Genomic DNA, 127,490 nt, shown 5'->3' with positions numbered 1-127,490 from the left:
TTATAATTTAACAAAACCAAGTGGAAAAGTATATGATGTTTGTTTTATTATTTCCTACATATTTTATGTGTTTGAAGCATTTTCTAATAATAGTAATGATAATATGTAAATAAAAGAGAAAGAGAAAATGAGTTAGAGTCAGGATTAAAGAATTACATATATCAAGAGGTTAATCAAAAGGTGATAGTTTATTCTTCTTTGAATAAAGGAGATTACAGTTTTTTGAGATCATAAGAAATAATTTGATGGTAGAAATAGAAATAAGTAACTTTATGTATGTGAAATTGAAGGGAGGGTATGGTGTGAAATACAAGTGATTTAAAAAGAGTCATCAATGTCCGTCAATGTTCAAAATGTTACAGCTGTTTATTACTGATAGAGCCAACATGTATTATAGCAGTATGTTGCTAGCACTAAGAAACTACATGAGTTAGCAATCATTAATTTATAGTCATTCCAGTATGGAAATTCTAGTGTTATTCTTAATTAGGACACAAAAATACAAGAATAGAAAATATAAAGATATTTAAATTGATACCAAAGTTAAGATTAGACTTTAAAGGTATAAAATTAGGAGGCATGAATATTGAGTTTTTTTTCATGGAGTATGTGTGGTCCAAAGCAAATATGAGAGATAATTAAATAATGATGATTATCATAGATTTATAGAAGGTGAGGGGTGGAAGGACTGCAACTATTAATAGAGGGTTCAAGGCCAAAGGCAAAGAGCTGTGAAGTTGAAGAGTAAGCACGTTTGAAAGACAGAACCTTATGCTACACATTGACACACTGAATTTGAAGATTATACCTTGTATAAATGATGACTTTCAGATTCTGGCTACTAATAGGGATGTTTTTGTTTTGTTTTGTTTTTTTGTTTCTTACTTCTTTTTTTTTTTTCGGCATATTATGGGGGTACAGATTTTAAGGTTTCAATAAATGCCCATTTCCCCCCTCCCCCCAAAAGTCTGAGTCTCCATCATGACCATCCCCTAGATGGTGCACATCTCTCTCATTATGTATGTATATACCCGCCCCCCGCCCCCTCCCAGCTGCCCAATACCCTATTACTGTAGTACCTATGTGTCCACTTAGATGCTACTCAGTTAATACCAGTTTGCTGGAGAATATATCTGGTGCTTGTTTTTCCATTCTTGGGATACTTCACTTAGTAGTATAGGATCCAGCTCTAACCAGGAAAATATAAGATGTGCTATATCACCATTGTTTCTTAGAGCTGAATAGTACTCCATGGTATACATATACCACATTTTATTAATCCATTCTTGGATTGATGGGCACTTGGGCTGTTTCCACAGCCTTGCAATTATGAATTGTGCTGCTATAAACATTCGAGTGCAGGTGTCTTTTTTATAGAGTGTCATTGGATCATTTGGATCATTGCTAGATGCCTAGCAATGGGATTGCTGGATCAAATGGTAGATTCACTTGTATTGCTTTAAGGTATCTCCATATTGCTTTCCACAGAGGTTGAACTAGTTTGCAGTCCCACCAGCAGTGTAGGAGTGTTCCTCTCTCTCCGCAACCACGCCAGCATTTATTGTTTGGAGATTTTTTGATAAAGGCCATTCTCACTGGGGTTAAGTGATATCTCATTGTGATTTTGATTTGCATTTCCCTGATGATTAGAGATGTTGAGCATTTTTTCATATGTTTGTTGGCCATTCTTCTGTCTTCTTTAGAAAAGTTTATGTTCAAGTCCTTTGCCCACATTTTAATGGGGTTATTTGATTTTTTCTTCCTGATTTTCGTAAGTTCTAAGTATATTCTAGTTATCAGTCCCTTATCGGATGCATAGGATGCAAAAATTTTCTCCCATTCTGTAGGTTGTCTGTTTATTTTCATGACTATTTCTTTGGCTGTGCAGAAGCTTTGTAGTTTCATCATGTCCCATTTATTTATTTTTGTTGCTGCTGTGATTGCCTTTGGGGACTTCTTCATAAACTCTTTGCCCAGGCCGATGTCTAGGAGAGTGTTTCCAACTTTTCCCTCTAGAGTTCTAATAGTTTCATACCTTAGGTTTAAGTCTGTTATCCAGCGTGAGTTGGTTTTTGTGAGAGGTGAAAGGTGTGGGTCCTGTTTTAGCCTTCTACAGGTGGCTATCCAGTTTTCCCAGCACCATTTATTGAAAAGGGATTCTTTTCCCCAGCGTATGTTTTTGTCTACTTTGTCAAAGATTAGATGGCTATATGAGGATGGTTTTATATCAGGATTCTCACATCTGTTCCACTGGTCAATATTCCTATTTTTGTGCCAATACCATATTGATTTATTTACTACAGCTTTGTGGTATAGTTTGATATCTGGCATATTAATGCCTCCCATTTTGTTTTTGTTGCCTAGAATTGCTCTTGATATTTGGGGTCTTCTTTGGTTCCATAAGCTTTTGACAAAATTCAACACCTTTTCATGATATGAACATTTAAGAAAATAGGCATAGAAGAGACATACCTAAAAATGATACAAGCCATATATGACAGACCCATAGCCAACATCATACTGAATGGGGAAAAATTGAAATCATTCCCACTTAGAACTGGAACCAGACAAGGCTGCCCACTATCTCCACTTCTGTTCAACATAGTGCTGGAAGTCTTGGCTACAGCAATCAGACAGGAAAATGGAATCAAAGGTATCCAAATAGGGGCAGAAGAGATCAAACTTTCACTGTTTGCTGATGATATGATATTGTATCTAGAAAACCCCAAAGATAAAACCAAGAAACTCCTGGAACTGATCAATGAATTTAGTAAAGTCTCAGGATACAAAATCAATACACTGAAATCAGAGGCATTTATATACGCCAACAACAATCTAATTGAGAACCAAATCAAAGACTCAATTCCCTTCACAATAGCAACAAAGAAATTAAAGTACCTAGGAATATACTTAACCAAGGACGTAAAAGACCTCTACAGGGAGAACTATGAAACACTGAGGAAGGAAATAGCAGAGGATGTAAACAGATGGAAATCCATACCATGCTCATGGATCGGCAGACTCAATATCATCAAAATGTCTATACTACCCAAACTGATCTACAGATTCAATGCAATACCTATTAAAATCCCATCAGCATTCTTCACAGATATAGAAAAAATCATTTTATGCTTCGTATGGAACCAAAGGAGACCCCGAATATCAAGAGTAATAGGGATGTTGATACAGTGACTTTAGGTAGTGATTGTTGACATTTTAAAATCATCGTTTTATAGTTTTTTTCAATACCAGATATTAGCTATTCATGTGTTTATCTGTTTCATTCTTATGACCCCCTTCTTACATCATGAAGAAAGCAAACAACATCAAGAAAGCAAACTACATTTGAGAGAAAGAATTTTGATGAATTCACAGTACATTTATGACTCTTCAAAAGGTTAAGGATAAAGTAGATAATTACTAAATAACCATCATCCTATCAAACATATATAAGTAATATAAAAATTATGCTTTTCATTCTTTACAAGATGAACTTTTAGAATCTAAATTTTTTTTTTTTTTTTTTTTGAGACAGAGTCTCACTTTGTTGTCCAGGCTAGAGTGAGTGCCGTGGCGTCAGCCTAGCTCACAGCAACCTCAAACTCCTGGGCTCGAGCGATCCTTCTGCCTCAGCCTCCCGAGTAGCTGGGACTACAGGCATGCGCCACCATGCCCGGCTAATTTTTTATATATATATATCAGTTGGCCAATTAATTTCTTTCTATTTATAGTAGAAACGGGGTCTCACTCTTGCTCAGGCTGGTTTTGAACTCCTGACCTTGAGCAATCTGCCCGCCTCGGCCTCCCAGAGAGCTAGGATTACAGGCGTGAGCCACCGCGCCCGGCCAAGAATCTAAATTTTTCTCACCAAAATGTATGAACCTTTGGACTGAAAAGTAATGAAAATACTTTAATATTTCAAAATTTTAATTCACTAAAGAATTTTTTTTCAATATATATTTATTCAAGGCATAGAATAAAGTTTTGAAGTTTATTCAGCCTAATATCCCATGTAATTCAAAAGAGTCAGTGGTCAAGCAGAGCCTTTTGGGGCAAGCTCTTGGCTTCATGAAGCAGTCTCTGTTTGGATAGCACTTACTCTGCAACTAATCTCTTGCATAATATTCTCAAACATCAAAAATATTTGGTGACATGATTATTTATCATAGTTTTGGAGCTGTTTCACACATTTTGTATGTGGCACTTTGAAAATAAACCATTTAGGCAAGGTGCTATTGGGGATAAATTAGCAACTGTGAGAATAAAATGACAATAATGATTATAATCATAAAGATTGTAAAGTTGATAATAAATAAATGGGAAAATGAAAAGTGTGCCAAGAGTTTCACCAGGCACTTCCTTTGGTCTGTGATCTATATTTCAATGTAAGCCAGAAATCTTTTTTATTTTCATTACAGTAAAAATACATTGACTGTTTACTCTCAAGTATGTATATATAGTAGGTGGCAACATATGGTGTCAATGCAAGGTAGGGGAGGAGTTTTATCAATAAGAATGTCTCAAAGAAAAATCTGGCTGATAGATAACTTGCAGAGGGGTCCACTGATAAATAGAAACAGAATGCTTATAAAAATACAAGTAACATTAAAATGAGGACAATGATATTAACTGTGACACATAAAAAATCATAACATGGAAAGATACAGGTGTACATATTTTAAAATGATATATAAATATAGACATATTTAAAGTTGAAATGTGTTAACAACTTTATGATTAATAGAGACATTTTAAATACAGCAGCATATCATTGTACTTAAGTTAGCCTAATATACCTGTCCTTATACAGTGTCATCTGAGTCATCTAATTTAGGAGAGGATATAAATTACCCTCAACACGATGTTTGTTGTACACATAAGAGAGATAAGTTTTGGGATAAATAATTCAACAAACTTCATTAGTTATAAGGATGCCAAGTAGTTTTATGTCCATAATTGCAAAATTATGGCTCTCTCTAAGATCAGGTCAAGGATGCCACTATTACTTCTATCCATGGATAAGAGAAGACTAAGATATGAAAACAATTATTTTGCTTTGTTAGCAGCTTAGAAAAGAATTTCTTATCCTCACACTCCAACAACTTCACCATTTTTTACAACTTGCTTTATATAAGCAATCTCACAAGAATTAATGAACCCAACTTTATCTAACTGAGCTAGGAAAACCCTTATGTCCTACTCTCCATAACTATCCCAATCTATGTTTGCTCTATAAGAAGTCACAACTTATTTGGTATGAAGAACTATGAAAAGACAATGAAGAGATTTTCTTATATATGTACAATTTATTTAAATAATAATGTAATGAATGGGCAGTTATTGAATTTAAATGATGCATAAACATGACATAAAGTCTAATTAAGTATTTGTCCTTTAGAAAGCAGAAGAGTAAACCACAGCCCATGTTTTGTAAAATAAACTCTGACATAAAACTATCATTTGATCTGAAAGGCAATTGTAAAAGGAAAATTTACCTGATAAATTTAAATAACACCTACAGTTGAAAGAGAAAACGATAGGCTGTGCAATTTGCAAAACTAAAAATTACTGGAACCTATTTCTTTGTCACTAGATTTGCATAGAAATAGACATGAAACACTATTTTAGATAGAAGAGTTGGATTAATGGCCTCTTAGTGTAATATTATTTTCCAATATTTATGTTATAAATGTTATTTGGGATTCTTCTGGTCTTTTTTTGATGAAGAGCTTCAGAATTTTGTCTTGGATCTGCTTGGTTTTCACCACATACACAATGGGGTTCATCACAGGTGGAATAAGGAAGTGCATGTTGGCCAAGGTCACATAGACATGTGAAGGAAGTCTTCGGCCAAAGCGGTGCAGCATGGACAGGCAGATCATGGGTGTGAAGAAGATGACCACAGCAGAGATGTGGGAGATGCAAGTGTTGAGGGCCTTGAGCCGGCCACCATGGGAAGCAATGCTTAATACAGTTTTCAAAATCAACACATAAGAAACAATTATGAGGAGAAAATCAAGTCCCATAGTGGATAGCACCACAAATAGTCCAAAGATACTATTGATCCTAGTGTTGGAGCAGGAGAGCCTTAAAATATCAGGATGTAGGCAGTAGGAGTGAGAAAGTACATTGGAGTGACAGAAGCACAGCCTCCTCAAGAGGATGGGGAGGGGCACCTGTACAGTGAAGGTTCGTGAAACAATGGCTAAACCTATCCTGGTGATCACACTATTGGTGAGTATGGACGAATAGTGCAGTGGACGAGAAATGGCCACATAGCGGTCAAAGGCCATTGCCAAAATAACAGCAGACTCAAAGTCCTGGAAGGTGTGTATAAAGAACATTTGGGTGAAGCAAGCAGAAACAGTCAGCTCTCGAGCATCCAGCCAGAAGATCCTCAGCATCGTGGGGAAGGTGAAGAGGGACAGGCCCAGATCAGAGGCAGCTAGCATGGCCAGGAAGAGGTACATAGGCACATGGAGGGTCTGCTCCCTCCAGATAACTGTCATGATGGTCATGTTACCCACCAAGGTAATGAGGAACATGGCACAGAAGGGAATGGAGATCCAGAAGTGCACAGCCTCCAGCCCAGGAATGCCTGTCACCAGGAAGGTGGTGAAGAAGGAGGTGGTGCTATTGAGAGGAAGCATAATGCCAGGGCTGCATACGTTTCCTAGAATGAAATGCATTTACTCAGACAAGATGATAAAATTTGACTTGAGCATTTATTTGACTACGCATCATACCTCGTCTTTTAAGTTGCTCACAATAATGTATCTAATATGAAATTGAATGTTCTTACTCAACATATAACACCTGAGCCTTTAGACTAGAAAGCAAGACCTTTTTTCTTGATCAGATTCCCTAGATAGTGTAGCTTATTGAAGGAAAACTAAGAAAAAAACAAAGTCTTGATATTTAATTTAGTTAAGTCACTTAATTGAGATAAAGATATTTTAGAATAAAAAACTCTAGAGTAATAATGTGCTTTAAATAAAATTCTTTTAGAAATTCATCCAAAGCATATTTGTTATTGTAATTACAATATTAGATCATCACCAGGGTATTTCTTACTGCCTTGGTCAATATTAGTCCTACTCAAAATGTCATTCACGGGCACATTTTAATATGCTATATTTCCTGGTTGAGATGTGTACAGAAATTGAAAATAAGCATATAGAAACTTTACATTATCGAAGAAACAGATGTTAAAATTTGGCATAGTTTTCAGAGTGTGAGTGTATATATGCTGGGATAAATCATTATTAACCTCATTAGAAACATTTCTTTTAAACTGATCCTGAGTCTTGGTATAAGATTAAATGCTGATTCCTAATATACATCTGATGCCAAACTAGAAAATAATACTTTTTTTATTGAACAAATTCTCCAAATGTGTTAGCTAATTGAAAGTAAAAAAAAAAAAAATCCTGATTTTTTTTAAAACCTGATTTTTAATTTATCTAAGTCACAAAATTGATATAATATTTAAAATGAAAAATTCAAAGTAAATCATTTTAATTGAAATCTTCAATAAAATAATGTAGATTAGCAACATATACTGAAGTAGTACTACTATATTATTCTATAGAATAATACAGAATTTCTTTCTACCTTGGTCAAAAATGATGTTAGACCAGTTAGACCAAGTTATACCAGTTGTTCATAGCATGTTTTGATTTGTTTTTATTCTATAAAGGGATGAAAGCAGAAATTGAAAATAATCATTTAGAACATTTTATATGAGTTCTATATAATAATTCTGTTTCTTTGCTTTAATAATAAAATTTCTGGCCCTAGTTTTTGGATGCAATTTTATAATCTTATAACAATTCATATTTACTTATAATTTATACAACATTTACAAAATGTACAAAATGGTTTATGATGGATTCAGGTTCCTTTTCAATTGGAACTTTACCATCACATAACTTACGAAGCACTTTGTTGCATGACAACTCATAGTTGAACCTACATAATTTTTCATCAATTACACATGTAGAAAAATAAAAATAATATTTCTATATAATTCAGACTATAAAAGTCATCATTATAAATTGTTTAATGCTCATTTAAATAGTGTGTAGGCTCTATCTAATTTTATGGGGACAATTTTTAAATTTTTAACCAATAATATATAAAGATATGTTTACTGCAACTATATATTTGTGATAGTAACTGCTTATTTCTAATGGCACTATAGCAAAAGCATGATACTATGACTACTTTATGGAATTGATTCAGTATTGGTCATTTGCTTTTCTATTATTCAATGGAATATTTGATAAATTCTTTTGTCCATTTGCTTTATTCTTAAATAGATTTTAAGGTTACAGCAAAGATCAAAGTTGGTGCAATAACTACTATAATTATAAGTGACAGACATCTGGCAAATACCATTATAGTACAAATTTTGAACTATAATGTTCAAAATATCAGAGACGAAGTAACCTTTATGATTGTTTTTGCCTTAACTTATGTATGCTGTCGACACATGTGCATCTCTTTCCCACACATTTCAAAACACACATACTAAGTTCACCCTTCACTACTTTCTGTGTTTATGAACCTAAACACACTTTATATATATACTCTTCACATCATTTGCAATCATGCCCACAGATAATAAACTTTAAAATATTTGCATATAATAATCATCCCAACTTCTCACCTATCTTCATTCATGAATGTCATTGCTGCTATTTTTTGTAGACCTTTGTGAAGATATACACTTTAAAATCCTGCATGGAAGCATAGAGACTCTAGCTGTGGGAACCCATGTATTTTCTAGGTGATTCGATTAGGAGGCCCCTGAGTCCAGTTTTTGATGAAGGAAAAGTCCTAGAGAAAACAACTAAAATAAAAGACTCTTCCTCAAAGTCTCACTCTCCTTGATCTGGTGTCAAGTATAAGCGGCATAAGGACACTGCTCATTTCTTTCAGCTCCCTTTTGGAATACAATTTAAGTTATCAAAATCTCTTTCTGGGTCAATTTAGATGAGACTTACAGAATGACCAAAGTGATTAACTTGTATCCTACATATTACATTAAAAAAAAAAAAAAAAAGAATGAGAGACAGAAAAATAAAATCAGCCCCAGAAGCTTTATGGCCATTTTTCCCCTGTAGTTTAGACATTTTCTGGGTCAGGGGAAGTGTTAAGAAGTCTAAAGAACTCACTTTCGATTTGAGGAGAGCACATTCTGTGTAGTCTAATCTTTGTGCCACCTGGTATACAGTGTTTGCAGCTGAGTATCTTCTCAATGCCTTTTCCCATCCATGAGTTCTTTGTCATTTTCAGAGTCTATACTTTGTTCTCAAGGGATGTTCATGTTCAGTGATGAGGTTTAACCTCAAAGTCAGTGTTACCATAGGCATGGATAGCACTCCACTTTTCCAGTTTAGGAATACTCTTCTATGTGGTTCAGTACCATTGCCCCCAAATCTCATGTTTTTGAGAAAAACAAATCAGAAATGGTTACACAGAAAGGAATGTTCTCCAGATGCCTGAGATCCTAGTACTACAGGCTGGCGTTTCTCCACTCACTAATATATACAAAGTTTCTTTGTTCTTTATACTTTCAAACTCAATTCAGGTAAACCTTGTCTTGTTCTCTCACCTGGCATCTCAAGGTAGCTCAGTTGCTAAAGCCTTGCAAGGAAAGTTTTATTTTCCATGTTTAAGACCAAATGTGCCTGTGACCAGATTTAAGTTACTGTATTATTTGTACAGACCTCCCTTAAGGACAGAAATCTCCTGGGATCTCCTTTCTTCTTGATCTGAGACCTAACATTAACCATTTATACTTCTAAGAATGCAACAAAAATGGTCTAAGCTCTGTGTACTTTTTTTTTTCTATTAGATGAGTTGAAAATCAAACCACCCACCATAGAATTTCACATGGTACATATCAATTCAATGTTGGTATGAATTTAATTCTATCCCAAGTCAATTTAAAAATGAATTAAATGCATTTTAGGATCATTCTTATTTTCTGTAATATATTTGGGGAAGTCTGAAAAGTTTATTTTTTCAAAAGCTCCTCATTGAACTCTAATATGACATCAATTCAAATGAAATGTTTCAGACATGGAACAATGTTCAGTGTATGTAGAAATTACCTTAGTGTTCAGAAATGATCAACTGTATCTGCTTTCTTGCCATTACTCTTCAACCATTCTGATACACTTACACAACATGTAAATGTATGTGAGTTGATTTTATTTTGACATGGAATTTTAAGTGGCAATGACAATATGATATTTTAGGAAATCATAATCCTAAAATCCAGGACATTTATAGTATTGGTTAAAATCGAATGAAAGAAAAATTCATATAGAATTAAATATAGGCACACAAAAAGTACAAGTAGAACTGGCAAAACATGAATAAGTATATGCATCTATTACAATAATGTGGCTGTGATATTGAACTATAGTTTTGCAAAATGTTACCATTTGGAAAATTGGATAAATGGTGTATGACATCTTGCTGTGTTACTTCTTACAGGTACATGTGAATTTAAAGTGATCACAATAATTTCAATAAAAATTTAAAACAATGTTACTGTGTCAGTAGAATCTCTTTAAATAAATAGAGTTGAGCAAGGTAATCTTAAAAAGTATTATTTCTATTTACATTTTTTATCAAATATATCACAACATAAAGGAAACTAGTTTCTTTTTTGTTTAACAAATAAAAATTGAATATATTTGTGATATACAATATGATATCTTAATATATGCATACATTCTGGATTGGATAAATCAAGGTCATTAACACATATACATTACTTTACATTTTGTATGTGTGTGGTGAGAACACATAAAACTATCCTTAACAATTTTCACATGTGGAATATATTGTTATTAACTGTAGTTACCATGACATACAATAGATCTCTTGAACTTATTCCTCTTGTCTGATCAAAATTTCATATAATTTGGCCAACATCTCCCCAATCCCCCCACTCTCCTCCACCTTTGGTAATCCCTATTTTACCTTCTGTTCCTATTAATTTAACTTTTTTAGATTTTTCATATATGTAAAATTTGTTTTTTGCATGTTTGGCTTATTTCATTTAACATAATGTCCTCCAGATACATCCATGTCATCACAAATTACAAGGTTTCCTTTTTCTAAGGCATAATAGTATTCTGTTTTGTATATATACCACATTTCTTTACTCCTTAATACGTTGATGATAGACAATGGAGTTGATTCGATATCCTAGATATTGTGGATAATACTGCAACGAATGTGGAAGTGCAGACATCTCTTTTATAAACTAATTTCAATTCTGTTGGATGTATAGCCAGAAATGGAATTTCTGGATCACATGGTAGTTCAATTTTTAATTTTTTGATGAACATGTACAATGTTTCCATAATAGCCATATTAATTTATGTTTTCACCAATGGGGTACATGTGTTCCCTTTTCTCCACATCCCATCTAGTACTTGTTATCTTTTGTATTTTTGACAGTAGCCCTTATAGCAGGTGTGATGTGATATCTCCCTGTGATTTTAACTTGCATTTCCCTGATGATAAGTGAGATGGAACAATTTTTCATATACCTGCTGGCAATCTGTATGTCTTGTTTGATAGAATGTCTATCCAGAGTTGTCGTCCATCTTTTAATAGAGTTATTTATTTTTATTATTGAGTTATTTGAGTTTCTTATATATTTTGGTTATTTTTAATAGCTTGTTAATCAGAATGTGTGGTTTTCAAATAATTTTACATAGGTTGTCTCTTCACTCTGTTGATTTTTTCTTTTTCTGTGCAGAAGATTTTTGGTTGATATAATCTCATTTGTTCATTTTTACTTTTGTTGCCTGTGTTTTTTAGGTCATCTCCAAAAAAAACATGTAATATTTGACATATAAAATAAATTATTCTGATTAGTGGTGATGATACTGAACAAAATAACAGTGATGATGATAATAATAAGTATTATAAGATTGATGATAATTAAATGAGAAAATAAAAATCCTGCCCAGATTTTTACCCAAAGTTTTGATTTTATTGTGACCTATATCACACTATAAGCCATAAAGTGCTTTTATATTTTGTTTATTTTCCATTTTAGCTAAAGAGTTTTGACTTTCTACCCAGAAGTATATAGAGTAGATGGATAATATATAGTGCCAATGAATAGTGAAGACAGATTTTTTAAGGAAAAGATGTTCAAATTTGCTTAAAAAGGGAATTATTAAGTAAAAACAGAATGATTATGATAAATACAAGTAAATGGTAATGAAGACAGTGGTTTGTTTGTGGCACATAGGGAAATCTAATCATGGGAAAGTGAAGAGTGTTTATAATCTATTATGATACAAGAATATGGATAAAATGTGGAGATCACTATTTGAATAATACAAGTATTTAAAACACAACAATATATCATTATATTAAATATAGTCAAATACATCTTTGCCATTACAGTGTCACATAAGCCATCTAGTATAGAAAAGGATAATTTCTGTCTTGAAGTAAAAGAAGTCAGTTTGGGCATAAAAAATTGAACAGGTCTTGACATGGGCTCCCTTAAATGCCTGCAGGTCAAAGATGCTACTCTTACTGTCATCGTGCAATAAGAGATGACTCAGACTACAAAAACGTTATTTGGGTTTACTAGCACTTTAGAAAAGACTTTTCTATTCTCTAAGTTCTATGTTAGTTTTAACTTATCTTTTTTTAAAAAGTGTTCCCATCAGAATTAACCACCCCAACTCCATTACACCTAACTGGACTAGGAATGTCCTAACCTCCTGCTAACCTGATGTAATTAATCAAAGTAACTTCATTACAAAATCTCTCACACTTATTAATATTCAAAATAATGAAACTTCAAGGAAGAGAGAACCTTGCACGTGCAGACAATCTCAACCAAAATACTGATATATTTGATGGAATTGTTAATAATTTATTGTGATGAATAAACGCAGGACAAAGTCTAATGGAAATAAAAGTATGTCTTAGACAACTGAAGAATAACACAACCAACTACCAACAACCTTGAAAATTTGAGGTAAAAAGTAATTGTCAATCTAAAAAGTAATTATATGAAGAAAATTAGCCTAATAAATTAAGCAAAGGCTATAAATGAAACAAAAAATCATGGTCAGTGCAAGTCGAGAAAACAAATACATTAGGGAATTTTACTTCTTTGTCTTTGACAAAGAAAAGTCATTTCAGTAATTGTGAGAGTTGGAACAGTAACCATTCACTGTACATTAGTTTTTCAAGGTTTATGTTATCATTGCCACTCAGGACTCTTCAGCTCCTTTTCTGATGAAGAGTTTTAGGATTTTGTCTCTTATTTGCTTGGTTTTAACTACATACACAATGGGATTCATCACAGGAGGAATGAGAAAATGCATGTTAGCCAGAAGTACATAGATAATTGGGGGAAACTTTCAGCGAAAGCGATATAGTATAGAAAGACAGATCATGGGTGTAAAGAAGAGGACCACAGCACAGAGGTGGGAAATACAGGTGTTAAGAGCCTTCAGGCGGCCACCATGGGAAGCAATGCTCAGTACAGTTTTCAGAATCAACACGTAAGAAAGGAGAATAAGGAGAAAATCAAGTCCCATGTTGGAAAGCACCATAAAGAGTCCAAAGATGCTATTGATTCTAGTGTTGGAGCAAGAGAGCTTTAAGATGTCGGGGTGCAGGCAGTAGGAGTGAGAAAGTATGTTGGAGCGACAGAAGCACAGCCTCCTCAAGAGGATGGGGAGGGGCACCTGTGCAATCATGGCTCGCATTACAATGGCCAAAGCTATTCTAGCAATCACATTATTGGTGAGTATGGACGAATAGTGCAGTGGACGAGAAATGGCCACATAGCGGTCAAAGGCCATTGCCAGTATGATGGCTGACTCAAAGTCCTGGAAGGTGTGAATAAAGAACATTTGGGTGAAGCAAGCAGAAACAGTCAGCTCTCGAGCATCCAGCCAGAAGATCCTCAGCATCGTGGGGAAGGTGAAGAGGGACAGGCCCAGATCAGAGGCAGCTAGCATGGCCAGGAAGAGGTACATAGGCACATGGAGGGTCTGCTCCCTCCAGATAACTGTCATGATGGTCATGTTACCCACCAAGGTAATGAGGAACATGGCACAGAAGGGAATGGAGATCCAGATGTGCATAGCCTCCAGCCCAGGAATGCCTGTCACCAGGAAGGTGGAGAAGAGGGTGGTGGTGCTATTGAGAGGAAGCATGATGCCAGGGCTGCATACGTTTCCTAGAATGAAATGCATTTACTCAGACAAGATGATAAAATTTGACTTGAGCATTTAATTGGCTACTCATCATACCTCTTCTTTTAAGTTGCTCATGATAATGTGTCTAATATGATATTGAATGTTCTTACCCAACATATAACACTTGAGCCATTATACTGGAAAAGAAGACCTTCTTTCTAGGTCAGATTCCCTAGATATGATAGCTTATTGAATGAAAAATAAGAAAAAAACAAAGTCTTGATATTTAATATACCTAAGTCATTTAATTGATATAAAATATTTTAAAATAAAAAATCTATAGTGCTTTAAATGAAGTTCTTTTAGAATACATATAAATTCATACTTATGGTAATTACAATAGTAGATCATGACCAGTGTATTTCTAACTGCAGTGGTCAATAAAAATATCGATTAGATAATCCTATTCAAAATGTTTTTCATGGCCAAATTTTAATATGCTTTATTTTCTTCATGAAATGAATACGGAAATGGAAAATAAGCATATAGAGACTTTCATACAAATTTGATATACTACTCCTCTGCTTCTTTAATGTAATAATAATAATTTCTCTTAATGTAGAATATACAATTATTATTGTATTTGGATGTACGTTTCATTTTTGTAGAAAAATATTTTTGTTTTATTTGAAAAACATATTTCATGATAAATTGAAAAATTTTAATGACCCTTTACCACATAGTTTATGAAGCACTGTTTGATAATAATTCATTGTTGAATGCAAACATATTTTTCTGAAAATATACATAAAAAGAAGATTGTTCTTCATAATTAAAAATATTAAAATATTGAATAGATTTTTTTTATCTTTTTGAAAAAATATGTTCATTAGCTCTCTTTTAGTTATAGGGCTAAATATTTTTAATTTGAATATGATCTATGGATCTTTTACTAAGTTACATTCTATATGTATATATTTGTATTAACAAGTTAATTTCTAATAAGCATATGATGTCAATTTGATTGATTTAATTCAATATATGAGTATTGCCATTTATTCATTAAATATTAATTATATTTCTCTGTGTGTCTGGCTCTCAACTCTATTTCTCATTATAGCAAACATTTAAGCTAGCACAGTTAGCTGGTTTAATTGAAGAGGTAAGAAGACTGTAAAATAATCAATTATAATGTACTATAAGTGAGAGGTAAAACAATTTTTATACTGTATGTTTCCAAAGCTTATTTATCCAGATAAAATCAGCTGTGGATGCAGAGTCTCCTTCCCATAAATAGTAAAAAACATAATTTTTTCTGAGTCTACCCATCAACTGCATTCTGTGTTTATGAAACTAAATAGTGTATTTATATACACTCTTCATATCTGCATGCAATCATCTTCACAAACAATAAGCCATACAAATGTCTGCATATGTTAAGCATTCCAATTCCTCATCTGTCCTTGCTCGCCAAGGTCAGTCCAAGTATTATTAGCAGGCCTTGGTGAAGATATGCACCTGAAAACTTGTATTTCCTGCACGTGGCATACAGACTCTAGTTGTGGTGGCCTGAGTCCCAGCTAGTCCTATTTGAATTCTACCTTAGTCTAAGTTTTGTTTAGGGGAAGATTCTTAGAGAAAGGCAATAATAATAACAATAAAAACAATAACAACAACAACGAAAGACTTTCCTTTAAAGGCTTTCTGCCTTGGCCTGGTAATCTTAACAAGAATAATTAAGGATCCTGTCTACTTGTTTCTTCTTTCATTTGGTATGTTTTTAAATTTTTCAAAATCTCAATAAGAATCAAATTGAATGAAACTTTCAGAAGAATAAAAAGAGATTAAATAAAATTCTATACATTATTTTAGAAAAAAAGGAAATTGACATTAGCTTCAGAAGATCTATAGGTATTTTTAATCTTGAATTTTGTTTTAAGGTCTGAGAAGGTGGGAGGGGGTCTAGGAGACTCACTCTTTGATAACACTCCTCTGCTTAGTCCAAATCATTTTGTCTTCCAGCATTAAGGGTTTGGTTCCAGGTTTCTTCTTGATGTGTTTTCTCATTTGTGGGCTTTTAAGCATTTTCAGAATCTATACTCTTTGGTCTCAAAGGTTATTCATGCTTAAGAATGAGGGTAAACTTCATGGTCAGTGTTTCCAAAGGCAAAGAGAGTTCTGTCTTTTTCTAGATCAGGAGTACATTAAGCTCCCTTCCTTTTATTCGGCTCAATACGCTGTCTACATACCTCAGGTTCTTCAAGAAGATAAGTTGGGGAGAGTTTCACAGAAAGCAACATCTCCTAGACTCCTGTGATTCTTTGTATTACAGGCTAGAGTTTCTCTACCCACTAACATATCCAAAGTCTCCTCGATCTCAGTTCTTTTCCAAAAGCAGGTAAGTAGTGTTTTCTCTCTCACCTGTCATTTCAAGGCAGAGTGTTTGCTAAAGTACTACAGGAAACGTTTTGTCTTCCATGCTCAAAATCAAGGATGCCTGTGATCTGGTTTGTGCTTCCTTGTTATTCATGCAGCTCTCTCTTGAGGATTGTAGTCTCCTGGAAACCACCTTCTTTTCTTAATTTGAAGTCTACCTTTCCTTGCTTTCTAGGAATGCTCCACAAATGGCCTAAGTACTAGATACTTAGTACCAGTCACCTGCCTCAGGTGACTTGAAAATCACTCACTTAGTATTGGTGTCATCACAATTCACTCTAAAGTCAATTTTCAAAACAAAATTTTTGACATTTTGGGATTATACCTATTTTATATAATGTATCTCAGGAATTCTCAAAAGTTTATTGCTTCACAGGCAATCCTTTGAACTCTGTTATTGTTAAATTCATATGATATGTTTCAGATATGAAACACTGTTGCATGTATATAGAAATTGCTTTAGCACTCAAAATGATAAACTATATCTGCTTTCCTTTTATCATTCCCCACTCTATTCACACACACAAACACATATGCACAATACTCACTTTACACAAAAACACACACATACTTGTATGTCAAGGGATCTTTCTTGTTATTTAGTTTCAAATAAAAAAAAAATGAACATGGTCTTTTAGGTTAGACAAATCCACATACTCCTTGACATTCCCAGGAGTGGTCAAAATTCAACAAATTTGGCCAGGGATATTGTTATTGTAGCAGTAGATACTCCTAATCGTGATTCATGCATGCTTGGGGATAAAAAAGCACTTTTATGTATCTGTCATTATTTACTTTTTTACACATAAAATGATATTTTTCTCTTCATATCAACCCAGAAAATTATTGTTTTCATTGAACAAACTGAAATTTCATTAACATCTCCATGTAAGATAATTAATATGTAAGCAATCTAGGATTCAAAGATTATTCATAATCCAGAGCATAAATAAGTTTCCTCATTATATATATATGTATATATACGTATATATACATATATATATGTGTGTATATATATACACACACACACAGAAAAGAAGGAAAACATGTTCCCATATATGTGATTTTGAAAATGTTAAAGCAGATGAGGCGTTCTAATTAATAGTTTGATCACCTCCAGAAAAGAGTATTTGTTATCATTTTTTATTCTTCTGTTAGAATATAAAACATATCAAGATCTAATGCATAGAGGACATTAAGTAAATGTTGTATCAATGTTTACAAATCCAAAAATATATCATTTATTCAAAATAGGTACTGAACAAATCTGTGTATTAATAATTTTATCTGTACTTGAGATACAAAAGTGAACAATGACCATATAAAATAGTACTTCAGAATTCATCAATAAATTTAACCTTTCAGGACCTTTGGGAATAACTAAAAATTATATAGAATTTCAGATTTGGACCAGACAACTCACACCATCCAAATTTGCCTTTACTAAATGCAAAAATTCTAACACTTAAAAAAAAAATACCAAACTTTTCTTAGCATTGTCTCTTTTTCCCATAAGAGTCTGGTTGTGGAAGAGAGTTCTTTCTCCAAAATGTTCCATCTGCCAAGAATTTCATATTTGTTGAACCTGTGATTTAGATAACCACTAATTCACTGAGGACCCAAGACACTAGCTTCACAGCAATTTAATTTCCCAAGTCTTATCAGATATTCATTGGTTTTTCTTAAGTCAAGTATGTGGCCCCTCCATGAGAGATTTATATATCTTACTAGTAGGTGTACTATAACTCTAATCTATGAGATTATCTTTCTAAATCACATAATTATATCAAACATAATTTATAATTATATTGGCATCTTTGAGAGACTCTCAATATAAGTTACCTATTTGAGAAGTATCTTAAATAAAAGGAAGAAAAGTGTGGCTTTTTAACCCTTTGCACTCGGATGTCGAGTGTGGATAATGTCGAGTGGATAATGAGAAAAAAGCAAGTGAGTGCAAAGGGTTAAATTGAATGAGTAAACTTCATTAAAAAATTCATATTCCATTATTAGACTAGATTATTAGACTGCCTATATTCATAGTCAAATCTTTACAGAGAAGTTTAGAACAGCTCATGAAAATATTATCTGGTACTTCCACATATAGATGGGAACAAAAGCCACTCTGGAATAGCACACAGCCCTAACTGGATTATTCCTTCCTGTGTCCCCTAAGAAACAAAGCTTAAGGTGCTGGGAAAATGAAAAGAACCACTGTTGTCTTTAGTATGTAAGGAAAGAAATATTGAAAATTGGGAAATAAAATAACATTTTTAAAAAATATCCTAACCTTTGGAAAGGGACATAAAAATATCCCAAGGCACTTAAGATCTCATAGAAGTGGGGTGGGGGAGCCAAGATCACTGAGAGGGTCCAATTCCCAAAACCTAGTGACTTAGTGACTACCTGACATTGAAGATAAATTAGAAGAACAGAGATGTTCCAACTCCCTACTCTGCTTCCTACCACTAGGGTGTCAAGTTTCAATTAATAAGTAAATGCAGTCTATTATTAAGGATAGGAGTCAAGAGTTCATTCTCTGAGGCCCGGGCATTAAAGGAAGATTTACGTTGAAAATTGAGCAAACATTAAGGAAAACTGTCTGGTGAACCAACACAGACTCTAAACATAAGGTAGCCCTACCGGAACTTAAAGCCTGTGGAGCACTGAAGGCAAACATAGCAGCACCATAATCTAAATCCAGCTCATCTTTTAACAAGATTGACTAAACCCCCATACTAAAAACAAAGTAAAAGAAGAGTCATAAACATCTTATAGTATAAATACTGTTTAACTAAGTCTCTGTTATCCAGTATAAGTTTATGACATTCAACAAATAATTATGAGATGTACAAAGAAGAAATAAATAAACAGTACCCTGTATGTGACACATCCATCAAAAAAACCAAATGCAGTTATGAGACAGTGCTGGAATTACCATTCAGGGAATTTTTAAATAACTATGATTAACAGGGTAGAGACTCTAGCCAAAAAGGTGTAAAACAAGTGTAAGCAAATGGATAATTTCAGCAGAAAGAAGTAAATAAAAAGAAAAAAAGAAAAAAATATTAATACAATAAGTATAAATGTGTTATCTGAGATGAATAATGATTTCAATGAGCTAACCTACAGAATCGCCAAAGCAAAAGAAAGAATAATTGAACATGAAAAATAGATGAATCAAAATTACTCAAACTAAAGAAGAAAGAGTGAAGAGAGGAGATACAATAAAAATAATATACAACATTCAAGATTTGTGAGATGTGGCACACAATCAAATAGCCTAACACACAGGTAACTGGAATTGCAAAAGTAAAAGAGAGAATGGGTATAAACACACACACACACACACACACACACACACACACACACACACACACACACACATGCATTGAGAGAGAGGCAGAGAGAGAGAGAATGGTTAAGAATTTTCTATTGTTAATGAGATACACCAAGTGCCAGATCCAAAAGTTTGGAAAATACCCAACTGACTAACTATAACACATACATATGAGCATACTCACATACATACCTCATATATAATGCTCAAATTTCTAAAAACGAAAAGGAAAGAGAGAATGCTGACAGCAGCCACAGGGTAGAAAATGGCACATTTCATATAGAAAAACATAAAATAAAAGCTACAACAGTGTTTCACAAATAGTATGCAAGCTAAAGAACAATGGAATGATAAATTTAAATTGTTGCTTTTTGGCAGACTGTCAACCCAGATTTCTGTGCCCATTATTGCTTTTAGAATGGTGCAATTTAGAAAATAAACTGACAATTCAGTTTGGGACAAAATATTTGTACAAGTATCCCCAAACTGGAAAGACAAATACCACATGTACTCACCATTAAATTGGCACTAATTGATCAAAACTTATGTGCACATATGGAAGCAACATTCATCAAGTGTTGGATAGGTGGGAGTTAGGGGGTGGGATAGGTAAACTCACTTAATGGGTGAGGTGCATGCTTTCTGGGGGATGGGCACACTTGTAGCTTTCACCTGGGTGGTGCAAGAGCAATTTATGTAACCAAAGCATTGTATTCTCTTAATACTCTGAAATAAAAAAAGTAAAATAATAACCTCCCCTCTCCCAAAAATGAAGTCTCACAAGAACCTATAACAACTCTCACACTGATATGACATAGCAGTTCTACTCATAGGTATTCAACCAACCAAAATAAAAACATATCCACATATATATATATATCTGTTAACTCAATGTTTGACTTGGATTCATAATTCCAAAAATTCAAAGCAACCCACATATGTGTCACTTAGTTCATGGATAAACAAATCATGGGGTAGCCAAAGATCTTTTTGCAACTTGGTCGTAAAAATCAATGAATTTATTATATATGCGACAACATGGATGACTCTCAAGAGGATAATGCTAAGTGAATGAATCAAAACACAAACAGATATATACTATATAATTACATGGTTATGACTTTCTTTAAAAGCTAAATCTGTAGGTTCAGAAATCAGAAAAGTGGTTCCCAGAGCCTAGAGAAATTGGGAGGAAAGAGTTTTCTTCAGAGCAGCCCATGGGACATTTTGGGAGTGATTAAAATATCTACATTCTTATTTTAGTGGTGTTTATGTAAAGATATATATACCTATTTGTTAGAACTAATAAAATTGTGCACCTAAAAATGGTGAGATTAATAATATTTCAGTTAAACCTTAAAACTGATCCCTGAAAAAAGATAAATAACTTTGAGTTTTACCATCTAGGATTCTCCATATTATCTTTAGATACAAAACATTTCATCACAATGGAGGCTGAAACAGTACAAAGATATAAAGAAAAGAAATGGGGGCGGGTATATACATACATAATGAGTGAGATGTGCACCATCTGTGGGATGGTCATGCTGGAGACTCAGACTTGTGGGGGGAGGGGGAGAAAGAGAATTTATTGAAACCTTAAAATCTGTACCCCCACAATAAGCCAAAATAAAAAAAAAATTAAGAAAAAAAAAGAAAAGAAAAGAAATGGTTTTGAGGGCTATTGTGAATGGTGGCTCTGTTTTAGAAGTTTAGATTTAATAATGTTCCTCTACCAAGTCTGTTCATGGACTATATTTTTGAAAAATAATCAGCTTCTTTCTATTTTACAATATGAAGGTAGACCTGAGTTAGGATTGACTCTAAAACTATCTGTTAGAATGCTTTGAAATGCTCAGTTAGCCAATTTACAAATAAAATGCACAAATGTCCACCAATTAATAAAAAAAATTCTCATCCTCATTAATAATCAATATAACAATGTGGATTAAAAAAATGCATACTTTTTGTTTGAATTTTGTTAGAAAATTTAAGATTGGCAAGTGTGAAAGAAAAACAGACGAATCTTTATCTCTTTGTGGATATAAACCTATTTAACATTTTTGAAAGGAAGTTTGGCAGCAATTAATTATATAAAATGAATATACTTTGGTCAGCAATTTGAGCTTTCTCTCTGATAGAAGCACACTCACATGAGCACAAATGGAAATATTAAAAAAATCAAAAAACTCATTAGAAGGACAATGAATACATTATATTACATTCCCATTATACAGCATAAAGTAGCTTTTGAAAATTGAGAGGATCAATTTTTGTATTGCCACGAAAAAACTCCTTTGATAAATTCTTCAGAGAAAAACACAGAGTAGAGAATGATAGTCTGATGTAATATACTAAATTATCTTAATATTTTTCATTTTCTATTCAGAAAGATAAATTAAGGCACAATTTCATTATGTTACCTATGGGGAAAAGAACTGGTATCTTTGTCCCCCAAATGACATGAAACAGTTCTGTATATTTTACATTTTGACAACATGTTTGCACGTATTTGTGTTAAATACTTTTAAAGTTATTTTATTTGTTAAGTAGCTTAATACTTTCTAAAAAGTTTATCTTATCTAAGCATAGTTCCTATTTATGTTTTCATTCCAGCTTGCTTTTCATACAATAAAGGAAGAAATCCTTCCGACCCACTATGTTCTGATGAAAGGATAGTCATTTGTCTCTACTGTATAAAAGGACACTCTAAGATGTATAATGACTAAGATATGCTTGCTCCTTTCTCAGATTCCTTGGGACAAAAGTGTATTTAAGCTTCTTGGCTATGATAGTTGAGAATTCCCAAGGCTGTTTTAATCTCAGTGGAACTTTCCAGGCACCTGGGAGATCCTCTTTTGTTGGTCTGTGAAGCATCTTAAACCAAGTCCTAGAACACTGAGCTGAGGAGTTTGTCTTACAAGGAAACAAGGGTCCTGCCAACAAGGTACATTTGAAAGTGAAAAAGCCATTCCTTTTGCAGTGAGTGAAGTATTTTGGAGATAAATAATAGCAACCATTGTAACCCTGAGAAAGTCCATTCAAGGAAATTGGTGTAATAATAACCAGTTTCCCAGGCTAAAAGGACTAACACAGATGTTCAGTGTTGTTGAGTTAGGATGTGTGAGATTTGGAGATTAAATTATTTGAAGAGTAATAATATTTTAAAGCTAAATGGTCAATTTTATACGTATTCTCTTCTAAGTAGTAATTATTATATTAATCAACAATTTAAAGACTGTTAATACTATAGGTGCATATTGTGCTTACATAGCTAAATTTCAGATTGCCAAATTTAATGGATTGTGTTTTTTGTTTCAATAGCTTTTCCTTGAGTCCTGAAACCAGCATATCATAAATATACTTTGCAAACATGCATTAGATTTGAGTAAATTAGCATATTCTGTTATTAGGTGAAGAACTATGAAGAATATCATATGCTTTTGCAAAGTTGGAGAGGTTTTCTTAATCTTTTCCCATTAAACAAAAGAATTTTACACAATATAAACCTTGAGCTTATGCCTACTAGTACTGTTTGTCATCTCATTTACAAATTTCAAGATATTCAATGGGAGTTTGTGTTTTGGAACTATGACCATTCAAAACCAAATGTAAATTGTCAGATTAAAAAAATATAGAATTGACCTGGGTGAGGAACTTTTCAGCTAGTATTCTAAGACTACTTCAACCTTGAATTAGTAATACTAGATGGCTATATTTTTAATGCACATTCTCATTAAGGTCGCTACAATTTTACATATATTACTTTATATACGAAATATATTTGCCTTTCTCCACCTGATGCTTCTCAGAATTCTTCTTAAATTCCAACTTATCAATGAAGCTTTCCCTTATATTCTGAAGTTAAAATATGTAGAGTGGTCAAAATACAGATATAAATTTGGTCTGTACCTCTGATCAGATATTAATACAGTAACTTTTGTAAGTGGTAAAGCCAATTTTCAAGCCATAACAATTAGATGTTCTTTCATAGTGCTGTTTTATTTCCCACTCATGTTTGAGTCTCCAGTGCTTAGAATGGTGCCTGACACAAACAAGGTTCTCATTAAAAACTGCAAAATTGACAGAAGCTGGCATAATATAACATAAACTAAAAGGAGAAGCAGGAGAAATAGTGGAAATAGTACTTTCCTTCCAGCCAGCAGATAACACAAAAATGAGTGTAAAGCTAGGTCTTTGCCTTTACCAAAAAAAAAAAAAAAAGCAATGCTAATAAGGCTAGAATCAAAGCCATTATATTCAATTTGATGCTTGAAACTAATGACTAAAGTTATGGTTAAAGCAAGAAACTTCATGCTGTTAACTAAGAGGGAAGCATAACTGATATATGTATATATGAATGAATGTGAGTTTATATGTGTGTGCATATGTATATATATTCTTACATGTAAGTGCAGGGCATTTTTATATCAAGATTTGTTATGTGGTTTTAACCTACCTCTGCTGGGGTACTGTCACTTGAAGTATAGCGGAGAACCTTTAGTAAATCAAAATGAGTGACACCTTTTTAAAAATTTGTGTAAGAACTTGTCTTCTGGTTGGACTTTGAGGGAGAAAAATGCACATACATACAGGCCTATATAAATATGCACACAATTGTTAATATAATACACTCAATATCCATATGTTATTTAGCTGTATATTATTTTATATTTAATATTTTTATATATTACTTAATCTGTTCACTCTTAGAAATTCAAGTACTAGGATCCAGTAAATAAGTACTGACTTCACCACTAATATATGAAAATGGGCCAGGCACCAAAGTGCTCTTTAAATAATTTCTCCTAAAACTTTTCTTCCTTCCTTCCTTCTACTTCCATCTTCCTCCCTGCTTCCATTCCTTTCTTCCCTTCTTCTTTACCCTAATATTGCCATTTGTTTCTGACTTTCTTGATATGTTGGTTTATTTATGCTGTCCCATTCCATTTTCTAACGAATATTTAAGCTACTATTTTTCACCAGAGACATTGACTTCATAAAATGTGATCTTACGTTTTTATAATGCTGTCAAAATATAAATAATGCACAAAATAGCTAAGATAAATAGATAAGGAGATATTTATACACTTTATAAAAATTGTATGTATATAATTTTGCATATATTTATATAATTTATATAATATGAAAAAATAATCTATTGTTTTTATACTATGATTTTAGTAAAATCATACACATGGTTTTAATATGAAATCTTGGACTATACAATATGAGATTTTACTATTTTACAAAAATATTTTCTATTTTCTTAATGATTAGTGTGTTTTCTAGTGAAGATAATATGAGATTTCATTTTATTTTATTTTATTATTTTTTTATTTTTATTATTTTATTTTATTTTATCAAATTATGGGGGTGCAAATATTGTTAGGGTTACATATATTGCCCTTGCCATTCCTCCCCCTCCTCCCCCCCCCCCCCCGCCGCCTTACCAAAACATCGTGTGTCCTACCCCCAGGTGGTGCGCATCACACCTATTTTGTAAGTATAAATTCTTCCCCTCTGCCCCACTCCTGTCTGCCCACCACCCAATAAAAGTTGTGGTTTTTTTTCTTTTTTTGACCTTTGGGTTACATTGTATATCTTTGCCTTTCCCTAGGAAGGGTTAGAGGTATTCCCTCCACCCCCCCCCATGCTCACCACAACCCTAAGATGTGTATCTCCCCCTCCCCCAAACCCTGGTGAGCACTATCACCATTTGAGCACCATAGTTTTAATCAGTCAGTACCAATTTGATGGAGAGTAGATATGGAGCCCGTTTTCTTGATCTTGTGTCACCTCACTTTGGATAATGGGCTTAAACTTGATGCAGGATAGCATAAACGGTGCTAGCTCACTGTCGTTTCTTAGAATTGAGTAGTATTCCATTGTGAGCATTTACCAAATTTTAATTATCCACTCATGAATTGACAGACACCTGGGTTGTTTCCATGATCTTGCAATAGTGAATTCTACTGCCATAAACATTCGGGTGCAGATGTCTTTGTAGTAGAATGTCTTATGTTCTTTTGGGTAGATGCCCAACAATGCTATAGCTGGGTCTAATGTTATTTCTGTATCTAGCTGTTTGAGGTATCTCCAAATTCTTTTCCACAGAGGTTGCACTAATTTGCAGTCCTACCAACAGAGATTTCATTTTATTATTCCTACAATTCACTTAAGGACATATTTGTATTGAAATGAATACTATGAAAGCTCAGAAACAAATGCTAATTTATTAACTTTTAGGCAGTGTGCTATGTGCTTTTGTTCTCTTATCTGATGAATTAATCTTCACAGCAATATTTAAATGTAGTACTATATTAAATGTAGTGGTATTACAAACTTATTTAAAAGAAAATGGGATTTTGTGCAATCAGGTAACTTATTTCAATCATTCTTAACTAAGTCAATCATTCACCTGTACAAAAATCATTTGTTGCTGGGTAATGATAACAGCGTGATAAGTTCATATTTAACTTTAAAACAAACTGTCAAATCTGTTTTCAAATCAGGCAGTATAATTTTGTATTTCATCCTCAATGAACAGGTATATCTTATTTTACTGTGCTTTGCTTCATTGTGGTTAAGAGATATTGCATTTTTTTTATAAATGGAAGGTTTGTGGTAACTCTGTTTCAAGCAAATCTAGGGGCACCATTTTTCAAACAGCATGACCTGACTTCATGTCTCTGTGTTACGTTTTGGTAATTCTCGCAATGTTTCAACTTTTTCATTGTTATTATGTCTGTTGTGGTGATTTGTGATCAGTATCTTTGATGTTGCTATTGTAATTGCTTTGGGTCACCACAAACCACAATCATATAAGGTGGCAAACTTATTAGATAAAGTCATGTATGTTCTGCTCCACCAACCAGCCATTCCCCCATCTCTCTCTCTCTCCATGGGCTTCCCTGTTCCCTGAAATACAACAATATTGAAATTATTGTTAGAAATTAATAACCCTACAATGTCTTTAAGTGTTCATGGAAAAGGATGAGTTACATATCTCTCACCTTAATCAAAGTATAAAATGATTCAGTTTGTTGAAGATTGGTGTCAAAAGTCAAAATAGCCAAGCCGGTCATTTGCACCAGACAGTTAGCCAAGTTGTGAAGGCAAAACAAATGTTCTTGAAGAAAATTTAAAAGTGCTACTCTAGTGAACAGTGAATGATAAGAAAGCAAAACAGTCTTATTGCTGACACGGAAAGTTTTAGTGGTCTGGTTAGGTTAAACCAGCCACAACATTCCCTTAAGCCAAAGCTTCATTCACAGCAAGGCCCTAACTCTCTTCAATTCTATGAAGACTGAGAGAAATAAAGAAAAGTATGAAGTTAGCAGAGGGGTTCAAGGCTGCCATGTAGGATATAACTAAAGATGTGGTAGAAATGGCAAGAGAACTAGAATTAGAAGTAGAACGTTAATATGTGTCTGAATTTGCCGCAGTCTTATGATAAAACTTGAATGGATGAAGAGTTGCTTCTTATGGATCAGCAAACAAAGTACTTTCTTGAGGAGGAAACTACTCAATGGTGTGAACTTTGCTGAAATGTAAACAAAAGATTTGGAATATTACACGAACTTAGTTAATAAAGCAGAAGCAGGATTTTAGAAGATTGACTCCAATTTTGAAAGAAGTTTTACAGTGGGTAAAATCCTACCAAGCAACATTGTATGGTACAGAGAAATTTGTCATGAAAGGAAAATTCAACTGATATGGTGAACTTCATTGTTGTATTATTTGAAGAAATTGCTACAGCCATCCTAACCTTTAGCAATCACTACCCCAATCAGCCATTAGCAAAACCCTTTACCAGCAGAAATGCATAACTTACTGAAGGCTTAAATGATCATTAGCAGTTTTTAGCAGTAGAGTATTTTAAATTAATGTATGTGCCTTATCTTTTAGACACAATGCTAGTGCACACTTAATAGATTAAAATATAATGTAAATGTAACTTTTATATGCCCTATGAAACCAAAAAATCTGTGTTACTCATTTTATTGTGACATACAGTTAATTGCAGTGGTCTAGATTCAGACCTGCACTATCTCTGAGTTATGTCTGTGTGAGATTTCCAGTTGTCCCACATCCTCACCAAAACCTGATATGTTCAGTCTTTTTAAATTCTAGCCATTCTAATGGCATCTTATTGTAGTTCCCAGTTATATTTTTCTACTGAATAATGATGTTGAACCTCTTGTCATGTACTTAGTTGCTGTTCATATGTCAACAGAAACTATTATAAAATTAAAAGTATAAACTCAATTTTGAGTTCTCCACACCCTAATTGTAAAACTCTAAGTATGAACAAAATTTTTACTTCTAATTTTGTTTACAACTTCTCTGACATTCAACTTTTCTTTTATAGGTTTGCAAGCATCCTGGACTAAAGCCCCACCTACATCTCACCATGTTGGCATTTAATGACACCTTTTCTAATTGGCCCACTTTTTCCTTCATTGGTATTCCTGGTCTGGAGATTGCACATATATGGATCTCTATCCCCTTCTGTCTCCTGTACCTGGTGGCTATTGTGGGGAATGCTCTTCTCCTCATCCTAGTTAGAGCAGAACAGAATCTGCATGAGCCCCAGTTCTATTTTTTGGCCGTGCTAGCCCTTACTGACCTAGGCCTTTCATTGTCCACAATGCCCAGTGTCTTGGCCATCTTCTGGTTCGATATCCACCACATCGGCCTGGATGCCTGCCTGACCCAAATGTTCTTCATCCATACTCTCTCCTCAGTAGAGTCAGGTGTCCTGGTAGTCATGGCTTTTGACCGCTTGGTTGCCATCTGTGCTCCACTAGACTACCCCAGGATCCTAACTCGCCATACTGTAGTCTGCCTTAGTGGAGCTGCCTTCCTACGGGGTGTGACTCTCCTGGCCCCTCTGCCTTTTTTCCTCAGGACCTTTCCTTTCTGTGGGGCCAACATCCTCTCACACTCTTATTGTTACTACCCAGATATGCTGAACCTGGCCTGTGGGGATGTCACTTTCAGCAGCGTCTATGGATTGGTCTGTGTGCTGTGCACATTTGCAGTGGATGTTGTCTTCATCCTAGCTTCATACATAAAGATTCTGAGTGCTATTATGAAATTGGGGATCCACAACAGAAACTGGAGATCACTGCACACCTGTATCTGTCACCTGTGCATCGTGCTTGTGTTTTACCTGCCCCTCATCAGCCTTGCAGTACTACATCGTTACACTCAGGAAACGTCCCCAATTTTATACACCACAATGAGCAATGCCTACCTCCTCATGACACCACTGCTAAACCCTGTTGTCTACAGTCTCAAATCCCGGCAAATCCAGGCTGCCTTGCGTAAACGATTTTGGGTACAACGTGTGGTTGCTGGAGAATGAGATTTTCTATATATTAAAAGGTGGAATCAATTGTAAAAGTGCTATTCAGGATCTACTATGTGTCGAGTAGTATGGTAGGCACTATGAATGTTAAAATGAAAAAAATGCTCAGGTCCTTTCCTCAAGAAGCACATGATCTAAGGAAGAAAAGAGAATTAAGCTGAATGCTTAAGTATGTGATCATGAAAGATGGTTGCTTGGTAGCAATAAGGAGAAATGGCAACAGGAGACCAAACTCAGTACTGCTGGTGTCCAAGTTGGATGAAAATCACATTACCCCAGCTTCTAAGTTGAGAGGTCTGATTCTAAACTGTAAAGGATCAACGAAGTACTGATTTTATAAAGAAACTAAGACTTGACCTCACCTGATTCTTGATTTCCAATATTGCTTAGGTTGGGGCATTAACAATTCAAGATTGATAATAAATTTATAACTATATGTTTGATATTTCTGTTTCTTATACTTGGATATTGGGTGATATACTGAGCATTCTTAATATTAACAAAATATAAAGGAGTTGTCTGAAAAGAAATAATATATAAGGATCCAAGAAATAGTTATTCTTACCCAACTTGTTTTTTCATTCAGAATTCATATTTCATTCAGATTTTGTTTTGTTTTCAATTTTATATTGGGAATAGATATGGTTATATGCTTACTTCTGAAACAAGAATACATCTCCTTTCTTTAACTTTGCAAAAAGAAAAAAATAGATTAGTTTGCTTTCTTTGGGGGCCAAGTCTTTAAAATTTAGAGTCATTAGCAAATGAAGAATTGTCCTGCTGAGATCAAGTTTGGAGACAAATGAAAGACAAAGACTTAACTGCTCATGTTAATAAATAAATATGTGATAGCATTAGCAAGAATTTGAAGCTGTTTTAAGAAAGTTCTGAAGGAATTCCTAAATTCCTTCCTCAAGTAATCAATCAGAAAAATATCATTAAAATCTTTCTGACACATTTAGTAAGCATCAGAGTAATACAGAAGACATAATTATAATATTCACAAAGCTTACATTTTACTATTGGAAATCATAGAACAGCATCAAACTGTAATGGAATTTAGTCAGTGGGATTGAGGCTTGGTTTGAATTGCATATGAATGTAAAGGCAAGTAAGACAGAGAGGGCTGGAACCATTAAGTATTTCCTGGAAGACTGAAATGTCCATGAACAAAAATTGTGAAAGCTTGAAATCTGTCTCAATTTCAAAAGCAAGCGCTTAGCTATAATCTATTGCCTATTAACAGGATGGAGGGAATTATTTTTTTTAAAGTATGTTTTTTGCTCTCAGTGATATATCATTTCAGAAGTATAGTGAACACTCTCAAAAAATAAAATAAAATTCTGGCTCTTAAACAGTTTCCATCTTTTAAGGACCAATTTAATTATTATTTTTTAGGTTGAGTCTTTCTGATCAGTGGCCCCTTGATGATTTCTCCAAGGATCACTATAAAGAACTGGGGAGCACTACTAGGGAATTGTTCTGTTTTTTGAAGACAGCAGACAATTTTCCTTTGAGGAACTCCTCACTTCTCTAGTATAGTTTGGGAGAGACCAATAGTAATATTCTAATAAATCTCTCCCAGATTTTTCAGCTACAGGGATTAAAAACTGAATAAACTATTTCTCCCTTATGTTTTACAGTAGAACTATTTTTTTATGCTAGAACTCAAAAGATTTCCCTTTCTATTTGTATTATACCACTAGGAAGATACCAAACCACTTACAACCATCATCTTTTCTAGTTGCATGGAAGCTAATACCTATTTAAATTATGAGACAAAAGAGAAGCAAATAGGAGAAACTACTTCAGAAAAGAAAAAGAGACAAAATAGTATTGAATTCTTAATACTATATTTGGGTCCCTGAAATAATTCTTTTCATTCTGAGACCAAGTTTGGTATTTTAATTTGCATTTCTTTACTTATAAATGAAATAAGGAAGCAGCTTAGGAGATCTGTTTAGGAGAATTGTATCATTTATTTAATTTCACCTCAAATAAAATAAACACATTTTTTATCTCACTCAGTAGGCAATAATTCCCTAATTGGTAGCATTTTTGTCTGACTCAATGTCTACAAAAAAGGGCATGTCGTTAATGCTCAGAATAGTTGCATAAAGATATAAAAGAAGGGGGAATGAAAAAATGTGAGAAACAAAGACCAAAGGTGAATAATACCTAAACTTAATACCTATATAGCTTGATTAAAATGTATAGAATAATAGTGTTTGGCTCTGCCTTGTAACAGTTAATTTGGGGGCATCATCAGTGTTTATGAAGAATGTGATGTGTGTCCCTGATCTTCAGTGACAATGTTGAACAGATATATAAGATACACAGTTACAAAATGGGTAAACCAAGTCTGAACCTTTTTACATATTTTGAAATACACACATTTTAGGAAAAAAATTTCACAAGGACACTCTAAATATATTTTTGAATTGCAGAAAAATCATTATTATCTGCTAACCTTATATCTGAGTGACTAGAGACATTGTTTTGTACTTATGCTGACTTGGCCCTTGTTCTTTACCATATTTTTGGCTTATGATAAAAAGTTTAATATTTATTGAGCCTTTACTGTATGCCGGACATTGTTATAAACACGTCACATAAATTATCACAGTTCTTATTACAAAATGCTTAGAAAACAGATATCATTATAAACTCCTTTTCACTGATGGCTACACTGAGGCACACAGATTCTGGATCACTATTTTTTCCCAGACAACATAGAAGAGAAGTATCAGAGTCTTGTTTTTAGTTTAATCAGTGCATGCTTATCTTCAAATTAAAACCCAGTTTAATACAATGAGAAAATCAAATATTTATTACTTATATGGTAAATTTTAGATGCACTGCTTATATTTCTGCCTTAATCTCTCACTTAATTTTTATGTTAGATGGGGCTTAGACTGTGATTATTTTATAGTAAGAACTGTAAAATGTAAACAGATTTAAATAAAAATTATGAAAAAGCTCCCTTTTTTCTTTCTTTTGAAATATCTTCCCCTACAATATTTCAACTTCCCAATAGTAATGTCTATATAACAATATAAATATGTTATCTTAAATCAGATTTTATTCATATAGCTATAAATGAAGGGTTATCATGTAGGAAATTTTTGTAGGACTATTTGGATTGAAATGGGGACCTATAGGTATGTGGTATGAAATCTAGAAATAAGAAACATAAAGGCCTATAAATATTTTTCCTGATCTAATGCTGGAAGAGAATCTCCTATTTTCAAAAGGTAGTAGTAAAACTATGTGGAGATGTACCAAAGGAACTACTTCAGCACATAGGAAAATAATGTCTGTTCCTCCTTTTTTTTCCTTGAAATTTCCAGTACCTTTGAATCAGTTCCTCCAAGAGATCCACGCTTTCTTTCATGCTACCTTAAGTGCAAACAATCTACACAGCACACTCCTGATTTGTTTTGTTTTCACACTGTAAACCAATGGGTTGAGGACAGGTGTGAGGAAGAGGAAAATATTGGACATGGTGACATGTGGCAGAGGGGAGTGGTACTTGCCTATCCTGTGGATTAGAGCTAAGGCAATAAGTGGAACATAGAAAATGAGGACAGTGAGAATATGGGAGACGCAAGTGTTGAGTGCCTTTAGACGTCCCTCCCTGGAAGCAATGCCCAGGACCGTCCTCAGGATCAGAGCATAAGACAGAACAATAAAGACAGAGTCAACACCAAAGGAACAGAGGACCAAAGCCAGCCCATAGATGATATTGACGCGAATAGACCCACAAGCTAGCTTCATCACATCAGGATGGAAGCAGAAAGAGTGAGACAAGATGATGTTTTTACAGAAAGGAAGCCGTTTGAGCAGGATGGGTAAGGGGGCCATCAATGCCACACCCCGAGCCATAGCAGCTAGCCCCATCTGAGCAATGCAGGAGTGGGTCAGGATCGCAGTATAGCGCAGTGGGTTGCAAATTGCCATGAAGCGGTCAAAGGCCATGATCAGCAGGATGGCTGACTCCATGGACGAGAAGGTGTGGATAAAGAACATCTGTACCAAGCAGCCATGGAACGCAATCTCTCGGTGGTTGAGAAGAAAGACATTAAGTACAGTGGGCAGTGTAGAGGCTGACATGCCTGTGTCCGTCGCTGCCAACATGGACAAGAATATATATTGAGGCTCGTGAAGGCTGGGATTCTTGTATATTATGTGAATGATGATGCTGTTCCCCAAGATGGCAATCACATACATGATGCTCAATGGGATGGAGATCCAGACATGAGCATCCTCCAGCCCTGGAATTCCTGAAAGAAGGAAGAAGGGTGGCTGGTAGTGGCTGCCATTGAGCACAGGCATGGTGATTAAGCCTAAATAAAAAGACACGGGTGGGAACATCAAGCAGTAAAGTTAATTCAAGTTCATGCAACAGTTAAATAAAGTCAAGAGGTGTGGAGACAAACTAAAATATCTGTTGTATGCAGAGAAAATTGAATAGAATTAAAATCAATTTAATTAAAAAGCCCATATAGATAAATTTTAGGTGATTTATAACCACTATCTTGTATGTAATTTTGAAGATGTAATGGTAACCACCAAATACATTAGTGGATAAACTATGCCAAAGGATTTTGAACAGATGGCTCAAAGAACAAATTAACATTCACAAATCACATAGTTAATTTATTCAATTTAAAACACTCAGTGAGAACCAGAGCAAAAGAGAGTATATTAGTTAAAACGCTTAGAATAATGTGCAAGTGGATAGGATGACCCACAGTATCTAAATCCTGGATTGTGCAAAATCCATAGGTTCTGTCTTTGTCCTGATGGTGTGGTTAGAAGCACTAGAGTTGAGGTTAGAACAAGAGAATCACAGCAAGGAACCTGGAGCCAACATTCACACTTGCGCTATCAGGCACAGAGCATTATGTATGGATGGCCACAGCTCTAATTCATCAATAAGATTGCTGAACACCTATGAGTTTTACCTGTATTTCTTGTGCTAAAAACATGTGGAGTCAGAATAAAACCACAATGGGTGTCATTAACAGGCAACTTATGTAGTATACCATAGCTGTCATCTTAGATGTGGTATTATCATACTTCAGGACTTTTTTTCCAACTCTTTATATATTTATACATAAAACCACATGAATTTTCTAGAAATAGAAGTAGAATACCTAAATGAAAGAAACAATAAGATTGATACAAACAACATTGATAAAGGAGAAATAAAGAGTAGAAATTACTTGTGACCCAGAACTCTTTTATGTAAGTACAATGAGAGACAGAATGGAAAGTTAAGAAACATAGAGTTACCAGATATTTATTGAACACTAAATATGTACTGAGAATTATAATAGGATTTGTGGGGTGATATGGATGACATGCAACTTATTATCCCTGCTCTAAAGTTCCAAGTAGTGTATGCTTTTTGGGTAGAAGAAGCATCAGTTAAAACGTAAGAACAAGGAAAGACATTATATAATGGCCTCTGACAAATTACAGAACTTTACTAATTATTTTTCCCTCAAACATTTCATTTGATGATGAGTTCAACCATCAAGAAGAAAACAAGATTTACTATACCAAAGCCAAAAAAAAATAAAAATAAAAACAAAACAAACCTAGCAAACACCAAAATGAATGAACATTTAGAAATGTTAAACAAATTCCCAAGCTCAGAAGTATTTAAATTAGCCAGTATTAAAACTTAATTTTTATGTTTCTGTTTTTATTTTTTTATTTCTGTTCTATGTATTTTATTTCAAAGATATTCATTTGTTAATTAATATAAAATAAATATATAAATAGTAGGCATACAGTGAAAGGACAGGAAATAAAAACTTGAACAGTCAAAAAAGAATTCAATAAGATGGAACATGCTCTAGAAATTGGATGATAAAATAACTTTACTTTGAAGAGCAAAGATTAGGGATAATTCTATCATAAAAGCAAAAGTATGGAGATCAGGATAAGACTCATTAGGGAAGGGTGCTAAGGATATTCTCCTGATGGAATGAAGAGTTATAAAAGGGTGGAATGGTAGCATAAGGTGGAATAAGTACTATGATCTTGTTGGAGACCAAAATGTCATGGGTAATGAGGAGGCAGTTCAATGAAGTTTCTACCAAGTATCACAATGCAGATTCACTAACATGAAAGGGAGTTTGTATTTAGCACAAACTCTTTGGTAACTCTTATAGTAACTAAGATATTCAATGGTAAGAATCTAAACAAGAATGTTTTGTCCACTAGGGAGAGACATAGATAAGATCATTTTAAAGAAAAAAACAAAAACAAAAACAAATAACCACACAGGATTTAACTAGATAAAGAGGATGAAGTTTCCCTTCCTCTCATTTTACACCAAGATTCTGAGCCTGGTTTCTTATTTATGGAAAGACATGGAAGGGTATTTTAGACAATTTAAAACAGGAGCTATGTTTTTCAAAAAAAAGGTTAGGAGAAAAAATACATTTTGAAAACATTTTAATCTATTTGCTAGTATTATCTCTAATGGCTTACTGAAAGTTGGAAGCACTGGATTGGAAATAGAGGTAGAAGTTAGTTATGGTGAAGAGGACATAACTCACATGGTGGTATTAACTATAATTCAGAATAGGTGATGTGAAAAGGATAGTCAATAGGGTTATGGCTAATGGTGCTCAGTAGAGGCCCACTTTCAGGTATTTGGAGTAGGGAAAAGAGTGATGAAGCAGAGGATACACAATAGGAAACTGAGAAGAAAGATAACCAAATAGTGGAATGTCCTAAAGATTAAAAATAAAAGAAAAAGAAGAGGATTTCGATATAGAGATAGTCAATGGAAGTAAATGTTCTATAACTAAAGCTGGAGAACTAACACACCCCATGCTGTACTTGGTGTTTAGAAAGGTTTTGATAAAAGTGATTTTGGGAGAAGATTGCACCAGAGAGCAAGAGTGAAATGGGTAGTGAGGAACTAGTAGGAGAAAAATCTAAACTCTAAAATATAAGTTACAGAAACCATAGCTGTGGGTTTTTTATAAGATAACAGAGATAAGAAAGACAATTTGTGTTTAAGAGCTTAAGCTCTGAAGTCAGAGATACACAAATCAGTGCTCTCCTTCTCTGTCCCTTCCAATATTCCAGATGGTGATCTCGGACTAGCTGCTTAACCCATTGCTTCTCAGTATCCTCTACTGTAAATAGATCAACTGGGTTCTAGTTCACTGTCCCTAGAGGAAGACTTTGAACTAAAAAGGAAAGCAGAGTTTGCACTACTGGGAGTAGGGAGTGTAAGGAAAGAGTAAAGTGGGTATAATTAAGGGGAAAAGAGGGGAATTTGAAGAGAGCAAGTGTCTCCCTTCCAACTCCTAATTCTGGAAAGCCCTTCTATTGAAGATAATAAGAGAATAATCACATTGCTAACTTTTTTTGGCCACTATGCACACAAAGGAAATGTTTTCTAAAGTACAACTGTATGTTCAAAAAATATTTGATGTGGCAGAGCCTGACTAAAAAGAGTATACTAATCTATGGAATCATATTTTTTTATAAATCGGTTTAGGAACTTAGATGTGTAGAGTAATGGTTCCTCTGAATTATTCTTGGGTGTGTGTGGAGAGGGAGGTCTTTCCTAGTTGTTGCTAACAACTACTAATAGGGGGAAAATATGCCATTGATCTGGCATGAGAGGCAATAAAACTAAATTATCTAGTAACTCTCAGCTCTTATATTTTCCTTAAGAATTCCTACAAAATAAAATAAGTGAGAGTCTGCTATGCTTTCATTGATGAGTATTAGTAGAACTTTCTGTAAACAATCTGTGTTACATTTAATGCTTAAATAATTCAGAAAAAAATTAGCTCAGTTTCTGCCATGATAAGGAATTTACTATAGGAAAGACAAAAATGTTTGAAAAAAATAAAATTGTTGATGAGGACCCTGTGGAAATGGAAGCATTAATAAAAAAAAGAAACAACAAGGAAGTACATCAGCTCCAGAGTAGTACTTCAGGATATGGAAAGAAATAAAAGTAAAGGTTACAACTGATAAACAAAAGAAAGAGCAATGTGAGGGCGCAATCCGTCTTAATGATTTTTTTTTCCTGAAATTTGGCCACTATGACAGTGTTTTTACTGCCAGCTTTAACCAGTCTATGCCCATCTCCCATGAACTTCCCCTGAGCTATGATAACTTACAGCTTTCAGGCCTTCATATGTAAAGTCAAGTTAGAAAAGTCCTAGGTTATGTTGGTGCCCAAGGCACTTAGGAGAGCTAGTAGCATCAGATAGTACCACAGATAGTGCTTGGAACATTTATTCCTCTTCAAGGCAGAAAAGTTACAAAGGCTGTTAAAAGTTAAAGAGGCTGTTAGTCTCTTCCATATCCCTTGAGGAGTGGCCAGGGTTTGTGATGTCTTGGGATATTATAGAATCCCTGAGAGAATAAGATTGGGAAACTAAAAGTGACAAAAACAACTGAACAAAATGTCCCTTCTTTCTTCCTGCACAGAATCATTTTTAGCAAAAAAAAGTCCTCTATTCAATGGAAATAGCTAGATGCATAGTGAGATTTAGTGTGGTGTCTGAGTTAGGTTATGTTTGCGTGCATGAATGATGGGAAGGGTGTGAGAATAGGGATAAGAATTTATTTTGAGTTAAAAATTTGTATTTCAAGCATCTTCTTTAAAAAGGGCAATGTCATCACACTCCTAATATGAAAAACTATTTTTAAAGAAAATATAAGAATATAGACTTTAGTCCAGCCAGATCAATTTTAATATAAGTTAAAGCATTCTAGTTAGTTTTGTTTTGAATGAATAAAAAGACTACAATACTGTCGAATGAACACTCTTCCAAGCAAACAAATAAACAAAACTATATCAACTCTGTTATCTAGGAACCGTATACATAAGATGTTAAAATAAAAATGATTGTAGAAACCATCATGTAGATCTGTTATTAATAGCTATGAGAGTTTGAGCAGGAACATACATTGTGCAGTTCATACATGTTTGTAGTGAAATCAAGAATATAAATCCAAGTTTCTTGACCAAATTTACCTTTGAGAGCCAATGGCTGCATTTATTATAAAGCTTAGATTTTGCAGCTAGACACCTGGGGTCAAAATTCAATGGGACTCTACCACTTACCTTTACTGTAGTTTAATTGATTACTTAAAATTGCTATGCTTTGTTTGCTTATCTATAAAATAGATATTTGTGAGTAATATGTTGTTTGTGAGTAATAGGTTGTGAGTAATAATGTGTAACATGTAAAGAATATAGTACATTTGACAATGTTGAACTTTACCTACAGCCTGTGATCCTGGAAAACAGCAACCTCCCTTTGTGTTCAGGGAAATTGTTTATTGCAAGGAACTACTCTTCCCCATATGAATTAAGTAAGATTAGGGATGCCTCATTTTTTTTTTACATGTAATGAGGCCAGACACATACTATCCAAAATCTCATACTGTGCCTCATGACTGGTTAGCTGAACTGTTTTATCCTCACTGACAAATCACAAATCAGAACATATTGAGCATACAGACCAAATTTTGGTAAACTTGTTCTCCTCCCCCTGGCCCCTTTACTTTGGCCCACCCTCAGCCTGAGCCACTCTCAGTTCCTCTAGAGAATAGGCAGGCCTCAAGGTAAAACATTCTCAGATCTGCTACCCAACCACACCACCGTTTCATCCCACCTCTTCATACCTGGATCTTTCTATAATTCTTCACTCCTCTCTGTCGAAGAAAAATTCATTTTGACTAATACTTAAGACATTTGCAAATCTTATTGTCACAGGTCTCCCATTCCTTGTCATAATCCTTTTCCTCCCTTTGCAATAATCCCTTAAAATAAGTATAGAGTTTCCCCACTAATTCTGGATTTGTTTTGTACCTGTAAATTTCCTGGTACATAATAAACACTATAAATGTGTTGCTTATTATTTTAGTGTTCTAACCACAAATACTTGAAAACTAAGTGAGGTAAAGCATATGTTAATTAGTTTGATTTAGCCATTTCACAATGTATACATATTTCAAAACATCATGTTGTACACCATAAACATACAAATTTTACTTGTCAAATTAAAAAAAAAGGGCACAGCTTTTGAATCAGTACACATGGGGGTGTTAACCATAGTCTCTTTACTAGGCACGTTCTAGAGCACTGTATGCTTCATGCATGCATAGAGTGACAGTCAAAACATTATATCTTTGAACAAGACAAATATTTATTTGCTGAAATCAAGGGATTCATGGTGTTTTTAAGTGAACATGAAGGAAAACAAAATTAGCTTAAAATGATAATAAATGACATCCAATGATATCAATGTGTTTGTCTCTTCTTAAATGTTATATGTCTTCTTAAATGTTATATGGGGCAAAAAAAGAGCCTAAGATTAATATATTCTTATTTATATTGATAATATATGTGGTAGTTTTTAATCCCAAGATCAAAAGTTTTGGACTGGGGAGATCTAAACAAATTATTTAGCATCCTTTAACTTTTTCTCCTTACTTTTAAAATGGAACTAATAAAACTCACCTCATTTACTTTAAGAGATAATAATGTTGGCAATGCAATTAAAGTTTAAAGCTAAGATAGACATTTAATAGCTCAATTTTTTTTTCTATTTTTTTATTTCAGCTAATTACAAGGGTTCAAATGTTTAGGTTACATATATTACCTTTATCCTACCCGAGTCAGAGCTTCAAGCGTTTCCATCCCCCAGACAGTACAAACCATGCCCATTAGGTGTATATATACCCAGCCCCACCATCTGCCCAACACCCAATGAATGTTACTATTATATGTGCACTTAAATGTTGATCAGTTAATACCAATTTGATGGTGAGTACATGTAGTGTTTTGTTTTTCCATTCTTCTGTTACTTCACTTAGTAGAATGGGCTCCAGCTCTATCCAGGATAATACAAAAGGTGCTAGATAACCATTGTTTTTTGTGGCTGAGTAGCACTCCATGGTATACATATATCACATTTGATTAATCCACTCATGCATAGATGGACACTTGGGTTGTTTCCGCACCTTTGCAATTGTGAATTGTGCTGCTATGAACATCTAAGTGCAGATGTCTTTTTTTATAGAATGTTTTTTATTCCTTTGGATAAATACCCAGTAGTGGAATTGCTGGATCAAATGGTAGTTCTATGTTAAGTTCTTTGAGGTATCTCCATATTAATTTCCAGAGCTTGGTGTTGAAATTTGAAGCCTAGCAATTGTTAGAAGCTTTGAGTCATGTGATGGCAGGTATATAAGTGTAAAAATATATTGAATAATATGGTCTGAGAAGAAGTGTAATTGTGTAGCTGAAGTTGGAGCTGGAGAGAAGGGAAAGGATGAGGAAACAGAAAGCTTTCTAAAATATCTAAACTTGGCCATTATTCCAAAGCTACTTGTAAACCACTTACTTATTTAAAATTATCTATATGAACAGAGACATAAGAAAATATTTCAGAAAGATCCATCATGTAGCATGTAGATAATGAATTGCATCAAGATAATAACCAAAAATACTAAGAGCTTATCAGCAGGCAAAAATAAAATATCTCAATTCTCACAAAACCATACCTTGACATGATGACATATTCCCCAGAGAGAAGCAGACACATGAAAGGAGAAGAGTGATGGTATCATGTTCACTAAGGCCATACTTGACTAGTTGAACAAGTGTCGCCTGCCCTTCATTGCTTTATGCACTGCTGCCCTTATCTGTTTGGTTTTGAGGCTATAAACTAAGGGGTTAAGAACAGGAGTCAAGAAAAGGAAGAGATTGGCCATGGTGACATGGAGAAGAGGCGATGTGAATTTACCAAACCTATGAATTAGGGTCAGTATAATGAGAGGCACGTAGAAGATGAAGACAGTGAAGATGTGGGAAACACAAGTATTAAGTGCCTTCACTGACCACCTTTAGAGGCAATACCCAGCACTGTTTTCAGTATCAATATATATGAAATGACAATGACCATAAAGTCATTGACCATAAAGTCATTGACCATAAAGTCAATCCAAAGGAGCAGATGACAAGGGACAACCCATAGATGATGTTGATTCTGACAGGGCCACAGGCCAGCTTCATCACATCAGGGTGGTAGCAGTAGCAGTGGGATAGGATGACACCTTTGCAGAAGGGCAGTCACTTGAGCAGGATTGGCAAGGGGACCATCAACACCACTCCCCTACCTGCAGCTGCAAGCCCCATGCGAACAATCCGAGGGGAAGTTAAGACAACAGTGTAGTGCAGCGGGTTGTGAATGGCTACAAACCGGTCAAAGGCCATGGCCAGCAGGATGGCTGACTCCATGGATGAGAAGGTGTGGATGAAGAACATCTGTGTCAGGCAACAGTGGAACTTGATCTTTCTGAGATTCAAGAGGAAGACATTGAGTACTGTGGGCAGAGTTGATAAAGACAGACCCAGATCTGTAGCCGCCAGCATAGACAGAAAGATGTACTGAGGCTCATGAAGGCTGGGGGTGGTTTTGATAACAAAGAGGATGATGCAGTTCCCCAGGAGGGCAACAAGGTAGATGGTGCACAGCGGGGCAGAGATCCAGACTTGTGTGGCCTCCATGCCAGGGATGCCTGTTAGAAGGAGAATGGGAGGCTGAGACCAGCTACAGTTCATAAGCTCCATCAGGATATTTCTTGATATCTAGCCCAGATCAGCTTTCAAATGGTCATATAGGGAGAAGAAAATCAGCAATTTTTTTTATTTTAGCATATTATGGGAGTACAAATGTTAAGGTTGCCTCTATTGCCCATGCCCTGCCTCCTCCTTGGAGTAATTGGTTCAAGCGTGACTGTCCCCCAAACGTTGCACATCTCACTCATTGAAAAATCACCAACTTTAAATGAAAAGAGATAATGCATCTTATTCCTCTGGGGCAGCAATTTCTTAGGCAATTTACATGAAGAACTTGATACTTAAAAGATTTCCAAAGTTATCTGAATAGCTATCTGGAATTAAGGAAATGAATAACTGCTCTTAATAGGTAAGAGTTAGTATAATAACTTTGGCCTCAAATGCTTAGTTATTTATCAAGTAAAAATACAAATTAAAGACATTTTTAAAAAATGTTTTGTTTATTTCAGGGTATTATGAGGGTACAAACATTTTGGTTACATTTTATGTCTTTGCCTCACTCAAGCGAGGGTTAGAGGCATGCCCTTCCCCTCTATAATGCTCACCGTGTCCTTTAGTTGTGAATTTACTCCCCCAACCCCCTAATACCTGGAGAATATTATTACCGTGTGAGCACCATAGTGTTAATCAGTTAGTGCCAATTTGATGGCCAGTACAAGTGGAACCTATTATTCCGATCTTGTAATACCTCACTTCAGATAATGGGCTCAAACTCAATCCAGGAAAATATAAGAGGTGCTAGATCATTGTTGTTTCTTATAATTGAGTAATATTCCATTGTTTACATATACCAAATTTTAATAATCCACTCATGAATTGACAGGCATTTGAGTTGTTTCCATATCCTTGCAATAGTAAATTGTGCTGCCATAAACATTCAGGTGCAGATGTCTTTATTATAGAATATATTTTTTAAAAAAAATTATACCAATGCTTAGAAAATTTCATGTCCAGAAGCTTTTTTCTTATTTGTTTGTTTTTATGATACAGGGTCTCGTTCTGTTGCCCAGGCTGGAATGCAGTGGCCCAATCATAGTTGACTGCAGTCTTCAACTCCTGGGCTAAAGCAATACTACTGTGTCAGCCTCCATGCTAGTTGGGACTACAGTGTGCACAACCACACCCACCTAGTTATTTATTTATTTATTTTTTATAGAAATGACGTCTCACTATTTTGCCCAGCATGATCTCAAGCTCCGGGGCTCAAAAGATCCTCCTGCCTCACCCTCCCAAAATGCTAGAATTGTAGGTGTGAGCCACTGCACCCGACCAAGAGGTCTTTCTTTTTCATGATGATTTTATTTAATTATATTCTAATCTACTTTTATTTTCAATTATTTGGCAAAACTCTGAAAAGTTTCCTGCACTTTCTCCCACATCAATATCACAATTATATGTGTTCAGAAATCTGGAAATGTGGGCATTTTTTCTGGCATTTCTCCCTGCAGAAATAAAGCACAGAATATTTCAATGTCCCACATAAATCCCAAGTCATTTTTCCTACTTCATCAGATACCATTTATTCTTATAATGAATTTACAGATTGTATAAGGTTTTCTTTTTAAATAATATGCTGATTTTTTCAAAGGAAGTTACTCATCAAAATATAAGACAGTGATAAAACATTAAAGGTGACTATTGCTATTACTTTTTCTAGAATAGCATCAAATATCAACAAATAATTTCTTGAAGAAATCTGAAATATCTCTATCTAAATATATATATAAATATATATATCATCTTAGGAAATAATAAATACCTTAATAGATGTCTTAAATATAGGATGATTGGAAGAATTGGTGTTAGCACACATTTTTATGCTGCAAAGAAGATCAAAAGGAATATTATCAATGATTGGTTGAATACATTTACATTTAGTGTTTTGTTTAAAATTGCAATTTGCCATGTAGGAAGAGAAATACTGATTCAGCTACATTTATATATGGGGAACAGGGTAGAAAAAAAGGTAATATAACTGAGCTAAACTCTTATTTAGAAGAGCATGAAATTCAAACAAAATGTTTTACATAGAATCATATTATTTAAAGCTATGGCCAAAAGTAAAAAACAGAAGAGGAAAATTTTAACAAAAAATTAATGAAGGATTTTTTCTCAGAAAAAGGGCTATAGGCAGGGAGGGTTAAGACAAAGAATTATTTAATATTTTTTCTTTTATACTTAGCCAAAAATTAGAACAACTGTACTGTTTTGAAACCATAAAAATATAAAACAAAATACAAAATAATATTTATAGAGATATTAATATATTTTTATGAGGAAATTCCAGAGGAATCACAATTTGTGTGTGTGTATATATATATATATATATATATATATGTATATATATATGTCCATCCATTGATATATAGATCTATTTTTTCAGTCTTTCATTCACACATTCTCAGTCAGCACTGAATGTCTGCTGTATCTTATACATTATTTCATGGTGTGACTAGTAAAGAGATTTTTACAAAGCATATCCTTTTAGAGGAGGGAGAGTAACAAATAACATAGATAGCCCTTAACACAAGGGCTGATTTCTTACAGACCTAGAAGGGCAATAGTAGACTTATACAATTTTATCACCTGCACATGTGAAGTATCACAGTTACTCACATTGAAAAAGAAGATTGAAAGGGGCTACCTTTCTTGAAATAATGGTGAATGGATGGTGAGATAGTTCTTTAATGAATGGTTATTTTAAAAGCTCTAGCACCCACTTCTTGGAAATATCCATTTAGCTGGTCCTCAACATAGATTGGTCTGCCAGAATCATCTTTGGCCCTAGCTCATGAAACAAACGTTCTAAAATTGCTGGTAAAAGTGCCACAGTCCTTTAAAGATGGTGAAATAAGTCTTAAAACAATGATTATTTCAAGACATCTGCTACATACTCCTCAAAAAACCCAGGTGGTTGGGCCTGAGCATAGATTTGTCTGCCAGAACCGTTTTCCATTCTGAGTTGAGTCATCAAATAAGTCTGAAGACTAGGGTGAAAAGTGCGGATCCTGTTTAGACTGAAACACAATCCACACTTTTCACCAGTCTCCCACATTCACACCTCTCAACTCTGAGGACAATCAGCCAGAAGTAAGAACTGACAAAGAACCCGCACATAACACCGCTGACAAGGACCTGCTCCAACAAAGGATTCTTGAAACAAGGATGAAAAAAAAATACCCTTCTTAAAATAATGGTGAATGGATGGTGAGATAATTCTTTAATGAATCATTATTTTAGAGGCTCTAAGACTGACTTCTTGGAAATATCCACTTAGCTGGGCCACAACATACATTAGTCTGCCACAGTCATCTTTGGCTCTGAGTTTATGAAAGCAATGCATTGAAAATGTTGATAAAAGTGCAGTCTTTTAAAGATGGTGAATTAATGGTAAAATAAGTCTTAAAATAATGATTATTTCAAGACATCTGCTACATACTCCACGAAAAACCCAGGTGCCTGGGCCTGAGCATAGATTAGTCTGCTAGAACCATTTTCCATTAAGAGCTGACTCATCAAATAAGTCTGAAAAGAAGGGTGAATAGTTCGGATACTGTTGCAGCCTTTTGTCTAGAGTGAAACAGGATCCACACTTTTCACCTATCTTGCACACGCGCACTAAATATTTCTGAGGATAATCAGCTGAAAGGAAGAACTTACACCTGACCTGCACAAAACAACTCTCACAAGGGCCTGCTCCAACAAAGAATTCCTGAAAGAAGGGTGAAAAGGGCTATCTTTCTTGAAATAATGGTGAATGGATGGTGGGATAATTCTTTAATGAATGATTATTTTAAAGACTCTATGATTGAATTGTTGAAAATATCCACTTAGCTGAGTTTCAACATAGATTAGTCTAGATCAGCCTGAGGTCGAGGGTGAAAAGTTCGAATTCTGTTTCAGTCTATAGACTAAAACAGTATCTGCACTTTTCATTTGTCTGGCGCATGCACACTCTAATCTCTGAAGATAATCAGCTAGAAGGAAGGACTGACCCAGGACCCGCACTCACCACCTCTCACGAAGACTAGCTCCAAAAAATTATTCATGAAAGGATGGTGAAAGGGGCTACCATTCTTGATGTAATGGTGATCAATGAGGAGGTAATTCTTTAAAGAATGGTAATTTTCAAGGTTCTATGACCAACTTCTCCAAAACATCCCCTTAGCTAGGCATAGATATAGAACTCTCTGTGAGGATCATCCAAGGCCATGAGCTCATGAAACCACTCCTCTAAAAATGCTGGTGAAATGCCTGATGTCTCTGGAGATGGTGAAATTATGGTGAAATGATACTTAAAATAGTGATTTTCTCAACCCTGTTACTACCTACTCCTTAAAAAACCCAGGTGACCATGCCTAGGCACAGATTTGCTGCCAGAACACTTTCCCCTTCCGAGGTGAGTCATCAAACCACTCTGAAGAGGAGGGTGAAAAGTGCGGGTCTTGTTTCAGTCCTTAGACTGAAACAGGATCCGCACTTTTGACCCGTCTTGAGCGTGTGCACTTCTCATATCTCGGGATACCCAGCTAGAGCGAAGGACTGACCCAGGACCTGCACGCACCACCTCTCGCAATGGCCAGCTCCAAAAAATTGTCCATGAAAGGATGGTAAAAGAGGATAGTTTCTTGAAGTAATGGTGGTCAAAGGGAAGGTAATTCTTTAAAGAATGGTTATTTTCAAGGGTCTAGGACAGACTTCAATGAAATATCTCCTTAGCTAGGCATTGACATGGAAATCTCTGCTAGGACCATCCCAGGCCATGAGTTCATGAAACCACTACTCTAGAAATACTGGTGAAATTTCTGCTGTCTCTGAAGATCATGAAATAATGGTAAAATGACACTTAAAATAGTGATTTTCTTAACACTGGTGGTAAGCTACTCCTCGTAAAACCCAGTTGACCTTGCCTAAGCACAGATTTGTCTGCCAGTCTTTAGACTGAAACAGGATCTGCACTGTTCACCCCTCTCGTGCATGAGCACTTCTCATCTCTCTGGGTATCCAGCTAGAGGGAAGAACTGACCCAGGACCTGCACACTCCACCTCTCACAAAGGCCACCTTCCAAAAATTTTTTGTGAAAGTATGGTGAAAGGGGCTACTGTTCTTGAAGTAATGGTGATCGATGGGGAGGTAATTCTTTAAAGAATGGTTATTTTCAAGGCTCTAGGACAGATTTCTCTGAAACATCCCCTTAGCTAGACATCGACATAGAACTCTCTGTGAGGATCATCCCAGGCCGTGAGCTCATGAAACCACTCCTCTAAAAATACTGGTGAAATGCCTGCTGTCTCTGAAGATGGTGAAATTATGGTGAAATGACACTTAAAATGGTGATTTTTCTCAACACCGGTGCTAGCTACTGCTCAAATAACCCAGGTGACCTTGCCTAAGCACAGATTTGTCTGCCAGAACCGTTTCTCCTTCAGAGCTGTGTCATCAAACCAGTCTGAAGAGGAAGGCGAAAAGTGTGGATCCTGGTTCAGTCTTAAGACTAAACCCAGATCTGTACATTTCACCCATCTCGCACATGCACACTTCTCCTATCTGAGGATAACCAGCTAGAGGGAAGGACTGACCCGGGACCTGCACTCCCCACCTCTTGCAGAAAATAGAGAATCATAGATGGAAAGTGCAACAGAGGGAGATTTCTAAAATATTCTCATGAGATAATTATTTCTGTTTCACATGAGATTACATGGAATCTCAAAATAATTACTTGGAACCAAAGCTTGGAACTTGCATTTTTCAATATCCTGGAGTCTTTACAGTCAATCACTTTCAAGCATGAAAGCATTTATCTGTACTATCCATAGCAAACATGTGATGGGCTCTTCTTTGGAAGTAATCACTCCTGATACTTGGTTTGGATTATTTTTGAGTGAATACTTTTGAACTATGACTCTATTTGTTTTCTGAGAAGCTGAATGTGGGAAACTATCTGTTTCATTACCATTATTTTAATGCTTATTGTTATATTATTTCACAAGACTTCAATATTGTAGAGTTTTTGAGAAATATAGTATCATATGTACTAGTCTGAGTTAGTGTAGCCTCATTGAAAGTTTTCATTTTCTTTTCTTTTCTTCCGGGAAAGCTGTTGGTAATACATACATACCTTTTTTTATCAATTATATCTCTTCCATATCTTTCTCCCTCCCACTCCCAACCTCTCTCTCTTTCTCTCATGAGCTTTGGCACTAACTGTAAGCATTGCCTTTCATTTTATTATAAAGATCTGGGTCAAATGTGAATGTCTCAAAAATCCCCTATATAAACTTCAGTATTTTTTGAACTCCATTTTGCTTCAAGGGAAGAAGCCAAACACCCACATAATAACCTCACTGAATTGTCTTTTGTTACAATGGGAACTTAATTCCAAAAAATTTGACTGTTCACTTTTTTGCTTCAATTTCTTCTACATATCAAACATTTCTGACCTAAACCATCTTAGTCATTTCTTTTGCCTTCAAAAGAAAACTTCCCGGCCGGGCGTGGTGGCTCACGCCTGTAATCCTAGCACTTTGGGAGGCCGAGGCGGGCGGATTGCTCAAGGTCAGGAGTTCGAAACCAGCCTGAGCGAGACCCTGTCTCTACCAAAAATAGAAATAAATTAATTGACCAACTAAAAATATATATACAAAAAATTAGCCGGGCATGGTGGCGCATACCTGTAGTCCCAGCTACTCGGGAGGCTGAGGCAGTAGGATCGCTGAGCCCCGGAGATTGAGGTTGCTGTGAGCCAGGCTGACGCCACGGCACTCACTCTAGCCTGGGCAACAAAGTGAGACTCTGTCTCAAAAAAAAAAAAAAAAAAAGAAAAAAAAAAGAAAACTTCCCAATACTTTTTGATCCTTCCAGGTACTGTTTTCCTTCACTTCATCACCAATCTTCTCAAAAGTTGTCTGCTATTGCTGTTTTCAGCCATTACACATCCAACACCTAGCAGTCTGTAATCAGAGTACACCCTCTCTAATTCTCTGAAGTTTTACTAAACACTCGTTAAGAGATTATTTTCATTTCACAGCCTATTCTCAACACAACAATTGGGAAATTACACTGAATAACAATAATATATGAGCAATAATAATAACAAGAACAATAACACTAAAAAAAGACTCAGAACTGTAAAAAATGCAGTAGGAAGACAATAGAACGAGATCAAGGAAGCCAAAGTAGAAGAGCATTTGAAGAAGAGATACTCACGATTGGCCAATGAAGCAGTACATTAGAACAAGATAACTAGACTTTGATTCTCTGCTTGGTTAAATATCTATGTGACCTTGGACAAATTATATAACACACTCATACCATAGTTGTATAATGTGTGATCTAGCCACTGAGAATTTGGGCTCTGAGCTCAAGTTTTGAATTTCAGATGTTTGGCCTTGTTCAAGAGTATTTACTTTTTCTGATATTCTGTATATTTATCTTTATAAGAGCATAAAATATTATGTTTGCAAGGTAATTGAAAGGATTAAATGAGATGATCTATATCAAGCTTCTAAAGCAGTGCCTAGAGTAAAATGTAAATGAAAAGAAGGTGCTATCATTGTTATTTTGACAGTTTTACAATCAGCCTACATCCCCTAAACACAGCACCTGCAGGAAAGAGAACAAAGGCTTCTTTATTTCTTTCTTCCTACACATAATGTCAGACATGGAATATAATGATTTTGGTAATCTTGGGGTATGAAATAACCTTAATTTTTCAGCATGAAGATAGGAGAAAGATTTCACCAGAGATAGATTTCAAAATTATTAGTGTACATTTTAATTAAAGCCATTTAAATGGACCAAAATCTATACCAGCCCCCCTAAATATATGTAAAAGTAGCAATTATCCTCTTGGTCATTGTATGATGTCACTATGAATGACATTTTATCAAAATGGGGCAATAATTATTAGTGTTACTGGCAATAGTAAAGGTATTCAGTGGGATATAAAAAAAAGAATTTGATGTCAGAGAATATAACAAATTATTATTAATAATAATTAAATAATAAAGGTACTTCATGTTTACTAGTATAAACAAGCATGTAAAGTCACAAATGTGTATATATGTTCACAGCATTGTTGACAGTGAAAAACTAAAATAGAAAAATGCCCAGGATGAAAATATTATATATATATATATATACTAAAAATATAATATAGATAAATATTATATAACAAGTTATAACTAAATAACTAAATATTTATATGGAAATAAACTAAAATATTTTGAAGAGAAATTATAGGTTGCATAATTATACACATAATATGATATGATTTATATGGATAGGTACACATTTATACATGGAATCATACATATATTTGCATAGAAATTAAGAAAGAATATTTAGAATTCTAAATTAAGAAAGAATATTTAGAATTCTAAATTCTGATCATGTATAAATTTTTAAACACAAAATTAATTATAAATTCTCATTTATTAATTTATTACCTGAAAAATATTCAGGGTTTACATTTGATTGCTTTCATTGATTCCTGAAACAATTTTTTAACTCTATTTTGATTTTTCTGAATATGCAGATGGAGGACATTTTAGGACATTTTTTTGTAGGATAGTTGCCAGAAAATGGTATTCCTGATTGAGAATATTTACTATCAGTTTGCTGTCAAGTAATGAAAATGTGTATATGTTTACAGAATTCTTAGTTCAAAATATGTTTTTTTCAAAATTCTAGGTATGAATTCTTCAAAAAACTTCACACAAGTATCCAAATTGTAGAATTGGTTAAAGTGTACCACTTATAGTCCATAACAAAGCCCAGATCAGCCTGACAATCACTTGGAATTTATAATTTTTGAAAGACAAAACTTCTCTGACCCCCACTGTGTGTATGTCTTACTCCATCTTAATGCATCATTTGTTTCCTTCATAGATTTGTTCAAAATGTGTAGTTATTATATGCATTTTATTGCTTATTGTCTTCCTTCGCCATTCCCATCACACTCAAGATGTAAACTCTATATATTGTCCCTCAATATCTGCAGGGGATTGGTTCCAGAATCTCACCCAGATATCAAAATCTGATGATGCTAATGTCTTTGATGTAAGATATTGTGGTATTTGCATCAATTTTTTAAAAATTGTACATGTTCAGTACAAACACTATTTTCCAAATAATTTTTATTTGAGTTTGTTTCAATCCACAGATGCAGAACCCGAAGATATGGAGAGCTAATAGTACATACAAACAGTGTTTAATTTGTTCCACATGACATCCTACTATCTATGATGATACACTCCTCACAGAATTATTCACTCTGTTCAATAAATAGATTCATTGTTGTTTCATATTTGACCTCAATGAAGAGAAATTGTATATGACTAAGTTGTTTCAATACCACAATATTTGTATTACCAATAAATTGAATTCTTACACAATATGTTCCAAAACTATCAAGTGGAATGGACAAACCAAGCAAGGATGCCATTTTTAGCATGAGACTTTTGTGAATCTGAAAATTATTGGTGGTGATGTAAAGTTTTAATATATACTCCATCACATCAAGACCTATGTTCTCCAACCTAACTAATTTAGTTTGTGTATTTGCAGGATCACACTGAGGTTGGCAGTTTAAATGTGGTACAGTGGTAAAAGTTTAACTCATGTAAGACATGATTTAGCATTATTTTATAACTAGAAGTTGCCAAAATTGAGATATATTACCATAAGAATAGAGATAGCAGAGAACAGAGTATTTATATATATAAATACAATACCTAGTAGAATATATATATTACCTAGTGGAATATATGTAATTTTGTGAAATGCAAAGATATTTTGCCTTTTGGTTACTTTTCACTTTACTTTTCTTTCTCTAGAGCCTTACTGTAATTAATTGCTTCTGACAGAGGGTATCAACTAGAATAGGGTTTGGGAGGAAGGGAGTTTGGATGTAGAGGAAATTTCTTGTAGACAAAAAAGAGGAACAAGTAACCGCTTCAGCATGGGTAAGAGAGATACAGGTGGGAAAGGAAAATGGGGAGGATATAATCTTCAAGATCGTAATTTCAGCTCATATTTTTATGGCCCTCATTCAAAGTGCTAGGATGTGAAATGACAGAAATCCAATGTGTTTTGAGAGAGAAGCTAAAAACAAGGAGACATTAAGTACTTGTACCCTATTTCCTATTTGAACATATGAGGAAGATTTCCTTGCAAGATTTTTAATGGCAACATGGGAGAACAGTATTAGAGTAAAAGTGACCCTGTGGCATGCTTAGACAGAAAAGAACTGGAATGAGTGCTTTCTTGTTTCCTTCTCTTCCACAAGGCACAAAGGGATTTAGGAGCTCTTTAGAGATAGGAGGAAACACACAAAGCATGGGAAATGCTCACTAGTGAAGTTGTTAAGGGAGTTACCTTAACTAAGGGCAAATGATTTTAGAGCCAAAGGCCATAAGAGCCAAGGTTATGGGCAGGTCACTCAGTGGATGCAAGAGAAAATAATAGTCAAAATTCAGCAGGAAGGATAGAGTTCCACACAGACTGGGGAGGCAAGATGAGATCTTTCAACACGGAGTAAGCCAAGTAATAAAACAGTTAGAGGCTCACCCAGTTCACTCATCCAATCCTTAGAGGGACTTTTCCGCTTCCCTTTAATGCAAGCTAGAAGTGATGGAGTAAGAATAAATGGGAAGGGACCTATGGAAGAAAAATTAGTCAAGCAGAGATTTTAAACTTCCAATTGACAAAAAAGCTATTCAAATTAAGTTGCAACATGCAACAATATATATATTTTTAAATACCAAAGCATTATCTGACCTTTAAGTGGAAGATTGGTTGAGACAACCATTCATATAAATAGGAACTCTTGGAGAAAAAAAAACAAAAACAACAACACTACAAAAACAAACAAGCAAACAAAAAACTCATCACACCTGACTTCAGTGTTCACAGTAGAAAACCTATTATATAGGAATTTGGTATATCATAATATTACTGAGAAAAGGAAAGTCTATTAAATATTTTTTTCAGTTGGTAGCTCACTTGAAAATATATATTTACGTCAATATAGAACCTAAAATTCTATTTTTTTTTTTTTTACACAGAGTCTCACTCTGTTGTCCCGGCTAGAGAGCTATGGCATCAGCCTAGCTCACAGCAACCTCAAACTCCTGGGCTCAAGCAATCCTCCTGCCTCAGCTTCCTGAGTAGCTGGGACTACAGGTGCCACCATGCCCGATGGCTGATTTTTTCTATTTTTAGTTGTTTGGCTAATTTCTTTCTATTCATAGTAGAGATACGATCTCTTCTTGCTCAGGCTGGTCTCAAACTCCTGCCTGAACTTGAGCGATCCTTCCACCATGGCCTCCCAGAGTGCTAGGATTACAGGTTTGAGCTAGCACACCTGGCCTAGAACTTAAAATTCTTAACTGAAATCATTAACATCACAAACAACAAACAAAAGAAGAGAGAAATAGCAGTGACATAAAATGAAACAGTAAGTTTTTACAGTTTTGGTAAAAGTGCTAACGTGAAATTAAATTGTACCATCATTACTTTCTAGTTATTTAAAATCCCTTTATCCCAATTTTCCCCTTTACAAAATTGAATGATTATGATTTAGCCCATAGATTTGCTCTGAAGATTAGCAGTGAGAATCACTACCTTGTGCTTCCAAAGTGCCTCACATATAGTATAGGCATCCGATAAATATAAACTAAGTATTATTCTCATGACTGTTATTATTACCATGGTGATGGTTACATTATTCATGGTAAATATATAAACATTAAAAATAAACTCTATCAATTTTGAATAAATGCTCTTTAATAGTGTGCATGTTTATAACAGCTTTATTCAAAATTAAAACCACAAAATAGTAAAATGTCAATCACTGATGAATAGTTTAGTGTCTATAATACAATAAAATATTATTCAACAATAAATTTAATTTATGAATATAGGCAACAATAGGAATTAATCTCAAAAGCATTGTTAATAGAATCCAGAGAGAAAAGATGACAATAGTTACAATTTAATTTACATGACCTTCTCTTAAAGGCAAACTATTTGATGGAAATCAGATTAGTGTTTGCCAGGAACTTAGGGTCCTATCTAAACACATCATTCAAATTAAGTCTTGGAGTAGGCAGAGAGAGTGAGAAACAACATGAGCATGGCAATAATTTAAGAACTTCAGATGGATGATGATGGGAAGTATGAGTAAACAGCATATAGGTTGTTGAAAAATTCTATATCTTGATTGTGATGGTGGTTACGTGACTGTAAATATTTTCAAAAAGCTCATCAAAACTATGAGTATATATACTAAAAGGGTAAATTAATATTTATAATTATGCATCAGTAAACCTCCCTTAAAATATTAAGTAAATTTTATATATACATATAAAATTGTAGAAATAATATTTTAAGAAAATTTACACATATCAAGAAGAGTTCAAATATGTACAGTTTATTATTATTCAGTATTTACTTTTGTGATTATTTTCTACTAATATTTATCATATAAATGTGTTATGATGGTTGCATAATCACTTAAGAACTTCATATTGAAAAGAACTACAGAAGGATGGTAGGAAAGGAGAAGCTGTCATGTGATTTGAAACTAACTAAAACAGAGGATCTTTTCAAATCCTATCATTCACTACCTCCTAAAAACTTGACGTATTATTTAGCCTTTGTGTGCTTAAAAAAATCAATTTATATAATAAAAATACCTCCCTCAGAGTCTTGATGGGGAGATTAAATTAAAAACATATTTAGATTACTTGGTTATAGTAACAATCTTAACTTTTCTTTTTTTTTTTTAACTGAAGCAATGGTTACTTAAATGAGATAAGACAAAACTATAAACTCAAAGTAAATATTTTTAAATGATTCAAATGGTTTTCAAATGGTAACTACTATTGGTATTAGTATTTGGATAAATGAACTAATCACAAAACTCTCTTACTACTATGGCAATTAATGAATATCTATATCTTTATTTCAATTACTGTTTTTAGGATAAAGATTGATGGTTGGGTGGACAACCTAGCATCAAGATTACCTTTTTGTCATTTCTTTCACTATGTTTTAAATGATTCAAATAGTCCAGTCTCCCTGTGATATTGGCTCTACTGTATGGTCATGTGGCTAAGTCCATAGCAGGGTCCATAGATAAACAAAAAACAAATATTATCTAGAATGAAAAAAATGAACTGAGATAATGGTTGATTATTTGTATTAATAATTACTTGAGGGACTAAGGTCAGCAAAATTTATTTTTTCCATAATAAGAAGATTCAAAAATATTCTCAATCACCTGGCCATAATAAGATATGGATTGTAGTTGATAATCTACTTTATGCATGAAGATGGTGCTCAGCTTACTTTATATGCATTTTCTGATTTATAAAATTGATCACAATATTACACATGTCAATTTCACTGACTTATGATGTTATGGAAAAATAAAGAGGAAGGTATTTGTAATGTGCAAAACATTATTAAAATTAAAGTTATTAAACCTACTTTAAATACTTACTGACTTCCACTGTTTTTAACACTGCTTGTTGAATTTTAAATGCATTGACATTTGATCTTAATTTAGGCTCTTTTCAGGCAGAACAATCTCTGGACTCTCCTTCTTATCTGTTGAGTCTTTATACTATAAATAATGGGGTTCATCAAGGGTGGGAACAGGATATAGATGTTGCCCATGAGGACATGAACCAGTGGTGAGAGGTGTTTTCCAAAACGGTGCACCATGGTTAGACCAATGATTGGGATGTAGAAAACCAAAACAGCACAGATGTGAGATACACAGGTCTGCAAGGACTTGAGTCTCTCTTCCCGAGATGCAATGGCTAACACAGTATGCAGGATCATGATATAGGAGATAAGTATGAGCACTGCATCCAACAACAGGTTGCTGATTACCAGGAACAGACCATAGATACTATTGAAGCGGATGTCTGAGCAGGCCATTCGAATTAAGTCTTGATGCAGGCAGAAAGAGTGAGAAAGGACGTGGGGACGACAATAATTTAAGAACTTCAAACGGATGATGACTGGAGGTATGAGTAAAGAACTTCTGCATAGGATCGCCACCCCAATTTTCATGATTTTGTCATTCGTCAGGATGGAGGAGTAGCGTAGAGGGTTGCAAATGGCTATGTAGCGGTCAAAAGACATAGCAAGGAGGACGGAGGACTCCATGAAGGACAGACCATGGATGAAATAGGACTGAGCAATGCAGGAATCCAGGCTGATCTCACGAAAGAAACCCCACAAGATCCCCAACACCGTGTGCACAGTGGACATCCCCACACATAGATCTGTAAGGGCCAACATGGCCAGGAAATAGAACATGGGCTGGTGCAGGCTCGACTCAGTCCGGATCACATGGAGCACCATGCAGTTTCCCAGGAAAACCATAGCATAGATGGAGGAGAAAGGGATGGAGAGCCAGAGATAGTTAGCTTCTAGGCCAGGAAAGCCAGTGAGAACAAATCTGGAACTATTGAAGTTTGAGATAGCGATAGCAGACATTAAATAGAGGATCAAAAATATTTCTAGAAAGATGTAAATTACATAGATATGTGATCGCCTAATTTCTGATAATTTTAAACTTATTTTGGGAAAAAAATAAAATATAATAAAATTTCCATAAATGTCACAAACGTTGCAAAATAGAAACCGAGTTCTTTATCTTTTAGGGCAAAAAACCTGTTGTCTGGATATAGAAATTCCAGTGCTAATAACTACAGATGACAGAAGACTATGGAGTTTTATGCAGAAACAGTAATATTAATCAACACATGGGATTTAGATTTCAAGTTGGACTTCTGGGAGTCTCTGTTCATTCCTAAAGGAAGAAAATGCATGACCACAGATGTGTATACTGCAATCATTGCTGGCATCACCCTCAAGAGAATATGAAATTATATTATTTTTCTCTTAGGTACTGCAGTTGTTCCTTTCAAATCCCTCAAAGGGTTATAAGATCCTCCCCAAAATGGACTGTTTAAAGTAATCTAACTTTCCAGAACATAAAAATTAGCAAAGAGAAACTACACAAAGTAAGTGGAATCATAACTTATCTGCACATTCCACATAGTTGAGCCCTTGTCTAAATTATTTACCTATTTATATTGGACTTTATTTTTCTTGTCCATTTTTATTTACCTCTTTATCCTATACTAGATTTTGACCTTTTACAAATCTCACAATATTGTCATCTCTTATGTCTTTCATATATAAGAAATTGACATGCATTTTAAACTGAGAAATACTAAACAATTTGTAATATTTATTTTGTATCTGACTATGTCAGTTCTTTACAGGTAGAATAAGTTATTTAAGCATACCACATTTTCATGTTAATCAAATAGTCATAAAGATAGGCTATCTGGAACTAGCCTCTTACTTATCTTATGTCCACTCCCCAATATTTTCAGTACTTCTTTAATATTAAGTAGATAAGACACATTAAGTAAAGAGATTCTTTGAGCTATCTCCAAATTCTTTTCCACAAAGGTTGCACAAATTTGCAGTCCCACCAGCAGTGTAAGAGTGTTCCTGTCTCTCCACACCCTCACCAGCATTTGTTGTTTTGGGATTTTTGATAGAGGCCAAACTCACTGGGGTTAGGTGATATCTCAAAAATAGAAATCCCATTTGATACCGCAATGGCATTATCAGGCATCTACCCCAAAGAGCATAAGACAACATATAATAAAGACATCTGTACCCAAATGTTTATGGCAGCACAATTCACTATTGCAAGGACGTGGTAACAAACCAAGTGCCCATCAATTCATGAATTGATTATTAAAATTTGATATATGTATACAATGGAATATTACTCAATTATAAGAAATGACAATGAGCAACTATCACTTATATTATCCTGGATTGAGCTTCAGCCCATTATCCAAAGTGAGGTGACACAAGATCAGAAGAATGTGCTCCACAGGTACTCGCTATCAAATTGGTACTGACTGATTAACACTATGGTGCTCAAATGGTGGTGGTGTTCACCAGGGATTCAGGGGTTGGGGGAGTAGGCCCAAATCTGAGGGATTGTTGGGGGGAAGGGCATACCTCTAACCCTTGCTAAGGAGAGGCAAAGATATAAAATGTAATCAAAATGTTTGTACTCTCATATTTTCCTGAAATTAAAAAAAAGTTAAGATTCTATGAATAATTCAAATTTGTAAGTATAATTTTAGGATTTAAGAATACAAATGGAGCTTTATACAAGTCTACTAAAATGATTTCTATAGTTGGGCAATTGAAAACTATTTTTAAGAGGGACTGATTTGGTTTCTTAGAAAGAATTCAAAATTTACAAATAATCTAGATACTATTTAATTTGTATGAGCACCTAGGCATTATCCTCATTATCCAACTGAGTACCAAAATGGTAGCTTTGGGAAAAGGGAGTTAATAAATCTAATAAAGATGAAAAATGATGAAAAATGACCTTGGAATGAAATTACATTCAAGTTGTGTTATATTTTCTTGATAAAGATTCAGTACCCATCAGTAAATAGTACAGTAAACATCATTAACAAGGCCAAGAGAAGGCAGTGGGTAAATATGGCCTAAAGGTTGGATTGTTCAACTTACAAGAGAAAATAAATGTCACCTTTTCTATGAAGCCTTTCCCAATCTCCAAGGACAAAGTGAATCCTTTCTTCCCATTATACTTAACTGATGTTCCAAAAATGGATTTAATTACATAGTGGTGAAACTATTTTCAATGTGTGTCTTTTCACAATGTTTTTAACACTTCGTGATTGGGAGATATTTGATGTTTATATGCATCTAAATACTGTACCTGCCATGAGTAGATCATCACTATGTGTTTATTGAACACATGCAAAAAATAGTTATAGTAAAGTCTATGGCCTTTTCAATAAAACTTTGTTTTTGAAAGCTATATTATGAATTTTGGATTAGAAATCTTTAAAAATGTCTCTGTAATAAAGTATAGGATTTCCTCAAAAATTTAATAATAAAACTACTACATGCTCCAGAAATCCTACTTCTGGATTTATATCTAAAAGAAGTGAAATATGAATCTCAAGGAGTTACTTGCACTCCCATGTTCCTTACAGCATAATTCACAATAGACAAGATATGAAAACAACTTAAGTGTCAGTAGACAGATAAATGGATGAAGAAACTATATTATATGTTTATAATGAATTACTATTCAGTCTTAAAGAAATGAAATCTGCCATTTTTGGACAAAATGAGTGAAACTGGAGGATATTATGCTAAGTGAAATAAGCCAGACAAAGGAAGACAATGTTGCATAATGTCATTTATATGTGGAATCTAAAAAAGTCAAATTTTGGGAATACAGACCACTCTGAGGGAAATGGGGAGATGTTGGTCAAAGAATAAAACAATTATAAGATGAATAAATTATAGATATAATGTATAGCATGGTAACTATAGTTAATAATAGTGTACTGTATACTGGATCGTTGTTAAGACAGTGGACCTAAAATTTCTCACAATGCACATGCATGCAAACACACAAATGGTGACTGATCCTTTTTTTAGCTATCTTAAAATATACAATAGCTCATAATTAGCTACAGTCACTCTACTATGTAATAGAATAGCAGAATGTACCCATTGACCAACCTCTACCTATCCCCCTCCCTCCTGGTCTCCCCAGACTCTGGTAATAACTACTCTATACTCAACTTTTTTATAACATTAACTTTTCAAAATTCCACATATGAATGAGATCATTGGTTTTTGTCTTTCTATTTCTGGCATATTTCATTAATGTTCTATCTTCTAGGTTCATCTACAAATATAAGGATTTCATTCTTTTTATAATTGAATCTCCATTGTGTATATATACCACATTTTAATTTTATCTGTTTATGGACATTTAGGTGGATTCTTTTTTTTTAATCAACAATGTTTATTGAATAGTTTTATTTTATATGATAATCACTACCTAAATTCATGTTACACATTCTCTCAGTATTATTTACATCCATCCTTGAGATAGGTACTATTTTCTTGTCACTCTCCATAGGTAGCTTACCTTCCCCAGGTCAACTCATTGTCCAAGATGGCTGCTAGAACCCTTCATATCAGATCTGTATTCTAATAGGAGTGAGAGAACCACAAAGAAGGGCATGCCCACTTTTGCTAGCAATCCTTCTTAGAAGGTGCATGTGATACTTCTGCTTATATCTTCTCTAGGTTTTAGTCACATGGGTATACTTACAGCAAGGAAGTCTGGGAAATGGGGCCTTTATTATAGGTAGAAATCTACCTAACTAAAGATCAAGAGTTCTACTACTAAGGAGGAAGAGGACACCTAACAGTCTTTGCCATAGGAAGAGTTTCCCAAAATTGATCCTGAGGAGGACATAACACTGAGGAGCAACTAATACCTAGATGATGCACAAGGATAGGCTATTGTAAATAATGCTGTAAAAAACATGGGAGTTCACAGCTTTAAGAAACAATGGTGATATAGCACCTCTTGTATATTCCTGGATACAGCTGGAACCCATTCTACTAAGTGAAGTATCTCAAGAATGGAAAAACAAGCACCACATGTACTCACCAGCAAATTGGTATTAACGGATCAACACCTACGCGGACATATAGGAGTAACATTTATCGGGTGTTGGGAGGGTGGGAGGGGGAAGGAGGGGATGGGTATATACAACAACAACGAGTAAGATGTGCAACATTTGGGGGATGGACATACTTGAAGGTCTTACTCGAGGGGGGAGGGGGGCATGGACAATATATGTAACCTTAACACTTGTACCCCCATAATACGCAAAAATAAAATAAAAATAAAAATAAAAAATGGGGGTTCAGATGTCTCTTCAACATACTGATTTCATTCCCTTTATATATATACCCAGTAGTAGAATTGCTGGATCATATGGTTGTTCTATTTTTAATATTTTGAGGAATCTCTATATTGTTTTCCATTATGGCTGTACTCATTTACATTCCCACAATTGTATATAAGAGTTCACCTTTCTCTTCATTCTTCCTAGCATCCATTATTGTTTGTCTTTTTGATAAAAGACATTTTAACTGAGATTAGGGAGTATCTCTTTGTTATGTTGAGTTACATTTTCCTGATGGTTATGATGTTGAGTATTTTTAAAAATACCTGTTGGCCACATGTATGTTTTGTTTTGAGAAATATCTATTCACATTCTGTGCCCACTTTGTAATTGTACTTGTTTTTGTTATTGAATTGTTTCATATATATTCTTAATTTAATCCTTTGTCAGATACATTATAAATATTTTCTCCAATTCTGTATGTTATCTCTTCATTTGTTGACTGTTTCCTTTACTATACAGAAGCTTTTTAGTGTGAAGTAATCCCATTTATCTATTTTTGCTATAATTGTCTGTGCTTTTGAGGTCTTAGCAAAAAAAAAAAAAAAATTATCCAGATCAATGTCCTGAGGTGTTTCCCCAGTGTTTTCTTTGAGTAGTTTCAGTTTTTCATAGTTTCAGGTCTTAGGTTTAAGTCTTTAATCCATTTTGATTTGAATTTATATATGGTGAGAGATAGGGGTCTAGTTTAATTCTTCTGTATATTGTTATCTAGTTTTCCAGCATCATTTGTGGAATGGACTGTACATTCCAAAAGGTATATTCTTGAGAACTTTCAATGAAAATAAATTTGTTGAAATGTATAAATTACTTTTGGGTTCTCTATTCTGTTCCATTGGTCTATATGCCAGTTTTTATGCCAGTGCCATGCTGGCTTGAATACTGTCTTGTAGTATAGTTTAAAGACAAATAATATGATGTCTCCAGTTTTGTTCCTTTTGCTTAGGATTGTCTTGTCTTTTAGAGGTTTTTGTTTTTTTTGTGTGTGTGTGGTCCCATACTAATTTAGGATTTTTTTTTTCTATTTCTAAAAAGAAGTTCACTGGTATGTTGACAGTAATTGCATTGACTCTGTAGACCACTTTGGGTAGTATTGACATATATAATATATGTAATATTATGATATATATAATACTAACAATATTAATTCTTTCAGTTAGAAAGCATGGGATCTTTTATTAGCAAAGTTTTGTTCTGTTTTGTTTTATTCTGTTTTGAGACAGGGTTTCACTATGTTGCCCATGTTGGAGTGCAGTGGTGTAATCTAGTTCACCACATAAACAGAAGCAAAAACAAAGACCACATGATTCTTTCAATAGATGCAGAAAAAGCTTTTGACAAAATTCAACACCCTTTCATGATATGAACACTTAAGAAAATAGGCATAGAAGGGACATACCTAAAAATGATACAAGCCATATATGACAGACCCATAGCCAACATCATACTGAATGGGGAAAAATTGAAATCATTCCCACTTAGAACTGGAACCAGACAAGGCTGCCCACTATCTCCACTTCTGTTCAACATAGTGCTGGAAGTCTTGGCTACAGCAATCAGACAGGAAAACGGAATCAAAGGTATCCAAATAGGGGCAGAAGAGATCAAACTTTCACTGTTTGCTGATGATATGATATTGTATCTAGAAAACTCCAAGGATTCAACCAAGAAACTCCTGGAACTGATCAATGAATTTAGTAAAGTCTCAGGATACAAAATCAATACACAGAAATCAGAGGCATTCATATACGCCAACAACAATCTAATTGAGAACCAAATCAAAGACTCAATTCCCTTCACAATAGCAACAAAGAAATTAAAGTACCTAGGAATATATTTAACCAAAGAGGTAAAAGACCTCTACAGGGAGAACTATGAAACACTGAGGAAGGAAATAGCAGAGGATGTAAACAGATGGAAATCCATACCATGCTCATGGATCGGCAGACTCAATATCATCAAAATGTCTATACTACCCAAACTAATCTACAGATTCAATGCAATACCTATTAAAATCCCATCAGCATTCTTCACAGATATAGAAAAAATAATTTTACGCTTCGTATGGAACCAAAGAAGACCCCAAATATCAAGAGCAATTCTAGGCAACAAAAACAAAATGGGAGGCATTAATATGCCAGATATCAAACTATACTACAAAGCTGTAGTAATTAAAACAATATGGTATTGGCACAAAAACAGGAATATTGACCAGTGGAACAGATGTGAGAATCCTGATATAAAACCATCCTCATATAGCCATCTCATCTTTGACAAAGCAGACAAAAACATACGCTGGGGAAAAGAATCCCTCTTCAATAAATGGTGCTGGGAAAACTGGATAGCCACCTGTAGAAGGCTAAAACAGGACCCACACCTTTCACCTCTCACAAAAACCAACTCACGCTGGATAACAGACTTAAACCTAAGATATGAAACTATTAGAACTCTAGAGGAAAAAGTTGGAAACACTCTCCTAGACATCGGCCTGGGCAAAGAGTTTATGAAGAAGTCCCCAAAGGCAATCACAGCAGCAACAAAAATAAATAAATGGGACATGATCAAACTACAAAGCTTCTGCACAGCCAAAGAAATAGTCATGAAAGTAAACAGACAACCTACAGAATGGGAGAAAATTTTTGCATCCTATGCATCCGATAAGGGACTGATAACTAGAATATACTTAGAACTCACGAAAATCAGGAAGAAAAAATCAAATAACCCCATTAAAAAGTGGGCAAAGGACTTGAACAGAAATTTTTCTAAAGAAGACAGAAGAATGGCCAACAAACATATGAAGAAATGCTCAACATCTCTAATCATCAGGGAAATGCAAATCAAAACCACAATGAGATATCACTTAACCCCAGTGAGAATGGCCTAACCCTAATACACAGAAATCAGAGGCATTCATATACGCCAACAACAATCTAATTGAGAACCAAATCAAAGACTCAATCCCCTTCACAATAGCAACAAAGAAATTAAAGTACCTAGGAATATATTTAACCAAAGAGGTAAAAGACCTCTACAGGGAGAACTATGAAACACTGAGGAAGGAAATAGCAGAGGATGTAAAGAGATGGAAATCCATACCATGCTCGTGGATCGGCAGACTCAATATCATCAAAATGTCTATACTACCCAAACTGATCTACAGATTCAATGCAATACCTATTAAAATCCCATCAGCATTCTTCACAGATATAGAAAAAATACTTTTACGCTTTGTATGGAACCATATCTTATTTGTCCTTTTTCTAAATTGGTCATTAGGACATCTTACACATTCTACTGTGAGACCTTTCTTAGAATATTTAAGTTCTTTCTTAAAATATTTTTAGAATATTTTAGTTCTTTATAAAATATTCTTAGAATATTTTCTCATAGATTGTGTCTTGCTTTCATTTACTTTGGAATGACTTTTTAAATTTAGATGAAGACACATTTATTTTACTTTTTTCATGACTAGTAAACTCTGTGTCCTATCTTTTAAGAAAAACTTTTTCTAAGGTTGTGAGAACACTCTTCACAACTCTACCATTATAACGTGAAAGCAGTCATAGACAATTTATAAATAGGAGATTGACTTAATTTCCATAAAACTTTACTTAAAAAAACTGATTCACCCACTGCTTGTGTTGGTATGGCCTGCAAGCTAAAAAGTATGTTTGATTATATGTGTATTATTTACTTTAAAGTGTTGTTTTAAAATAGATAAAGAAAAATGTGGATCAACAAAGTTGCATTTTGACCCCATAAATTTATATAAATATTTATATTTATATACCATTACCCCACAGATTTAGGGAAATGGAAGGCAATTGTTTCACTAGGGTGGTGTGTGTTTATGTGTATGTATTTCATGAGGGAGTGAGATCAAGATAGATAGAAAGAGAAAATGAGAGGGAAACAGAGAGTCACACACACACAAGACTGGAGAGAATTTCCGTCTGATTTATGACACCAAGGGTCGCTTTGCTGTTCATTGAATCACACCTGAGGAGGCCAAGTACAAGTTGTGCAAAGTGAGAAAAATCTTTGTGGGCACAAAAGGAATTCCTCATCTGGTGACTCATGATGCTCGTACCATCCGCTATCCTGATCCACTCATCAAAGTGAATGACACCATTCAGATTGATTTGGAGACTGGCAAGATTACTGATTTCATCAAGTTTGACACTAGTAACCTGTGTATGGTGACCGGAGGCACTAACCTGGGAAGAATTGGTGTGATCACCAACAGAGAAAGACATCCCAGGTCTTTTGATGTGGTTCACGTGAAAGATGCCAATGGCAACAGCTTTGCCACTCGCCTCTTCAACATTTTCGTTATTGGCAAAGGCAACAAACCATGGATTTCTCTTCCTCGAGGAAAAGGTATCCGCCTCACCATTGCTGAAGAGAGGGACAAGAGACTGGCAGCCAAATAGAGCAGTGGGTGAAATGGTCTCCATGTAACATAATAACATGTTAAAAAGTTATTTGTACTTAATTAAAGATATTACAGTGTGAAAAAAAAGATTTAGTGATGAATCAGTAATATATATATATATATATATATATATATATATTGATCTTACAACATTGAGCTTTAGCCTATTCACTTTTATTCAAATAGTTAACTACAGTTTTAACCCATGTTCTTCTCTGGTAAACTAAAATAGGCCCCAAAAGTATTTATTTTCATGACATTCTTTTCATTTCGTACACTTGTATTAAAATATCTGTGTTAATATAAAACTGGGATTCTGTTAAGAAGACACATAGTTAATCGTCTATAAATGAGCATTGGTATTTTCTTTTCTGAAATCTAGACTGTTCAGGAGGTGAAAAGTAATATCTTGTTGGATAACAGGGATTATTGAATGAAGGAAAAAATGTGTGTTTGTCCAATAATTGTTACAAAAGCACAAATAGTAACTGCATGCTTTCAGATTTATCTTTTAAATTCTAGTGCATTTTAAGACAATGATCATATATGTCTAGCCAAAATGTTCTCTTCTAGATGATAGTGATTGCACGATTATGGAAGTTAGTACCTTTTCAGACATTTTGAAAACTTTTTATATATTATGGAGAAAGAATCATTTTTGTCTAAGCTTTTAAAAATAGTAATATGTTATACGTCCAGATTTTAGTATAAATCATTGTTAGCACTAATGTCTACATGAAATGAAATTAAAAGAGTATTTTTAAAAAATTATACTACTATATACACTATATTTGAAGCACAGAATATTTTTTCCAATGTGCCCTTAGTGCACAGAATAGTCCCATGCATATTCTGAATGTGTCCATAAATATTTATGAGTGATGAAAATGATGAATAAGTAGATTCCAAAAGTGAAGAGACACTTTTGGTTTAAATGACAGAGAAAATAATCAGGCTGCATGAGGAAGATTGGAAAATCTGCTCCTTATAGGATTGGAAGACATTAGAAGAAGTGCATATCTTTCATTTCTGAAACAGTAGTAGTTGTAGAAGGGAAGGATGTAAAAAAAATGTACACCTCCAGTCTAATAGTTTAACATTTAAATTTTCTTTTCTGTTCATAAACCAAGAAATAACATCTTGTCATGTATAGTGTTAACCTATAAATAGTAATTATACTGAAATAATTATAATATAAGAATTTTTTATTTAGAGAAAAAACAAGTGTGGTTATGACCATGGCCTTTTGTAATGATAAAATACAGGTTTCTCTCTCTCTTGATTCTCTAAAAAAATATTTTTATACTTTCATACAGTTATTGTGTCTGTTTATTTGCTCCTGTTGTTTTACAAATATTTTTGAAATATTCTGTGATGTCTGTAGATTGAGTTTATCATTTCGAACTGCTATTACTTTTAGATATATGCAGATCTTATATTTGGAATACTTCTCTTCTCTGTTGGTTCTAATATAACAATCCCTGTGCCATTTGTAAGTGTCTAAACTAGAGGTAAAATTATTCCTTTATCTTGCATTGTAGCAGTTAAAATCAAGCCATTTTTCAGTTCACTTTATATTTGGACATTGATTTTATCTGTCTTTTTAAATTAATTTTACGTGGAATTTCTAAATGAGAACTCTTTTCTATTAAGGGAGAAACATGAACTTCCTTTATCATGACCAAGATGCTAGCTGCCAATTTTGACTTCCAGTCTATTATATAGGTTTCCCCTTTTTTCCCCCTTTCTTTTCTTCTTATTTTAAGAACCAAAATAAATTTGTTTCAATATACTTTTTTTAAAAATTCTTTTTTCCTTCACCTTGTTTTCTCAATCATTCAGATTATGTTTTAGTTTATCTTTTTGCCACATTCAATAGTCATGCTAATAATACATTCCTTGGAATGCTAAAATAGTATTTTTTTTATCAGCATTAACAATCATCCCCCTTGCTTTGCTAGTTATGGTGAGGCTAAGATGAAAGAAAGGAGGGAAAGTTTATGAAAAGTCAAAGGAAGACCTACACATATGCAAGGGGAAACTATTTTAAGCAGAAGTTAAAAGGAAGCAAGGGAAAAAGAGAATATGGATTCCATTCAACATTTCCAAAAGAAAAGAACCCTCCCAGGCACGTGGGGGAGCTGGCGCTTACAGGAATAAGAGCCCTTGTCAACATTCAGAGGGCTCTGGGCTGTCAGTAAGTCCCACACCTGGTGACACCCACCATCAATCCATTTTGGGTGAAAATCCCACCTGGCTTGGTTCACAGGAGATAAGGAGATGCTTTGTGGCCCCAGTAACTTGCCAACCAAAGTACAATCACACAAGAAGGGAGCCCCAGCTCTGACATCTGGAGTTCTACTTCTCCCAGGGACCAGATGGTTCCTCTGCCCAAGCCAGATGCTGGGTGAGGCAGGATGTCAAAGAGAGAGCAAGACATTGTCACTGCCCTGGTCCTGATGCAGCTTGTTGTGTTATTTTGCTTTGCATTATTTCAGCTATATTACTCCAGTTCGTTCAGAAGAGCAGGGCCCTACTTAAACATGACTGAGCGGACAGGGAGTGCATTGACTCTAGGAAGGAAGGGTGGTGAGTGACTGAAATGAAGGAGGGGGCTGGGCACACTCCGGTGTCAGCGCTTGCTCACTCTTCCTTATTCCTCACCTCTTTTTTTCTTTTTTTTTCTTTTTTCTTTTTTTATTTCGGCATATTATGGGGGTACAGATTTTAAGGTTTCAATAAATGCCCATTTCCCCCCCTCCCCCCACAAGTCTGAGTCTCCAGCATGACCATCTCCCAGATGGTGCACATCTCACTCATTATATATGTATATACCCGCTCCCCTCCCCCCTCCCACCTGCCCAATACCCTATTACTGCAGTACCTATGTGACCACTTAGGTGCTGTTCAGTTAATACCAATTTGCTGGTGAGTATATGTGGTGCTTGTTTTTCCATTCTTGGGATACTTCACTTAATAGTATGTGTTCCAGCTCTAACCGGGAAAATATAAGATGTGCTATATCACCGTTGTTTCTTAAAGCTGAATAGTACTCCATGGTATACATATACCACATTTTATTAATCCATTCTTGGATTGATGGGCACTTGGGCTGTTTCCACAGCCTTGCAATTATGAATTGTGCTGCTATAAACATTCGAGTGCAGGTGTCTTTTTTGTAGAGGGTCATTGGATCTTTTGGGTAGATGCCCAGCAATGGGATTGCTGGATCAAATGGTAGAATCACTTGTATCGCTTTAAGGTATCTCCATATTGCTTTCCACAGAGGTTGCACTAATTTGCAGTCCCACCAGCAGGGTAGGAATATAGAATTTTTTTATTTCCATCTTGATTTCTTCATTTATGAAGTAATCATTTAGTAGGAGGTTTTTAATTTCCACGTTTTTGTGTAGAAATGTGAGTTTCTGTTAGGGTTGATTTCTACTTTTATTCCACTGTTATCAGAGAAGGTACATGGTATGATTTCTATTTTTTTTTAATTTCTTGAGATTTTCTTTGTGTCCTAGGATATGGTCAATCTTAGAGAATGTCCTGTGAGCTGATGAGAAGAAGGTATATTCAGTGGATTTTGGGTAGAATGTCCTGTAGATGTCAGTCAGACCCACTTGTTCTAAGGTTTTGTTTAAGTCCATTATTTCTTCATTAATTTTCTGTTTGGAGGATCTGTCTTGTGCTGTCAGTGGGGTGTTGACATCTCCGGTGATTATGGAGTTGCTATAAATCCATTTGCTTAGATCCAGTAAGGTTTGCTTTACGAAACTGGGTGCACCTAAGTTGGGTGCATATATATTTAAAATTGTTATCTCTTCTTGTTGAACTGTGCCCTTCACCATTATATAATGACCCTCTTTGTCTTTCACTACTTTTGTTTGTTTAAAAACTAAATCGTCTGAAATTAGAACTGACATGCCAGCCTTCTTTTGGCTTCCACTTGCCTAGAATACTGATCGCTACCCTTTTACGTTTAGTCTATATGCATTCTTGCAGGTTAGATGTGTTTCCTGGAGACAGCATATACTTAGCCTGTATTTTCTTATCCATTCATCCAGCCTATGTCTCTTGAGTGGAGACTTTAAGCCATTCACATTTATTGAGAGAACTGATAGGTAAGGTAGATTACTGTTTATTCTGTTGGGTTGGATGTTGTTGCTTTGATTTCTCTCTTGAGCCATTGTATTATCTGGCCTTTAATCTTTGGGTTTTGGTTGTTTTTATATTCGTGAGTTTTTATTATGGTGTTCCATGCGTAACACTGTTTTGAGTACTTCTTGTAGGGCTGGTCTTGTCTTGATGAATTCTATGAGACTTTGCTTGTCGGAGAATGTCTTTATTTCGCCTTCATATACGAAGCTTAGTTTTGCAGGGAATAAGATTCTAGAGTGGGCATTGTTTTGTTTCACAAGAGTGAGAATGGGGCCCCAGTCTCTCCTTGCTTGTAAAGTCTCATTAGAGAAGTCTGGTGTTATTTGAATTGGCTTTCCCTTGTATGTCACTTGCTTCTTTCGTCTTACAGCTCTTAGAAGGGCCTCTTTAGTTGATATTTTGGTCAGTCTGATGACTGCATGTCGTGATGTCTTCCTGTTTGCATTGAATCTCCCAGGGGTCCTCTGAGCTTCTTGAACTTGCATATCGAGATTTTGAGCAAGGCCTGGGAAATTTTCCTCTATTTTATCTTCAAATAGCTTGTCCAACCCAAGGGGTGTTGACCTCTTCCCCTTCTGGTAACCCTATGACCCTCACATTAGGTTTCTTCACATAATCCCACATCTCTTGTAGGCTTTGCTCTTTTCTCTTGTTTCTCTGCTCTATCTCTGTGATGGTTTTATTTAGTTGGAGGGTGTTATCTTCAATCTCTGAGATTCTTTCTTCTGTTTGATCTACCCTGTTCTTGAGACTTTCCACTGTATCTTGTAGTTCCCTGAATTGATTCTTCATTTCCAGGAGTTTGGTTAAACTTTTCTTCATTGTGTCTATTTCTTTAGTGAACTTTTGTTCTAGGTCCTGGAGGCTTTTTGTGGTTTTTTTGTGTTGGTTATTGAGTTGTTGTTGCAGCTTGGTGAGTATTCTTATGATCCACATACGAAATTCCTCTTCTGTCATTATGGTTGCCTGATTTGGGTTGGTGTCCGTTTCTAGGGGGCAGGTGCTCCTCTTTGGGGGTGTGTTTTCCGTTTGGTTCTTCATATTTCCTGAGTTCCTTCGCTGATTTCTTCCTATGTCGATCAGTTGTTGTTTCTTTCCTTTAGGTTTTTGTTTGGGTATTCACATGCCTTGTTTAGTTTCTGAGCCGTTAGGTGGTGTCTGTGGGTGAGACTCGACCACTCCCTTTATAATGAGTCAGTGGGTGCCGTGAAAAGGCTGTGCAGGATGCCGTCCCTGTCAGTAGGTGGCGCTTGCTTTGAGGAACAGGGTATGCTGTTGATTTTGTGTCCTGTTATCAGCTCTTGTTCTGGGCAGAGCTGGGTTGGGTAAGCCTGCCCTCAGGCACCACCAATGCCATTAGCAGGGGTCAAAGTTCTGTTCTCTGCTTCCAGGAAAAGCTGTCAGGGCGGGGCTGGAATGGTCCTGCTCAGCCAGAAAGTCTGCATGTGGGGGTGGGGCTGTCTGAGACCCGTAGTCTGGAGCGGGCCTTGCTTCTTTCCACCCTTCCCAACTCTGCAGCTACTCCTGGGCCTCAGCCAGCAGGCCAGACCACAAGCCACCAGGCCTCCCCGGATTGTGATGCCGGCGGGGAGGTTTCCTGCACAGGAACGCCACCTGGGCTGGGCGCACGGCCTCCTCCTGGGAGGAGGGTTGCCCTCTAGGATGCTGATCCACCCCTGGAGGCACACACATCTCAGTAGGCTGTTCACGTATAACCCTTCTCTGCCCTGGGCAATGCTAGACCTCAGTGCAGGGGATCTGGTCTGCAGGTCCGAACTCTGGGTCCCAGAGTTCAAACTATATCCCCACCAGGGAGAGGATTTCTGGTCCCAATTCACCCACAGGGAGCCCAAGCTGTGTCTGTGTCTCTCAGCCTCTGAGTAGGCACCATTCTCCTGGGAACACTGTGCCAGCAGCACCTGGGAGGGCTGGCGGGTAGGGAGCTCACAGTCTGAGTTCCTCTGAGTCAGCTGTAGGGTCCCAAAAGGGAAGGTCCCATTCCCTGAAGGTGCCTCCGGCTGGTGGCTGTATTGTCTCTCTGGGCAGCCTCAGGTAGGGTCGGCAGAGGGGAGAAGGAGGCAATATGGCGCCTGCCACTTGGCTCGGGTCTGTGCACACGGAGGTGCCTTGAGGGATTTGGGAGTCTGGTGCCGTGTCCACTACAGGCTCACCGCTAGCTGGCGGCGGCCGTCTCTGGGCTGGTGTCCGTAGGTCTCTCCACCCGCTGGGGAGCCCACCAGCAGTCCCAAATGCAGCGGAGGGGAAAGGTGATTTATCCACCTACCCTTCCCGCTGGTCTCCGGGCTGCTCCAGCGGTCTCAGCTTCCAGTTCTCCTCCGCAGCCTCCTCCTCTAGAGTCTCCCGGGGTCTCAGGTACCCCTCCTTCAGGCCCTCATCTGCTGTATGCTCGCCTTCTTGCTTCTTTTTTCTAATTTCTGCTAGAATCTGTCTTTTCTTCAGAGACACTCTTTCTGGCGGTGTTTCTCGTCTGTCATCGTGATCCTCCTTGCTAAAATAGTATTTTATGTATTTTTCATTTCTTTTTCCTTGTTTTATTATTATTGTGTGGAACACTATCCTAGAACACATTATTCATTATATTTTTCAGGCTATTTATGTAAAAACTATATTTTTATATGTCTGAAAATATCTTTATTTTGTATTGACACTTAATTGGTAGCTAGCTGCTATAAAATTCTACACTGAAATAAAATAAAAAATAGTTCTTTAACTAGAGAGGCATTGTTTTATTGTTTACATAATTCGTGTTGAATAATGAGGAATATAATTTCTATCTGGTTTGCTATGCTTTGTGAACATTTCTCTTTTCCTTTTCTTGGTTTGTTTGTCTCATTATTAATACATATTTAAAATGTTCTCTTATTTCACTGGGTTCTCAAATATTGTGATAATTAGGTGGGTTTGTATCATCATTCTTTGTTACCACACATACACTGTCAAACTGATAACAAAATATCTCTTTTCAGTTAATACAATTATTTTTATCTCAGCATGTTATGGGGGTACAAATTGTAAGGTTTCAAATAATGCCCTTGCCCTACCTCCCCCAACAAGACTGAGGTTCAAGCCTGACCATCCCCCAGATGGTGCATATCTCACTCATTATGTATGTATATACCCACTGCCTCCCCCCTCCCACCCGCGGAATTCCCAGTTAATGTAGTTCCTATGTGTCCACTTAGGTGCTCCTCCGTTAATATCAGTTTGCTGGTGAGTAATGTGGTGCTTGTTTTTCCATTCTTGGGATACTTCACTTAGCAGTATGGGTTCCAGCTCTATCCAGGAAAATACAAGATGTGCTATACCACCATTTCTTAGAGCTGTATAGTACTCCATGGTATACATATACAACATTTATTAATCCACTCATGAATTGATGGGCACTTGGGTTGTTTCCACAGTTGTGCATATGAATTGTGCTGCTATAAACATTTGAGTACAGGTATCTTTTTTGTAGAGTGTCATTTAATATTTTGGGTAGATGTCCGGTAATGGGATTGCTGTATCAAATGGTAGATCCACTTGTATTGCTTTAAGGTAACTCCATATTGCTTTCCACAGAGGATGAACTAGTTTGCAGTCCTACCAGCACTGTAGGAGTGTTCTTATCTCTCTGCATTCATGCCAACATTTATTGTTTTGGGACGTTTTGATAAAGGCAATTTTCACTGGATATAAGTGATATGTCATTGTAGTTTCCATTTGCTTTTCCCTGATGATTAGAGATGTTGAGCATTTTTTCATGTTTGTTAGCCATTATTCTGTCTTCTTTAGAAAAGTTTCTGTTCATGTCCTTTGCCCACTTTTTGATAGGGTTGTTTGATTTTTTCTTGCTGATTTTCATGTGTTCTAAGTAGATACTAGTTATCAGCCCCTTATCAGAGGTGTAGGATGTGAAAATTTTCTCCCATTCTGTAGGTTTTCTGTTTACTTTCATGATTATTTCTTTGGCTGTGCATTAGCTTTTTAGTTTAATCATGTCCCATTTATTTATTTTTGTTGCTGCTGTGATTGCCTTTGGTGTCTTCTTTATAAATTCTTTGCCTAGGCCAATGTCTAAGAGAGTGTTTTCAACATTTTTCTCTAGAATTCTAATAGTTTAATACCTTAGGTTTAAGTCTGCTATCCAGCCTGAGTTGATTTTTGTGAGAGGTGAAAAGTGTGGGTCCTTCTTTAGCCTTCTACAAGTGGCTATCCAGTTTTCCCAGAACCATTTATTGAAAAGGGATTCTTTTCCCCAGTGTATTTTTTGTCTGCTTTGTCAAAGATTAGATGGCTATATGAGGATGGTTTTATATCAGGGTTCTCAGATCTGTTCCACTGGTCAATATTCCTATTATTGTGCCAATCCCAGATTGATTTAATTACTACAGCTTTGTAGTATAGTTTGATATCTGGCTTATAATACCTCCCATTTTGTTTTTATTGCCTAGAATTGCTTTTGATATGCGGAGTCTTCTATGGTTCCGAACAAAATGTAAAATTATTTTTTTCCATATCTGTGAAGAATGATGATGGGATTTTAGAAGGTATTGCATTGAATCTGTAGATCAGTTTGGGTAGTATAGACATTTTAACAATGTTGAGTCTGCTGACCCATGAGCATAATATGGATTTCCATCTGTTTACATCCTCTACTATTTCCTTCCTCAGTTTTTCATAGTTCTTCCTGTAGAGATCTTTTATCTCCTTAGTTAAGTATATTCCTAGGTACTTTATTTTCTTTGTTGCTATTGTGAAGGGTATTGAGTCTTTGATTTGGTTCTCAATTTGATTGTTGTTGGCATATATGAATGCCTCTGATTTCTGTGTGTTGATTTTGTATCCTGAGACTTTACTAAATTCATTTATCAATTCCAGGAATTTTTTGGTTGAATCCTTTGGGTTTTCTAAATACAATATGATATCATCAGCAAACAGTGAAAGTTTGATCTCTTCTTCCCCAGTGTGGATACCTTTAATTCCACTTTCCTTTCTGATTACTATATCTAGAACTTTTAGCACTACGTTGAATAGAAGTGGAGATAGTGGGCAGCCTTGCCTGGTTCCAGTTCTAAGTGGGAATGCTTTCAATTTTTCCTCATTCAGTATGATGTTGGATATGGGTCTGTCGTATATGGCTTGTATCATTTTTAGGTATATCCTATCTATGCCTATTTTATTAAGTGATCTTATAGTGAAAGGGTGTTGAGTTTTGTCAAAAGCTTTTTCTGCATCTATTGAAAGAATCATGTGGTCTTTGCTTTTATTCTGTTTATGTGGTGAATTACACTTATAGATTTACGTATGCTGAACCATCCCTGGGATGAAGCCCACTTGGCCATGATGGATTATTTTTTTGATAAGCATGTGGATTTTGTTAGCTAGGATTTTGTTGAAAATTTTTGCATCTGTATTCATAAGGAATATTGGTCTATAGTTTTCTTTTTTTGTTGCATCATTTCCTGGTTTGGGTATCAGAGTAATGTTTGCTTCATAAAACGTGTTGGGAAGGTTTCCATTCTTCTCGATATTGTGAAATCATTTCTGCAAGATAGGCACCAGTTCTTCTTTGTAAGTGTGGTAAAATTCAGGTGTGAAACCATCTGGGCTGGGACTTTTTAGGGAGATTTTTAATTGCTGTTTGTATTTTGGCTGTTGATATTGGTTTGTTCAGGAATTCTATTTCTTCCTGGGGGGGCTTAGGGAAGCTGTGTGTTTCTAGAAATTTGTCCATTTCCTCCACCTTTTCCAGTTTGTATGCTTGAAGATTTTTGTAGTATTCATAAATTATATCTTGTATCTCCTTGGGATCAGTTTTGATATCTCCTTTTTTGTTCCTGATGGAGCTTATTAGAGATTTCTCATTTCAGCTTTTCATTAGCCTCGCCAAAGGTGTGTCAATTTTGTTTATTTTTTCAAAAAACCAATTTTTTGTTTTATTTATCTTCTGTAAATCTTCCCTGTTTTCAATTTCATTTAGTTCTGACTTGATCTTGTTAATTTCATTTCTTCTGCTGGATTTGGAGTTGGTCTGTTCTTCTTTTTCCAGTTCTTTGAGTCAATTCATTAAATTGTCTATTTGTGATCTTTTTGGCTTTTGGTTATAGGCATTTATGCAAATAAACTTTCCTCTCAGTACTGCTTTAGCTGTGTCCCACAGGATTTGATAACTTATTGCTCCATTGACATTTTGTTCAAAGAATTTTTTTTATTTCCATCTTGATTTCTTCATTTATCAAGTAATCATTTAGTAGAAGGTTATTTAATGTCCACACTTTTGTGTAGAAATGTGAATTTCTGTTATGGTTGAGTTCTACTTTTATTCCACTGTGATCTCAGAAGATACATGGTTTGTTTTCTATTTTTTTTAATTTCTTGAGGCTTATTTTGTGTCCTAGGATATTTTCAATCTTAGAGAATATCCCATGAGCTGACGAGAAGGACGTATATTCAGTGGATTTTGGGTAAAATGTCCTGTAAATGTCAGTCGGACCCAATTGTTCTAGAGCTTTGTTTAAGTTCATTATTTCTTTATTAATTTTCTGTTTGGAGGATCTGTCCTGTGGAGTCAGTGGGGTGTTGAAATCTCCAGTAATTATAGAGTTGCTGCTAATCAATTTGCTTAGATCCAGTAAGGTTTGCTTTATGAATCTGGGTGCACCTAAGTTGGGTGCATATATATTTAAAATTGTTATCTCTTCTTGTTGAACTGTGCCCTTCACCATTATATAATGACCATCTTTGTCTTTCACTACTGTTGTTGGTTTAAAAACTAAATCATCTGGGATTAGAACCACTATGCCAGCCTTCTTTTGGCTTCTGCTTGCTTGAAATACTGATCTCCACCCCTTTACTTTTAGTCCATATGCATTCTTGCAGGTTAGATGTGTTTCCTGAAGACAGAAGATACTTGGCTTTTATTTTCTTATCCATTCAGCCAGCCTATATGTCTGGAGTGGAGAGTTTAAGTATTCACATTGATTGAGAGAACTGATAGGTGAGGCAGATTACTGTTCATTCTGTTGGGTTGGATGTTGTTGCTTTGATTTCTCTCTTGAGCCATTATAATATCTGGCCTTTAATCTTTAGGTTTTGGTTATTTTTATGTTCATATTTATTATGCTGTTCCATGCATAACACTGTTTTGAGTACTTCTTGTAGGGCTGGTCTTGTCTTGGTTAATTCCCTTGGACTTTGCTTATCTGAGAATGTCTTAAATTCGCCTTCATATATAAAGCTTAGTTTTTCAGGGTACAAGATTCTAGGCTGGGCAATATTTTGTTTCAAAAGAGTGAGAATGGGGCCCCAGTCTCTCCTTGCTTGCACTGTTTCAGTTGGGAAATCTAGCATTATCCTGATTGGTTTTCCTTTTTATGTAACTTGCTTCTTTCACCTAACAGCTTGTAGGAGGGTCTCTTTTGTTGATATTTTCGTCAGTCTGATGACTATGTGTCGTGGTGTTTTCCTGTTTGCGTTGTACCTCCCACAAGTCCTTTTGGCCTCTTGTATTTGTAATTCTAAGTTATTGGCCAGACCTGGGAAATTCTCCTCAATTATTTCTTCAAATAGTTTATCCAATCCTTTGGTTTTTACTTCTTTCTTCTCCAGAATCCAGTGAAGCTGCAGGTTATTTTTCTTTGTATAATCCCACAATTCTCGTAAACTTTGCTCATGTCTTTTATTTTTCTGCTCTAACTCTGTGATTAACTTATTTGATTTGAAGGTATTGTCTTCAATCTCTGAGATTCTTTCTTCTGTTTGGTCCATCCTATTTTTGAGGCTTTCCACTGTTTTTTGAATTTCCCTGAATAGATTCTTCATTTTCAGGAGATCGGATTGATTTTTCTTTAAGATCTCAATTTCCTTAGTGAATTTTTGTTCCAACTCCTGAATTTTCTTTGTAGTTTCTTAGTGTTGGTTATCCATTTTTTCTTGCATATCATTGAGCTTTCTTACAATCCGATTTTGAAATTCTTCTTCTGTCATTTTAGTGTTTTGGGTTTTTTCAGTCTCCATTTCTTAAGAGCTGGTGTATCTCTTAGGAGGAGTGTTTTTGTTTTGATAATTTGAGGTTCCTGGATTCTTTCTCCAAGCCCTCCCCATCTGGTTCAGCTGCTGTTATTTCCTATGCTGTCCAGGGATATTTTCTTCTGTAGTTTCTTGATCAGCCACTGGGGGGAGCTCTTCCACCACACTTGGAAGGTACCCCTAATGGGAGGGGTTACTTGTGGAGCCTATTGTGGCTACCTGTGGGGGATTTGTTCCTGGACCAAGGCCCTGACTTTGGCCACTGACACGGGGAGGGGATCCAGCACCAGCACTTTGATGGACTGAATGACCTAAACTGTTCTGGGAAGCAAAATTTTTTATACTGCCCACTTGTGGACTGTACAGAGACCCAGCATGTTCTCCCTAGAGTGGCGTTTCTTGTCTCACCCCGCCTCCAGAGGTGCAGCCTACCACTTTCGGCAGGACAGATGCGGGCTAACAGGAGGAGGTAGCTCCCCAGTCTGCCCTGCACCCTGGCGCCCTAGTGGCTGTAACTTCCCTTGGCAGTTATTCTTCTCAGTAGTTCGTTGATCGAGCTAGGCCTGGCCAGCCACTTACAGAATGTGTAGGGGTGGAATTTGCCAGGAGAGTCTCTAGGCTGGGGGAGGGGACCTGCCTGCAGCACCATATCACTGTATCACACCACAGTGGCTGGGCTGTGGAACCCCTCAATGGCGACTGCTTGCACACATGCAGGACACCAGCACTGGGAGTGACTGTTTAGGAGGTGGCAGGTTCCAGGTTGGGTGGCTGGGTCACCATGACGCCCCATAACCTCCTCTATGCCATCTTCCCAACTGCTTGTTCAGCCATAGCCCTCACTCTTACTGACCTGCCCTGTGCCGTCTTATTCGCTCACCGAAGGCAATTCCAACTTAGAGTCCTGACTTAGAGAATAGCTTTGCATGGCTGGCCCTGCTCATTACCAGAGGCAAGACATCTAACTCCCTCCCCTGTCAGCTCAGTTCAGTTTCCTCCCATCTTGTAGCCATCCTAGCATGGGGCTACGGGGAGTTTCCACTAATGATGGCACTCTCCAGCACCTTCTTCTCCTACTGCGATTTCACACCAATTTCAGACAGTTCCCTGGCTGGGTGGGTGTGGAGGTCGATGGGGAAACAAGGAGTTCTCCTGTGGGTCTGATCCCACTTCACCCCCTGGCCCGGTGGGCCAGCGCCCTTCCACATGCCATATTGTTTGTTTTGCACTCTCCAGAGAATGTGATCTTATCTCCTGATCACCTTGTCTTTTCCTTTTTTGAGAGTCCTGCACTGAACCTCTGTGGATACTCTATGCTGTTCTTGTAGGGGGGAGATTCATTCATGTGTAGGAGACCAAGATCTATGTCTCCTTCTCTGGGAGCAGGAATCTGGGGGGGTTACCTTTACTCTGCCATTTTTTTCTCTCCTAATACAATTTTTTAATGTAATTTTTTCCTCAATGTCTACAGAGTAGCCATTAAAATAAAAGACAGCTCAAAATAGTAAAAATTTATAGATATAAACAAAGATACCTTTTCATGGACAAAATAATTGAGATGGTAAAATACTGCCAAAAGCTCAGAGAAGATAAACATACCACTGAGTACATGAATGGCATAGGTAGGTGAGCATATGTCCTAGTTTGCCCAATCAAGAGTCTTCCCAAATAAGAGTATAAGCCACTTATTCTGGAATAATAGTTATGAGGGTTCCCTTTTAATTAAAAACAGCCTGCCTTAAAATATATTGTCATTTAAGCCCAGGAGCTCTAACCCAGCCTGGGCAACATAGTGAAAACCCTTCTATTAAAAGTAAAAACAAAAAACCAAACAAACAGCAAAAAGACAATAGACTATGGAGGATAAAAGGACACATGTGAAATGATTTATTACATATTTTTATTTTATATATAACAATATTTATATAAATAATATAGCACATTTTATATACTATGTATGTATATACCTATAAATAAATATCTATACAATTTAAAGAATACCAAATATGAGATGGAGGATCAGAAGGCAATTTAAATGAGATTTCAGGTCAAGGGAGAAATGTTCTGTTTATATTTTTAACATTTAAATAATTTGAGGTTTTTCTATTGCTGATGTGAGGAATCAAGTAGATGAAGAGTTGCACTTCCCTAGGAAAAGGTGAAATAATCAATGTAGTAATATTCCAGCATTAGCTAAATTATGAAAGAGAATATTTTATATAACAGTAAGGATATATCCTTTGTTTGAAACAGGAGTATAGTGTGCAGAGGCAATTAGATATGTTGGCTTAGAAACTAAAAGACTTCCCTTCTAAATATTTCAGCAGGTATAGAGTTTAGGACAAATACAGAACAAGAGAGACACACATACAGACAGACAGAGAGAAACAGAGACAGACAGAGAGAGAGAGAGAGAAATTCAATGTCTATTTCTAGCTCAAAATGCTTGTTTTACAATAACCAACAATTCAGAAACACTGGACAGCCTCATACCCAAGATCATGTATTCTTCAGTTTCTTCCCTTATGAGAGTCTTGAGTGGACTGTATTTTTTAACCACAGCTACTTGCTTTTACCATTGCATATTTCTCATCCTAGGGTCTTGAACCTGGATTTTATTTGGAATGAACATAACACAAAGTACCCTAATCATTTTAACCCCAGGCTTTAACTATTTGTCTGAGTGCACAAATGGCACAAATTGCCATTTTTAGAGATTCTTAAATGAAGAGATTGCCTGATCCCACAGTAATATCAGAAGAAAGGGAGAACTTTCATTCTCAGGCATAAGTATAATTAACACCTTCGTCCTCTTCCTAAGTCCCTTATTCTTAGCCCTTAACACTCACTTGGGGCCTTTTGCCAAACGAGAGGAGTCTCCTAAATTTGACATTGCATTTTTTCTTCCACTTTAGGATCCATGCCTGGGAGACTATTTTGAGCAGGGCTTCTAACAGGTTTCCATGTCAAATCCAATTCCACAACATTTCAGCCTTCTTTCTTCATCCTCACTGGCCTGCGAGAGGTGGTGGGAGCATGCCTGTGGCTGGGACCTCCGCTGAGCCTGATGTACATCACTACAATAGCAGGGAACTGTACAGTGATATACTTGGTGAAGAATGAACGCAGTCTGCAGGAGCCCCAGTACTATTTCTTGTCCATGCTGGCTGGAGCTGATATTGCCCTGTCTGTGTCCACACTTTCCTCTGTGCTCAAGGTCTTTATCCTTGACCTTTATGAAATGGAATTTGATGGCTGCCTCGCTCAACTCTTCTTCATCCACACATTCTCTTCCACGGGCTCAGGAATCTTGTTGGCCATGGCCTTTGACCGCTTTGTGGCCATCAGTCACCCTCTGCAATATACCACCATACTTACCAACTCACGAGTCACCAAAATGGGGCTGGCAGCCTTGCTGAGGGGTGTAGCACTCATGACTCCATTGCCTGTCCTGCTCAAGAGGCTACCTTTCTGCAGGGGCCAGACATTCTCCTATTCCTACTGTCTCCACCCAGATGTCATGAAGTTAGCCTGTGGCCAAGTCAAAATCAACATTTTATATGGGCTGGTTTTGGTTATCTTTTCTTTTGGGGCTGACTTTTTGCTAATAGTCATTTCCTATGCTCTGATATTCAAAGCAGTTCTGGGCATTGCTTCCAGAGATGGCCAGATGAAGGCACTCAACACCTGTTTGTCTCACATCTTTATTGTCCTGATTTACTATGGACCTCTCCTAATATTAACTGCAATTCATTGAGTCAGCCACAGAAGTTCTCCATTAGCACATGCAGTTCTGGGAAATATCTTCCTCTTGATGCCCCCGATGGTCAACCCAATTGTATACAGCCTGAAGACCAAGCAGATTCGTGCTGCCCTGAAGAAATCCTTCCAGATCCAGAGATACTGAAGAATTAGAGAAGTTAATAGTTTAGGTGGGGGGGGGGGGGGCAAAGAAAACTCAACTTTACAGTCGTTTACATATAGCTAAACTTTGCTGCAATTTTAGATTTAGGATATGGGTATATGATGAAATTTTAAAAATTATGTTTTTTGAAAAAAATAAAGACATATATATCCCGTAGGACCTAATGCTATTTCCAGGTAGATGTGTCAGAATTGGGTTGAATTAAAAGACGTTGTAGCTGGTGTCTGCTGGATAATTGTTTAATGAGTGGAGAAAAACCTTCATACATTTGCTCTCAGAATAGTTCTATACTATATAAAGCGACTGTTGGGAAGAGAAAAAGCCACTTAGGTTTTTTTTTTTTTTTCCTGTATGTTTAAAGTGTATGTGTGTCTAAGAGAGAGAGAGAGAGAGAGACAGACAGACAGACAGACAGACAGAGAAAGAGAGAAAGAGAGAAATTTATAAAGAAAAAAGAACAAAATAAAATACCCTCCATTTTAAGGGGATTCAAAAATTAAAAATCTAACAATAACTGAATGTCAAATAATTTCAAAAAACCTATGTGAAATGATTTTCTGATCCATCATCAGTGTGACTCTATTGTGATAGTAGTATCAAGTTGGTAGGAATCAGTCTATGCCAAGCAGAACACGTTAATGCCCTGAAAGAATATAAAATTGGCTAAAAGACAATTAATTTTCATTAAATAAGAGAATAAATATACAAATTAATGCTAATTAATTAAATGTAACTCTGATATCTACCAGGATCCTTTGTCTTCCTCTCTTCAGACTATCTTCTTTTGTGACACTCTACTACTTGCACTTCCTCCAAGCAAAACCCTCTGTTTTATTCCCATGTCTTTGTATATGCTACTAACTTTGCCTAATGTACTTAATCCACTTTTCCCTGTTTCTTGTGATTTTTCACTCATTTTATCATCTCTCATCCCCTCCAGGAAACCTTTATTGACTCTTAAGCTGGGTTTAGTTGCCTGTTTTATAAATTTTATAGGATTCTGACATTACCTCTGTCTAGCTATATACCGGGTATCAACCATTCACTTCTCTGCCTCTCCCAATAGGCTCTATTCAAATCAAAAGTAATTTGCCTAGATTCCAGAAAATATGCAACACATCATTAGCCTCTAAAAAATTATTAAAATAAAAAGTTAGAAAAAAGGAAAGGAAAAAGATATCGGTAGTCATTTGGCAGACACGATGGAATTTGTTAAATTTAGCCAACAGATTTATTTATTTCCACCTTCTATTTTCCAGGCCCTTATGCAGACAGACACTAGAAATACATTTATGAACAAGAGAAAAGAAATTTTTACTGTTTTGGAATTTGTTGAGATCATCCACCATCTGAATGTCCAGACCACAATCTCAGGCTGAAGGAGGAGGAGAGACTCTTTTCATTTCGAAGAGTTCCTGTACCTCTCCAAACCTCTGTATTTATTGCAGAGAAAGGCATGCAGAGTCAAAGCAAAGAACATATACACAGAATGTTTGGAAGGAGCATATAGATAAAAATCTCTGGTGTCAGTAAACACATTATTCTAAAGAAATCTAGTTAGTAATATGCAGCATATCCATATTAATCTTGGGATTCCTTGTGACTCCTTAAGGCTATAAATAAAGGGCCAGGACCCAACATCAGTCACCCTCCCATGCATTCCAAAGCCTGCTGCATGCAGCTGGCTGATAAGCATTCATAACCCAAGTCCTATTTGCAGGGCTACCAGATTTCCACCTTTCTCACAGTCCTTTTACCCAGGCTTTTATGCCTTTTCTAATATCTTCTCAGAATTTACATCTTCATCAATGAAGAAAGAGGGAAAAATCAAGGCACTTTCCATTCTTGTCTGTTGGCTCAATCAAAATTATCTTCTCTATATTTTCTTATATAAATATACAGCCCTTTCTTTTCACATGTCCATTTTCTCCCTCTCCAAATCACAGCATGTGCTATTATGTTTTCTCTTAGTCTATCCTCAGACTATCTACCTGAACATCCACTAGGAAATAAGCATGCCTTCTACAAACAGTATTCCCTCTTCAATCACTAAGGGGGAACATCGTGCTTCCTAATGTGTATTCCCTGGCCATCAGATGGCAATGCCTCGGCCTAGCTGTGCCAAAGAAATATAAATATGGTATCCTGGGAAAGGCATCTGGAAGCTAGCGTTTTGCATGGTTTTAAACATGACATAAATGTTATCATACTATGTGATCATTATATATCTTTCTTTTCTCAACCAATATTATATTTGAGAAAGTTATTTATGTAGATTTATTACTTATGTATATATAAATATGTAGTCAAAGTATAAAGAAATGTTTAGGACTAATAAATACCAAATTCAGAATAATGTTTATCTCTGGGAAGAATAGGAATGCTCAGGGTGTTTCAACTATATTATAATGCTGTATTTATTAAGCTGAATCACAGGTGTATGGAAATTTGGGATTTCTTTGGAAATGATTTAAAAGTTACAGAAAAATTACAAGAATAAGAATAGTACACAGAGCACCCAAATAGTCTTTACTATGATTCACCTATTGTTAACATTTTGCTCCCCTTGTTTTAACATTTGTCTTCATGCACTAGGACACAGTCTCTTGTGAGTTCTCTCTCATTCTCTCTCTTCCTCCTTCTCTTTCTTTCCACCCTCCCTTCAACATACAATTTTTTTCTTATCCATGTCAGTGTAGGTTCATACATCATGACATATACTCCTAAATATTTCAGCATGTTTTTCTTAATAAAAAAGATATCCTTTTACATAACAATAAAATATTTTAAATCTAACCTTTTATCTGTAATCCAATTTTATCAATTGAGTCAATATTTTTAAAGAGCTCTTTTCCTTTAATCAAAATTCATTCTAGGATCTGATATACCATTTAGTTTTCATGTTCCTTTAATCTCATTCAATATGGAGCATTTCACAACTTCTTTTTTTTTTTTTTTTTTTTTTGAGACAGAGTCTCGCTTTGTTGCCCAGGCTAGAGTGAGTGCCGTGGCGTCAGCCTAGCTCACAGCAACCTCAAACTCCTGGGCTCAAGCAATCCTCCTGCCTCAGCCTCCTGAGTAGCTGGGACTACAGGCATTCGCCACCATGCCCGGCTAATTTTTTGTATATATATTAGTTGGCCAATTAATTTCTTTCTATTTATAGTAGAGACGGAGTCTCGCTCTTGCTCAGGCTGGTTTCGAACTCCTGACCTCGAGCAATCCACCTGCCTCGGCCTCCCAGAGAGCTAGGATTACAGGCGTGAGCCACCGCACCCGGCCCCACAACTTCTTTTTTATTGAAGTTCATAGATCATAAAATTAACCATTTTAAGTTGAAAAAAATTTGGTGGAATTTAATACATTCATGATGTTGTATGCAGATGTCCGCCTCTATCACTTAACAAAACGTATTTATCACTCCAAAATAAAACCTCAGACATATTAAGCAGTTACTCATCATTCCCACCTCTCCCTATGTTCCAGAAACCATCAATCAACTTTCTATTTCTATGGAGTTACCTAATCTGAATGTTTCATATAAATATAATCATATAATATGTGGCCTTTTGTGTCTGGTTTCTTTCACACAGCATGTTTTGGAGGAACAGCAATGTTTTGGAGGATCACCTATGTTGTAGTATGTGTCAGTATTTCATTTCATTGGATAGCTGAATAATATTACATTGCATAACTATATATATAAAAACATATATACAGTGATATACAAACATATACATACACCCAAAACAATTTTTTACACATTCGCGAATTGAGTGATCAACTTTCCATGAAAAAAATCAAATTTCATTTAATTATTAATTTTTAGTTTCTAATACCTAAAGAATACTAAAAAATATTTGTAAGCTTTTTCTAATTTTCAAATGTTTCCCTTGTGTTAGTAGATGATTCATTGGAAGCATAATTTAAAATATATAAAACTAGATTATTATTTTTCTTTGTGTTGAATAATCCTGGATTAATTATAGTTTTCTAGAAAATGAATGTTAAATGCTTTGTTTCTATAGTCTTTCAATTTACATATTCCATGTGTTTCTTTGATAAAGACAGGAAAAATACATATATTCTACACAGATCTCCACTTATACTCTTATTTCACAAGTGGTAAAGTGACACATTTGGCATTTTTTCTCTTAGAAAATAACCAACAATACCACAAGCTTATTGGCATATAAGAATAAAATATCTCAATTCTCACAAAACTATACCTTGACGTGATGACATATTCCCCAGAGAGAAGCAGACACATGAAAGAAGAAGAGTCACGGTATCGTTTTCACTAAGGCCATACTTGACTAGTTGAGCAAGTGTCCTCTGGCCTTCATTATCTTATGTAGTGCTGCCCTTATCTGTTTAGTTTTGAGGCTATAAACCAAGGGGTTAAGGACAGGAGTCAAAAAGAGGAAGAGATTGGCCATGGTGACATGGAGAAGAGGCGATGTGAATTTACCAAACCTATGAATAAGTGCCAGCACAATGAGAGGCACGTAGAAGATGAAGACAGTGAAGATGTGAGATACACAAGTATTAAGTGCCTTCAGCTGACCATGTTTTGAGGCGATACCCAGCACTGTTTTCAAGATCAAGATGTATGAAATGACAATGAACACAGAGTCAACTCCAAAGGAGCAGATGACCAGGGACAACCCATAGATGATGTTGATTCTGACAGGGCCACAGGCCAGCTTCATCACATCAGGGTGGTAGCAGTAGCAGTGGGATAGGATGACACCTTTGCAGAAGGGCAGTCGCTTGAGCAGGATTGGCAAGGGGACCATCAACGCCACTCCCCTACCTGCAGCTGCAAGCCCCATGCGAACAATCCGAGGGGAAGTTAAGACGACAGTGTAGTGCAGCGGGTTGCGAATGGCTACAAACCGGTCAAAGGCCATGGCCAGCAGGATGGCTGACTCCATGGATGAGAAGGTGTGGATGAAGAACATCTGTGTCAGGCAACAGTGGAACTCGATCTTCCTGAGATTCAGGAGGAAGACATTGAGTACTGTGGGCAGAGTTGATAAAGACAGACCCAGATCTGTAGCCGCCAGCATAGACAGAAAGATATACTGAGGCTCATGAAGGCTCGGGGTGGTTTTGATAACAAAGAGGATGATGCAGTTCCCCAGGAGGGCAACAAGGTAGATGGCGCACAGCGGGACAGAGATCCAGACTTGTGTAGCTTCCAGGCCAGGGATGCCTGTTAGAAGGAGAGTGGAGGGTTGAGACCAGCTATGGTTCATAAGCTCCATCAGGATATTTCTTGAAATCCACCCCAGATCAGCTTCCAAATGCTATTGATGGGAAGAAAGAAATCCATAAATTTTAAGATAGAAAGATATAATGAATCTAATTTCTTTGTGGTAACATTAATGCCCAGTAAATATAAACGAAGGTATTGATGCTTAGAAGTTTTCCAAACCTATCTGAATAACTATCTGGAGTTAGGTCAATAGATAATTGCTATTAATATGAAAGAGATTGCTGGGTGTAGTAGGAGGCAGAGCTGGGAGGATCACTTGAGGCCAGGAGTTCGAGACCCACTTGAGCAACATAGTGAGACCTCATCCCTAAAAAAATAGAAAAATTAATGAGGCATGGTGGTGCATGCCTATAGTCCTGGCTACTAGGGAGGTGGCTAATGCAAGAGGATTGCTTGAACCCAGTAGTTCAATGCTACGGTGGACTATGATCTGATTGCATTGCACTGTAGCCTAGGCAACAGAGACAGACCCTGTGACTGAAAAAAAAAAATAAAAAAGAAAGGTAGGGGCAAGTAGAATTATCTTTGTGCTCAAACACGTGACCATTGATCAAGTGAAAATAAAAATTAAGGACATAATTGTATCTTTTTTCCCAGTGCTTAGAAACATGTCACTCCTAGCATGCTTTTCCTTTCCTGGTAATTTTAAGTATGTTTTCATATACTTTGTTTTCAGTAATCTTTGGAGAAACTTTGAAAGAAGTTCCTGTACTTCATCTCTCATCAACGTCATACCTATAAATAGGCATCTGGAAATGTGCATTTTTCCTAGTATTTCTACCTGTAGAAATAAAGCATAAAATATTCAATAACCCACAAAAACCCCAAGTCATTCTTGTTAACTTCATGGGATACCATTTATTCTACAAAGTATTTCAACATTGTTTGATGCTTTCTTTTCATATGATATCTTGATTTGTTTCAAAGGAGGATATTTATCAAAATATGTGAGTGATAAAATCATTAAAGTATTAATGTTACTTCTCAGCTGATGCTAGAATAAAAATAAACATCAATCAATAATTACTTGAAGAAATTTGAAATATTGCTACTTTAATATATACATATAATATGTTAGGAAGCAATAAATATCTTAATAAATGTATAAAAAAGCATGATTAGAGGAAATTGTGTCAATATCTTCTACAAAGAAGGTAAGAGGGATAATATTTATTTTTGGTTGAATATGTTTAGATTTCAGTGTTTTGTTTAAATTTGCAGATTGCCCTATAGAAACAGAAAATAACTGAATCGAGTACATTTAGATATGGGGGACAGCATAGGAAGGAACATAATATAAATGAACAAAACTCTTATCTAAAAGAGCAGGAAATCCAAACACAATGTCTTTTGTAGAATCATGTTATTTAAAAATATAAACAAAAGAAAGAAATGCCAGAGGAAAAATTGAACAGAAGTTAATGAAGGATTCTTCTCAGGAATAGAGCTAAAGACAGAAAGGCTTGGTACAAAAGACTGTTCTTTTTTTGCTGTCAGCCAAAAATAGAAATTGTGTACTGTTTTAAAACCATGCAAATATAAAATAACAAAATAATCTTTTTACTGGTGTCAATATGTCTTTGAGAAGCAGATCACAAATGAATCTCAATTATGTATTTCTATCCATTGCCATGTAACCCTATACTTGTTCACTCTGCCATTCACATGTTCTCAGTACTGAATATCTTCTATATCCTGCTACATTTCATAGTATAACCAATAAAGAGAGTTTTACAAAGCATGTCCTATTAGATGAGGGAAGGTTGCAAGTAACATATATAACCCTTAACAAAGAGGCCAACTTCTTAGGGACTTAGAATACTAAGGGCAAGTGTAGCTTTATAAAATTTTTTAACTGCCCATGTGAAGTACCAGAGTTACTTGTGTTGAAATAAAAATAAAGAAGTCATTGTGTCTAATAGACTGAGCCATGCAACCACCCCACAAACACTACCCACATCTAGTCACTCAACACACTTCCTGCCACACTCAAAGAACTATCTTATAAAACATAAAGTTCTGAGTTCCCACAGCATGCCATGCAACTCCTTTAACCCTTTGCATTCAGATGTCGAGTGTGAATAATGTTGAGTGGATAATGAGAAAAAAGCAAGCGAGTGCAAAGGGTTAAATATATTAAAGATACATACATACATTTACTGCAGATTCATACATACACATAACTCACTCTCCCTTTTTTCAACTTTCTTTTTTTTTGTTTTTGTTTTTTTAGGCTGGTTTCAAAATATTTTTCATTATAAGTGTTTTAGGTTACATGGATCTTTTCTTGTTTGCTTTAATTCAGAGTATTTACAGGGGTATACATATTTTGATTACATGAATAGCCTTTGTGCCATTGAGTCAAAGTTATAACGTGCCCATAACCAAGATAGCGTGTATTGTACGCTAGGTGTGAATTTACCTGTCCCTTCCTCCCCCTCCCACCTGCTTGGTTCCTGTTCAGTTTTACTACCATATGTGTCTTTTTAAAGCTTGAGTCCTGGCTATATGTGTGCCTTCACCCAAATAGTGTTCCTAGTACTCATTAACTTGGTTTATTCTTGTCCCCTCCTGCCCCCTTCCCCCGGTAGCTTTCCACTGAGTTTTCCTTCCCTCTGTGCACATGTGTGCTCGCCGGTTAGTTCCAATTTAATAGTGAATACATGTAGTGTTTGTTTTTCCATTCTTACAACACTTTTCACTCAGGAGAATGGTTTCCAGTTCCATCAATATTGTTGAAAAAGGTATTATTTCATCTTTACACCTTCTTCTTTTTACTCATCTTTCCTTTATATTTTTAGAACTGACCCAATCACTACTATCACCACCAGCATCAAGATCATAATCAACACCACTGCAACAACTACTGCAAAACCCAAGTTGATACTTAAATCTATATTGTTACCTGCTTCACTTTCTAATATTTCTTGGGCCTATATCCCTGGTCCTTTTCAGTGAGAATGTATTCTTTTTTTTTATTTTTAATATTTTACGAGTCAAAGTGAGAATATATTTTGTTTCACCTAATTTAATTTTTTTGTACTCACTCTTTAAGCTAGTCAAATTGGATGTTTCATTCCACTAGATATAACTTATTCATTCCCATATCAAACTTTGTGTATAATTTCTGATCATATTTTCATAAGTGATCATGCTTCATCTCAACCAACAGTAATTAAATCCATTTACTAAGAGCCAGTTTATATGCAACATTCTATAAACATAATCTCATGACTATTTTATATCATAAGAATTCCTCCAACCATTCAATCTCTACCAAATGCATTGCTTTGTTTCTATATTAGACATTTACCACATGTGATTTCAAATTAGCTTCCAATTATTTCGTACATGAGTATCCCTTAACTAATTTGACTTTAACTGACTTTAAAATTGGCAATGCACCCTTCTCATATCCCAGTAAAGGTGGCCCAGCTGTGTTTAGACACAGAAGTACATAGTTAAATTTTGTTTAAACAAATAAAGTAATAGTTTAGAGATTTCTACTGCAGCCTATGCTTGCTAATGCCTAGCAAAACATAAAACTTACCACATCATCCAGGATCCCTTTTAAATGTTAATGTACAAATAGGTTTAAGGGTCATACTAAATACTGGGGTTTATTTAGAACTGATGAGTAAATGTTACTAAACTTGCAAGTATAGGAAGAGAGCTATATCATCCTATAGAGAATATTTATTCTAGCATTTGTCAAATGACTCAATTTGCAGTTATCTTTGTCCTGGATTTTCATTTATCCGTATGGTAGATTACCATCCTAGCCAGAAAGATATTCTGTAGAGTGTTCCTGCAGATCCAAAAGACATTTAAATATTGCAATTAAGTATGGCTCACCTTCCACTCCCCCCCTAAATCTTTTCAAGATACACATTTTTCCAGTATTTCCCCAGAGATGAAAAAAACACCTTAATCTCTCACTTATGTATTATGATTCCCCATCATACTTAAACATTAGTTTCTGCAACACTATTCTTGGCTCCTTATTTAGGTTTCTGTATTCTTACCTTTTCCAAACTCTCCTTTCTCTTCCCTCTCTGAGGACTAAGAGGTTCTATGACTTTTCATTCTGAATATAAGGAAAACTTCAATTAAGTATCTGGTAAAGATAATATCCCACTCTGTTACTTTAGTGGAAATAATCAAACAGTGATTTTTTCATACTGTGTTATCTTCTCACCATGAAACCTCAGCCTTCTGAAAGGGTTGACAAGTGAAGTCAGCAGTGCAGTTCTACTCTCAGTCTCACCTTCCTTGGTGTAGGCAAGGAGTGGATGGATCCTTATGAGATGCTACAAACCTCTGATAGAGGGATCTGCCTTTCCTGAGTTATTTATTGCAACAAATAATGATTTGTAGGGGAGAGGTGCACAGAAGGAAGTTACCAGAATATTCTCAGGAGATAGAGTTTTCAATATGCTTCACATGATATAACACAAAACAAATTACTTGGAACTAAGGTGACTCAAAACTTGCTTTCCTCTATACTCCAGAGTCCTTATAATTAATCATATATTCAAGAATGAAGCCAGTTTTATCTCTGCTGTCCATCACAAACATGTGATGAGCTTTTCTTTAGAAGCAATTGGTCTTGATACCTATTAATAGTTTGGATCATTTTTTAGGTGAGTCATTTTGAAATATCATTCTCTACCTTCTTTTTGAGAAACTGGGAGTTGGAAACTATTTCTTTTCTAACTATTGCTACAAATTTCCTTTATTATTATATTGTTTCACAGGACTGTAGTGCTGCCAATTTTTTTGAGAGGTATAGGCCATTTTTTTTTAAATTTTAGCTTGAGTTAGTATGGCCTCCTTCAAAGTCTTGGTGTTCTCTTCTCTTCCCATAAAGTTGTCGTTTATTCATTTTCGTGCTCTTATGCCTCCTGTCTGATTATTTTTTTAAAAAAGCAAGCAAACAAAAAGTCTCTGGTCCCAGTATTAAAACAACAACAACAAATAACAACAATGAAAAAGCAGAGGCGGTATTGGCTCGCTCCTTACCTTAATTCTTTAAAGGACCCCAAACTCATTATGCCAAGAGGATAGTTAGGCCTGGCAACTGAGTCATGTATTAATAGCACTGCCATCCTTGTTTCAAACAGATAGCTGTGACTTCACAACCCTGTGTCATAATATTGTTCATAGGACAGATTCTCACAACCACAAAGGCCTTTTGCCTCTCCTAATGGCATTACTAATAGATTGTTTGCAAGGAAATTCTTTGTTGGCTCCTAAATCTTTCAGGATATATAACCCGCTATAAACAAGTGCATGCCAATTGTAACCTTAAGACAGAAACTTTTCAAAAGAAGATAGATTAATGGCCAATGAACATATGAAAAAATGCTCAACATCTCTAAGGGAAATGCAAATGAAAACAACGAGATATCACTTAGCTCCAATGAGAATGGCATTTATCAAAAAGTCCCAAAACAATAAATGTTGGCATGGATGCGAAGAGATAGGAACACTCATACACTGCTGGTGGGACTACAAACTAGTACAACCTTTATGGAAAGCAAATTTTATTTTGTCAGGTTTAAATTACATAAAGTGGTTAAACCAGGAAAGAGCTCAAGGTAAATACTAAAAAAAAATTCAGTTTACAATATAAATTATATGGAAACTAGAATGTATCCTTTGAATTAAAAAGTCCAGATGACTTAAAGCTGTCACTGTTATCAACCAGACTGTGTGTTGGAGATACAGCTACTATTTAAAAACTTTAATGCCCATAACTCTTCTCTTCATTATTCTGTTTTATATCTAAAGAATGATTTAGAATACAACTGAAAAATACAGCTCTCTCAATATGTAGATAGATAGATGATATAGATACAGACATAGATTTTTGTTTTGTTTTGTTTTTGTTTTTGTTTTTGCTTTTTGTTTCTTTGAGCTCCAGGTCCAAGATTAAAATTTACATTAAGGTATGTGAAATAGAATGTAGATATGAATTCTACTTAAACTTTCATGAAGAGAGAAATCAGAGTGGTGAAATGCCTGAGCCAAGGTCATGGTTCAGGACAGAACTGAAGCTATAGCTTAGAGACAGCCTAATACCTAGTATGTTCTAATTCCAATGCACTATGCAGGCTTAAGATACCCTGCCAGATTTATTTTCTTGGTTCTTCAATAGACATAGGTTAATGTGATATACTAACCATTTCAAAAAGCTTGCATTACTTTCTCTAAACCCTACATTCATTAATATATGTCTTATATTCAAAGTGGCATCACTGATTTTGCAGATAGTATGTCTTAATTTATTATTTTTATTCATTCTCAATTAATGCACACAAGATTCACTATTTTATTTATTTATGTTTTTATGTATCTATGTATTGTATATTTATTTATGCATACTTCTCCATCGTATTTTCACTGTTAAGTTCATTTTTGTGGTTCTGCTGTGGTCTGGCAACAACTCCCTAGAAGCACTCCAACTACATATTTTCCTCTTCTTTAATCAACATCACTGTCTTTTAAACCACATTTATCCAACAAAAATCTATTATATTAGGTTATTAAGTATTAAATGTCCCATTTCCTTAAATACTAAGTTTGATAGTTGATATCTCTGACATTTCACTTTTACACTTCTTGTTTTATTTTTGTTGTAAAGGTACATCCTCATATTTTCAAACTCACAGTTTGGCTTGTGATTATCTTTCAAAGTTTTTTTACATCAATTTTTGTGAAATCATAGATACATAAAAAATGTGTGTTATTTTCAAATATGAGTTCCGTCTTGGAACCAATGCAGCGCAGACAGCTTGAAATATCATTGAAGTATACTGGGAAGTATGATGCTAATGAATGCACAGTGTATCAATGGTTTGAGAAGCTCCAGTAAGGTGATTTTAATTTTGAAAGTGAGCCATGCAAGTGACCTGACACCTGGATGAATAATGATGAGCTGAAAACTGTAGTGGAAAGCTGAAAGCTGTGTGAATCCATCTCAACCTACGTGTGAATTAGCAACAAGGTTTGATGTTACTTTTTCAATAACATTGGACCATTTGAAACAAATTAGCAAGGTAAATAAGCTGGATAGATGGGTATCTTATGAATTAAACAAGCATGGGAAGAGAAATCATATTGAAGTGTGCCTTTCTTTGCTTTCATGACAGAAAAGTGAACCATTTCTACATCGTATTGTTACATGAGATGAAAACTGGATTATTTTTGACAATTGCAAGCATTTGCCATAAGCATTAGGTAAAGATGAAGTGCTGAAACATAGTCCAAAACCTAATATTCATCAAAAAAGTTAATGGTGTCTGTTTGGTGGTCCAGCACTGGTATTGTCCACTGAAGCTTCATGAAACCTGGTCATTTGATTATAGTGGATGTTTACTGCAAACAATTGGATGAAATGATGAGGATGTTTGCAATCAAGCATCGGAGATTGGTCACTAGAGACAGGCCAATCCTCTTGCAAGACAACACTGCTGGAACTACAGAAGCTGGACTTGGAAACCCTCTGTCATCCACTGTATTTACCAGACCTTATGCCAACTGACTACCACTTCTAGGCTTTGGACCACTTCTTGCAAGGAAAACTATTCAATTCTCAACAAGCTGTGGAACAGGCCTTTCATGATTTCATTGTCACTCATATTCCAAGCTTCTTTGCTGCTGGCATAAACAAGCCACCATTAAGATGGCAAAACTATGTCAATAGTTTAAGTGTATACTTTGATTAATACTAGATGCTAAAAACATACTAATATTCATCATGGAATTTAAGATTTATTGAAAAATAACAATATGAAATATATAATTAGGAATTTTACTTGTGCATAATTTGGAAAAAGAGAATGAAAAATAAGCATGTAGTCCATTAGCATAGAGTTCTCTGAAAAGAAAAAGCTTATACTTTGACATATTATATTCTCCTTAAAACTTTGGTGAATATTACAGATGTAGTAAATATTTTGAATAATAAATCAAATTTTAGTGTAGAGAATTAAATATTAAGTCTTTGTTTTACTTTCAAATTTCTGGATCTTCAAGTCACAATTTGTCTAGTCATAGTTCTCATGTCTGTAAGCCCTTAAGATACTTAAGATACTAGATGACTTGACATGTACCATGATTTACATTCCTAATATAAGGTTTTTACTTGTCTTGCTTGTTCTTTTCAATATTTCTTTCTTGGAGCCTATAATTTTGCTGATCAAATTATCAAATGACAACTTCTCTGTGAATTGTTTCCCCATTCCTCCTAGCAAAAAGTAGTGTCTTCTTGGTGTGCCTATGCACATATGGTTGAATATTTCCCATAATTCCCACCCTAGTCTGCTTTGAAGGGTTATTTGTGTCCATGTTTCAGTGTCTCCACAAGGGTATAAAATCCTTGACATAACAAATATTTATATTTTGTGTTAATATTTGATTCCTTCTTTGGTATAGTACCATAAACAGAATAAACTTAAAAATGTTCATTAACTTATTTAATTCTTGCATGCATTGGCAACTCATTTCTTTTTTTACTCTGTTATCTATAAACTGCCTTTTTCCTTTATCCAGTAATATTATTCAGTTTGAGTAGGGAAGGAAATGAAGGTGAATGGAAGGAAAGAATCAATATACAAGCACAAGCTATAGGAAACAAATGGAAGAAAACAGCATGGTAGGCTGGAGGGAACAGAGACAAAAACATAATATGTGGAAGATGAGTGGTCACTGCCTCATGAGTTAGAATAATGCTATATAAGTGCTTTCTTTGCACAGTACTGCTTTAACTGAAATACATGTATATGGTAACCATGTAAAATGAGAAAATGGTTCACATATACACGACATTAAGTTAGTACAGCACTGTGCAAAGCAAGGAGTAGTACCTCCACATCTATTTCTTTTTCTGTTTAAGTACTTACTGGAGAAAGATAAAAGGCAACTTCTTTATGAAAATATTCATATTAGATTCAATACAGGAATAATAATTTTCACTGATTAAGTGGCCTTGAGATTCCCAAAAGACCACAGTAGTATTCCAAAGACCATGTTTCTGGAGTACCAGAAAGAGGATGTGATTGTTCACTGGAAATGACCAGTCGGACACAGAGGCATACAATGGTGTGCAAGAGCTTACAAATGACTTTGACATCTGATGTTAAGTCAATAAGAATAAAGTATTTAGCATAGTGCTTAGAACACATTATAAAACCAATACAGTTTATTATTTTTATCTGGGATATCATCCTTTAATATGAATGATGATCAATCATTCCTTAAGACAATTATTGGGCATAAAATATATACCTTATAAGGTTTTGAAAGAATTAAATGACATGATATATATATATATATATATATACACATACACATATATATCTTCTAAAACTATGCCTAGCATAAAATGAAAATAAAATAATATTGCTTACTGTTGTTATTTTAGTGGTTGTATAATCAATCTGCATCCCCCAAACACTGCACCTGCAGGAAAGAGAATAAAGGCTTCTTTATTTCTTCCTTTCTACACAAAACATCAAACATTATAGGACATAATGACTTTAGATAATCTTGGAGCATGAAACTATTTTAATTTTTCCATGTGGAGATAGAACAAAGATTTTTCTAGAAATATATCTCAAAATTTTAAGAATACATATTAATTAACACCATTGAAATAGACCAAAAATCCATAATTGTTCCCTAAATAAATGTAAAAGTAGCAGTTATTCTCTTGGTCATTGTATGATGGCACTGTGGATCACACTTTTATTACCATGGGGTAATTATTGGTGTTACTGGCAAAAATAAAATGTATTTATCAGTAAATAAAAGCAGCAAGTAGAATTCTGAGAACATAAGAAAACAATAATTAATAATTACCTAATAAATGGATTTTACATGTTCACTAGTACAAGTATGCATGCAAACTCACAGAAGTGAGTACATATGCTCATAGCATTGTCCACAGTGAAAAACTAAAAAAGTATAAATGAACAGGATGAATGCATTGTATACATTCTAAAAATACAATTTAGTGCAGCTATTACACCACAAATTATAAGTAAGTTTTTGTATGGAAATAAACTTAAAAATATTTTGAATAGAAACTCATTTGCTGAATGATACATATCATATAATATCTATTATATGAATATAAACATATATTTATATATGAAACCATACACACATCATGTTTTCATATAAATTAAGAAAGAATATTTATAATTCTACTAATATTATCTTAATATTTAAAGAAAAGGTTTTAATTAAAAATAAATTTAATATTTAAAATAAATTATATCTATCAATTCTCTCCTTTTCAAGATAGGATATATAGCATTAACATTAATTTATATTACCCTGCTTTTCCTACAGATATTTCTATTATTTTCTTTATAGAATATATAATCTTGTATCTAAATTATTATATTATATATATTCTTATCTAATAACTAGTTAATTAAAAATTATCCTGGCTTTATATGTGATTGCTTTTATTGTGTCTTGAAATTATTTTTTAACACTTTATTCTGATTGGGGACTGATTAAAATTTTTGGCCTGTAGAAAAGATGATTTCATCCATTGTTCTTACCTAAGGAGGATTATATCATAGCCCTTGACTAAGTGCTTATACTGTTTGTGTTCTCTATTTGTCTCTGGAAATGAATTTCTTTATCTATATGGAATAGCACATTAGCATGAGGAAGTACATATTAGACTTACATAAGAAAATAAGGAAATTAAACTTGTGAGTGTGTGTGTTTCCATAGGTGCTTCTGAGAATTAGAGAGAAAGATTTAGATAAGATCCAAAGGGAGTATGGGGAATTGAACATGTAATTGTATATAAGGGATTAGCTCTAATTAAGTGTCAGCTCTAAGTAGGCATCCTGAAAAGGAGATTGATATTTTATATGGGATTCAACATGGGACATGAGGAGTGTTAAAAGGTAGTATTGATTTCCTCTTGATCAAGGTGGTATTTTCCCTTTCTTTTTTTCCCTCATCAAGAGTAAATTTCTTCAAATCTTCAAATAAGGTAGGTATGCATCCTTGTTCTGGTCAAAAAAGCAGTAATATTAATAAAACAGATGAAGCTTAAACAGCAAGACACTAGGAATCTTAGCATTACTGCTAGATTTGTTTCTTACTTTTCCTAATCCTAGCCTCCATTCCTCTTGCAAGTATATACCTGTAATAGGGCAAGTGGATTTGCATTTGCATTAATTTGGGCAATTTTGATATTTAATGAACTCAGGAAAAATTAAACTTGAATTGATTCATTAATTTCCAGTGAGTTGTATTTATTAAATAGTCAACCTCTCATTGAAATTGAACCAAAAGGAGGGATATCAACTTCTGTTTAAGGACATTAGCAATTGGTCCATGAAGATGATGCTTGGGCTGAGAATTCAATATTAAACATTGGGGCAGAAAACAATCTTAAAGAAGCAGGTATTGAGCATAGAAAAGTATAAAAGACATGTTGTAGAATTTAAAATTATTTTATAGAATTCCAAAGTATAACTTCTAATGACTGGTATGAAGTTTGTAAAGAGGTTGAAGTGATGAAAACAAAGATAGCTCATTTTCACTTGGAACAATGTGATATCTCCAAAAAGAAATTTGCACAAACTGAAGGAAGAGCAAATTCTGTGAGCATTTACAACCTGGAAAAATGGCAATCATCAAACGTGGGTAAAAAGTAAACACCTTTGTGAAGGTATGGAGAGTTGAAAATAAGAACTAATGATGAAGATGTAAAACACTAGCCAGATGATCAGCAAACTCAGTCACACAGATATGTGGTGTTTTCTAAAAACACAGCAAAATCAGTTAGAAAATATGGTAAATATTTGACTAAATATATTTTTCAAATAATAATTTTATGTGCCTGTGAGTGTGTGAGCATGTGTGTGGTGTTTGTGATGGGATGGTAATAGCGGTGTTGAGAAAAGGAGGTGAGGCTGCGTGGGAGGAAATGTAAGAACTGAGAAAAAAATAATTGGATCAGTCTCGAGAGTCAATATAGGGTTCCTATCTGTGGAGATTCAAAGAAGATCTGAGAGCTAAATTGATGGCAATGATGCTTCTCAGTGATTACAGATTTATTGCAGTTGTGGGATATCCAGTAAATAAACTAAGAAAATGGTTAGAATATCAGAGAAGCAAGGTTTTCAAATAATGAATTTTTGATAAAGATGATCTGGGAGGGTAACATCCAATTTTACAAATATTAGGGCTGTCCAGAAAGTATTCAACTTTGTAGTATGTGGTTGTTATATTAGCAATGGCTGGATACTTTCCATATAGCCCTCATATGTGCAATTTGTGTCATTTCAAAGGAGTATACATTGTGTTTACCTTGAAATTCAACAAATGTAGGGATAATTTGTGTTGAGAGCATAATATACCTACCTCTGGCCTGGGGCCTCTTTGAGTAAATTAAATTGACTTAGAAAAATGACTAAAACTAGTTATTATAAATGTGAAAAAATAAAACTAGCATTTCATATTTATATAAAAAGCAACAGCACTATTAACTCGAAGACATAAGTCTGAACTCATGAAAGAGACAAATTATAGAGACAATTATTCTCATGTGAAATTTAAATGTAAACTAAAAGAGTGAAAGAGTTTAATCTTGTTTTGTGCTGCAAGTTTTGCATCTTTATTTTTGTTGACGTAACTCTGCACAGTTCCTCCATCTATAAAACATACTCAATAAATGCATTCTGATATTAACTAAATTCTGTATTAGTGGTGTATCTCTTTTCAAGAAAAAAAACTTCTCAGGGATTACAATGATATCTTTGAAATGAGTATTGCAAGCAAAGGTATAAATTGGAATGCATACTAATATTACATGGTAAAATGAATGAAACTGAGGAAAAAGAAACAGCTGTTTTCTCATATCCACAGGTGGATTATATAATAAATAATAATTAAGAGAGATAAAACTAGTGCATTACTACTATCTAAAACTGCCACACTTTTAAATTTAAATGATTTAAATTTATTTCATTGTTTTCACACATTTTTATATCAACCCACCAAGGAAAACTTGATTGTTCATTTCCAAGTTGAGTTAGATGAAAATTTCAAAACAATTTATTCCACTCTATTTAAATAAAGAATAATGGGATTTCTTGTGACATGTGAATCATATCAATAAGAAATATATAAATTGTGTTATTTTTAGTGAAAAAAAGCATATTCGAAATAGAATCTCACTGAACAATATAATTATCTATTCAATATTGTGTAATGTAGTTAATGTATTTAAGTATTTTCATTCCTGTGTTGATAAATTCTGATGTGTTTTATAAGAAAATATTGAATAAAAACAGGTTTTTTTCCTGTACATATATTAAACAAAAGATATTTATTGATCAGATTTGGATAGTATAAAATTTTTCTAGTAAAATAAACTGCATAACAACTTTTACCTTTTGGCCATTACTTTAACAAGTTAAACTTTTCTTAGCACAAAATTTTCAATTCTAAATTTTCATAGAAAGGTTTGATTCATGTGTCATTTTTATCTCTTACCTCTAAGATCTCTAATTTCATCCAAGTTTCCATGGAAAAATTCTTTAATATATATACCTTTCCAATAAAGACAGTGTTTAAAGAATATATCATATCACATCTTTATGCCTCATGTGTATATTTTTAAAAGGACACTTGTAATATGGTATTGTCTCCTTGAGAGTAGGATGCTACTCTATAATTTATTTTTTACCCAATGCTTCATATACTTCCTGAATTAGTGAAAATCCCTTTTATTTTCTCTCCCTAACTTGTTCACTGACTGAATAAATGCTTCTCATTAGTACACAAATGAGAGGATACAGGTAATATATCAGTTAAGTACCCCCAACCTATTATCGAATACAATCAAGCTGGTGATGAACAGGATAGTTTTTAACTGATGCATAAATCATGTGTCCTTACATTATTTGAAATGTGTCTTCTCTCCAGAATGAGTGTGGATATGCCTGGAGGTATCTATCTGTGTGTTTATGTGTGTGTGACAAAGACAAAGACAGAGAGACATAGACACAAATAGAGATACAGAGAGACACAGAGAGAGAGGCAGACAATGAGAGTCAGAGTGAGAGGACGGAACTAAAATCTGAGATAAAACAAACAAGTAATCTACATAGGCATTCCTGGACCTACTTAGTTAACTCAAAAGTAATTGGGTATGTCTGAAAATTCCCATGTGAAACTACATTAAATCTCTGATTATATTAATCTAGGTGAGAAAGGAAAAAAAGAGAGATACCAAACAAATACTGCTAGCCTGAATCAGAAGCTACCAGCCAAGGAGCCCTAAGCCAATATGCTCAAGCAAAATGGTACAGTCTTCAGGCCCTCGGTGCTGACGCTGATTGGGATCCCTGGCTTGGAATCTGTGCAAGTCTGGATTGGGATTCCTTTCTGTACCATGTACATCATTGCTCTGTTTGGGAATTCCCTGCTCCTGGTTGTCATCAAAACTGAGCACAGCCTCCATGAGCCCATGTACATCTTCCTGGCAATGCTTGGAGCAACAGACATTGTTCTCAGTACCTGCATCCTACCCAAAATGCTAGGAATATTCTGGTTTCATCTGTCAAAGATCTACTTTGATGCTTGTCTCTTGCAGATGTGGCTCATCCACACATTCCAGGCTGTTGAGTCAGGTATTTTGCTGGCCATGGCCCTGGACCGCTACGTGGCAATCTGTGAACCTCTGAGACATGCAACCATCTTTACACACCAACTTCTCACTCAGATTGGTGTTGGAGTGACACTCAGAGCAGGCCTCCTGGTAGCTCCATGTCTCATCCTCATCAAATGCCGGCTGAAATTCTACCGGACCACTGTGGTCTCCCATTCATATTGTGAGCATATGGCCATCGTGAAGTTGGCAGCAGAAGATGTTAGAATCAACAAGATCTATGGTTTGTTTGTGGCTTTCAGCATACTTGGCCTTGATATCATCTTCATCACTCTCTCCTACATTCGAATATTTATAACTGTCTTCAATCTTCCTCAAAAGGAAGCTAGGCTCAAGGCCTTTAACACCTGCATTGCCCACATTTTGGTCTTCCTCGAGTTTTATCTCCTGGCTTTCTTCTCTTTCTTTACACACAGGTTTGGGTTCCATGTACCATCCTACATTCATATTCTTCTGTCAAACCTTTACCTGCTTGTCCCACCTTTGCTCAATCCTATAGTCTATGGAGTGAAGACCAAACAAATTCGAGATGGAGTGTCCAAGATATTCTACCGTAAGTATCCACTTTGATTTGTCATCTATCTTAGTTAAATAAGAAAAAGTCACTCTGAAACAACCTTGTTATTGATGAATATGTGCATTCTCAGGTTCACTAAGTGAAAAATATAAATTTCTATTTTTGCATTCAAGACAATAAGACTTTGACTCCTAAATGGTTTCCTTTGTTTTGGTTACAGAATTAATTGAAGCACATAGAGCTAATCAATGAAATGAATTGATGTCATAAGGGCAAAAAGTGTACAGATTAGTTTATAGTTTTATCAGCTCTCAGTAATGGATATGTCTTATAAGCAACAATGAATGTTAATATGTTAGACTCTTTTTTTTTCTATATTTCAAAATATTAATGGTGTACAAATATTTTATGTTACATGAATCACTTTTGTAATACTTGAGTCACAGCTATAGGTATGCCCCTCACCCAAATAGTGTTCATTGTACATATTAGATGTGAATTTACCCATCCTCTCCTCTCTGCACCCTCCTGTTTGCTTTCTGATGAATGTTATTTCCATATGTGCACATAAGTGTTCATTGATTAGTTCCAATTAATCATGAGTACATTTGGTATTTTTTTTCCCATTCTTGTAATACTTCACTTAGAAGAATGGTCTCCAGTTCCATCCTGTGTAATACAAAATTTGCTTTATGTGGCTGAGTAGTACTGAATGGTGTACATATGCCACATATTAATAATCCACTCATGTATTGATGGGCACTTGGGTTGTTTTTACATCTTTTCAATTGTGAATTGTGCTGCTGTAAACATTAGAGTGCAGGTGTGTTTTTTTAAAGAAAGTCTTTTTTTTCTCTGGATAATTATCCTGTAGTGGGATTGCTGGATCAAATGGTAGTTCTACCTATAGATACTTGAAGTATTTCCATTTTCTTTCCATAGAGATTATACTAGTTTGCAGTTCCACCAATAGTGTATAAGTCTTCCTATTTCCCTATGCATACCAGCATTTGTTGTTTTGGGACTTTTTGATAAAAGCCATTCTCACTGGAGTTAAGTGATATCTCAGTGTGGTTGTGATTTGTATTTCCCTGATGATTAGAGAAGTTGAGCATTTTTTTCATATGTTTTTTGGCCATGAGTCTATCTTCTTTTGAAAACTATGCATACTTTTCCATCAATATTTTCACTGTTCATTTTCGTGGTTCTGCTCTGGTCTGTTGCAGCAAATTCTTAGAAGCATTCCAACTATCTATGTTCCTCTTATTCAATCAACATCGCTGCCATGTAAACCATATTTAGTCAACAAAAATCTAGTCTATTAGGTTATTAAGTATGAAATGCCCGATTTCCTTAACTACTAAATTTGACATTTGCTATCACTGACATTTCACTTTGATATTTCTTGTTTTATTGCTGTTGTGAAGGTACAGTCTCATTCTTTCAAATGCACAATCTGGCTTGTAACCATCTTTCAAAGTTTTTATGGAGCAATTTTTGTGAAACCATGGATAAGTCAAACATTTTTGTTATGTTGAAATATGAATTCCATCATGGAACCAATGCTGCACATACACATTGAAATATCAACAAAGTGTTTGGGAAGGAATTGGCTAATGAACACACAGTACAACAATGGTTTGAGGAGTTTCATTGTGGTGATATTAAGTTTGAAAATGAGCCATGTGGGCTACCTGAGACCAAGATGGATAATAATGAGCTGAAAGTTGTAGGGGAATCAAATCTATCTAAACTTATGTGTGAATTGGCCTCAAGGTTTGACGTTACTAGTCCAACAATATTGAACTATTTGAAACATATCAGCAAGGTAAAGAAGTTGGATAGATGGGTACCACATGAAATAAACGAGTGTCAGAATAGAAATCATCTAGAAACTTGCCTTTCTTTGCTGTCATGACTTAAAGGCAAACCATTAACACGCCATATTGTTACATGTGATAAAAAATGAATTATTTTTGATAATTGCAAATGTTTGACAGAGTGATTGGATAAAGATGAAATGCCAAAACACAATCCAAAACTGAATATTCATCAAAAGAAGCTAATGTTGTCTATTTGGTGGTCCAACACTGTTATTAAATCCACTACAGCTTCATGAAACCTGGTAAAATGATTACAGTAGATGTCTACTGCCACCAACTGGATGAAATGAAGAGCTTGCTTGCAATTAAGCATTAAGATTTGTCAATAGAGACATGTCAATATTCAAGGAAGACAACACTTGATTACATGTCACAAAAACAGTGCTGCTCCAACTACTGAGGCTATACTTAGAAACTGTCTGCATCCACCATATTCACCAGATGTTGCAACAACTGACTGCCACTTCCTCCAGGCTTTGGACCACTTCTTGCAAGAAAAACTATTCAACTCTCAACAAGCAGTGGAAAACAGCTTTCATGATTGCATTGCCACTTGCATTCCAGGCTTCTTCACTGCTGGTATTAAAAAGCCACCATTAAGATTGCAAAAGTATGTCAATAGTTTAGGTACATATTTGATTAATTCTAGATGCTGAAAACATACTCATAGCCATCATAAAACTTAAGATTTATTTAAAAATAACACTGTAAAATATGTAATTAGGAATTTTATTAGGACATAATTAGGAATATAATTAGGACAAAGAGAATGAAAAATAAGCATATAGTCAATTAGAAAAGAGTGCTTGAGCTTATACTTTGATTATATTATATTCCCCTTAAAACTTTGGTAAATATTACAAACATAGTAAAAATTTTGAATAATATATCAACCTTTACTATACAGAACTATTATACATAAAGTCATTGTTTTACTTTCAAATCTCTGACTCTCAAGTCCCAACTTTCTTGTCCAGTCATAATTCTCATGTCTGTAAGCCTTCAATATACTAGATGACTTGATATGTACCATGATTTACATTCGTAATCTGAGCTTTTTACTTGTCTTGCTTGTTCTTTTCAAATATTTCTCTCTTATCACCTATAGCTTTGCTTATAAAGGTACCTAATGATAATATTTCCATAAATCTTTGCTCCATTCTCCTAGTAAAAAGAAGTGTCTTCTTGTTGTGGCTATCCTCATGTGGTTGAGGAAGGACCTCACATAATTCCCACCTCAGTCTGCTTTGAGGGTTTGATATTTGTGTTCATGTTTGAGGATCCTTACAAGGGTATGATATCCTTGGAATAGAGAATATTTATGCTTTGTATTAGTATTTGATTCATTCTTTAGCATAGTATTAACATCATACACAGAGTAACCTAAAAGAAATGTTCATTAACTTATTTAATTCTTGCATGCATTTGGAACTCATTTCTTTTGTTACTGTTATCTATAAGCTGCCTTTTTCCTTTCTCCAGTAATATTATTCAATTTTGATAGAAAAGTAAAAGAAGGAGAATGGAAGGAAATAATAATATACAAATGCAAGGTAGAAGAAACAAACAAGCTAGAAGGAAAAATACAGGGTAGGCTGGACAGAACAGAGGTAGAAATATAGTATGTGGAAGATGAGTGGACACTGTCTCCCAAGTTAGATTAATGCTATATGAGTGCTTTCTTTGCACAGCACTGGTTTAACAGAAACACACACATATGGTAACTGTGTAAAATGTGAAAACATTTTAAATGCATGCAACATTAAGGTAACACAGCACTGTGCAAAGCAAGGAGTACCCCCAAATCTATTTTTTTTCTAAGTGCAATACTGAGGGAAAAAGGCAGCTTCTTTATGAAAGTCCTCATATTAAATTCATTACAGTAATAATAATTTTCACTGATTAAGTGGTCTTGAGCTTTCAAATAAACACAGAACTATTCCAGAAAAAGAATGTGATAGTTCACCGGATATGACCAGTCAGACAGGAGGAATACAATGATGTGCAAGGGACTACAAAGACTTTCACATTTGATGTTAAATTAATAGGAATAAAGTATAGAGCATAGTGTTTAGACCATAGTATAAAACCAATAAATTTTATTATTTTTATCTGGCACATCATCCTTAACAATATGTGATCACCAATCATTTCTTAAGGCAATTACTTTTGTACAATACCAACATCTCTTTCTGTTTCCCTCCCTCCCTCTCTCCCTCCCTCCCTCCCTCCTTCCCTCCCTCCCTCCCTCCCCCCCCTCTCTCTCTCTCTCTCTCTTTCTTTCTTTCTTTCTTTCTTTCTTTCTTTCTTTCTTTCTTTCTTTCTTTCTTTCTTTCTTTCTTTCTTTCTTTCTTTCTTTCTTTCTTTTCCAGGGTCCAGTTTGGGGATAGAGTAAAAGAAAAGATCCTCTTCAAATCCCATCAACCTCAGAGACATGTGGTACACCACGCTTGAGATCCCAGGAATAGATGTACACACATGGATCTCCATCCCCATCTGGCCCATGTACAGAGTAGCTGTTATAAGCAATACCCTCTTATTATTCCCAGTCTCCACTGAGTGCAATCTTCATGAACCCATGTATGTTTTTGTCTCCATATTGGCCCTAGCAGATATGTTTCTCTCTGCAGTCACCACACCTATGATGCTAGCCATCATCTGGTTTCCAGCCAGGGGTATTTCAGCTACATGTCTCAGATATTTTTCCTATACCTCATCTTTGTGTCAGAGTCTGCCACATTGCTGGCCATGGCATTTCACCATTCTGTCTGGTATCTGCTAAGACACATGGCCATTCTTACCCCCTCAGTCTTTGGAAAAAATGGGTACTGCATCTGTGACCAGGAGTTTCTTCATCTGCTTTCCCATGGTTTTTCTGGTTTCTTCACTTACATACTGTGGAAAGAATGTTATTCCACATTTATGTTGTGAGTGTATGGGCATTGCCAGGCTGTCCTATTATAGCATCAAAGGCAACATCTGCTGTGGAGTGATTGTGACCCTCTTTTACACATACCTGGATGTGGTGCTATCATCTCTCCTATGTCCTTATACTTTGTGCTGTGTTTAGAATTCCTTCTCAAGATGCCCAAATCAAGGTTCTGGGTACTTGCTGTTCACATGTATATTGTGCCATCTCCTTCTCTATACACCAGCTTTCTTTTATTTCTTTGCTCACCAATTTTGGGGTCACAGCTACCACTCCACATACATATTTTTCTGCTAATCTTTACATGGTGGTACCACCCACTCTGAACCCTACCATATATGAAGTTAAGACCAAATAAATTCAGAAGAGAGTTATCCAGGTCTTTCCCTTGAGAAAGACGTTTTGTTGATATAGACTGAACAGCTTAGTTTTCATTTCCTTTCTATAACTACACATCTGAAGAGAACCCAAAGTTTTAATGGACACTATGTATCATGTTAGCATTAGAATTTACAATAATAGTAAATTTTTGTGAAAATGAGACAATATTAAAATCTTATTCTTCTTTCATAAATTTTCTGTTATGTCCTTTGCCACTTTTTGATAGGGTTGTTTGATTTTTCCTTGCTGATTTTCCTGAGTTCTAAATAGATTGTAGTTATCAGCCCTTTATCAGATGTGTAGCGTGTGAAAATTTTCTCCCATTCTGTGGGTTGTCTGTTTGCTCTCTTGACAGTTTCTTTGGCTGTGCAGAAGCTTTTTAATTCGATCAGGTCCCATTTATTTATTTTTATTGACGTTGTGATTGCTTTTGGTGTCTTCTTCATAAATTCTTTGCCTAGGCCAATGTCTAGAAGAACATTTCCAAACTTTTTCTCTAGAATTCTAATAGTTTCACAGCTAAGGTTCAAGTCTATTACCCAGTGTGAGTTAATTTTTGTGAGAGGTGAAAGGTGTGGGTCCTTTTTTAGTCTTCTACATGTGGCTATCCAGTTTTCCAGCACCATTTATTGAGTAAGGATTCTTTTCCTCAGTGTTTGTTTTTGTCTGGTTTGTCAATGATTAGATGGCTATATGAGGATGGTTTTATGCCTGGGTTCTCTGTTCTGTTCCACTGGTCAATGTTCCTGTTCTTGTGCCAATAACAAGCTGTTTTAATTACTATAGTATAGTTTGAAATCTGGTAAATTGATACCTCCTATTTTTTTTTATTGCCTAGTATTGATTTTGCTATATGGTGTCTTGTCTGGTTCCATATGAAGTGTAAAATCATTTTTTCTATATCTGTGAAAAATGATGATGGTATTTTAATAGGGATTGCATTGACTCTGTAGATCACTTTGGGTACTATAATGGCCAACAAACATATGAAAAAATGCTCAACATCTCTAATCAGGGAAATGCAAATCAAAACCACAATGAGCTATCACTTATCTCCAGTGAAAATAGCCTCTATTAATAAGTCCCAAAACAATAAATGTTGGCATGGACATAGAGAGATAGGAACACTCCTACATTGCTGGTGGGACTGCAAACTAGTTCAACCTCTGTGGAAAGCAATATGGAAATACCTTAAAGTGATACAAGTGGATCTACCATTTGATCCAGCAATCCCATTACTGGGCATCTACCCAAAAGAACAAAAGACACTCTATGAAAAAGACACCTGCACATAAATGTTCATAGCAGCACAATTCACAATTGCAAAGATGTGGAAACAACTCAAGTACCCATCAATACATGAGTGGATTCATAAAATGTGGTATATGTATACCATGGAGTACCATTCAGCTATAAGAAACAATGGTGATATAGCACCTCTTGTATTTTTCTAGATAGAGCTGGAACCCATTCTATTAAGTGAAATATCCCAAGAATGGAAAAATAAGCACCACATGTACTCACCAGCAAATTGGTATTAAGTGATCAACACCTAAGTGGACATTTGGGAATAACATTTATCGGGTGAGTAGAGAGAGGGGATGGGCATATACACACATAATGAGTGTCATGCGCACCAACTGGGGGATGCACACCACTTGAAGCTCTGACTCAAGGGGGGTTGGAGGACAAGGGCAATATACCTAACCTGTATCCCCATAATATGCTGAATAAAATAAATAAATAAAATATTATTCTTCATGTTGCTTTTGTTCACAGTAATATTAGACCAAAGACACCTTATTTTCTTTGTAATAGCTCCACAGCAGGCTTAAAACATAATAATTAAATAGTTAATTACAATTTATATTGACATGAAAAAATAGAGGAACTAAAGATACAATCCACCCTCACACAATAAAGAAATGAAAAACAAAATTTTAAATCAACCTAACACTTTTAATCCTATTTTTCTGTCATATTACCTCTGTACTTCAGAAAAAATAATACACCCTTTTTAGTATCAAGATCTATAAATTGAGAATTTGGGCTCTGAATTCTAGTTTTCTATTCCAGACGTCTACCTTGGTCAAAACTATTTACTGTTTCTGGGCTTATGCATGCTTATGTTTATATTGGGTGTAAAACATTATATACCTTAGAAGTTTTTTGAAAGGATTAAATGAGATGCTTAATATATATCTTCTAAAACAATGCCTAGTGTAAAATGAAAATAAAAGTATGTTGTCTTTTGTTGTTATTTTAGCAGTTGTATAATCAACCGTCATCCCCCAAACACTACACCTGCAGGAGAGACAAAAAATATTCTTTATTTCTTCCTTTCTACACAGAAAATCAGACATTATGGGACATGATGACTGTAAATAACCTTGAAGCATGAAATCATTTTAATTTCTCCATGTGGAGATAAAATAAAGATTTTACCAGATAGAGATTTCAAAATTATTAGCATACATATTAATTAACACCATTGAAATAGACCAAAAATCCATACTTGTTCCATAAATAAATGTAAAAGTGGCAGTTATTCTCTTGGTCATTGTATGATGGCACTGTAGACTGCATTTTTATCAACATAGGGGCAATTATTATTGGTGTTACTGGCAACAGTAAAATGTATTTATCAGGAAATAAAAGAAGGACTGTGATATGAGAGAATATAATAAAATAATAATTGATAATTAGCTAATAAATAGACTTTGTATGTTCGCTAGTACAAGTATGCATGCAAACTCACAAAAACGAGTATATACGCTCATAGCATTGTCCACAGTGAAAAACTAAAACAGTAAAAATGCCCAGGATTAATGCGCTGTGTACCTGTTAAAAATACAATATAGTGGAATTATTATACCACAAGGTACAACTAAGTGCTTATATAAAAATAAACTCAAAAATATTTTGAAGAGAAACTACGGATTGCAGAATGATACATGTCTGACGATATCAATTATATATATGTAGACACATTTTATATATGGAACCATACACATATCATATTTGCATATAAATTAAGAAAGAATATTTCTAATTCTACCAACATTATAAGAATATTTAAATAATACAGTTAAAGAAAAATATATTTAAAATTTAAAATAAATTATATCTATCAATTCTCTCCTTTTCAAAATGAGATCTATAGCATTAACATTAATTGATTTTTATTCTGCCTTTCCTATAGATATTTCTGTTGTTTTCTTCATAGAGTATATGTAATCTTGTATCCAAATTATTATTATATTATGCAAATTTCCATTTAATGACTAGTTACTTAAATTACTCAGGCTTTATATTTGATTGCTTTTTTTGCTTCCTGAAAGTATTTTTTAACACTTTGTTCTGTTTTTCTATCACTCAAATGGAAGATTTTTAGGGCATTTTTTGGGAGGTTTGTGGGAGCATAGAGTTGTGACCATTTCAGAATATTTATCATCAATTTGTTGTCAAGCATGAATAAGTATACAGCTATAGAATTCTTAGTTCAAATATGATTTTCCAAAATTCTAGATATGAGCTATTCAAAAAACTTTATACAGGCCGGGCGCGGTGGCTCACGCCTGTAATCCTAGCTCTCTGGGAGGCCGAGGCGGGCGGATCGCTCGAGGTCGGGAGTTCGAAACCAGCCTGAGCAAGACCGAGACCCCGTCTCTACTATAAATAGAAAGAAACTAATTGGCCAACTAATATATATACAAAAAATTAGCCGGGCATGGTGGCGAATGCCTGTAGTCCCAGCTACTTGGGAGGCTGAGACAGAAGGATCGCTTGAGCCCAGGAGTTTGAGGTTGCTGTGAGCTAGGCTGACGCCACGGCACTCACTCTAGCCTGGGCAACAAAGCGAGACTCTGTCTCAAAAAAAAAAAAAAAAAAAAAAAAAAAAAAAAAAAAAACTTTATACAAATAACCAAATGGCAGAATTAGTTAAAGTGTAGCTGTCATAGTTTTGAGACAAAGCTCACATCCGCCTACCAATCACTTGGAATGCATAATTCTTTGAAGACAGGACTTCCCAGAAGATATTGTTTATATTTCTTATTCTATCTTAATGATATAAGAAAATATATAATTTTATCTTAATTACATCTCTATATATCTTGTTTCCTTCATAGAATTGGTCAAAAAGGAGAGTTATTTTACGTACTTTATAATGTATTAACTTCTTTCACTTTCCCCATCACCCTCAGAATGTAAACTCTATACAGTCATCTCTTCATATATACAAAGGACCAGTTCTGGGACCACCCGCAGACACCAAAATCCAAGAATGCTCAGTTCATGATATAAAATGACATCATATTTGAATATCACCTGTGCATATCCTTCCATATTCTCTAAATCATTTTAGATTACTTTTAATAGTTAATACAATGTAAATTATGACTATATTGTATTATTTGGATTAATGACAAGAAAAATATTTGTACATGTCCAGTACAGACAAATTTTTCTCCAAGTATCTTTTATCTGAATTTGGTTCCATCCACAGATGCTGAAACCATGGATATGAGGGTTGACTGTACTTTAAACAGTGTTTAATTTGTTCAGCATCGCATCCATGATGGTACTTTGCTCACAAAATCACCCAATCTGTTGAATAAATACACTCATTCTTGTTTTATATTTAACCTCAATGAAGAAAAATTGTGAATGACTAACTTGTTCATATATGAGCATGATATTTTATATTATCTGTAAATAAAATTCTTGAAAATATGCTGTTTTTAGCATGAACTTTTCTTATATATCTGAAATGCTTTAGTGGTGAGACATAGTTGCAGCATGCACTCCATGACATCAAGACCTCTGTTTCCATAGTAACCCTTAGTTTATAGTAAGACACTTTTGAAAAATACAGTAATATGTACACAAAATATTTAACAAACTTGGTAGAAATAATGTATCTTTTGTTCTAGTAGTGGGGAGTGAGAAAGAGAAATCTAACTTTATAACAATTTTAAAATTTTTCTATAGTCACAGATTAGTTTTGGTCTACATGCTGCCCTGAGTTTGTTTTTCAGCTTTAATGTTCTGTTTTAAGGCTGTGTTGATACATGTTTATATAGAGTAATATTATTCTTTTATTTTTGCATGTTACACATATCTTCTTGGAATTTAGTTGAATTAGAGTATGAAATAGTTCTTTAAATAGATCAAATAATTGACAAACTTAGCCAAAATTTTCAGAAAAAAATACAAACAAACAAACATATAAATAGGGAATACTATGATAAAATGTACTCCAGTATATTTAAAAACTTAGATAAAATAGGAAAGTAACTTGTAATACAGAAACTGTCAATGCTCCTTCCATTAAAAGTTGAGAATTTAAGCAGTCTCACATCTACTAGAGAAATTGTAATTGCAAACTCTACAACAAGAAATTTTCCAGGTCCAGATGAATTTACTAGGGGAATACAAATATTTAGGAAGAAAACAATATAAATTATATTCAAACTTTTTCATAAAATGGTAAAAGAGAAATCTTTTCCAAATAATTTTATAAGGACAGCTTTACATTGATACAAAATTGAAACTATGTTGTTATAAGATAAGAAAACTGACAATAACTTTCCCAAACTAAGCCTCTCCCATATACAGCAATTGTTGCTCATAACTGTCTCTTTTTGAAGCCAAAATAATCCTGAAAGTTTTCCTCTGGTGATCACCACTTTGGAAAGTTTCCATTCTTCAAATTTGGGGATGGGCCTTCTTGTGGAAATAGGAACTTCATGAGTTTTGATCACTCCTTCATACATTAGGTCAGAAATTTAACTTCTAGCCAATATGTCAGACACACACATTAAAAACAAAAATCATTTCAAAAGCACAGGCCTCTGGGAGCCATGGATCAGCTTAGGTTATAGCTTTGTATAGATGCTGAAATACTGACCTACATATTGAAAGCAAATTTACAAAACCAATCCTTTTCACCAGGAACCTATGTTAGCAGATTCAGGATCTCTTATATTTTTGCACTGTAATTCCAAGACCAGGATATTCTCCATATCTCTATTTTGAATATCAAATTAAATGGATAAAGCATGGATCATCGTCAAACATCATGTCTATTGGCACAGTGTGAACTCTCTGTATGGTTAGCTCCAAATTTATGAAAGCTGAAGGTGACTCTTTAGTGATCAGTAGATTTATAGAGGGTCTAAAGAATCCTGAAAATAAGCTGATTCACAGATATGATAATAAAGAGAAAAAGGGCAGTAAGGGTGATTTCGTTAAAATGAGAGATTCACTTTAAAGAAAAAAAAATAGTTAGAAAGGCAATACTTCCTAAGAAAACTAGTTCAAGGTCCATATGTGTACCTTTAAAATAATTGAATTACATGATGGGGGCAAAATGAACTTTCAATCATAGACACCATGGGTCTTGTGAGAGCTACTGATTAAATCCGAGAATCAGTCATGTCCCAGCCAGGTTTATCATTCCAAGAGAAAATACCAGGCCAGAAACATTAGCAGAAACTCTCCCCAAAAATGAAATTCCCTACTGTAACAACACCAGTAAATGTGTCTTGGGACCATGTCAGTGATCTTTTAGGACATGGATGACTCAAAACAATCTCCTTTCCTTGCCTAGGAGTCTCAATAAAGCATTCTATTAAAATGTTCTAGATATCTGGATATCCTGTTACTTAAATGTTAGACATGTCAGGAAGAAATTGGGGAAATGTATTCTAGAAAATGGACAGTTATTGTGGAGTCAGGAAAGTATAATTGTTATTGGAGATTACAAGACAAAATAGTACTGAGAGTAACTATACTGGAACACAGTAAAACTTAGAATGGAAAATCATGGGGCTTTAACTAATTTTATTGACTGCAATCATTGTCACATAATTAAGCAGGAAATACAGGTATTAGGCATTAGGACACAATGCAGGTTTATGACTAAGAAGGTGATCTCTGAATTCAGAGTGCCAATAATCAAATTTCTCCTCCACTGCTTCTAATGATCAAATTTCAGGAAGTTATTTTAACTATGTGCTCATGTCTTTAAATTGAGGAAACATATACAAACCACTTATAACAGTATCTGAAACATAATAAAAATGTAGATAAAATTAAAATATGCCTACATTTTTTGATCATAGTAACAATCTAGGTTCTGTTTTTAACCAAGACAAGTTATTTAAATAAGACAAATAAAAATATGGACTCCAAGTAATCATTTTAACATGATTCAAATGGCTGTCAAATGGTAATTGACATTGGCATTATTTGAGTAAACAAAATAATCAGAAACATCTATTACTTTCTACTCTGGAAATTAGTGGCTGTGTATATCTCCAGTTCAATTGCCATTTATACCATGTGAATGGGGAAAGATGCATTTGGTTTGTGAAAAACCTAGAATCAAGGTTACATTTTTTGTTGTTTGTTTCACTATTTTACAAATCAGTCAAATAGTCCAATCTACCGAGGATGCTCACTCAGATATATGGCCATGAGACTAAACTAGATAGCAGGGGCCTTGGAAAAACTATATATATATATATATATATATATATATATATATATATATATATATATATATATATAATTTATATATATATATACACATATATATATGTTGCTAGATTAATAAAAATAAGCTAAGATAATGGTTGATCTTTTAGTAAATACTTGATGAACTTTATTCAGTAAAATTTACCTTTCCATAGTGAGTGAATCTCAAAAAACCCTATCTCACTGACCATAATGAGGTATAGATTTCAACAGCTAATCTCATTTATGCAATAGTATGATTCCCAGCCCACCATATGTGCATTTTCTGATTTATAAAATTGATCAAAATATTTACACATGTCATTTTCACTGACTAATGATGATTATGGCAAAAGGAAGTAGAAGGTATTTGCAACTACTAAAATATTATTAAAATAAAAGTTGTTAAAACTATTTTTAATAATTTTTGGTGCTTACCCTTTTTTATTCCACTTGTTGACTTGTAAATGCATTCACTTTTAATCTTAAGACCTAGGATCTTTTCAAGTAGAACAGTCTCTGAATTCTGCTTCGTATTTGTTGGGTCTTGATACTATAAATAATGGGGTTCATCAAGGGTGGGAACAGGATATAGATGTTGCCCATGAGGACATGAACCAATGGTGAGAGGTGTTTCCCAAAACGGTGCACCATAGTCAGACCAATGATTGGGATGTAGAAAACCAAAACAGCACAGATGTGAGATACACAGGTCTGCAAGGACTTGAGTCTCTCTTCCCAAGATGCAATAGCTAACACAGTATGCAGGATCATGACATAGGAGATAAGTATGAGCACTGCATCCAACAACAGATTACTAATCACGAGAGTCAAAGCATAGATACTGTTGAAGCGGATGTCTGAACAGGCAATTCGAATTAAGTCTTGATGCAGGCAGAAAGAGTGAGAAAGGATGTGAGGTCGGCAATAATTTAAGAACTTCAAACGGATGATGACTGGAGGTATGAGTAAAGAACTCCTACATAATATCGCCACCCCAATTTTCATGATTTTGCCATTGGTTAGAATGGAGGAGTAGCGTAGAGGGTTGCAAATGGCTATGTAGCGGTCAAAAGACATAGCAAGGAGGACAGAGGACTCCATGAAGGACAGACCATGAATGAAATAGGATTGGGAAATGCAAGAATCAAGGCTGATCTCATGAATGAAACCCCACAGAATCCCCAGCACCGTGTGCACAGTGGACATCCCCATGCATAGGTCGGTGAGGGCCAACATGGCCAGGAAATAGAACATGGGCTGATGCAGGCTCGACTCAGTCCGGATCACATGGAGCACCATGCAGTTTCCCAGGAACACCATACCATAGATGGAGGAGAAAGGGATGGAGATCCAGAGATAGTCAGCTTCTAGGCCAGGAAAACCAGTGAGAACAAATCTGGAACTATTGAAGTTTGAGATAGAGATAGCAGACATTAATAAAGGTTTGGAAATATTTCTAGAAAGATATAAATTGCATAGGTTTGTGATCTTCTAATTTTTAGTAACATTTATCTTCATTTGAGAGGAAAATAAAATATAATTTCCCTAAGAGTCATAAACTAAGCAAAATAAAGACCTGATTCCCTACCCTGTAGGGCCAAAAAAATCATTTCTCTAGACATGGAATTTCTGTGCTAGTGACTAGGGAAGACAGAAGACCAGAGAGTTTTATGCAGAAATAGTAATGTTAGTGGACACATGGGATTTCAATTTCAGGTTGAACTTCTGGGAATATTTGTTCATCCCTAAATTAAGACTATGTGTAATCACAGGTGTATACTGCTTGCATGGATGGCATCAATCTCAGGATAATGTGAAATTAAGTCATTTTTTTCTTGGGTACTGCTGCTGTTCCTTTCACTTTTTTGGGGTCATAAGATCCCAAAGTAACTGAACTACATAAAGTAACCTAACCTTGCAGAACATAAAAATTAGCTAAGAGACAATATACAAACTAAGTGGAATCTGAACTTGTTTGCACATTTCACATTATTTAGCCCCTCTGAAAATTAGTTCTCTATTTAAATTGGACTTTACTTTTCTTCTGTTTCTCATGAACCTCTTCAAACTGTAGAGGATTTCTGCCTTTCCTGAATATCACAATATTGTTTCCTCTTATGTCTTATGTAAGAGAACATAATTGGCATGTATTTTTGACTTAGAGGTACTAAACAATTATTTCAAAATATTGGTTTTACTTATAACTTTGCTACCTACTTATAGATAGAATAAAATTTATTAGTAATGGATGTCAAATTTTTGTAATAACCAAAGACTCATAAAAATGGAAACGTGGATCTGGCCTGTTATAGGTCAATGTCTACAACCCAGTACTTTCAGCATCTCTTCCACATTAAGTAGATCAGGCCACATGATATAAATTTCTTTGATTAAGATAGTATATGAATTATTAGAGTATGTAGGATTAATTTTAATGTTTCAGAATATACACAGAGCTCTATACATGGGTGCAAAAATAATTTGTATGGTTTCGTTACTCAAAATATTTCTAAGAAGGAGTGATTTAATTTTGGGGGAAGAATATCACAGTTTAAAAATACAAAGAATATATCTGAATTATATGAATATCTATAGATTATTCTCACGATGTAATGAAGTATCTGAATATAAGCTTTGGAAAGGGAGAATTAATAAATTTAATAAGATGAAAAATGGCATTGAAATGGAATTACATTCAAAGTATGCTATTTCTTCTTGATAAGGATTCAGTCAAAATAAATATCAATGACTAGTGCAATGACTGTTTAGTAACAATACTAAGAAAAACTAATGGATAGATATGACCAAAAAGTTGGATAGTCAAAGACACAAGAGAAAATAAATGGGGCATTTTTAAGGCATTACTTCTAACCAAAATGTTTGTTCCCCCATAATATTCTGAGATTAAAAAAAATTTAAGCTATTTACTTTGAGATAATTTTACATTTGCATCTGGTTATAAGAAATGCTACAGAGAGGTCCTGCATACCATTTACTCAGTTATATTTGCTTTTTAAACTTTAACTTGAGTTTACTATAGTGAATCTCTTCACTCTTCTTAACTGATGCTAATCTACAATTATATCAAAATGTGAGGATGAAGTGTGCATAACTTTTCAAATGAAGATAGACTAATGGTGAAATAAATATATGAAAAAATTTCAAAATCTCTAATCATCAGGGAAATGCAAATCAAAACCACAGTTAGATATAACTTAACTCCAGAGAGAATGACATTTATCAAAAAGTCCCCAAACAGCAAATGTTGATGTGGATGAAGAGAGATAGGAACACTCATATACTGCTGGTGGGACTGCAAACTACAGAAAGGAAAGTAGTATGAAGATACTTCAAAGAATTATAAGTAGAACTGCCATTTGATTGAGCAATCCCACTACTGAGTATTTACCCAAAAGAAAAGAAGACATTATATATATATTACATTTATATATAAATATATATATATATATATTTTAAAAACCTGTGCTTGAATGTCTATAATAGCACAATTCACAATTACAAAATGGGAAAATAACCCAAGTGCCCATCAATACGTGAGTGGATTAATAAGATGTGATATATGGGAGATTGTCAAAAATAGCAGATTAGGGATGACCTCCTAGCTCTCTGCTCTTAGAGTGGGAGGTGAGGAAGGCAGCCTGAATCACTCAAGTGGGTAGTTCTCCCACAGGATCAGCTTCATGGGATTGCAGGAAAGCTTTGAGGGATAGCAGCACTGGGGAAAAGGAAGAAATTGACTCAGTGGATTTGCTGTGAAATTCTGAGAATCTGAGTGGTACAGCAAGGATTTGAGTGAAAGCTGGCTGAGCTCAGTGGCCAGCCAAATGGGACTGTGTGATCCATCCCACAGGAGGATGACTTCTCCTTCAACGACCTCCACATCCACGCAAGCAGGGAAGTCCCTGAAGACAGCAGGAAGAAGTAACATGGACAGGCAGGCAGTTTGGAGAGGAGGCAGGGGCATGAAGTAATTTGAAATCTCCAGGGCATGGTGCAAGGTCGCCTTTGCTGGGAGATCTATACACACCAGCTGCTTATGCCTCACTTATGAAGGGACAGAAAAGTGAGACAAATTGCTCATTTGACTAAGTTGTCCAGTGGACTTGGGCCATCCAAGCACCACTGGGGAGGGAGGGAGCGTGATCCTCCACGGATCCTCCCCAGGGGCCTGCAGAAGCCCAAACTCCACCACCAGGGATGCGCGGAAAGTTTTCACCCCTCAGTGGAACCTGTCCGCGGTCCCCCAGCTGCTTAAGCTCTGCCAGTGGAGGGGTGGAAGAGGGTGTGAGTGCGATCCTCCATGGATCCTCCCCAGGGGCCTGCAGCAGCCCAAGCTCCACTGATGACACACAGAAAAAGGATAGTTTTCACCCCTCAGCAGAGCTTCTCGGTGGTCCCCAGCAGCTCAAGCACTGCTGGTGAGGGGGCAGAAGAGGGAAGGAGCTCACTCCTTGGTAAGGCCTTCTGGCAGATCCCAGTGTCTCAAGTCCCACCATGAAGGGGAGGGATGAGGGAGAGAGATTGCTCCCCAGGTGGTGTCCCCCCGTGAGGTCAGGCAGTTCCCCATCCCACCCAAGCACCTCTGCTTTGCTCCTAATGAACAGAACCCACCCTAACAGGGTGGAAATAGGAAAGAGAGCGATTTTCCAACTCTGATGTGGGAAAACTGTACCCCTAGCACATTCTGGCGTTTTGAGATAGGTATTTCTCTCCAAAACTATAGACTCCACCCCTGGGAGGAGTAGTGAAACAAGCCATTATTCAAGCTGAAATCAGAGGCTGGACTGTTATTTCCTATTGCTTAGTGTTCATTGCTGGCCTGGTTTTTGCCAAAGGCCCACACCCCTCCCCTGAAAGAGTTTAGTAACAGCTTCTCTAGACTGATATCCAAGCTAAGATACTAGCCCATATCCTGGAGATGACATGGAAGACAGGGTCTTCAGCCAAAGGATCAGCCTCCAGCCCTGGAAACACGCAGTAATGAGGGAGGCTGCTTTTAGGCCTAAGGCCTGCCTGGGTTGCAGAAGGTCCTTGTCTGTAACCAGGCCACCAGTATTCCATAGGGAAGGGCCTGACCCCTCATATGCAGGAGCAGAGTTGCCAGGCAGGTCACTCTCTGTTCTGTGTCCCTCAGCACCCCTGGGCAGGGCCTCTTCAACAGCCTTGAGCCTTTTACTTCACACCATCTAGACAAACTCCATTCTTGGAGGAGCAGAGTAAAAAGAGTTGATGCCCTACTACAGTGAGTTGGTTTGGATCATCTGTTAAAAGCAGAATACAAGGGCTTGTCCTTGGTATCCAGGAAGGTGCCAAATTATAGGCTTGCCTTTCTGAAAAGGAAAATCACAACAAGAATCCCTAACAATTGCACCAAAAGACACTTTCCACCAGGAGCTGCCACACATATGCAGTGAATGATCTCTGAATAACTTTTTAGCAGCTCCCCTGTAGCCACAGGTCAAGCAAATTCTGAAGTATAATCTCTTAAGTTTATTGATACCTATTGTTTATCTCACCCCAACTAAATAGGTAACAGGGCCCAAGGATCCCCTGGGAGAGGCATGGCATTCCCCAAAGGCTGAGAGTCCTGTTTATCACATTTAAGGCTTTAGAGCTCATTACATAGGTATTAGAAAAACTTGATAACCGACCTCCCCTCACAAACCAAAAGCAACAAAAAGAGACAATAGCCTCATAGCTCATCAGACTGCCTCTCTCTTCATATGAGTAGTTGATAGGGGAATCACACTCACAAGTGTGATATAATTCCAGGGAGTCTAAGCAAGGGTTCCAATGTCACTAATCTATATTAAAAGACAGTGAAGACAACAGGTCAAAGATAACCCAACAAGCCTAGCTCCTCTAAGACAGCACAGGTCTACAGCACATATCCCCAGATCCACCAAGGATAGTCCCTCTGGAATTCCAGATTTTAGCTCATAATCTAGTCCCTGTACCTCTGTTCCTCAATAAAGCACCTAGATGAGAAAGAATCAGTGAAAGTTTACATGAAACATGAAGGAGCAGAAAGAAAAGTCACCTCCAAAGCAAAATACTCATTCTCTATCATCTGGCACCAACTTACATGATATGAGTAAACTGACAGAGGAAAATTTCTGAATATGGATTGCTACAAAACTAAATGGAATTGAAGAGAAAATAGACTCAAAACATAGAGAAACCACAAGAACAATACAGGAAATGAATGAAAGATTCTCCAAAGAAATTGAGACTATCAAGAAAAACCAAACAGAAATTCTGGCAATGAAGGAAACAATCAAGGATCTCCATAATTCAGTGGAAAGCCTAAAGAACAGGATGGACCATGCAGAGGAAAGAATCTCAGAACTTGAAGATTATGCCTATGCTCTAAAGAAATCAGAGGAAGAAAGGGAACACAAAAACAAGAAACAAGACCAAAGTTTACAAAAAGTGTGGGATTATAATAAAAAGCCGAATCTCAGATTGATTGGGATTCCGGTGGAGGGGGAAGAGGAACATTAATAAGGGCTGGAAAACTTATTTCATGGAATCATGGAGGAAAATATGTCAGGCCTGGCCAGAAATCTTGATATCCAAATACAAGAAGCACACATAACTCCTGAGAGACTCAACGTGAAAAGGTAATCACCTCGTCACGTGTTTTTTAGGCTGACCAAAGTAAACATGAAAGAAACAATTCTCCGTGCAGCAAGATGAAAGCATCAAATGACCTACAAAGGTAAGCCTATCAGACTAACAGCAGACTTCTCATCTGAAACCTTACAAGCCAGGAGGGATTGGGTGCCTATCCTTAATCTTCTAAAACAGAACAAAGCCTAACCCAGAATTTTTTATCCAGCAAAATTAAGTTTCATCTATGAGGAAGAAATAAAGTCCTTCTCAGACAAGCAATCACTGAAGGAATTTGCAAAGACCAGATCATCCCTGTAGGAAGTTCTCAGACCCACATTTCTAACCGAACAGGGCAGTAGACACTCCTCAAAGTAAAATCATCAAAGAATTAAAGTTTAGATCTCGAACTACATGATGACTCAAGGAGTAAAACAAAGCAACAAGTTTCCACCCAGAAATATGAGTGGTAATTGTCCTCCAATTTCAATCCTTTCAATAAATGTTAATGGCTTAAATTGCCATCTGAAGAGACATAGACTGGCAGAGTGGATAAAAATTCACAAGCCTAGTATCTCATGTCTACAGGAAACACTTCTAACCCACAAAGATGCCTTCCAAGGTCAAGGGATGGAAAACTATCATCCAGTCAAATGGGAGTCAAAAGAAAGCTGGAGTAGCTATACTATTTTCAGATAATATAAGCTTTAAAATAGCAAACATGCAAAAGGATAAAGATGGCCATTATATAATGGTAAAAGGGAAGGTCCAACAAGAAGATTTAACAATTCTTAATATCTATGCACCTCATACAAGAGCACTCAATTACTTAATGCAAACCTTGTCTAATCTAAACACCTTGTTACACAACATTGCCATAGTAGCAGGGGACTTCAACACTCCATTGAATGATCTGGATAGATCCTCCAAACAGAAAATAAGCAAAAAAATAATGGACCTGAGTAAAGCCCTTGATCAAAAAGGTCTGACAGATCTCTATAGAGCATTCCATCCAAATAAACTTGAATTTACATTCTTCTCAGCAGCCCATATATCCTACTCCACAATTTATCACATCCTAGGCTGCAAATCAGATCTCAAAAAATTCAAGAAAATCATGGAAACTAAACAATCTATAATTGAATAATTATTGAGTAAAGGAAGAAATTCAGGGGAAAATCAAGAATTTCTTTGAACAAAATGATAATGGTGATACTTCTTACCAAAACCTGAGGGATACAGCAAAAGCTTATATGATAGGAAAACTAATAGCAATTGATCACATCCAAAAAACAGAAAGTAAAAGCCTAATGAATAAGCTCAAGGAATTTGAAAAAGAAAAGCAAACAATTTCCAATCCTAATAGAAGAAAAGAAATAATGAAGATCAAAGCAGAACTGAATGAAATGGAGAACAAGGGAACTATTCAAAAGATCAAAAAAACAGAAGCTGGTTTTTCAAAAAGATAAACAAAATTTATGGCCCCCTTGCTAGATTGACAAGGACTCAAAGGGAAAGGACTCTAGTAAACTCAATAAGAAATGAAAAAGGAGAGATCACAACAGACACCACAGAAATACAAAACATTATATTTGACTATTATAAAAAACTATATGCTCAAAAACTAGAGAATGAAGATGAAATGGACAAATTCTTGGATTCATACAACCTTCCTAAGTTCACCCAGGAGGTAACAGAATTCCTGAACAGACCAATCTCAAGCTCAGAAATTGGAGCAGTAATTAAAAACCTCCCGAAACAGAAAACTCCCAGGCCAGATGGCTATACCTCAGAATTCTACCAAACATACAAAGATGAACTCATACCTATACTACAGCAAGTATTCCACACCATTGAGAAGGATGGTATCCTTCCTAACTCATTCTACAAACCCAATATCACCTTGATACCAAAGCCAAGAAAGGATGCAACACAAAAAGAAAATTACAGACCAATATCCCTCATGAATATAGATGCAAAAATCCTAAATAAAATTTTAGCAAATAGAATTCAGCAGTACATCAAAAATATAATTCACTATGACCAGGTGGGCTTTATTCCAGAGATGCAAGGATGGTTCAACATACACAAGTCTATAAATGCAATTCACTTCATAAATAAAATCAAGAACAAAGACCACATGATTCTGTCAATAGATGCAGCAAAAGCATTTGACAAAGTCCAACACACCTTTATGATAAAAACTCTTCACAAAATAGGCTTAGACAGCTCATACCTTAAATTTATCAAATCCATCTATGACAAACCCACTGCTAATATCATTCTAAATGGGGAAAAATTGAAATCTTTCCCTCTTTGATCCTGAACTAGACAAGTATTCCCACTATCACCTCTCCTATTCAACATAGTGCTTGAAGTCCCAGTGATAGCAGTCAGGCAAGAGAGGGGTATAGGGCATTCAAGTGAGGGCAGATGATATCAAACTCTCGTTCTTGGCCGATGATATGTTATTATACCTAGAAAAATTCATGGACTCTTCCAAGAGACTCCTAGATTTGATAACTGAATTTGATAAAGTTTCAGGTTATTAAATCAATATACACAAATCAGAAGCATTCATATATGCCAAGAACCATCAAGCAGAAACTCAAATAAAAAATGCAATTCCCTTTACTGTAGCCCCAAAGAAAATTAAATATCTAGGAGTATACTTAACTAAAGATACAAAAGATTTTTACAAAGAGAACTACGAAACACCAAAAAAAGAATTTGCAGACGATTTGAACAGATGGAAAAATCTACCTTGTTCATGGATTGATAGAATCAATATAGTTAAAATGTCAATATTACCTAAAATGATCTACAGAATCAATGCAATCCCCATCAAAATACCCTCAGCATTCTTTACAGATCTAGAAAAAATAATTCTTCATTTTGTATGGAACCAGAAAAAAACCTCATATAGCCAAGTCAATCTCAAATAAAAAGAACAAACTAGGAGGCATCAGTCTTCCTGACTTCAAGCTGAACTATAAAGCAATAATAGTTAAATCAGCCTGGGACTGGCACAAGAACAGAAGCATGGATATCTGGACTAGATCTGAGATACAAAAGATGAAACCATCAGTATACGGTAATCTAATCTTTCATAAGCTGACAAAAATATACAATGGAGAAAAGAATCTCTCTTCAATAAATGGTGCTGGGAAAACTTGTTAGCTACATGCAGAAGAGCAAATCAGGATCCCTACCTTTCACCTCTCACAAAAATTCACTCAAGATGGATAACAGACTTAAACTTAAGTCATGAAACCTTAAGAATCCTAGAAGAAGATGTTGGGAAAACCCTATCAGACATTGGCCTACGCAAAGAATTTTTGAGGAAGACCCCCAAGGCAATCACTGCAGCATCAAAAATAAACAAATGGAAAAGAAAATAAAATAAACAAATGGGATCTGATCAAATTAAAAAGTTTCTGCACAACCAAGGAAATGATCATTAGAGCCGATATACAACCCACAGAGTGGGAGAAAATATTTGCTCTCTACCCCTGTAATAACAAGAATCTATCTAGAACTTAAAAGAATTAACAAGAAAAAAATAAAACAATCCCATCAAGAAATGGGCAACGGGAATGAACAGAAACTTCTCCAAAAGACAGAATAATGACGTGCAAACATATACTCACAATGGAATATTACTCAATCCTAAGAAACGATAGTGAACTAGCACCGTTTATGCTATCGTGGATTAAGCTTAAGCCTGTAATACAAAGCAAGACGACACAAGACCTGAAAAATGGGCTACACATCTACTCGCCATCAAATTGATACTGACAGTCTAAAACTATGGTGTTCAAATAATTGTAGTGTTCAACAGGGATCTAAGTGAGGGGAGACCCACATCTTAAGGATGTAATGAGCATTGTAGGAGGGAAAGGACTATCTCTATCCCTTTTTAGGGAGAGGCAAAGAAACACACTGTAACCTAAATGTCTAAAAAAAAAAATTTATTAATGGGAGGTGAACAGGTGGAATTACAAAAGCAATCCATATAATCTAAAACATTAGTACTCCATAAACATTTTGAAATCTAGAAAAGCCACAAGCTAAAATATTAATATTTAGTGTTGCTTATAAAACATATCAATTACAGAAAGCTGACAAACCTATAAATAAACCTTTACAATTTTTGCCTTTATGTCATCAATTGATTACATTTGATTACCTCTGTGCACTTCAATTATTTCTGTGACACAAAAAAGGAAACTGTTTAGGAGTCAAACTATTATTATCTTGGATGGAAAACTACAATTTTATAGTTTAGCATTCAGTGAATCTGAGAAAGCACAACATCTCACAAAGGACAAGTTTGTTACAGAATGACTTTTTGTTATTTAAATATGGTAAATGAAACTTCAAGAAGGATCCTTAAGGTAGAATATCTTAAACACACCATCTCGAATTTGTTTGGTCTTCACTCCATAGACTATAGGATTGAGCAAAGGTGGGACAAGCAGGTAAAGGTTTGACAGAAGAATATGAATGTAGGATGGTATGTGGAACCCAAACCTGTGTGTAAAGAAAGAGAAGAAAGCCAGGAGATAAAACTCGAGGAAGACCAAAATGTGGGCAATGCAGGTGTTAAAGGCCTTGAGCCTAGCTTCCTTTTGAGGAAGATTGAAGACAGTTATAAATATTCGAATGTAGGAGAGAGTGATGAAGATGATATCAAGGCCAAGTATGCTGAAAGCCACAAACAAACCATAGATCTTGTTGATTCTAACATCTTCTGCTGCCAACTTCACGATGGCCATATGCTCACAGTATGAATGGGAGACCACAGTGGTCCGGTAGAATTTCAGCCGGCATTTGACGTGGATGAGACATGGAGCTGCAAGGAGGGCTGCTCTGAGTGTCACTCCAACACCAATCTGAGTGAGAAGTTGGTGTGTAAAGATGGTTGCATGTCTCAGAGGTTCACAGATTGCCACGTAGCGGTCCAGGGCCATGGCCAGCAAAATACCTGACTCAATACACTGGAATGTGTGGATGAGCCACATCTGCAAGAGACAAGCATCAAAGTAGATCTTTGACAGATGAAACCAGAATATTCCTAGCATTTTGGGTAGGATGCAGGTACTGAGAACAATGTCTGTTGCTCCAAGCATTGCCAGGAAGATGTACATGGGCTCATGGAGGCTGTGCTCAGTTTTGATGACAACCAGGAGCAGGGAATTCCCAAACAGAGCAATGATGTACATGGTACAGAAAGGAATCCCAATCCAGACTTGCACAGATTCCAAGCCAGGGATCCCAATCAGTGTCAGCACCGAGGGCCTGAAGACTGTACCATTTTGCTTGAGCATATTGGCTTAGGGCTCCTTGGCTGGTAGCTTCTGATTCAGGCTGGTAGTGTTTTGTGGGTGTCTCTGTTTTGTTTTCTGTTCTCGCCTAGATTTATACAATCAGAGATTTAATGTGGTTTCAAATGGGACTTTTCCGACATACCTAGTTACTGTTAACTAACGAGGTCCAGGAATGGCTACATAGATTTTTCTATGTTTTATGTCAGATTTCCATTCTCTTTTCTTCTGTCTCTCTCTCTGTCTCTGTCTCTCTGTATCTCTCTCTCTCTCAATGTCTTTGTGTCTGTATCTGTGTCTATGCATCTCAGTCTGTCTCTCAGTCACACATACATGTACACATACAGATATATACTAACAGGTATACTGACATGCATGATGGAAAAAAGATGCATTTATAATAATGTGAGGACATATGATTTGTGTGTAATCAGTTAAAAACTATGCTGTGGTACACAAGCTTGATTGTATATGATAATAGGATAGAAATACTTAATGATATAGTACTTATATCTTCTGATTTGTGTACTTATGGGAAGAATTTATTTAGTCAGTCAACAGGTGATGAATTTTTCCCTATTTCAGGAGCTATATACTAAGCAGTGGGTAAATAATAAATTATAGAATACCATCCTTATACTCAAGGAGACAATGCAATATTACATATTTTATTTTAAAAATATACATATGAGGCATAGAAATGTGATATGGTATGTTTTTAAATCCTGTCTTTATTATAAAGGTGAATGTTAAGGAAATTTTCTATGGGAATTTGGATGAGATTAGAGCTCTTACAGGTAAGCAATAAAATTAACACATGAGTCAAATCTTTTTAAAAAATTTAGAATTACAAATTTTGTGCTCAGAAAAAT

At 35.3% G+C, this 127,490-nt stretch overlaps 9 protein-coding genes and 2 pseudogenes across 9 annotated transcripts; 3 read left to right on the top strand and 8 right to left on the bottom strand.

Annotated features, from left to right (window-relative positions):
- Positions 1-5,678: 5,678 nt before the first annotated feature.
- Positions 5,679-6,650, bottom strand: LOC109730716 (olfactory receptor 51G2-like). The gene has a single exon (XM_020286835.2). It carries the CDS (start codon positions 6,648-6,650, stop codon positions 5,679-5,681), a length of 972 nt encoding a protein of 323 aa, XP_020142424.2.
- A 6,603-nt stretch (positions 6,651-13,253) lies between these two features.
- LOC109730739 (olfactory receptor 51G2-like) lies at positions 13,254-14,225 on the bottom strand (annotated as a pseudogene).
- A 14,174-nt stretch (positions 14,226-28,399) lies between these two features.
- LOC105883410 (olfactory receptor 51L1-like) lies at positions 28,400-29,356 on the top strand. Its single transcript, XM_012786477.3, has one exon. It carries the CDS (start codon positions 28,400-28,402, stop codon positions 29,354-29,356), a length of 957 nt encoding a protein of 318 aa, XP_012641931.3.
- A 3,393-nt stretch (positions 29,357-32,749) lies between these two features.
- On the bottom strand, positions 32,750-33,694 carry LOC105883357 (olfactory receptor 51I2-like). The gene has a single exon (XM_012786420.2). It carries the CDS (start codon positions 33,692-33,694, stop codon positions 32,750-32,752), a length of 945 nt encoding a protein of 314 aa, XP_012641874.2.
- A 7,317-nt stretch (positions 33,695-41,011) lies between these two features.
- LOC105883356 (olfactory receptor 51A4-like) lies at positions 41,012-41,993 on the bottom strand (annotated as a pseudogene).
- A 13,579-nt stretch (positions 41,994-55,572) lies between these two features.
- Positions 55,573-56,517, bottom strand: LOC105883409 (olfactory receptor 51V1-like). Its single transcript, XM_012786476.2, has one exon. The coding sequence runs from the start codon at positions 56,515-56,517 to the stop codon at positions 55,573-55,575; it is 945 nt and encodes a 314-aa protein (XP_012641930.2).
- Positions 56,518-65,071: 8,554 nt separating this feature from the next.
- LOC105883355 (olfactory receptor 51G2-like) lies at positions 65,072-81,412 on the top strand. The gene is given in 2 exon segments (XM_076001395.1): positions 65,072-65,219; positions 80,463-81,412. Coding segments are annotated over 2 exon segments (1,098 nt in total).
- Positions 81,413-85,746: 4,334 nt separating this feature from the next.
- LOC105883354 (olfactory receptor 51A4-like) lies at positions 85,747-86,700 on the bottom strand. The gene has a single exon (XM_012786418.3). It carries the CDS (start codon positions 86,698-86,700, stop codon positions 85,747-85,749), a length of 954 nt encoding a protein of 317 aa, XP_012641872.3.
- A 14,343-nt stretch (positions 86,701-101,043) lies between these two features.
- Positions 101,044-101,994, top strand: LOC105883407 (olfactory receptor 52A5-like). Its single transcript, XM_076001292.1, has one exon. The coding sequence runs from the start codon at positions 101,044-101,046 to the stop codon at positions 101,992-101,994; it is 951 nt and encodes a 316-aa protein (XP_075857407.1).
- Positions 101,995-115,147: 13,153 nt separating this feature from the next.
- Positions 115,148-116,092, bottom strand: LOC105883406 (olfactory receptor 51V1-like). Its single transcript, XM_012786474.2, has one exon. It carries the CDS (start codon positions 116,090-116,092, stop codon positions 115,148-115,150), a length of 945 nt encoding a protein of 314 aa, XP_012641928.1.
- A 9,578-nt stretch (positions 116,093-125,670) lies between these two features.
- Positions 125,671-126,621, bottom strand: LOC105883353 (olfactory receptor 52A5-like). The gene has a single exon (XM_012786417.3). It carries the CDS (start codon positions 126,619-126,621, stop codon positions 125,671-125,673), a length of 951 nt encoding a protein of 316 aa, XP_012641871.3.
- Between the last annotated feature and the right edge of the window lie 869 nt (positions 126,622-127,490).

This window comes from Microcebus murinus, chromosome 4 (genome assembly GCF_040939455.1).
Source record: "Microcebus murinus isolate Inina chromosome 4, M.murinus_Inina_mat1.0, whole genome shotgun sequence".
NCBI lineage: Eukaryota > Metazoa > Chordata > Mammalia > Primates > Cheirogaleidae > Microcebus > Microcebus murinus.
This window is presented reverse-complemented; position numbering and strand designations above follow the sequence as displayed.

Coding starts and splice junctions, on each gene's coding strand:
- LOC109730716 (XM_020286835.2), bottom strand. CDS start 6,650: ATGCTTCCTCTCAATAGCACCACCTCCTTCTTCACCACCTTCCTGGTG.
- LOC105883410 (XM_012786477.3), top strand. CDS start 28,400: ATGTTGGCATTTAATGACACCTTTTCTAATTGGCCCACTTTTTCCTTC.
- LOC105883357 (XM_012786420.2), bottom strand. CDS start 33,694: ATGCCTGTGCTCAATGGCAGCCACTACCAGCCACCCTTCTTCCTTCTT.
- LOC105883409 (XM_012786476.2), bottom strand. CDS start 56,517: ATGTCTGCTATCGCTATCTCAAACTTCAATAGTTCCAGATTTGTTCTC.
- LOC105883354 (XM_012786418.3), bottom strand. CDS start 86,700: ATGGAGCTTATGAACCATAGCTGGTCTCAACCCTCCACTCTCCTTCTA.
- LOC105883407 (XM_076001292.1), top strand. CDS start 101,044: ATGCTCAAGCAAAATGGTACAGTCTTCAGGCCCTCGGTGCTGACGCTG.
- LOC105883406 (XM_012786474.2), bottom strand. CDS start 116,092: ATGTCTGCTATCTCTATCTCAAACTTCAATAGTTCCAGATTTGTTCTC.
- LOC105883353 (XM_012786417.3), bottom strand. CDS start 126,621: ATGCTCAAGCAAAATGGTACAGTCTTCAGGCCCTCGGTGCTGACACTG.